We start from the raw sequence: 144,179 nt of genomic DNA on the forward strand, positions 1-144,179 counted from the left end.
TCATTCATCATCATCATCATCATCTTTGTTTGTTGTTTGATTTCTTGTTAGTTGTAGTTGTTTACTTACTCACTTGTTCTTGTTTGTTACTTACTTACATGTTACAAGAATCAAACTCTTTAGTTTGATTCTCCATATTATCTTGTATTTACAAGAACACACAAGAACTTAACTTACTAGTTATGATTCTACATTTAATTTCTTAAAAAATTTAAGGTTCATGTGTTGTAAATCATACTTGTAATTCATGTTAGTAAACTTTAAACTTTACTTTCTTAAAGATCAAACTTTGGTTTGAATCTTTAAAGTATGAACAACCTTGAACTAACTACTTGTTTACTTAGTTATTTCTTTATATTATGCACTTTTACATTTTATGTTTGTTGGTTGTTATTGGTCAAATGTTACTAGTTAACTTTGATCTCATTAATCTTGAACTAAAATTAACTTTGAAAGTTCAAGAACATGTAAGTAAGCTTTCTATAATTATAACTTGGTACACTTATGTTAGATCTAGACTTTTGAGTCTTGGATCTTCAAGATCAAACTAAGAACTATGTTCTACAACTCAAGATCTTGATTTCATAAGTTCACTTTCAAGTTTGTAACTTATTATTAGTTTTAAAGTTCATGTATGTGTTAGATCTAAGACTTTGATGTAACCTTGGTTCATCAAAACACTTGCAACACTTAAGTGAGTTGTGCTTCATGTCTTAGACTTACACTTGGGTTATGATGGTCAAACCTTGGTGAAAACGATGCAAACACATCAACAAGTTGTACACTTGAAGCTATATGCATCAAGGATGAGAACCATGATAAGCATCAAGCACCAAGAACTACCGGAACCTACTGACCCTACTGTTCTACTGTTTCTGTGACTGACCCGTACGACCTGGGCTACTGTAACTATGATTTTCAGATAGCTCTATTCGAGTAGATAATTTTTCATATAGGACTCGTCTTAATCCGGGTTACGGTTTAGGATTTATGGCTCCCTGATCGTCACTATGTCCATTTAACGTTGTGCTAAAAATTTTGACCTACTCGCACTTAAACCGTCGCCACGGTCAAACAAAGACGAGTTTGTTTCTGTAATTTTTACCACAACTAAAGGACTCATATATGGAGCCATGGCCACTGGTCTCACCTTATTTTAGTAGGTATAGATGCCGTGGCGACTGACCGAACTCAGCCTTTGTTTTAAACTCTTTTCATGAACGAAACTTATTTTACACCTTTTGTTTGATGATGAATGATGATGACCTTTAAGACCTAATTTACATACTTTTAAACCTATTGGGACAATTTACTGACTTAGTGACATTTGACTTAGGTTGAGGACCCGTTTGGACAACTTACATACTTGCTTATTTCCCGAGTCATACTTTACCGATACTTTATCATTGTGAGTTATAGCATTCCTTTTTTACTTTATATGTGTGGGTACTTAAACCTACATACTAGGCACGAGTACTTAAACTTATATATGTGTGGGTTATACAACGGCATAAACATTCCCTTTAGCTCGGTAACGTTTAATCATTGGTTTTTGAACCGTGAACGCGAATCTTAGATATGGATCCATAGGGTTTGACATCCCCACTCGGGCTAGTCGCGCTAGCAGTCAACGAGTGTTTAATACTTCGTAAACATACGCACTTGCCAAGTGTACTTTCAGGGGTGATATATTATTAAACGTTAAGTTAGTTACCGAGTGCCCACGGTTAAACATATACGTTATCATAATGATTTGAACTACTGTTTTGAAACGCTCTTTGTAGCACTGAAATCTAGTGGCCTAACTTACATTACTGTTATACTTAAACTATAGCTCACCAACCTTTGTGTTGACGTTTTTAAGCATGTTTTTCTCAGGTGCTTAAGGTTTGCTTGCTTCCGCTGTACTAGTCGTGCTTTGTAGATACCCGCTGCGCTTATTAGAGATGTCACCGCATGAAATGTTATTTTGCATTCAAACATGATACCTTTGAACGTTATATTTGTAACGACCTACGGGTCACGTACTATTACTTATGCTTGCTATTCGTAGAAGCATACCTTTGGGTTGTTAAACATTTGATGTTGGTTAAGACATCACTTTTTTTATGAATGCAAACTCTTTTTGAAATCGCATATAGTACTTAACCTTGTAATGATCCTGTTGTTGATGGTCCGTACATGTTGATTTAGTACGGGACATCACATTTGGTATCAGAGCATTGGTTGTAGGTGAAATGTCCCGTTCTTATTGATTAAAAACGTTCCATATTAATTGATTTCGTTGCGAGGTTTTGACCTCTATATGAGACGTTTTTCAAAGACTGCATTCATTTTTAAAACAAACCATAACCTTTATTTCATAAATAAAGGTTTAAAAAGCTTTATGTAGATTATCAAATAATGATAATCTAAAATATCCTGTTTACACACGACCATTACATAATGGTTTACAATACAAATATGTTACATCGAAATCAGTTTCTTGAATGCAGTTTTTACACAATATCATACAAACATGGACTCCAAATCTTGTCCTTATTTTAGTATGCAACAGCGGAAGCTCTTAGTATTCACCTGAGAATAAACATGCTTTAAACGTCAACAAAAATATTGGTGAGTTATAGGTTTAACCTATATATATCAAATCGTAACAATAGACCACAAGATTTCATATTTCAATACACATCCCATACATAGAGAAAAAATCATTCATATGGTGAACACCTGGTAACCGACATTAACAAGATGCATATATAAGAATATCCCCATCATTCCGGGACACCCTTCGGATATGATATAAATTTCGAAGTACTAAAGCATCCGGTACTTTGGATGGGGTTTGTTAGGCCCAATAGATCTATCTTTAGGATTCGCGTCAATTAGGGTGTCTGTTCCCTAATTCTTAGATTACCAGACTTAATAAAAAGGGGCATATTCGATTTCGATAATTCAACCATAGAATGTAGTTTCACGTACTTGTGTCTATTTTCTAAATCATTTATAAAACCTGCATGTATTATCATCCTAAAAATATTAGATTTTAAAAGTGGGACTATAACTCACTTTCACAGATTTTTACTTCGTCGGGAAGTAAGACTTGGCCACTGGTTGATTCACGAACCTATAACAATATATACATATATATCAAAGTATGTTCAAAATATATTTACAACACTTTTAATATATTTTGATGTTTTAAGTTTATTAAGTCAGCTGTCCTCGTTAGTAACCTACAACTAGTTGTCCACAGTTAGATGTACAGAAATAAATCGATAAATATTATCTTGAATCAATCCACGACCCAGTGTATACATATCTCAGTATTGATCACAACTCAAACTATATATATTTTGGAATCAACTTCAACCCTGTATAGCTAACTCCAACAATCACATATAGAGTGTCTATGGTTGTTCCGAAATATATATAGATGTGTCGACATGATAGGTCGAAATATTGTATACGTGTCTATGGTATCTCAAGATTACATAATATACAATACAAGTTGATTAAGTTATGGTTGGAATAGATTTGTTACCAATTTTCACGTAGCTAAAATGAGAAAAATTATCCAATCTTGTTTTACCTATAACTTCTTTATTTTAAATCCGTTTTGAGTGAATCAAATTGCTATGGTTTCATATTGAACTCTATTTTATGAATCTAAACAGAAAAAGTATAGGTTTATAGTCGGAAAAATAAGTTACAAGTCGTTTTTTTGTAAAGGTAGTCATTTCAGTCGAAAGAACGACGTCTAGATGACCATTTTAGAAAACATACTTCCACTTTGAGTTTAACCATAATTTTTGGATATAGTTTCATGTTCATAATAAAAATCATTTTTCCCAGAATAACAACTTTTAAATCAAAGTTTATCATAATTTTTAATTAACTAACCCAAAATAGCCCGCGGTGTTACTACGACGGCGTAAATTCGGTTTTACGGTGTTTTTCGTGTTTCCAGGTTTTAAATCATTAAGTTAGCATATCATATAGATATAGAACATGTGTTTAGTTGATTTTAAAAGTCAAGTTAGAAGGATTAACTTTTATTTGCGAACAAGTTTAGAATTAACTAAACTATGTTCTAGTGATTACAAGTTTAAACCTTCGAATAAGATAGCTTTATATGTATGAATCGAATGATGTTATGAACATCATTACTACCTCAAGTTCCTTGGATAAACCTACTGGAAATGAGAAAAATAGATCTAGCTTCAAAGGATCCTTGGATGGCTTGAAAGTTCTTGAAGCAGAATCATGACACGAAAACAATTTCAAGTAAGATTTCCACTCGAAATAAGATTGTTATAGTTATAGAAATTGAATTAAAGTTTGAATATGATTATTACCTTGTATTAGAAAGATAACCTACTATAAGTAACAAAGGTTTCTTGATCTTGGATGATTACTTGGAATGGATTTAGAAAACTTGGAAGTAAACTTGCAATCTTGGAAGTATTCTTGATTTTATGAAACTAGAACTTTTGGAATTTATGAAGAACACTTAGAACTTGAAGATAGAACTTGAGAGAGATCAATTAGATGAAGAAAATTGAAGAATGAAAGTGTTTGTAGGTGTTTTTGGTCGTTGGTGTATGGATTAGATATAAAGGATATGTAATTTTATTTTCATGTAAATAAGTCATGAATGATTACTCATATTTTTGTAATTTTATGAGATATTTCATGCTAGTTGCCAAATGATGGTTCCCACATGTGTTAGGTGAATCACATGGGCTGCTAAGAGCTGATAATTGGAGTGTATATATCAATAGTACATACATCTAAAAGCTGTGTATTGTACGAGTACGAATACGGGTGCATACGAGTAGAATTGTTGATGAAACTGAATGAGGATGTAATTGTAAGCATTTTTGTCAAGTAGAAGTATTTTGATAAGTGTCTTGAAGTCTTTCAAAAGTGTATGAATACATATTAAAACACTACATGTATATACATTTTAACTGAGTCGTTAAGTCATCGTTAGTCGTTACATGTAAATGTTGTTTTGAAACCTTTAGGTTAACGATCTTGTTGAATGTTGTTAACCCATTGTTTATTATAACAAATGAGATGTTAAATTGTTATATTATCATGATATTATGATATATAATATATATTAGTATGATATATATACAGTTAAATGTCGTTACAACGATAATCGTTACATATATGTCTCGTTTCGAAATCATTAAGTTAGTAGTCTTATTTTTACATATGTATTTCATTGTTAATACACTTAATAATATATTTACTTATCATTTAACATAATTAACCAAGTGTATCAATATCTTAATATGATTCATATGTACCTAGTAAGACGTTGTTATAACGATAATCGTTATATATATCGTTTTCGAGTTTCTTAAATTAATAGTCTCATTTTTATGTATATAACTCATTGTTAAAATACCTAATGAGATACATACTTATAATAAAATCATGTTAACTATATATATAACCATATATATGTCATCGTATAGTTTTTACAAGTTTTAATGTTCGTGAATCACCGGTCAACTTGGGTGGTCAATTGTCTATATGAAACCTATTTCAATTAATCAAGTCTTAACAAGTTTGATTGCTTAACATGTTGGAAACACTTAATCATGTAAATAACAATTTCATTTAATATATATATAAACATGGAAAAGTTCGGGTCACTACAGTAGGGAATTAGGTTGCATTAGTGAGTCTAAGACCGACCCGAGTAGGATTCACTAATAGGACTAATCTACAACTTGCTAGTTTACTTGTTTCTGCGGAACCTGCTGCATGCTACTGTGTTATATTACTGCATGATAATGCTTACTACTACTACTACATGCCACTGCTCACTTCTACTGCTGTATGAACTTACTACATGCTACCGTTTCCTTTTACTGCTATGTAAATTCGATGTATGCTTTTGCTTACTCTCACTACTGCATGCTACTATCTGCTTTTAACAAGTTATTTTGGTATGATACTGTTACTATTGCCATGCTACATGCTGCTGTAAACGATCTAGGCTGCTGTAGTTGTTATGCCTGATTACTCGCTTACTACATATCTATTATTCGCTGTACTGACATGGAGAACATATCCTTCCCAGTTCAGATGTTTTCCTGAACTACTTTCCCGCTCGTCTAACCCTAAGAACTAGTAGTGTAATCCACCTGTTACTACTGTTCCACCGTTCCAGAGATCGAAGCATCTCTTCACGCAATCTAGAAGATTGTTCAGTTGATACATACCCTGTACGCTTTCATGACCGTCACTTAACTCTTTCATTCTTTACCACTGCTCGACGATCTAACAACACTTCTGGACTTAGGTCCCTAACACTCCTAGACATTGGATAAGTCGGGAGGACACCTTATTTCACAAGGTCATAGTACCTTCTACTGATGCTCAAACACATCGTATTACTACTTGCTACACGTACAACCCGACGCGAGACCCGGATTGAATATTTAGAAGGAACCTAACAACGTTACCTGAATCCGAACCTTTGAAGAAACTTCGGGACACTTAAGCATTAATACATGGTCTACGGAACCTACGCACCCACATCGAGAAACTGCGAGATTAGTTATGTCGATTCTATTTTGAGATGGCATAGATAAAGCACCGTTAGATGAAATTGTGTATAATTGTAAGTGATCACGTTACATTGACCATATGGATTGATATTGGAATGAACGTACGATTTAGTACAATATAATGACGCCAGGCCAGCGTGATTATATTGAAGTAAATCATGCAGGAGTTCCAATGTTACTACATGAGGAATATGGGGTGATCCAGGGAAAATTTTGTTAGGAATCACTTGAGCATACACATTGTAGCCTGTTAAAGGTAGGGAAAGAATAACCACGTAGCCCAGATACTGTACAAGAAGGGCCATGATTGCAGAATTGATAACCCAAAAATTTGTATTAGAGATCGACACCCTGGACATTTAAGGAAAAAGTTCTCAAATATGAAACACCTTGTACTGACTTGCGGTAGCGCAATCGTTATCTCATTTATGGAAACTCGCATGGATCCTGATCTTAGTTAGGGTACGTTTCATCACAACGTTTTATTGTCTCAAGGTTGTTTAATACTTGAACGATAGAAACCTTATATTTAAGCACCTTAGTGTTATGACTAATAAGCCATTAACAACCATGAAGGTTAAGTATTCTATAGGACAAGCAAATGGTAAGCTGAGAAAGATAGAGGAATAATTTAAGGTAGTACTTTAGGATTAACAGGTGGGTCATTTGGGGATGACCTCATATTAACCAAACTTGGAAGTTTTAATGTAGTAGTTGAAAAGGATTAGTTACCTACACACAGGCATATGTTATTTGAGAAGATTGATAAACTTTTCACGGCAGTATAATAAGATTGGTTGGAATAAACCTTAAGATTTACCTAACACCCGTCAATTTGGGAAATTGGATGCAATAGTTGGGATGAACTTTGGGATTAACCTAATACCCATCAAGTTAGGAAACTTGATGAAATAGTTGGAACGAACTGACTTTCAAGGATGAAAGTGGAATTTATTTATAACGAGGAAAATTTATTCGTATACCTCGCAAGAATGGTGAAACTATTATGGGAAGAGGTGTAGCCCGAAAACTGGACCTTATTAGTTACATGACAACAACCCGAAATCCCACAATGGAAATGGAAAGAAATTCATCACTAAACTACCAAAGACAGTAGGGCGGTTAGGACATCATCTGGGTTATTATTGACCATCTCGCCAAAACTGCTTACTTTCCAGCCATGAAGGAAACCGATACAATGAACAAACTTGCACAACGATACTTAAAGGAAATCCTATTCCGTTACTTCAGCAGTTCAAATTCTATATTAAATATTATCCAAGAATCTCATTTGATACTTATTCTTACGCGACTCTAAACCCTCACCTATTTCTAGAGATTCCTTATTCGATGATAATCACAACATCATCCTTCTTACTTCGATATTAGTCATACCAGTTCAAAATTTTCCTAAAATCAATGAGTGGTTAACTCTCATCCTCATACTCTCCCATTTGTATCTCACTTATAAGCAACAACTTCACACTTAAACATTTTTGGTCAAGGACTTATACCCTACTAATAGTCGTCAAACACATATAAATTCAATGGTTTTTATTACCTCAAATATCACTCGAAATTTTCAAAAGTCTTTTACTCGATTCTCATCAACCTTTTCCAACTTGTAACCTCCGAAATATGAAGATTTTGTTTGCCAAAATTTTACACACCTTATTTTACTGTGCTATCCTCTCAAGGCTTTATAAAAATAAATTTATTCTGTTTGCCATTCATACGAATTTTTGAAATCGTACCCGTTATATAAAATAAAGTAAATGATTACTTTTGACAAATACATATGAAAATTTACTTTCACTTTTACAAATCAAATCTTTCATTTAAAAGATATTATACTTTGAACAGTACGTGTTGTACATAACCCTAATTTACTAAGAACTTCATTTCTTCTCTTACATTGTCACCATAAACAATTTCTATAAAACTTTTGTTGCTTATTATATAAAACTTTTCGTGTTATTCGTATCCAAGTCATCATAAAGGCTTTATAACTGTCGAAATCGAGAGATTCATGTGTATGTGATAAAGGCACTGACTATCACGTCATGCAAGGCCTTCGGGCATCCGCTAACACTCAAACCATTCAAAACTATTGCGTTACCCCATGGATTTATTTCACCACACCTGTTGGAACAATGCTCTTTCTTACATGGCTCTAAGTCCTGACTCATTCCAAGGGATTCTCATTTAGTGGTATTAATACCATCATTATTCCGGCTTTAATACTAGTCGTAACCTGTTTGGCACTTTGCAAATTCAAGAAGCGATTAACTTCTCATCCCTGTGCTCTATCCTTCGTAACTCACTTGTTAGCAACGGCTTCGCACGTGAATGTTTTTGGCCCAAAGACTTGTGTCCTGATAATTACCAAAACTACATTTATGTCATTAGTTTTCATTACCTAGTAACTGGCCACCCGATGATTCAAAGCTTTTCCACTCAATATTTTCCAACTCGTAACCTTTGAAATACGAAAAACTATGTTTATCAAAAATTTTACACGTTGTTTATTTGTGCGGTCCTCACAAGATTTACAGACAATGAAAATACTAAAAACTTTTCTGTCCCTTATACGATTTATAAAATCATATATGTATAAATTATACTTACTTATTTTGATACTAAGTTATATCTTCAATTTATTTAAAAACCGCTCCTTTACCGAGTTATTCAACTTAAGTCAAATAGTTTTGTGCAAAATGGTACACGTTGTACCTACTTCTAAATTTACTAGGAACTTCGTTCCGTTTATGTTGTCACAACAAACGTTTAAAGGTTTTTTTTTTCAAAACTCCCTTAGTTGATTTTATTAAAGGTTTTCGTATCAGACTACACCATGTGTGGACCACACTTTTTTCTCGCCCTCTGTTAAGAGATGAAACTTACTATTAAGATCTTTTGTGAAAAATTCTTGAGCCACTTTGGATGGCAGTCTTATAAAATTTGTTAGAAAATCTTTGCACCCATAAAATGATCTTTTAAAACTAGACATGACAAAAACACGGGCCGATAAATCAGTTTTCTGAGGTACACCTAGTGGTCACCCTATCGTAGGAAAGTCTCTAGAAGGGTTTCTACTCTCAACATTCCACGGCTAATCACAACACGCTCGTAAACCTCATCTCTATGAATCAGTATGTTGAGACACAAGGATCATTTTTGGAGATTCTTTTCACTTGGAGTAAACCATTCGTTAGGACCAAGGGTTCACGTATCTTCTCATCCGCACATCCCCTTAAGTACACGGATAAATTCAGAACGAACCACTCGAAGAGTTCACTCTCGCTCAAAGACCACACCTTTCGTGTGACTTTCTTTCGGAAATGTAATATAAGATACTTTGAGAACCTAGGAATCTTGTTATCCTCTTGGAAGGGGACTGCTTAAAACATCTACGACACTGATGTGGTTACTTTACACATTCCTTCCTTCATTGGTTGCAACTGTATGTTGCTCTAGTTAACGTTAACCCTAACTTCAACATGTAACTAAAAGGATGAAGTTACAATACGGAACTGTGCTTTTCATTTCATCCAGAGATAGGTTCACCTACAGTGTGGTAAAATGGGTGATACCCTTCATTTTCCGTTCCGACCATCCTGAAGACACTACAAATAATTATGGCTTGCAAGTCCGGTTGGTCACTTTGAGCTAAAACTTCGATTCACTTACTCGAATGAAACGTTCTTAAATATTGGATTCCCTATGCCTATGGTCTCCTTCCAAAATTAAGGGGTTGGTAAAACCCGTGGCTAACGCTATCCAGACATCAAATCGCATGGTTGTAATCACTATGTTTTCCATTCTACCTGTCAGCTTATATTACGACATACACGCTCAATGTTTTAGATGAGCTTAGATCATTCGTGATGCATTTCACGCATCCAACTTACTGAAGATGCCTGTAAGGCTAAACACACCATCTTTCCTTTTGTGGATATACATTCAGATGGCATACTCCTGTTAATCATAAATGAAATCAATTTGTTGACCTCTTAGGACAAGAGGCTTAATTAACGGCATATACCTATTCTCACTTTCATACGCCGAAGTACCTTTCAAGGTAGATAACTTACTTCTGAGCCCATGGGCCTCACAAAACTATGATACGCTCCTTCTTATTCGAATACGGTACCATTGTTGGTCACTCCTTAAAATTTCGGGACGAAATTTTCTTTAACAGGTGGGTAATGTAACAACCCTGGATTTTTCAACGTTTATTTATTAATAATCATAATTATTAATACTTGAGATTTAATGAATGTATTTTAGTACATTTACTTGACACCGTACTTGACTTTAAATGCCCGAAACGTCTTTGTGACACGCGAAACTTTCACGAATAGTATTTTTAGAATATTATTTACATTCATGATTGATTTTATTAATCATTTTAATTAACTAAGGTTATTAGTTAATTACTTGGGCTTTTATTGGATTTACTTGTTAGTTACTTAAACTTGGGCTTTTATAAATGTTAATGGACTTAAGAACCCACCCTACATACTTAATGGACTCATTAGCCCAACTTATCATGTAAGTATTACTTATGGCTTAACTAGTTTGATTATTACATAAAGAATCTAGTTACTTGCTTAGTTACACCATGTTCCCATGCACACACCTTGTAACCACCTTTTAAGCTAATAACATGCAAAGATCTAGTGGACACTTCCTCTTTTTGGCCTCCCTTGGGCCGTTAGTTTTGATGTGGTTAAAGGGGGATTCCAAATTTTTTTTTGTTACTTATCACTTTTATTACTTCATACTTCTCACTCACTCACATACTTGCAACTTCTTTTTCTCTCATTTGCTCTCAAAAATTGTAGGTAACAAAGCTTAAATTTCTTCCTTTTCTCTTGACCAAAACCGTAGCTAGATCATTCATCATCATCATCTTTGTTTGTTGTTTGATTTCTTGTTAGTTGTAGTTGTTTACTTACTCACTTGTTCTTGTTTGTTACTTACTTACATGTTACAAGAATCAAACTCTTTAGTTTGATTCTCCATATTATCTTGTATTTACAAGAACACACAAGAACTTAACTTACTAGTTATGATTCTACATTTAATTTCTTAAAAGATTTAAGGTTCATGTGTTGTAAATCATACTTGTAATTCATGTTAGTAAACTTTAAAGTTTACTTTCTTAAAGATCAAACTTTGGTTTGAATCTTTAAAGTATGAACAACCTTGAACTAACTACTTGTTTACTTAGTTATTTCTTTATATTATGCACTTTTACATTTCATGTTTGTTGGTGGTTATTGGTCAAATGTTACTAGTTAACTTTGATCTCATTAATCTTGAACTAAAATTAACTTTGAAAGTTCAAGAACATGTAAGTAAGCTTTCTATAATTATAACTTGGTACACTTATGTTAGATCTAGACTTTTGAGTCTTGGATCTTCAAGATCAAACTAAGAACTATGTTCTACAACTCAAGATCTTGATTTCATAAGTTCACTTTTAAGTTTGTAACTTATTATTAGTTTTAAAGTTCATGTATGTGTTAGATCTAAGACTTTGATGTAACCTTGGTTCATCAAAACACTTGCAACACTTAAGTGAGTTGTGCTTCATGTCTTAGACTTACAATTGGGTTATGATGGTCAAACCTTGGTGAAAACGATGCAAACACGTCAACAATTTGTACACTTGAAGCTATATGCATCAAGGATGAGAACCATGATAAGCATCAAGCACCAAGAACTACCGGAACCTACTGACCCTACTGTTCTACTGTTTCTGTGACTAACCCGTACGACCTGGGCTACTGTAACTATGATTTTCAGATAGATCTGTTCGAGTAGATAATTTTTCATATAGGACTCGTCTTAATCCGGGTTACGGTTTAGGATTTATGGCTCCCCGATCGTCACTATGTCCATTTAACGTTGTGCTGAAAATTCTGACCTACTCGCACTTAGACCGTCGCCACGGTCAAACAAAGACGAGTTTACTTCTGTAATTTTTACCACAACTAAAGGACTCATATATGGAGCCATGGCCACTGGTCTCACCTTATTTCAGTAGGTATAGAGGCCGTGGCGACTGACCGAACTCAGCCTTTGTTTTAAACTCTTTTCATGAACGAAACTTATTTTACACCTTTTGTTTGATGATGAATGATGATGACCTTTAAGAACTAATTTACATACTTTTAAACCTATTGGGACGATTTACTGACTTAGTGACATTTGACTTAGGTTGAGGACCCGTTTGGACAACCTACATACTTGCTTATTTCCCGAGTCATACTTTACCGATACTTTATCATTGTGAGTTATAGCATTCCCTTTTTACTTTAACTTATTTTGGGAACTGAGAATACATGCGGATTTTATGTTTTACATACTAGGCACGAGTATTTAAACTTATATATGTGTGGGTTATACAACGGCATAAACATTCCCTTTAGCTCGGTAACGTTTAATCATTGGTTTTTGAACCGTGAACGCGAATCTTAGATATGGATCCATAGGGTTTGACATCCCCACTCGGGCTAGTCGCGCTAGCAGTCAACGAGTATTTAATACTTCGTAAACATACGCACTTGCCAAGTGTACTTTCAGGGGGTGATATATTATTAAACGTTAAGTTAGTTACCGAGTGCCCACGGTTAAACATATACGTTATCATAATGATTTGAACTACTGTTTTGAAACGCTCTTTGTAGCACTGAAATCTCGTGGCCTAACTTACATTACTGTTATACTTAAACTATAGCTCACCAACCTTTGTGTTGACGTTTTTAAGCATGTTTTTCTCAGGTGCTTAAGGTTTGCTTGCTTCCGCTGTACTAGTCGTGCTTTGTAGATACCCGCTGCGCTTATTAGAGATGTCACCGCATGAAACGTTATTTTGCATTCAAACATGATACCTTTGAACGTTATATTTATAACGACCTACGGGTCACGTACTATTACTTATGCTTGCTATTCGTAGAAGCATACCTTTGGGTTGTTAAACATTTGATGTTGGTTAAGACATCACTTTTTTTATGAATGCAAACTCTTTTTGAAATCGCATATAGTACTTAACCTTGTAATGATCCTGTTGTTGATGGTCCGTACATGTTGATTTAGTACGGGGCATCACAGGTAAAGTGATCAAGAATGATCACAACTCTGACCTATAAATAAAGTAGGTCGATATAAATAACTAATTTAGGTCAAGCCTTAGTATGATAGCGGTAGTACTTATTGCAAATAAGCATAGAACAACACTCGGTATGTTTCGGTATAATCAGGACAGCGTATAACACGTACTTTCTATTTTTAGAAAGTTTCTATTTCTAGCAGGTTTCCATTTTTGGAAAGTTTCTATTTTTGGAAAGTTTCTATTTTTGAAAAGTTTTTATCTTAGGAAAGTTTCCTTAATTAGAAAAGTCAACAAAAGTCAACTAAAAGTCAAAGTCAACCGAATTTCAACTCAAAAGTCAACCTTGGTCAAACTTAATCAACATTGAAATTTTAAGTGTAATTTATATTAATAATATAGGTTATAATGTTATTTAAAGTCATAATCGTATAATCATGTCATATCATAAGTTTAATTAAATTAAATTGAATTATAAAGTTAACATAAGTTTAAATGATATAATTAATATAACATAAGTATTTAATTAATTAATTAAATATTAATCATAACATAAGTATTATTAATTAATAATAAATTTTTAATCATATGATAAGTATTATTAATTAATAATGAATTTTTAATCATATCATAAGTATTTTAATATAATTATTAAACCATAAGTATTTAATAATTAAATTATAATTAAATAATAACTAAGCCTTATAATAAATAAATAAATAAATAATTTTTATTATAAGCCTTGATATAATAATCTCATAACATAAGTTTAATACTTATCATAAGTATTTTTCATTAATAATAAAAGTATTATTAATCATAAGTTTTAATTATAAGAATAATTAAATCATAATATAATTATTAAATGATATAATAAATATATATCATAAGTCTTAATTAAAAATAATTACTTTTATATCATAAATAATTTATTTATAATGCAAATCATTATTTATAACCTAAGTTCAAATTTTATAACCATAAGTTTAATTAAAAGTTCGCCGGGTCACAACTTGAGCCTCGGGTGTCGGTTTTCGACGAATTTTACATATATCCTCATCTAACCAACCAACCTGACACATTAGTGCACTCAAGAACACCCCAAGGTCAGTTCATAAGTCATGAATAACAGCCATGAACCAACCTAAATCATTAATCCGTTTTAAAAACATGTTTTAGCCATTCCGGGTGATCCGTGGCTTGAATTTCGATGATCCAAACATGAATGTTCGTACAATCATCAATTCTAACCCAATGGTACACCCTAGAGGCTCCAAAAATGGTCAAAAAGTCGGACCAAAACTGATATCACAAGCTTTTACATTTCAATTTCATCAAAACACTAAAACAAGCATAACTTTTGATCTGAAACTCGAAACAACATGAATCCAAAGCCTAAAATTATTGTCTTGATGAGAGGAACTCATATAATCACTTTATTTAACCAAAAACATCTGTTAAGTGTACTGATTTTAATAAAAAGTCTGCTGCCCGCAATTGATCAAACCGAAAACATACATAAACGAGTATTTCTACGCATCAAATCATCAATACAACAACATACAATTACTATAGCATCAAAATAATATCATATTCAGTAAAAATGAGTAGAAATGAAAAATTTAGGTTTAGGGTTTATACCCTAACCAATAAATAAATGATATGATCGCGTAGAGAACGAAGAGATGAATCCGATTGCACTAAAAGTCCTTTGATCCAAGCAATACTTTGTTGATGAAATGATGATGATGGTGAGTGAAATGTCCCGTTCTTATTGATTAAAAACGTTCCATATTAATTGATTTCGTTGCGAGGTTTTGACCTCTATATGAGACGTTTTTCAAAGACTGCATTCATTTTAAAACAAACCATAACCTTTATTTCATCAATAAAGGTTTAAAAAGCTTTACGTAGATTATCAAATAATGATAATCTAAAATATCCTGTTTACACACGACCATTACATAATGGTTTACAATACAAATATGTTACAACAAAATAAGTTTCTTGAATGCAGTTTTTACACAATATCATACAAGCATGGACTCCAAATCTCGTCCTTATTTAAGTATGCGATAGCGGAAGCTCTTAATAATCACCTGAGAATAAACATGCTTAAAACGTCAACAAAAATGTTGGTGAGTTATAGGTTTAACCTATATATATCAAATCATAATAATAGACCACAAGATTTCATATTTTAATACACATCCCATACATAGAGATAAAAATCATTCATATGGTGAACACCTGGTAACCGACATTAACAAGATGCATATATAAGAATATCCCCATCATTCCGGGACACCCTTCGGATATGATATAAATTTCGAAGTACTAAAGCATCCGGTACTTTGGATGGGGTTTGTTAGGCCCAATAGATCTATCTTTAGGATTCGCGTCAATTAGGGTGTCTGTTCCCTAATTCTTAGATTACCATACTTAATAAAAAGGGGCATATTCGATTTCGATAATTCAACCATAGAATGTAGTTTCACGTACTTGTGTCTATTTTGTAAATCATTTATAAAACCTACATGTATTCTCATCCCAAAAATATTAGATTTTAAAAGTGGGACTATAACTCACTTTCACAGATTTTTACTTCGTCGGGAAGTAAGACTTGGCCACTGGTTGATTCACGAACCTATAACAATATATACATATATATCAAAGTATGTTCAAAATATATTTACATCACTTTTAATATATTTTGATGTTTTAAGTTTATTAAGTCAGCTGTCCTCGTTAGTAACCTACAACTAGTTGTCCACAGTTAGATGTACATAAATAAATCGATAAATATTATCTTGAATCAATCCACGACCCAGTGTATACGTATCTCAGTATTGATCACAACTCAAACTATATATATTTTGGAATCAACCTCAACCCTGTATAGCTAACTCCAACAATCACATATAGAGTGTCTATGGTTGTTCCGAAATATATATAGATGTGTCGACATGATAGGTCGAAACATTGTATACGTGTCTATGGTATCTCAAGATTACATAATATACAATACAAGTTGATTAAGTTATGGTTGGAATAGATTTGTTACCAATTTTCACGTAGCTAAAATGAGAAAAATTATCCAATCTTGTTTTACCCATAACTTCTTCATTTTAAATCCGTTTTGAGTGAATCAAATTGCTATGGTTTCATATTGAACTCTATTTTATGAATCTAAACAGAAAAAGTATAGGTTTATAGTCAGAAAAATAAGTTACAAGTCATTTTTGTAAAGGTAGTCATTTCAGTCGAAAGAACGACGTCTAGATGACCATTTTAGAAAACATACTTCCACTTTGAGTTTAACCATAATTTTTGGATATAGTTTCATGTTCATAATAAAAATCATTTTCTCATAATAACAACTTTTAAATCAAAGTTTATCATAGTTTTTAATTAACTAACCCAAAACAGCCCGCGGTGTTACTACGACGGCGTAAATCCGGTTTTACGGTGTTTTTCGTGTTTCCAGGTTTTAAATCATTAAGTTGGCATATCATATAGATATAGAACATGTGTTTAGTTGATTTTAAAAGTCAAGTTAGAAGGATTAACTTTTGTTTGCGAACAAGTTTAGAAATAAATAAACTATGTTCTAGTGATTACAAGTTTAAACCTTCGAATAAGATAGCTTTATATGTATGAATAGAATGATGTTATGAACATCATTACTACCTTAAGTTCCTTGGATAAACCTACTGGAAAAGAGAAAAATGGATCTAGCTTCAACGGATCCTTGGATGGCTCGAAGTTCTTGAAGCAGAATCATGACACGAAAACAAGTTCAAGTAAGATCATCACTTAAATAAGATTGTTATAGTTATAGAAATTGAACCAAAGTTTGAATATGATTATTACCTTGTATTAGAATGATAAACTACTGTAAGAAACAAAGATTTCTTAAGGTTGGATGATCACCTTACAAGATTGGAAGTGAGCTAGCAAACTTGAAAGTATTCTTGATTTTATGTAACTAGAACTTGTAGAATATATGAAGAACACTTAGAACTTGAAGATAGAACTTGAGAGAGATCAATTAGATGAAGAAAATTGAAGAATGAAAGTGTTTGTAGGTGTTTTTGGTCGTTGGTGTATGGATTAGATATAAAGGATATGTAATTTTGTTTTCATGTAAATAAGTCATGAATGATTACTCATATTTTTGTAATTTTATGAGATATTTCATGCTAGTTGCCAAATGATGGTTCCCACATGTGTTAGGTGACTTACATGGGCTGCTAAGAGCTGATCATTGGAGTATATATACCAATAGTACATACATCTAAAAGCTGTGTATTGTACGAGTACGAATACGGGTGCATACGAGTAGAATTGTTGATGAAACTGAACGAGGATGTAATTGTAAGCATTTTTGTTAAGTAGAAGTATTTTGATAAGTGTATTTAAGTCTTTCAAAAGTGTATAAATACATATTAAAACACTACATGTATATACATTTTAACTGAGTCGTTAAGTCATCGTTAGTCGTTACATGTAAGTGTTGTTTTGAAACCTTTAGTTTAACGATCTTGTTAAATGTTGTTAACCCAATGTTTATAATATCAAATGAGATTTTAAATTATTATATTATCATGATATTATCATGTATGAATATCTCTTAATATGATATATATACATTAAATGTCTTTACAACGATGATCGTTACATATATGTCTCGTTTAAAAATCATTAAGTTAGTAGTCTTGTTTTTACATATGTAGTTCATTGTTAATATACTTAATGATATGTTTACTTATCATAGTATCATGTTAACTATATATATATCCATATATATGTCATCATATAGTTTTTACAAGTTTTAACGTTCGTGAATTACCGGTCAACTTGGGTGGTCAATTGTCTATATGAAACATATTTCAATTAATCAAGTCTTAACAAGTTTGATTGCTTAACATGTTGGAAACATTTAATCATGTAAATATCAATCTCAATTAATATATATAAACATGGAAAAGTTCGGGTCACTACAGTACCTACCCGTTAAATAAATTTCGTCCCGAAATTTTAAGCTGTTGAAGGTGTTGACGAATCTTCTGGAAATAGATGCGGGTATTTCTTCTTCATCTGATCTTCACGCTCCCAGGTGAACTCGGGTCCTCTACGAGCATTCCATCGAACCTTAACAATTGGTATCTTGTTTTGCTTAAGTCTTTTAACCTCACGATCCATTATTTCGACGGGTTCTTCGATGAATTGGAGTTTTTCGTTGAGTTGGATTTCATCTAACAGAATAGTGATATCTTCTTTAGCAAAACATTTCTTCAAATTCGAGACGTGGAAAGTGTTATGTACAGCCGCGAGTTGTTGAGGTAACTCAAGTCGGTAAGCTACTGGTCCGACACGATCAATAATCTTGAATGGTCCAATATACCTTGGATTTAATTTCCCTCGTTTACCAAATCGAACAACGCCTTTCCAAGGTGCAACTTTAAGCATGACCATCTCTCCAATTTCAAATTCTATATCTTTTCTTTTAATGTCAGCGTAGCTCTTTTGTCGACTTTGGGCAGTTTTCAACCGTTGTTGAATTTGGATGATCTTCTCGGTAGTTTCTTGTATAATCTCCGGACCCGTAATTTGTCTATCCCCCACTTCACTCCAAAAAATCGGAGACCTGCACTTTCTACCATAAAGTGCTTCAAACGGCGCCATCTCAATGCTTGAATGGTAGCTGTTGTTGTAGGAAAATTCTGCTAACGGTAGATGTCGATCCCAACTATTTCTGAAATCAATAACTCATGCTCGTAGCATGTCTTCAAGCGTTTGTATCGTCCTTTTGCTCTGCCCATCAGTTTGTGGATGATAGGCAGTACTCATGTCTAGACGAGTTCCTAATGCTTGCTGTAATGTCTGCCAGAATCTTGAAATGAATCTGCCATCCCTATCAGAGATAATAGAGATTGGTATTCCATGTCTGGAGACGACTTCCTTCAAATACAGTCGTGCTAACTTCTCCATCTTGTCATCTTCTCTTATTGGCAGGAAGTGTGCTGATTTGGTGAGACGATCGACTATTACTCAAATAGTATCAAAACCACCTGCAGTCCTTGGCAATTTAGTAATGAAATCCATGGTAATGTTTTTCCATTTCCATTCCGGGATTTCGGGTTGTTGAAGTAGACCTGATGGTTTCTGATGCTCAGCTTTGACCTTAGAACACGTCAAACATTCTCCTACGTATTTAGCAACATCGGCTTTCATACCCGGCCACCAAAAATGTTTCTTGAGATCCTTGTACATCTTCCCCGTTCCAGGATGTATTGAGTATCTGGTTTTATGAGCTTCTCTAAGTACCATTTCTCTCATATCTCCAAATTTTGGTACCCAAATCCTTTCAGCCCTATACCGGGTTCCGTCTTCCCGAATATTAAGATGCTTCTCCGATCCTTTGGGTATTTCATCCTTTAAATTTCCCTCTTTTAAAACTCCTTGTTGCGCCTCCTTTATTTGAGTAGTAAGGTTATTATGAATCATTATATTCATAGATTTTACTCAAATGGGTTCTCTGTCCTTCCTGCTCAAGGCATCGGCTACCACATTTGCCTTCCCCGGGTGGTAACGAATCTCAAAGTCGTAATCATTCAACAATTCAATCCACCTACGCTGCCTCATATTCAGTTGTTTCTGATTAAATATGTGTTGAAGACTTTTGTGGTCGGTATATATAATACTTTTGACCCCATATAAGTAGTGCCTCCAAGTCTTTAATGCAAAAACAACCGCGCCTAATTCCAAATCATGCGTCGTATAATTTTGTTCGTGAATCTTCAATTGTCTAGACGCATAAGCAATCACCTTCGTTCGTTGCATTAATACACAACCGAGACCTTGCTTTGATGCGTCACAATAAATCACAAAATCATCATTCCCTTCAGGCAATGACAATATAGGTGCCGTAGTTAGCTTTTTCTTCAATAACTGAAACGCTTTCTCTTGTTCATCATTCCATTCAAATTTCTTCCCTTTATGCGTTAATGCAGTCAAGGGTTTTGCTATTCTGGAAAAGTCTTGGATGAACCTTCTGTAGTAACCAGCTAGTCCTAAAAACTGGCGTATGTGTTTCGGAGTTTTCGGGGTTTCCCACTTTTCAACAGTTTCTATCTTTGCCGGATCCACCTTAATACCTTCTTTGTTCACTATGTGACCGAGGAATTGAACTTCTTCCAACCAAAATGCACACTTTGAAAACTTAGCGTACAATTCTTCCTTCCTCAATACTTCTAACACCTTTCTCAAATGTTCACCGTGTTCTTGGTCATTCTTTGAGTAAATAAGTATGTCATCAATGAAAACAATGACAAATTTGTCAAGGTATGGTCCACACACTCGGTTCATAAGGTCCATGAACACAGCTGGTGCATTAGTTAAACCAAACGGCATGACCATAAACTCGTAATGACCGTAACGTGTTCTGAAAGCAGTCTTTGGAATATCATCTTCTTTCACTCGCATTTGATGATACCCGGAACGTAAGTCAATCTTTGAATAAACAGACGAGCCTTGTAGTTGATCAAATAAGTCGTCGATTCTCGGTAGTGGGTAGCGGTTCTTGATGGTAAGTTTGTTCAACTCTCAGTAGTCGATACACAACCTGAATGTACCACCTTTCTTCTTGACAAACAAAACAGGAGCTCCCCACGGTGATGTGCTTGGTCGAATGAAACCACGCTCTAAAAGTTCTTGTAATTGACTTTGCAGTTCTTTCATCTCGCTGGGTGCGAATCTGTAAGGAGCACGAGCTATTGGTGCAGCTCCTGGTACAAGATCTATTTGAAATTCAACGGATCGATGTGGGGGTAATCCCGGTAATTCTTTCGGAAATACATCGGGAAATTCTTTTGCAATGGGAACATCATTGATGCTCTTTTCTTCAGTTTGTACTTTCTAGACGTGTGCTAGAACAGCATAGCAACCTTTTCTTATTAGTTTTTGTGCCTTCAAATTACTAATAAGATGTAGCTTCGTGTTGCCCTTTTCTCCGTACACCATTAAGGGTTTTCCTTTTTCTCGTATAATGCGAATTGCATTTTTGTAACAAACGATCTCTGCTTTCACTTCTTTCAACCAGTCCATACCGATTATCACATCAAAACTCCCTAACTCTACTGGTATCAAATCAATCTTAAATGTTTCGCTAACCAGTTTAATTTCTCGATTCCGACATATATTATCTGCTGAAATTAATTTACCATTTGCTAATTCGAGTAAAAATTTACTATCCAAAGGCGTCAATAGACAACTTAATTTAGCACAAAAATCTCTACTCATATAGCTTCTATCCGCACCCGAATCAAATAAAACGTAAGCAGATTTATTGTCAATAAGAAACGTACCCGTAACAAGCTCCGGGTCTTCCTGTGCCTCTGCTGCATTAATATTGAAAACTCTTCCGCGGCCTTGTCCATTCGTGTTCTCCTGGTTCGGGAAATTTCTAATAATGTGGCCCAGTTTTCCACATTTATAACAAACTACATTGGCATAACTTGCTCCGACACTACTTGCTCCGCCATTACTCGTTCCGACACCATTTGTTCCTTTCGTTCTATTAACCCCTGGTCCGTAGACCTCACACTTCGCCGCGCTATGACCATTTCTTTTACAATTGTTGCAAAATTTGGTGCAGAACCCCGAGTGATACTTTTCACACCTTTGGCATAGCTGCTTCTGGTTATTGTTGTTGTTGTTGCGGTTATTATTGTTGTTGGGATGATTGTTGTTGTTGCTGTTGTTGTTGTTGTTGTTGTTGTTGTTGTTGTTGTTGTTGTTGTTGTTGGGCCTTTTGTTGTAGTTGCGATTGATGTTGCGATTGTTGGGATAATTGTTACGATTATTGTTGTAATTGCTGTTGTTGTTGTATTGGTGATTCTTATCACCGTTTTCCTCCCACTTTCTTTTGACTTGCTTCACATTGGCCTCTTCAGCAGTCTGTTCTTTAATTCTTTCTTCAATCTGGTTCACTAGTTTGTGAGCCATTCTACATGCCTGTTGTATGGAGGCGGGCTCGTGTGAACTTATATCTTCTTGGATTCTTTCCAGTAATCCTTTCACAAATGCATCGATCTTCTCTTCCTCATCTTCGAATGCTCCCGGACACAATAGGCACAATTCTGTGAATCGTCTTTCATACGTGGTAATATCAAATCCTTGGGTTCGTAACCCTCTAAGTTCTGTCTTGAGCTTATTGACCTCGGTTCTGGGACGGTACTTCTCGTTCATCAAGTGCTTGAATGCTGACCACGGTAGTGCGTACGCATCATCTTGTCCCACTTGCTCTAGATAGGTATTCCACCATGTTAACGCAGAACCTGTGAAGGTATGCGTAGCGTACTTCACTTTGTCCTCTTCAGTACACTTACTTATGGCAAACACAGATTCGACCTTCTCGGTCCACCTTTTCAATCCGATCGGTCCTTCGGTTCCATCAAATTCCAAAGGTTTGCAGGCAGTGAATTCTTTGTAGGTGCATCCTACACGATTTCCTGTACTGCTAGATCCAAGGTTATTGTTGGTATGTAGCGCAGCCTGTACTGCGGCTATGTTTGAAGCTAGAAAGGTACGAAATTCCTCTTCATTCTTATTCACAGTGTGTCGAGTAGTCGGTGCCATTTCCTTCAAAATAGTCAAATGGAACAAGTTAATCATACAGAATATTAAGAGTAGTTAATAGTATTTCGTAGCATAATATGAACTCATTTATAAAAGCTTTTTCTTCATATTAGCGTTTTATAAGTTTAAATTCGGGTAGTACCTACCCGTTAAGTTCATACTTAGTAGCTAATATACAATTCAACTACTACAATTCTATATGAAAAACTGATTATAATAATATTTCGCGTTCAAACTTTTACACAATATTTTACAAACTTACAATACCGCTTATTTTACATATAGCATGAAATATAGCACACAATAAATTTGATACAAGATGGTTGTGAAGATAATTCTAGCTAGTACACAAGTCGTTCAGCAAAGGCAATAAAGACACGTAATTCATACGTCCAGAAATAAGTCATGCATTCTGGTTTTACTAGGATTACTTCCCATCCTTGGTCTTGTGGAACATAACCGTTATGGCCGTTGATAAGACAGCGTGTTGTAACGTCGTCAAAGGGACGAGGGTTACGTAATGTCCAACAGTCCCTTAACAATCTAAAAACCTCATTTCTTACCCCAAATACCGACTCCGTCACTTGTGGGAACGTTTTGTTTAATAGTTGTAGCCCGATGTTCTTGTTCTCACTTTGGTGAGAAGCGAACATTACTAATCCGTAAGCATAACATGCTTCTTTATGTTGCATGTTAGCCGCTTTTTCTAAATCACGAAGTCCAATATTCGGATATATTGAGTCAAAATAATTTCTTAACCCATTGCGTAAAATAGCATTTGGGTTCCCCGCAATATATGCGTCAAAGTAAACACATCGTAACTTATGGATTTCCCAATGTGATATCCCCCATCTTTCGAACGAAAGCCTTTTATAAACCAAGGCATTCTTGGAACGTTCTTCGAATATCTTACAAACTGATCTCGCCTTAAATAGTTGTGCCGAAGAATTCTGACCGACTCTAGACAAGATTTCATCAATCATGTCTCTGGGTAGGTCTCTTAGAATATTGGGTTGTCTATCCATTTTGTGTTTTTATACTGTAAAATAGACAAGAGTTAGATTCATAAAAAAAATACTTATTAATACAAGCAATTTTTACATATATCATAAAGCATAAGCACACTATATTACATATATTACACCACACGAATACAACTATCTTATTCCGACTCGCTTGTTTCTTCTTCTTCGGTTTTGGTTCGTTTTGCCAAGTTTCTAGGGATATATGATGTTCCCCTAATACGAGCCGTCGTTTTCCACATTGGTTTAGAAAAACCTGGTGGTTTAGAGGTTCCCGGGTCATTGTTGCAACTTAAGGACTTCGGGGGTTGACGATACATATAAAGTTCATCGGGGTTGGAATTAGATTTCTCTATTTTTATACCCTTTCCCTTATTATTTTCTTTTGCCTTTTTAAATTCAGTTGGGGTAATTTCTATAACATCATCGGAATTCTCGTCGGAATCCAATTCATCGGAGAATTGGTAATCCTCCCAATATTTTGCTTCCTTGGCGGAAACACCATTGACCATAATTAACCTTGGTCGGTTGGTTGAGGATTTTCTTTTACTTAACCATTTTATTATTTCCCCCACCGGTTCTATTTCTTCATCCGGTTCCGATTCTTCTTCCGGTTCCGATTCTTCTTCCGGTTCCGACTCTTCTTCCGGTTCCTCTTCGGGAACTTGTGAATCAGTCCACGAATCATTCCAATTTACATTTGACTCTTTATTATTATTAGGTGATTCAATGGGACTTGTTCTAGAGGTAGACATCTATCACATAATATCAAACGCGTTAAGAGATTAATATATCACATAATATTCACATGTTAAAAATATATAGTTTTCAACAAAATTTGTTAAGCAATCATTTTTCAAGTAAACACGGTCGAAGTCCAGACTCACTAATGCATCCTAACAAACTCGATAAGACACACTAATGCAAAATTCTGGTTCTCTAAGACCAACGCTCGGATACCAACTGAAATGTCCCGTTCTTATTGATTAAAAACGTTCCATATTAATTGATTTCGTTGCGAGGTTTTGACCTCTATATGAGACGTTTTTCAAAGACTGCATTCATTTTAAAACAAACCATAACCTTTATTTCATCAATAAAGGTTTAAAAAGCTTTACGTAGATTATCAAATAATGATAACCTAAAATATCCTGTTTACACACGACCATTACATAATGGTTTACAATACAAATATGTTACAACAAAATAAGTTTCTTGAATGCAGTTTTTACACAATATCATACAAGCAGGACTCCAAATCTCGTCCTTATTTAAGTATGCGATAGCGGAAGCTCTTAATAATCACCTGAGAATAAACATGCTTAAAACGTCAACAAAAATGTTGGTGAGTTATAGGTTTAACCTATATATATCAAATCATAATAATAGACCACAAGATTTCATATTTCAATACACATCCCATACATAGAGATAAAAATCATTCATATGGTGAACACCTGGTAACCGACATTAACAAGATGCATATATAAGAATATCCCCATCATTCCGGGACACCCTTCGGATATGATATAAATTTCGAAGTACTAAAGCATCCGGTACTTTGGATGGGGTTTGTTAGGCCCAATAGATCTATCTTTAGGATTCACGTCAATTAGGGTGTCTGTTCCCTAATTCTTAGATTACCAGACTTAATAAAAAGGGGCATATTCGATTTCGATAATTCAACCATAGAATGTAGTTTCACGTACTTGTGTCTATTTTGTAAATCATTTATAAAACCTGCATGTATTCTCATCCCAAAAATATTAGATTTTAAAAGTGGGACTATAACTCACTTTCACAGATTTTTACTTCGTCGGGAAGTAAGACTTGGCCACTGGTTGATTCACGAACCTATAACAATATATACATATATATCAAAGTATGTTCAAAATATATTTACATCACTTTTAATATATTTTGATGTTTTAAGTTTATTAAGTCAGCTGTCCTCGTTAGTAACCTACAACTAGTTGTCCACAGTTAGATGTACAGAAATAAATCGATAAATATTATCTTGAATCAATCCACGACCCAGTGTATACGTATCTCAGTATTGATCACAACTCAAACTATATATATTTTGGAATCAACCTCAACCCTGTATAGCTAACTCCAACATTCACATATAGAGTGTCTATGGATGTTCCGAAATATATATAGATGTGTCGACATGATAGGTCGAAACATTGTATACGTGTCTATGGTATCTCAAGATTACATAATATACAATACAAGTTGATTAAGTTATGGTTGGAATAGATTTGTCACCAATTTTCACGTAGCTAAAATGAGAAAAATTATCCAATCTTGTTTTACCCATAACTTCTTCATTTTAAATCTGTTTTGAGTGAATCAAATTGCTATGGTTTCATGTTGAACTCTATTTTATGAATCTAAACAGAAAAAGTATAGGTTTATAGTCGGAAAAATAAGTTACAAGTTGTTTTTGTAAAGGTAGTCATTTCAGTCGAAAGAACGACGTCTAGATGACCATTTTAGAAAACATACTTCCACTTTGAGTTTAACCATAATTTTTGGATATAGTTTCATGTTCATAATAAAAATCATTTTCTCAGAATAACAACTTTTAAATCAAAGTTTATCATAGTTTTTAATTAACTAACCCAAAACAGCCCGCGGTGTTACTACGACGGCGTAAATCCGGTTTTACGGTGTTTTTTGTGTTTCCAGGTTTTAAATCATTAAGTTAGCGTATCATATAGATATAGATAATGTGTTTAGTTGATTTTAAATAGTCAAGTTAGAAGGATTAACTTTTGTTTGCGAACAAGTTTAGAATTAACTAAACTATGTTCTAGTGATTACAAGTTTAAACCTTCGAATAAGATAGCTTTATATGTATGAATCGAATGATGTTATGAACATCATTACTACCTTAAGTTCCATGGATAAACCAACTGGAAAAGAGAAAAATGGATCTAGCTTCAACGGATCCTTGGATGGCTCGAAGTTCTTGAAGCAGAATCATGACACGAAAACAAGTTCAAGTAAGATCATCACTTGAAATAAGATTGTTATAGTTATAGAAATTGAACCAAAGATTTCTTAAGGTTGGATGATCACCTTACAAGATTAGAAGTGAGCTAGCAAACTTGAAAGTATTCTTGATTTTATGTAACTAGAACTTGTAGAATATATGAAGAACACTTAGAACTTGAAGATAGAACTTGAGAGAGATCAATTAGATGAAGAAAATTGAAGAATGAAAGTGTTTGTAGGTGTTTTTGGTCGTTGGTGTATGGATTAGATATAAAGGATATGTAATTTTGTTTTCATGTAAATAAGTCATGAATGATTACTCATATTTTTGTAATTTTATGAAATATTTCATGCTAGTTGCCAAATGATGGTTCCCACATGTGTTAGGTGACTCACATGGGCTGCTAAGAGCTGATCATTGGAGTGTATATACCAATAGTACATACATCTAAAAGCTGTGTATTGTACGAGTACGAATACGGGTGCATACGAGTAGAATTGTTGATGAAACTGAACGAGGATGTAATTGTAAGCATTTTTGTTAAGTAGAAGTATTTTGATAAGTGTATTGAAGTCTTTCAAAAGTGTATAAATACATATTAAAACACTACATGTATATACATTTTAACTGAGTCGTTAAGTCATCGTTAGTCGTTACATGTAAGTGTTGTTTTGAAACCTTTAGTTTAACGATCTTGTTAAATGTTGTTAACCCAATGTTTATAATATCAAATGAGATTTTAAATTATTATATTATCATGATATTATCATGTATGAATATCTCTTAATATGATATATATACATTAAATGTCTTTACAACGATGATCGTTACATATATGTCTCGTTTAAAAATCATTAAGTTAGTAGTCTTGTTTTTACATATGTAGTTCATTGTTAATATACTTAATGATATGTTTACTTATCATAGTATCATGTTAACTATATATATATGTCATCATATAGTTTTTACAAGTTTTAAGGTTCGTGAATTACCGATCAACTTGGGTGGTCAATTGTCTATATGAAACATATTTCAATTAATCAAGTCTTAACAAGTTTGATTGCTTAACATGTTGGAAATATTTAATCATGTAAATATCAATCTCAATTAATATATATAAACATGGAAAAGTTCGGGTCACTACAGTGAGGGCTTGGGCGATGGCTAGGGTGGGAGAGAAGGAGAGAGTTTTTAATTTTTGTGAAATGGGAGAAAAAGGCTAGTAACTAAAATTAGACGGAAAAAGGAAATGAGATTAAGTGAATTCAAAAATCAAAACCTCCCCCCGTAAGGGTTCGGCCAAAATTTTTAAAGGGGTGGGCCTCACATGGCCCACTTGATCAAACGAAAGAAGCCTTGTGGCCCGAATGCCCAAACGAAGCCCGAAACGCGAAAACGTCGTTACGCGATTAAATCTTCGGAGGAATCACGCACACGCGAAAAATAAAATATTGAAATACTTTATATACTCATATGATATAAAAATATCATAATTAAAATATTTTGGATTCAAAAATCTCAAAAGTCTAACCGTTGGTTTGAAAACCGAAATGATTCGCCGGATGGAAATCCAAGAAACGTAGAAACGTACAAATACAAATATGAACACATATAATTATATGACACATAATAAGGAGAATATTATTATTCAAATAATAATATAAGTCACATAAATGACGTGGCACGAATACCAGTAAACAGAAGTTAAATATAAACGGTAAAGAATAACAGAAAAAGTAGGGTCGTTACAGCACCCACCCGTTAAAGAAATTTCGTCCCGAAATTTGAGGAGTGACCATCAACGGTACCTAATTTGAAGAAAAAGGAGCGTATCAATGTCCTAAGGGACTCCTGTCCTCAGAAGTGAACTACTTACCTTGGGAGGTGTTCCGCGTATAACAATAAGAATATGTATGCGACTCTATTTAAGTTTCTTGATCTTAAGATCAACAAATTGATTTCGTTTCCTTTCTAACATGAATATGTCATCTGAATATATTTCCACAAAAGGGATGATGATGTTTTTAGCCATACAGGCATTTTCAGTAAGCTGGATGTATGAAATGCATCATGAACATTACTAAGCTCATCTAAACATTGAGCGTTTATGTTGCAATACAAGGCTGACAAATAGAGTGGAATATATGGTGATCACAACCATGCAGTTTGATGTCCGGATAGTTTTAGCTACGGATGTTACTAACCCTTTAATTCCGGAAGGTAGCCATAGGCATAAAGAACCCGATATTTAAGAAGCATCTGATGTGAATAAATTAATCAAAATTCTAGTTGAAAGTCACTAATCAGACTTACATGCAATGCTAGCCATAATTATTTAAAGTGTCCTCGGAATGGTCTGAGCGATCAGTGAAAGATACCGTTCAATTTATCATACTACACGTGAACTTATCCTTGGAAGAAATGAAAGTACATTTGTAGAATGTTCCACATGATTTCAGTTACAGGTTGATACGAAGGTGAAAAATCAACTAGAATAACATGTAGTTGCAACCAATGAGACGAGATATATTTAGTGTAATCAAATAAGTGTTATAGATGTTTAAGGCAATTCCTTCAAAGAGGATAACGGGAATCATAGATTTTTAAAGTAATTTACATTACATTTCTGAAAAGAAAAAGCATGAAAGGTGGGATCTCTCAACCAGATTGAACTCCTCGCACGACGTGCGAGTCAATCTAGGATTCATCTCTATCCTTAAGTTTATGTGCGGTTGAGAAGAAATGTGAATCATTGGTTATAAAGAATAGTTGACTCCGGGTGAGAAGAATCCCCCAAAGTGATTTCTTGTACCTCAAAATATTGAATCATAGAATTGGTGCTTACGAGGGTGTTGCATTTAGCCCTGAAATATCGAGAGTAGAAACTTCTCAAACGATATAGTGTAATATCTATCTGTGATACCAACTATAACAACAATTGGGGTAGAAACCCACCCAGTGCCTTTCCTACGATAGGGTGACCACTGAGTGTACCTCGAAAAACTGATTTATTGGTCCGCGTTTGGGCCATATCTAACCTTAAAAGAAACATTTTATGAGCGGAAAGACTTCTCAACAAATTTTATGAAACCGCCATCTACAGTGGCGTAAGAGTTTTTAACAAGGATCTTAATGGTAAGTTTCATCCCTAAACGGAGGATGAGAAGAAATGTAATCCATACATGGTGTAGATTAATACGAAAATTTTTAATATAATCAACCAAAAAAGTTTTGAAAAGCCTTTAAACGTTTTATGTGACAACATAAACGGAACGAAGTTCTTATTAAATTTAGAAGTATGTACAACGTGTACCATTTTACATAAAACAATTTGACTTAATTAAACAACTCAATAAAGGAGTGGCTTTAAAATAATTTGAAGGTATAATTTAGCATGTACTAACCAAAATAGGTAAAGGTAAATTTCTTTATTTAATTTTATATATACACATATGATTTTTTAAATCGCATAAGTGATAGAAACTTTTATTACTTCCATTTGCCATAATTCTCGTGAGGACCGCACAAATAAACAACGTGTAAAAATTTTGATAAACATAGTTTTCGTATTTTAGAGGTTACAAGTTAAAGTAAGATCATGGAAGATCGAGTGAAGGACTTGAATCGTCATGCGACATTTGGTCAACAAATGTTACGAGGTAATGAAAACCTACGAATTAAATGTGGTTTTGACTATTATCAGGACATAAGTCCTTGGGCCAAAACTGTTCACGTGCGAAGCTGTTGCTAACAAGTGAGGTATGAAGGATAGAGCATGAGGATGAGAAGTGAATCACTTCTTGACTTTGCAAAATACCAACAGGTTATGACTAATATTAAAGTCGAAAGACTGATGGTGTTAATATCACCCAAATGAGAAACTCCTGGAATAAGTCAAAACTTACAGTTACGTAAGAAAGAGCATCGTTCCAACAGGTGTGGCAAATAAGATCCTTGGGTAATTTAACAATTTTGAATGGTTTAAGTGTTAGTGTATGTCCGAGGACTCTGCATGACGTGGCAGTAAGTGCCTTTATCACACATACACATGAATCTCTGGATTTTGACGGTTGTAAAGGTTTCATGATGTTCTGGATGTGAATAATACGTCATGCACATAGACAATTACGAAGGCACGCTAATGCCGTGGATTTTGACCATGTAATGGTCATTGAAAATTTACTTGTTTAATCCTCATTTAATCAGAGATTATTGTCCGGACGATACTAATTCCTTCGATGAATAAAAAACATGACGTCAATTACCAATGTTAGTACCATTAATAAATAATCACTTAATGATAAAACCTAACATGCGTAAATGGATCTATCATGACGAGTAAAACCTCAGTACTCTTATGCACCAAAGAGCAAAAGGTTGACTCACCAAAGTGAGCCTTCAAATGGTAGGGTTACGACATGTAACCGATGATCTCAAATTTTATCTATGTGGAAGTTTGTGTGAGAAGATAAATATTCAGCACACAACGTTGTAAATAAGAAGATGCAAGTCCCAACCTGATATTAGGCAACGTGATAGTGCTCCAAATGAACATATATTTAGGCACAATATCCTTCCAATATGTAAAGCTTTTAGTTGCAATTGTTCTATTTTTATGTAATATTCGCTTAAATAAATAAGTGGGAAGACAAAAGAAGAAAATGACTATTTGAAGACGCAAATGACCAAAAAGCTAAAAAGTACAAAGTACAATCCAAGTGGTTCGAATTATTGATTAGAAACGTCTAAAAATTACAAGAGTACGAGCCGCGGAACGCAAAGTACAAAATATCTCAGCATCCGAAAGGACGTTCGAAAATACGGAACCGGGACATAAACCGAGAAGAAACGTTCGAGTCAATGGAGCTAAAATTACGAGTTAACTATGCACAAGAATATAATATAATATATATTTAATTATATATAATTATATATATTATATTATATAATAAATAAATCAAGAGCTGCCCACGTTTTTGGCAAGTATATGAGCTGGACCAGGAGGCCATATGATCGTATGGCCAGAAGGCACAAAAGCCATGCGATCGCATGGGATGCTGTAGCTCGCCAAGTCTATAAATTGAGCAATTTTCGGACGAGTTATGTACACATTTTCTTCTTTCTTTCTCTTTACATGTAATATATATATATATTTATAACTTTAATTTTAATTTTAATTTAAGTTAATAATAATAAGGTTATTGTAAGAATGTTTTACGGGTTTTAAATCGAAATTCTGTCCGTGCAACGCTACGCGATTAATCACCACTGTAAGCTATGTTCTTCCTTTTTAATTTAATGTCTCGTAACTAAGTTATTATTATGCTTATTTGAGCCAAAGTAATCGTGATGTTAGACTAAATATTAAGATGGGGTTATTAGATTTTGTACCATAATTAAGGTTTGGACAAGAGACCGACACTTGTGGATATTGGACTATTGACTATTAATAGATAGGGGGTATTGTCTAATCGAATGACAACTCATTAGAATCTGTTGAACCTATCTTCAAATTAGTTAATCTAATAATTATTAAAATGATTATGTATGTTCTATTTAGTGACGTTTATACATCTTTTACGATCATTTAATTAATTATTCGGGTTGGGTAATTGATTATTCATTCTGATCAAGTGGGTAAATTAATATTCATATCTCATTAAAACAAGGGTGGATTACATACAAGGATAATTGGTGTAATTGTTAACAAAGTATTAAAACCTTGGATTACACGCAGTCGATAACCTGATGTAATTATTAAACAAAGTATTAAAACCTTGTTACAGTTCGAATCCCTAATTAGTTGGAATATTTGACTTCGGAAATAAGGTTAATTTGACGAGCATTTTATAATTATGACCGATAGACTATTATGGACAAAAACCAGATAGATATCAAATAAACCAGGATAAAGGACAATTAACCCGGGTAACAATTAATTAAAATCAAAACGTCAAACATCATGGTTACGGAAGTTTAAATAAGCATAATTGTTTTATTTTATATTTCATCGTACCTTTATTTACTGTCATTTTAATTACTGCAATTTACTTTATTGCAATTTAAATTCTGTCATTTATATTATCGTCATTTATCTTTACGCTTTATTTAAAATCGACAAACCAGTCATTAAACGATAAAACCCCCCTTTTATAATAATAATAATACTACTATATTACTAATATATATATTTATATATTTATACAAATATAGTTGTTAAAAATATAGTACGCAATAAGCCGTCTCCCTGTGGAACGAACCGGACTTACTAAAAAAACTACACTACTCTACGATTAGGCACACTACCTATAAGTGTTGTAGCAAGGTTTAAGTATATCCCATCTATATAAATAAATAAAACTTGTGTAAATTGTATCGTATTTCGTAATAAAAATAATAGTATTTCGTACTACACCTCGCAACACATCACAACGCGAACACATGGGACTGAGTAATGATTGATCGGTGCAGCTAATGCTTTTATCACAAAGTCAAAATGAAGTATCATAATATCTTTAAGAAGTGATTCATGACTCAAAGGTCACAACTTATCATATATGCACAACAAATTGTGCGATGCATAACCTTAGGTAGCATAATGGAAATTATATCAACGTTACCCTTGATCATATTGAGTGTGTGAAGAATCACATAGTACCAATGTAAAGGTAGAATTATATATAAACTTCGGCCATTTCTGACCCAAGAAGAGGATACGTCAAAATATTTTTGAATTCCTCTATTTGTCATAGTAGTTTTCTGATGTAATTAGGATGAATTTGGCTCATGCCATAGCCCGCAGGAAAACGGTGGAATTTCAGATGGTGTCCCACCGTAGGTTTAAAATTCACAGTGAACGATTTTCAGTTGGGTACAACATCATTACTCACACGGTGCAGAGTAATCTGTTATTTACTAGACGCACGAGTGTGAAAACTTTCTTGATCATATTAATCAAAAGATACCTGTGGGTAGGTTCTATTCCTCAAAAGATTATGCTCGTGATGTATTTACCATCTCAGCATAAGGAAGGAAATAGTAAGGTGTTTATAAGTTCGACGCTTGAGGGTTCAAATAAAATCCCTACAAGTGATTGTTGATTATCTCCGTTGAATTTCCAAATGTGGTCATGGAAATCATATGAAAATCTACGCCAAAAGTGTAATAATAGGTAACAAGATGGACACTTTAGGAAATTTCGGGGGTGTCACTACTAGTTACTTAAGAATATGTACCATGGCTTCCAGCAAGGATATGGTGGTGAGTATCGAACTAACATTTGATTAAACATAGTGTAATAGTGTGAGCCCAGATTTAACAAGTGATGATGAATTATCAATGAATAAGAGGTATTCCGTTAACAAAAATGAATGCAGAATTCCACGGCTCCTCAATTCACAACCCTTATGGCATATGAGATACTGTAAATCTACTCGTGAGCATTAGATAGATAGTTTGGTTAAAATGAATTCTTCGTATATCCACAAATAAGATAATGACTATTTTCATTCCTCATGTAATAACATTGGAATTTCTGAATGAGTAGTGTAAAAATTTTCTTTGACTCACTTTCTATTCCTCATGTCACAATATTGAAATTTCTATATGAATTACCGTAATATAATCCCGTTGGCCAGACGCCATTATATTCCACTAATTCATAGTTCCATTCCAATAGCACTACATGAGGTCAGGAAAAGTGATCAACCTCGAATTTCCTTAAAATTTTCCATAAAATGATTTCTTAAACAGTGTGCTAAGGATAGCACAAAAAGACAAAAGTATTAAGAGTAATGAATATGAATAAAGATGAAAATAAAAATGTCTTTGAATTATCAAGAATCTTTATAAGTCAAGAATGACATTTTGCGGTTCACAAACTAAAGCACAAAGGTATGAAATATAACTAGAATGTTATATACATAAATATAATAGATGACATTGAAATGTCGAGCATTTTAGAAGTCAAGAATGATATCTCGCGTAATATAACTCAGATGTTATATCCATAAACACAGTAGATGACATAGAAATGTCGAGAATTTCAGAAGTCAAGAATGACGTCCCTCGATTTCACTAACTGAGGGGTTCTTATAAAAGATAAACTCGCATGAGTCGGAGAATACGTTTAAATCAGAATGGGAGTTCCTCCCAAATTCAGAACATAAGAAGGAGATATATGTATATGAAAAAGATATACATACCAATACGATAGAAATAACCACATATAATAATACGCTATAGGCCGGGCTGTAGACTAGACTCACTAATGCACCCTATTGACTCGGGTAACGACATCAATGCATCATAATTAACAACAACCAAGGCTGACAGACAATGCAGACTCTCTAACCACAGCGGAAGCAATCAATCATGAACTTGAGAATAAAATATGCGTGTAAACTGTCAACAAAAATGTTGACTGAATTATAGGTTTAATATTGCAAACAATAATTAATTTAAACCATAAAAATTTATGTTTGAAAACATAAATACTCATTTTGGACCACAAAATTATATGCTCGAAAAAATATAAAAATATTATTCCATTAACCCGTGAGCCACCTGGTAATCACTTAACAACTGCTTACCGTTAACAAAAACCAATATAATAATATACACTAAACAGGTGTATCTTCCAAAATATGAAGTACTAATACATTCCGTCTGTAACTGCTAGCGCGACTAGCATGAAATGAGGCTGTCAGGCCCGATAGATCTATCCATAGGATTCGCGTTCACCAGTAGAAACCAGTGATTAAAATTACCAGATTAGGGAATATTTTCGTTCGACTCACAATGAATAATTTAAACCAATTTCCACTTGTGTCCAATATGTAAAATAAATTGCATGTATTCTCATCCTAACAGATTTAAAATAGAAAAATGGGACTATAACTCACCTTAAAGCAAATGAAGCAACAACACAGAAATGCGAACATCAAATGGTAAAATGATCAAGAATGATCACAACTCCGACCTATAAATAAAGTAGGTCGATATAAATAACTAACTTAGGTCAAGTCTTAGTATGATAACTATAGTACTTGTTTCAAATAAGCATAGAACAACACTCGGTATGTTTCGGTATGATCAGGACATCGTATAACACGTACTTTCTATTTTTAGAAAGTTTCTATTTCTAGCAGGTTTTCATTTTTGGAAAGTTTCTATTTTTGGAAAGTTTCTATTTTTGGAAAGTTTTTATCTTAGGAAAGTTTCCTTAATTAGAAAAGTCAACAAAAGTCAACTCAAAAGTCAACCTTGGTCAAACTTAGTCAACATTGAAATTTAAAGTGTAATTTATATTAATAATATAGGTTATAATGTTATTTAAAGTCATACTCGTATAATCATGTCATATCATAAGTTTAATTAAATTAAATTGAATTATAAAGTTAACATAAGTTTAAATGATATAATTAATATAACATAAGTATTTAATTAATTAATTAAATATTAATCATAACATAATTATTATTAGTTAATAATAAATTTTTAATCATATCATATGTATTATTAATTAATAATGAATTTTTAATCATATCTTAAGTATTTTAATATAATTATTAAACCATAAGTATTTAACAATTAAATTATAATTAAATAATAAGGGGCTCTATTGAGTCGACATCAATCGTCGATTTATTGACGACTTGACTGACTATTAGAGCCTAAATTAAATTCCAGGCAGGTTTTAAAACCCATGAAAATTTGATTCTACCATTTTCATGGCGTCTATTATTATTTTTATTTTAGTTTTTTATTTAAAAAAAAACTTTTTCCTACTTAAAGGCCGGAGGTCCTCTCGGAAGCAATCTCTTTATCCGTCGAATAAAGAGAGAGATGACTTTCTCTACTCTTGAGAGTGTTTCACTCTGGGTGGAGAATTGACTTGTCTTTATTTTCGGATAAGGGAAAGATTGTCTACATATCACCTCCCCCATACACCACTCATGTGGTATTGGGTTTTGTTATTGTTGTTGTTGTTGTTGTTGTTGTTGTTGTTGTATTATAATTAAATAATAACTAAGCCTTATAATAAATAAATAAATAATTAATCTTTATTATAAGTCTTGATATAATAATCTCATAACATAAGTTTAAGACTTATCATAAGTATTTTTCATTAATAATAAAAGTATTATTAATCATAAGTTTTAAATATAAGAATAATTAAATCATAATATAATTATTAAATGATATAACAAATACATATCATAAGTCTTAATTAAAAATAATTACTTTTATATCATAAGTAATTTATTTATAATGCAAATCATTATTTATAACCAAAGTTCAAATTTTATAACCGTAAGTTTAATTAAAAGTTCGCCGGGTCACAACTTGAGCCTCGGTTGTCAGTTTTTGACGAATTTTATATATATCCTCTTCTAACCAACCAACCCGACACATTAGTGCACTCAAGAACACCCTAAGGTCAGTTCATAAGTCATGAAGAATAGCCATGAACCAACCTAAATCATTCATCCGTTTTAAAACTTTTTTAGCCATTCCGGGTGATCCGTGACTCGGATTTCGATGACCCGAACATGAATGTTCGTCCAATCATCAATCCTAACCCAATGGTACACCCTATAGGCTCCAAAAATGGTCACAAGGTCAGACCAAAAATGATATCTCAAGCTTTTACATTTCAATTTCATCATAACACTAAAACAAGCATAACTTTTGATCCGAAACTCGAAGCAACATGAATCCAAAGTCTAAAATTATTTTCTTGATGAGAGGAACTCATCTAATCACTTTATTTAACCAAAAACATCTATTAAGTGTACTGATTTTAATAAAAAGCCCGCTGTCCACAATTGATCAAACCGAAAACATACATAAACGAGTATTTCTACGCATCAAATCATCAATTGTAAGACCCGAACAATCAATGTACAAAAGTGTAAATAGGGTGCATATAGTGTGGGGATCTGTATATAATTAAACTGAGGTCAAAGGCTACCCAGGCCCTTGTGCGCGCCGCACAAGGGTAAGAGTGCGCGCAGCGCACTATTACTGTTGACGGTTTCCAGTTTTATTTCAAGGTTAAATGAAGGGTATTGTGGTCTTTTCACATGAGAATGAGTTAGGGCATTAGATGGCCAGTTGAGTGGTGGTTGAAACATACTTAACTTTATCACCAACCTTATCTTCAACCCCAAATCAAGTTCTAGAGTGAGAAAACACTTTAAGCAAGAGAAAGCTTGAATCAAGGAGAAAGAAGCTTGATCCGGGCTAAAGCTCAAGTATTAAAGTTGTTCATCTAGCCTTTAGCTACGTTTTGGTTGTGGTGATATGTCCTAACTTTGATTTCCCTATTTTAATTTGTTTAAGGGTTAGGGTTTAGGTTAGTGATGAACATAAAATCCATATTTGGTGATTTTGGGTGTTCTTGGGTAAGATTGAGTCATGAACACTCAATAGCAACTAACCTAGGGTTTCAAAGTGTTAATTGGTGCTTATGATTCATAATTGATTAGTTAATTACTAGCACACCTAGTTATTAGGCAAATGAGTGTTAATGGGGTTAGTGGATGACCCGGAATGGGTGTGTTGACTTAAAATGGTTGAATGGGTAATGATTGACCTAATTTGGGAAGGATGGGTGTAAAATACCCTAATTGTGTATTAGTTGGTGTTGTTGGACCTTAATCACTAGCTTTTAGTGATTTAAGATGGTCTTGACCTTGAATGGATGGTTTTGGTGTGAATGGGGTATTTAATGCATTAAGTCATTAAATGCACATGAGTAAGTTGTTGGTATTTAGCCCAACTAGTTGGTGTGTTGATCGAGTACTTATTGTATTAGGTACTTGGCTTTGAAGCTTTCGAAAGGATAAAATCGTCACCAAATCATTAAGGTGAGTGGAATAATTATACGTATGTGTATATGGCGTATTTATTTGTGAATGTTATGGTATGAACCACGAGCCGGTAGTACCATAGCATGTATGTGACGAGTATCATGATGTGAACCACGAGCCAGTAGCATCAAGTGTGAACCACGAGCTAGTAGCACTATAAAACAAGTGTGAACCACGAGCCGGTAGCACTATAAAACAAAATGTGAACCACGAGCCGGTAACACTATAAAATGAGGCGTGAACCACGAGCAGGTAGCACTATAAAAGAGTGAGACTCAAATGCGTATGGTGTGAACCACGAGCCGGTAGCACCATAGCGTTATGGTTAACCACATTATGTTGTTGGATATTGTTTAGCATGCTATATATATATATATATATATATATATATATATATATATATATATATATATATATATATTGTGTTGAGTATATGCTAATGTGGTGTTGTGATAGTGTACGAGTAGTTAGCATTATGAGTATGACGGCATGCTATTTGAGTTGTATCTTCGTATGAGGTATTTGGTGGGTACCAATGCAAATAGATGGGTTATATATGTGTATGTATAATTGTTGCACTCACTAAGCTTTGCTTACCCTATCGTTGTTTTTCTTTTTATAGGCTCCGGCGGAGACAAGGGTAAGGGCATTCGTATGGATTAGAGATCCCGCTTTGTTTGTAGGGGACGCTTTTGATGTGATAGCTTTTGGAGTTGACTGAGATTTGGGTAGTTTAACCCCCAAGCATCATGCTTTAGTGCCGTTTGGAATTTAAACTAATTCGGTTGAAACTTATATATTTTGTACAAAACTCGTATTTCTGCCATATGTGGGTTCGGGTTTGTAAAACTTGTTTTATCATTGAAATGTGTTAGTTTTACATATTAGAACATGTTGTGAAAAGTGTTTCGTCTAATTACGTTGGGAAGTGGGAGATCTTTATTTAAAAAATGACCAAACTGGACATAAGCTGGAATGGCCTGTGCGCGCCGCGCACCCTAGGGTGCTGCGCGCCGCGCACTGTTCTATATATATATAAAACAAAATGTTTTCGCGTATTTCGTTTGGATATTGGGTTGGGTTGTTACAAGTGGTATCAGAGTATGGTCTAAGGGATTTAGGCGACTTGAGATAGGTGCCTAGACTTAGACTTTATTGTGTAAGCGCGTTATGCGGGACTTGTAGGAGACGGGTCGGACCGGGGATTTGTTAGTGCCTAGGTTTAGGTGAACTAACTATGGGCTAATAGTTTTGTGTTGTGTTTTGCAATCATCAAGCGAGATAGACGTTGTACTAGCGAGTTAATGCGACGTGCTCGCATAACAATGATTAGCTACCATTGTTACGGGTTCAAATCGTGTCAAACAAGCGATGTACGATGATTGTTGAGTAAGATGGGGCGGTGAGGTGTGTGTATATATATATATATATATATATATATATATATATATATATATATATATATATATATATATATATATATATATATATATATATATATATTTGTGTCTTGTCCTCTCGTTTCATTGTTTAATCTATTTCCGTTTTATAGTATGAAGACGAGAAACGGACCCGAGAATCATGAAGGAGGTACGAGCGAGGACCTCGAGTTTACGGCCAAAGTTGAGACCATCATTAAAAAGCAAAGAGCGGAATTTCTCGACGATGTCCGAAAGGTTTTCCAAGAATCGGTTGATAGGCAATTAACCGAGCTAATAAACGAGCGAATGAATGCCGCGATCGAAGAGGGATTAGATGCTAGAAACATTCATCCTCGGGGTGAAGGGGGTGATGGTAGTGGTGGGCATGGAAGGCGAGACTTCCATTACAAAAACTTAAAGGATGCTCAACCCCCTATGTTTAATGGGGTAAGGGATCCGTTGAAAAGTACATGTTGGATCTCCGACATCGAGGGGGCCTTCCGTACTGCGGAGTGTCCTCCTGAGAAGAAGGCGAGGTACGGTTCTAGTATGTTGCGTGAAGAGGCCAAGTTGTGGTGGGACGATAAAATCCGATTATATGGGAAAGAGCAATGCATGAGCTTGACGTGGGAAGAGTTTAAAAATGAATTTTTCAAAGAATACCGAACTCCTTCCGACCTTGATAGAATACGGGACGCGTTGCACAATATGCAACAAGGTTGAATGGACTTGGTTACTCTCAAGTCTACCTTCTTGGCAAAGACTCGTTTTTGTCCGGAGTATGTTGGTGATGATTACAAGTTGATGCTAGATTTTTACCGTACACTAAGCGATGAGTTGAAGCATAAGATTAGTCGGGGAATGGCTAAGTCTTTTGATGAGTTGTTTGAGTTAGCCCGGGGCTTCGAACCGGAAGTTCCAAAGCAAAGCGATTTCTCTTTCTCTAAGAGAAAATTTGAAGGGTCGAGTCATTCGAACTTTTCAAACAAGAAGAGCAAGAAGGGTTCCAAAAGTGCAAATAGCATGAAGAAAGGTGGTTCTTTGAGTTATGGACCTACGTGTTTTAATTGTAATCAAAGGGGGCACATGGCCCGTGATTGTACCAAGGCGTCGAAGAAGCTTACTTGTTACAATTGTGATAAAGAAGGGCATCGAAGGCCGGTAGCATCAAGTGTGAACCACGAGCCGGTAGCACTATAAAACAAGTGTGAACCAAGATCCGGTAGAACTATAAAACAAGTGTGAACCAAGAGCCGGTAGCACTATAAAACAAAGTGTGAACCACGAGCAGGTAGCACTATAAAATGAGGCGTGAAACACGAGCCGGTAGCGCCAAAGTGTGAACCACGGGCCGGTAGCACTATAAAAGAGTGAGACTTAAATGCGTATGGTGTGAACCACGAGCCAGTAGCACCATAGTGTTATGGTTAACCATATTATATTGTTGGATATTGTTTAGCATGCTATATATATATATATATATATATATATATATATATATATATATATATATATATATATATATATATATATATATATATATATGTATATATATATATATATATATATATTGTGTTAAGTATATGCTAATGTGGTGTTGTGATAGTGTACGAGTAGTTAGCATTATGAGTATGACGGCATGCTATTTGAGTTGTATATTCGTATGAGGTATTTGGTGGGTGCGAACGCAAATAGATGGGTTATATATGTGTATGTATAATTGTTGCACTCACTAAGCTTTGCTTACCCTCTCGTTGTTTATCTTTTTATAGGCTCCGGTGGAGACAAGGGTAAGGGCATTCATATGGATTAGAGATCCCGCTTTGTTTGTAGGGGACGCTTTTGATGTGATAGCTTTTGGAGTTGACCAAGATTTGGGTATTTTAGCCCCCAAACATCATGCTCTAGTTTCGTTTGGAATTTAAACTAATTCGGTTGAAACTTATATATTTTGTACGAAACTCGTATTTCGGCCATATGTGGGCCCGGGTTCATAAAACTTGTTTTATCATTGAATTGTGTTAGTTTTACATATTTGAACATGTTGTGAAAAGCATTTCGTCTAAATACATCGGGAAGTTGGAGATCTTTATTTGAAAAATGACCAAACCGGAGAGAAGCTGGAATGGCCTGTGCGCGCCGCACACCCTAGGGTGCTTCGCGCCGCGCACTGTTCTATATATATAAAAAAAATCGCGTATTTCATTTGGATATTGGGTTGGGTTGTTACAAGTGGTATCAATAAAACCCTTCTCAAGCAACTCTTGGGTTTGATTTAACAACTCTTGCATCTCCGTTAGTGCTAAATGATACGGAGTTTTAGCAATGGGAGTAGCACCCGGAACCAACTCAATGCGAAATTCAACTTGTCTTTCCGCCGGTACACCCGGTAATTCGTCCGGAAAAACGTCTTCGAATTCACTAACCACCGAAATTTCACGAATGAGTGGTGGCTCTTCGCGAGTATCAACTACATGAACAAGAAAAGCCATGCCACCACTAACAATAAAATGACGTGCCCGTGCATAAGTGCATAATGGCACACGTCTTCTCCGTCTCTCTCCATGAATAATTAACTCTCCCCCACTTGGGGTCTTCACACGAATAGATTTTTCATGGCATGCAATATCGGATCTATGACGATCAAGCCAATCCATACCAACGACAATATCGAATTCACCCAAGGTCATCGGGATAAGATCAATTTTAAACGTTTCAGAAATAAACACAATATCAAAATTGTTACAAACATCAACCCCTAGCACAGTCTTACAATCCGCTATTTCGACTTCTACAAGATGACTTAACTTAGCTAGTGGTTTATCAAGCTTAGACCCAAATCTTAGAGAAACAAACGATAAATTAGCACCGCTATCAAATAAGATCCTTGCTGGATTAGAGTTAACCATGATAGTACCCGAGACAACTTCGTTTGATTGCTTGGCCTCATCATTAGTCATCAAATAATTGCGTCCCCTAGTCGTACCCACCACCTTCTCCAACTTCTTAACATGATCGGTGTTCAAATCGGGACACTCCGGTTATATTCGTGAAGAAGAAGGATGGTAGTATGCGGATGTGCATCGATTAACGGGAGTTGAATAAAGTGACGATAAAGAATCGTTATCCATTGCCTCGGATTGACGATTTGTTTGACCAACTCCAAGGTGCAACTTATTTCTCTAAGATTGACCTACGGTCCGGCTATCACCAAATGCGGGTCCGTGAGGAATATATTGAGAAAATGGCCTTTCGAACGCGTTACGGGCATTTTGAGTTTGTAGTTATGCCTTTTGGTCTTACGAATTCACCGGCGGCATTCATGGATCTTATGAACCGAGTGTGCCAACCTATGTTGGACAAGTCGGTAATTGTGTTCATTGACGACATACTTGTCTATTCGAAGAGTATGAATGAACATGAACATCATTTGCGTGGTGTGTTGAAGACGTTGCGGAAGGAGAAGTTGTATGCAAAATTCTCCAAATGTGAATTTTGGTTAAGGAAAGTTCAATTCTTTGGCCATATTGTGAATAAAGATGGTATTTAAGTAGATCCGGGGAAGATTGAGACGGTGAAGAGTTGGGGACGACCGACTACGCCTACGGAAATCCAAAGTTTTCTCGGATTGGCCGATTATTGTCGTCGGTTTATCCAAGACTTTTCTAAAATCGCTTCTCCTTTGACAAAGTTAACGAGAAAGAACGCGAGATTTAATTGGGAAAACGAGCAAGAAATTGCTTTCCAATTGTTAAAAGAGAAGTTATGTCAAGCTCCGATTTTAGTATTGCCGGAAGGTGTAGAAGACATGACGGTTTATTGTGATGCGTCTTTAAATGGGCTCGGGTGTGTTCTAATGCAAAGAGGTAAAGTCATCGCGTATGCCTCTCGACAATTAAAGGAACACGAAATGAGATACCCGACTCATGATCTTGAGTTGGCGGCGGTGGTGCATGCGTTGAAAATTTGGCGCCATTAATTGTACGGTTTCAAGTGTGCGATTTATTCGGATCACAAGAGCTTAAAACATCTTTTTGATCAACGAGATTTGAATTATCGACAACGTAGGTGGATGGATGTGGTAAAAGATTACGATTGTGAGATACTTTATCATCCGGGTAAGGCGAATGTGGTCGCGGATGCGTTGATTTGGAAGAGTCAACATTCGGCGATACGAGTAGGATCGTTACGCATGATTATTACTAACGATTTTCTTGTAAAGGTTGGCAAGATTCAAATTGAAGCTTTTGTTAACAACAGACATGAGGAACGAATCGTGGGCCAAACGGAGTTTATTACCTTAGGTCTGCATGGTTTGTTGTCTTTTCAAGGAAGAGTGTGGATGCCTAAAATGGGTGATTACCGACGAGTGCTACTTGATGAAGCACATAAGTCAAAGTATTCTATTCACTCGGGCGCGACGAAAATGTATCTTGATTTGAAGAAAGAGTATTGGTGGCCGGGCATGAAACGTGATGTTGTAAAGTATGTTGAACAATGTGTCACGTGTTTGCAAGTTAAGGCCGAGCACCAAAATCCGTATAGTAAGTTACAACCGTTGGAAGTCCCGAAATGGAAATGGGAGCACATTACCATGGATTTCATTACAAAGCTACCAAAGACGGCGAGAACCCAATTCGATACAATTTGGGTGATAGTTGATCGGTTGACGAAAAGTGCCTTGTTTCTTCCCATTCGGAAAACGATATCGTCGGAGACTTTTGCCAAATTATTTATCAAGGAGGTGATATCGTGGCATGGGGTTATCGTGGCATGGGGTTCCTATATCTATTATTTCGGATCGAGACACTCGTTTCACATCTCGGTTTTGGAATAAGTTTCATGAAGATATGGGTACACAATTGAGAATGAGCACGGCGTACCATCCTCAAACGGACGGTCAAACCGAACGTATGAATCAAACATTGGAGGATATGTTACGGGCGTGCATTATTGATTTCGGTGGTAGTTGGGATGAGCACTTGCCTTTGGTGGAATTCTCATACAATAGTAGTTATCATACTAGTATCGGGATGCCACCTTACGAGATGCTTTATGGGCGTAGGTGTCAAACTCCGATTTGTTGGGGTGAAGTGGGACAAAGAGAAATCGGGAGCACCGATTTAGTTTTAGAGACGAATAGCAAGATTGATATGATTCGGACTCATTTGAAAAAAGGCTCAAGATAGACCAAAAACTTACGCCTATAAGCGTAGACGACAAATTGAGTTCCAAGAAGGTGACATGGTGATTGTTAAAGTTTCGCCGTGGAAAGGTGTTATTCGGTTTCGAAAACAGGGAAAGTTAGCTCCTCGGTTTATTGGGCCATTTAAAATTTTAGCTCGTGTTGGTGAAGTTGTGTATCGTTTGGAATTACCCGAAGAGCTTGCGGGGATCCATAATACATTTCATGTTTCCCATCTCCGTAAGTGTCTTGCGGATGATTCTTCATGGATTCCGTTAGACGAGATCGAGCTAAATGACAAGTTAGAGTATGTTGAGGAGCCGATTGCTATACTCGATGAAAAGGTGAAAAGGTTGAGGAATAAAGAGGTGAGAACTTATAAAGTTTAATGGCGTCGTAGTAAAGGTTCCGAGTTTACTTGGGAGCCCGAAGAGTTTGTGTTAGTTTATCTTCCCTCTTGTCATGCGGCATGGATCGCGAGGACGCGCTCTGACTCAAGTGGGGGAGAGTTGTAAGACCCGAACAATCAATGTACAGGAGTGTAAATAGGGTGCATATAGTGTGGGGAGCTGTATATAATTAGACTGAGGTCAGAGGCTGCCAGGCCCTTGTGCGCGCCGCGCAAGGGTAAGGGTACGCGCAGCGCACTATTACTGTTGACAGTTTCCAGCTTTTATTTCAAGGTTAAATGAAGGGTATTGTGGTCTTTTCACATGAGAACGAGTTAGGGCATTAGATGGCCAGTTGGGTGGTGGTTGAAACACACTTAACTTTATCACCAACCTTATCTTCAACCCCAAATCAAGTTCTAGAGTGAGAAAACAATTTAAGTGAGAGAAAGCTTGAATCAAGGAGGAAGAAGCTTAATTCGGGTTAAAGCTCAAGTATTAAAGTTGTTCATCTAGCCTTTAGCTACGTTTTGGTTGTGGTGGTATGTCCTAACTTTGATTTCCCTATTTTAATTTGTTTAAGGGTTAGGGTTTGGGTTAGTAATGAACATAAAACCCATATTTGGTAATTTTGGGTGTTCTTGGGTAAGATTGAGTCATGAAGACTCAATAGCAACTAACCTAGGGTTTCAAAGTGTTAATTGGTGCTTATGAGTCATAATTGGTTAGTTAATTACTAGCACACCTAGTTATTAAGCAAATGGGTGTTAATAGGGTTAGTGGATGACCCGGAATGGGTGTGTTGACTTAAAATGGTCGAATGGGTAATGATTGACCTAATATAGGAAGGATGTGTGTGAAATACCATAATTGTGTATTAGTTAGTGTTGTTGGACCTTAATCACTAGCTTTTAGTGATTTAAGATGGTCTTGACCTTAAATGGACGGTTTTGGTGTGAATGGGGTATTTAATGCATTAAGTCATTAAATGCACATGAGTAAGTTGTTGGTATTTAGCCCAACTAGTTGGTGTGTTGATCGAGTACTTATTGTATTAGGTACTTGGCTTTGAAGCTTACGAAAGGATAAAATCGTCACCAAATCATTAAGGTGAGTGGAATAATTATGCGTATGTGTATATGGCGTATTTATTTGTGAATGTTATGGTATGAACCACGAGCCGGTAGTACCATAGCATGTATGTGACGAGTATCATGATGTGAACCACGAGCCGGTAGCATCAAGTGTGAACCACGAGCCGGTAGCACTATTAAACAAGTGTGAATCACGAGCCGGTAGCACTATAAAACAAGTGTGAACCACGAGCCGGTAGCACTATAAAATGAGGCGTGAACCACGAGCCGGTAGCGCCAAAATGTGATTCACGAGCCGGTAGCACTATAAAAGAGTGAGACTCAAATGCGTATGGTGTGAACCACGAGCCGGTAGCACCATAGCATTATGGTTAACCATATTATGTTGTTGGATATTGTTTAGCATGCTATATATATATATATATATATATATATATATATATATATATATATATATATATATATATATTGTGTTGAGTATATGCTAATGTGGTGTTGTGATAGTGTACGAGTAGTTAGCATTATGAGTATGACGGCATGCTATTTGAGTTGTATCTTCGTATGAGGTATTTGGTGGGTGTGAACGCAAATAGATGGGTTATATATGTGTATGTATAATTGTTGCACTCACTAAGCTTTGCTTACCCTCTCGTTGTTTATCTTTTTGTAGGCTCCGGCGGAGACAATGGTAAGGGCATTCGTATGGATTAGAGATCCCGCTTTGTTTGTAGGGGACGCTTTTGATGTGATAGCTTTTGGAGTTGACCGAGATTTGGGTAGTTTAACCCCCAAATATCATGCTCTAGTGTCGTTTGGAATTTAAACTAATTCGGTTGAAACTTATATATTTTGTACGAAACTCGTATTTCGGCCATATGTGGGCCCGAGTTCGTAAACTTGTTTTATCATTGAAATGTGTTAGTTTTACATATTTGAACATGTTGTGAAAAGCGTTTTGTCTAAATACGTCGGGATGTGGGAGATCTTTATTTGAAAAATGACCAAACCGGACAGAAGCTGGAATGGCTTGTGCGCGCCGCGTACTGTTCTATATATATATAAAAAAAAAAATTCGCGTATTTCGTTTGGATATTGGGTTGGGTTGTTACATCAATACAACAACATACAATTACTATAGCATCAAAATAATATCATATTCAGTAAAAATGAGTAGAAATGAAAAATCTAGGGTTAGGGTTTATACACTGATCAAGAAATAAATGATATGATCGCGTAGAGAACGAAGAGATGAATCCGATTGCACTAAAAGTCCTTTGATCCAAGCAATATTTTGTTGATGAAATGATGATGACAGTGGGCGACGGCTAGGGTGGGAGAGAAGGAGAGATTTTTTAATTTTTGTGAAATGGGAAAAAAAGGCTAGTAACTAAAATTAGATGGAAAAAGGAAATGAGATTAAATGAATTCAAAAATCAAAACCTCCCCCTGTAAGGGTTCGGCTGAAATTTTTAAAGGGGTGGGCTCCACATGGCCCACTTGATCAAATGAAAAAAGCCTTGTGGCCCGAATGCCCGAACGAAGCCAGAAACACGAAAACGTCGTTACACGATTAAATCTTCGGAGGAATCACGCACACGCGAAAAATAAAATATAGAAATATTTTATATAGTCATATGGTATGAAAATATCATAATTAAAATATTTTGGATTCAAAAAACTCAAAAGTCTAACCGTTGGTTTGAAAACCGAAATGAGTCGCCGGATTGAAATCCAAGAAATATAGAAACGTACAAATCCAAATATGAACACATATAATTATATGACACATAATAAGGAGAATATTTTTATTCAAATAATAATATAAGTCATAGAAATGACGTGGCATGAATACCATTAAACAGGAAGTTAAATATAAACGGTAAAGAATAATGGAAAAAAAGTAAGGTTACAGAAACATAGGCAGAGGCGGCAACAATAACAGCGATGGAAGTGGACCTTTTTCTTATGTGGGTCCTAATGCCTATTCCACTACCGGACCGAGACATAATATGTGGCTTTATGTTTTTCCTTAGTCCTGGCCATCTAACTGGCCCAACTCTTCCCACGCCCTTATCCATCTACTAATTGGGCAAGGCCCACTGGTCCATCTAATTATGCATGTATCTTGGCGCCCATACTACAACAACCTAGGGCCTACAATGAATCAGTGGCGTCATCTCTTGGATATGCTTCGACTTATGCTCCAACTGACATCGAACAAGCACTTCATGCCATGTCATTGAACCCACCAGATGACAACTAGTATATGGATACCAGAGTCACTTCTCATATGACGGCTTCCCGAGGTACACTATCGTCTGTTTTTAATTTGAGCATTCCAAAATATTTTATAGTTGGAAATGGCCATATAATATCCATCAGAGGATTCGGTAACACACACCTTAAAACACCGTTCCTCCTTTACGATTCAATTCTATATTATATACATATCATTTAATAAAGAACCTTATTTTTGTTCGACGCTTATGTCCCAATAATAACCTGTCTATTTATTTTGACCCGTTTGTTTTCATTGTTAAGGATTACACTTCAAGCATCCGCCATATGAGATGTAACAGCTATGGGGATCTTTACCCACTAACTCCTCCCGCAATCAAAACTCTTCAGTCACCTTCTACTTTTGAAGTTATTTCTCAAGACCTTTAGCATCGAAACTTAGGACATCCGGGCACCATTGTCTTTCGTTTGCTTAAAAATAATAAAGATATTTATGGTTCTTGTAATAAAGATTCTAACTTTATGTGAATCTTGTGTTTTTGCTAAACTGATCACTCTACATTTTATGTACTATTTTATGGGTAATTGAAGATTATTGAGATGAAATTTTAGGTGAAAACAACATGGTGGTAAAGTTAGAGGTTTGAAGACAAATGTACAAATATGAGTGAAAATTAAGAAAATTGCATAGGCCGTAAATTATGTCCTGACTGCCGTAAAGTACGACCTTGTATGTTAAAACCTTAACCAATGGAAAATGGACGTGTTATTACTGCTTCGTGATACGGTGGACCATAATTTACGGTCCTAAGGTCGTAAATTACGGCCTTGTCTGGCAGGATAATTTTTGAAAGGCCGAATTATGTGGGATTTTTGCTTTGGGAAGAAGTTATTTAATTCTTATATAAACCTAAGCCTAAACGACAGATTTTATCACTTAGAACTGCAACTTTGGAGTTCTAAACACAAACTCTAACACCACAATTCATCTTTCTTCAAGGATTTAAGCCAAGATCAAAGGAGTTTTCTTCAACATTCTTCAAGAAATCATCATGTTCATCATCATCAACATGAGCGGCTAGTAATTTTATCTTTATTCTTTTCATGAAAAATTAATGTATGTTTAATTCATTCAAGTTTATGTGGTTTATAATTTTGTGATGCTTATGTCTTTTAGATTATAATTCTTGTAAACCAATTAAGTTAATGCAAGTTTATTGATTTTTGATTGTTGTAAGATAAAATTTTGTGATTTGACAAATTGTGCTTGATCCAACTTAGTGATAATTAGATTAGAGATAAAGATAAGGAGTTCAATTTACATAATTTGTGCTCAAGATAGTTGTTTTTGATAAACTTAAGAATTCTTGTGTATGAGATTTAATTGGAACTTAATAAGCATAACACTTGTTCGAATGAATGCATACATGATTGAGATTGAAAGGGATAAAGACTTTTAATTTCTTGTTTGCATCTTCATACTTTAATCCTTTGTTTATGTTCTTCATTTTAGAATCAATAATTTTAAAGCTTTTTTAAGTTTAATCATTGTTAGTTTTAAATACTTAGTTTTAATTAAAATCAATTCTTGATAATGCTTGTTTATAAACACCAACTTCTTGTGGAACGAATCCTACTTACCCTACCTAATTTAGAGTAATTTGTACATTTTTATTGGTACTTCGACGCCGATCATATACACATTAAACTTCCATTTTATGATTCTATGTATTTTACTATTTCTCTATTTGATATTACACATAGTGATATTTGAACCTCACCCATTACTAGCTATGCAAGTCACAAGTATTACATATTATTTTTTGATGACTATTCCAACTTCCTATAGACATTCCTTTTGGGACAAAAATCGAAAGTTTTTAACACATTCATATCCTTAAATAACTACATCAAAACAAACATCTCTAAATGTATCAAATATTTTCAATGTGACAACGAAACTGAATATAATAACTCAACCTTTTATAAGTTCTACAATGACAACGACATGGTGTTTCGATTCTCTTGTCCTCATACATCCTCTCAAAATGAAAAACCCGGATGCAAAATACTTAGTCTTAACAACATTATTCGAACACTCCTAACTCATTCTTTAGTTCCCCACCCTTTTGGCATCATGCCTTAACCATGGCTACTTATCTTCACAACATACTACCCAACAAAACTACTAACAACAAAACCACCACTCACATTCTCTGCCACAAATCACCTACATACGATCACTTAGAAACCTTTGATTGTTTATGTTACCCTCTATTTCCTTCCACAACCATCAATAAATTACAAATCCAACATGTTGGATAGTGATTCAATGATAATATTCAAATGTTAACCACTTTGTTTTGAGTATGACACCAAGTCTTATGTGCCTAAACAACGTATAGAACAACACAAGTTCACAAGCCTACACAATCTCTAGCAAACGACCAATACACAAAATAGACAAGTCAAAAGAGTAATTTCATGATAGGTCAGATCATGTTGAGATTAGAAGAAAAGACAAGTTAGAATGAGATTTGGTAAGTGTGAAGGAGATTCGGTATTAGAGAGAATTAACAAGATTTACATTCCACAGCTTCTAGAACTCAGTTAAAATGTCAATGGCTATCTAATTAGGACTACTTAGGTTCCTTATATAGCCCTCTTCTAAGGAACCATCAATTAAGCTTATTTCACATTAACACTATACAACTTCGGGGTCCTAACAATCTCCCCCTTAGTGTTAAATGTGAACTTTACAATATAATCCTATTGAAAACATCTAAAGGAACTTTGTTCCTCTGAAGTGAACTTTGGATTTGAATCCCTTGAGATTCTCATATCTTCGTATGTTCACTCTTATCTTTATATGACTTTTCAATCTTGTGAGAATGTATTTGACAATCTCATTATCTTCAGTTGAATAGCAGTTATTGATCAGTCTCCATCTCAAATATTTGAAAGCATACATCAACGTTCCGTCTGAGTATCTTCTGAAATCTGAGACTCTGATGAAGATCTTTGTATAGTGAGAATTGACAAACACAAACCCATAAGGACTGTCACTTACTTCAAGTAAAGACATATATCTTAGCTCTTCGATTACTTGATTTGGCAGTTTGATTCCGAGCTTTTTGTGTCCAGATTCTAACCCCATCTGAAAATCGTGAAGGGACATCTATCTCATCGAGTCAAGAATAAATCTGTAGACCGCCTTCATCGTAGTAGCATGATAAATTGTTGCAGATTCATTCAAGTTAATCAAGTAGTTGTAAATGAAAATAATGTCGTCCATCTTCAATCTATCAAAATCTTCTTCAGAGAATTGATAATCTTCATCATCCATTCTTGTTACCTAAAACAATGGCATCTTCACTCCATCCTTGTTAATCATCAAAATCTTATTTATGCTTTTGATCTCTGAATTTCGCTGAACTTGAAGTTTCTCTTCATTCTTCAATTTATATTTGTCACGAACACTCAGATAAGCTTTTAGATATTCTGGTTTCTTATGATATTTCCATGCACCCAGAACACTCATTGATACAGAAAGGACGAGATCAGAATCACCATAGATTCTATACGCTTGTTGTTCAATGAATGGTGAACGAAGAATCATCTTCTCTTCTTCCTCACTTAATTGGAAATCAGCATCACGCTCAAGAACAATCTCTGTAATTTGAAATGGAACATTCAGATCAGGAGGAGTCATAGTATCTTCCTTGCCATTAGAGAAAATCTCCTTCTCAAAGTGTATCCCAAATTCATCAGTTGGAGATGACAAGTTAACAAATTGATGATCGTTGAATTCATTGGCGACACTCGACGGCCCCTTCAAAATATCTTCAATATTATCAAAGTTTTGATTGCCCTCTTGAACTGATTTATTCTTTACTTGATCAGCTAAATCCATAATCATAAGCATCCCTGAGTTACCCTCTCTCTGACCTTCCAATTCATCTAGAAAACTTTCACACTGAATTTCCTCAATTTCATCGCTTTCAGAATCAGATATATCAATAATATCTTGATCCTTATGTTGACTAGATGTACCAGCTTCATTCGTTGATCTTTGAAAACCACTGGACCGATAACCACCTTGTATATTCTCCCCCTCATGAAGATTGTCGGGATCGAAATCATCATGATCAGGCATGTGAATTGGTCCAGGTGACTTGTATGGAGATAAAGGATATATTATTCTTGCTTGCTCAAGATAAATCATCATAGTCTCGCGAACTTCACCAAGATCAGTTCGTTTAGCAAACTCAGCAAGATATAGTTCCTCTACCTCATTGTCAGAGAGATATCTTAATCCATATCTATTCGAAATCCGAGAAGGTGACCCAGTTGGTGAAACAACAGTGTAGTCACGAACAACATCAGCATCAGCAGCATCTGTTGGAAGCGATGTCGGTGGAAGTGATTGATTAACCGTGAGGGCAGGAAAGGATATATGTACGGTATTATACTTATATGTAGGTCTGTACATACTACTAGTCAGATTCGTGATATCCCCTTCTGATGGAGGTTGGGCAACAACCGGAGTTGTCGTCGGTGAAGATTCTTTTGAAGCATCCACCTCCATGACTTTAGTCTCATGGGACTCTGACAAAGTAGTAGAAATACCCGCCGGTTTTGATCTCGCAGAGATATTGCTATCTCCGACTCTTGAAATCATTGATATACCATGAGGTGGTACATCTCTTTTAGTTAACGACTCTTCCTCCAGACCCTGAGATTCAGAATCTAGAAGATAAGTGGTTTGAACCAATGGATTACTTTCATGAACCAAGGGATCAGTCTGCTGGAAGTCTGATAAATATCCCGAAGGATTGTCATGTTGACTCGTTTCCATGGGACGCGACAGATCTCCCTCATCAAGATAAGCCGGACCTCGAGACCCAGTTGTACGTTAAGGCACATGAGGATTTCCAGCTGATACGCAGGGTGCCTTTTCAAGACATTTCGGCTCCCCTTCGGCTGTTCTGGACTTCAATGATTGAGTTACCTCAATCGATTGAGTCAACGCAGACTTTACTGCCGAGGAAGACTTTACTTCCTTAGATGCGGAAGCATATTTCTTTGTAAGAGTTATTATTAAGTCCTGTTTAGATTGGATGGGCTTAGTGGTTTTTTTACCATCCTTGCGTTTAGCTCTCTTGCCTACACGAAGCTTGCGCTTCACAAGTTAGATTCTAAACCTTATTCATTCGCTCGTTCCTACCGACAATCATCCCGGAGTAATAAAGTCAACGAGCTTCGCGCCAGAGTTGTAGCCTTGGAAAATATGGTGCAAAACGTACCAGCTTCAGCAACATCAACGGCATCAACAGCACCACCAGCAACAACACACACCACAACAACACACGCCTCAACATCACAATCTGTACCTCAATCATAATCATCGTTCTACATGATGTTCTACATCATTTATCTTTTTATGACATGACGATCTCTAATGTTCTAGAGATTATATATTCTTGTTCTAACGGTAAACCAAATGAGTTTAATATCATATTGACTCATTAAATCCATGAATACATCTGAAGAGAATATATATGTAAGTATATTTTCATAAAGATTATAATTAAAAATTCTTTTGTACAAACGATTAATGGTGAAAATATTTTAACGAGTAGGTAATACCCGAGAAATATTTAGATTTCACATTAATAAGTTACACTGTACATTCTTTGAATCTGATTCAACAGTCATTTACTATCCTACTTACATCCACAGATATACGTATCCGTTCACCACAGAATAACCATTTTTATTCGATTTCATATTTGGATTTTGACTTATCAGAATCCAACAAGTGGCATAATGAAGAAAACATTGGACAATTAAAATGAATTAAAATATTGATTATAACATATGAAACTAAACAATTCTTCAAGTCTGCCACTTGATTTCATCTTAAACCTCATTTGTATCTCGACGATTCCAATCTGCGTTCAAACATTTCATAATTCTTGAAAACACCTCAATTGAGAGGATGAAACAACCGCACTTCATCTACAGAAGAAAAGATTTATGCATATAGTTATGCACCTGAAAACACTCAGAACCTGAGTAAATGTTTAAAACGTATCTGTGCTAACTCTTTGGGAGTTGTTATTACCAAAAATAACTTTGCAATCCCTTTTCAAATTAGCCAATTTTGTCACAGCTCCAGCAAGTCAACTTCGACTTTTCATTCGAAACAACCTTATTATAACCTTGATATATATGCGTGCTCTTTTATTGTTATCGGAGAACCTTTTATATTCCACCACATCACCAGCAGATGTACCAGCAACCTCATTCCACCATATCAGTATTATTATATTCTCTTTATTGTTATGATATTATAATTAGTATTATCTAATATTATTTTAATTATTATTAAATTAATTATTAGTATTATTATCTATTAGAAAATAATACATTTTTATGATTACTAACATTAATAATTCGATTAATATCATTCTTTTATTATTATTAATATCATTATTTTTTATTATTAATATAATTATTAATATTGAAAAATACCCTTAATAAATTAAAGTTTATTTTATAAATCATAAATCCAAACAAGAACGTGCGAATCAGTTTCATATAGCTTTCATACTGTGTTTGATTGTCCTTCTATATCTAACCAGTACAAATCATGAACCAGAAATCAAATTACAATCCAAAATCTGTTAGGGATCACTATCAGCTTTTTAGTTGTTTATATTTTTTTCCTCTTTCTTCTCTTCTTCTTTTCTTTCTTCTTGTCTGTTCGAATCTTTCTGACAACTTTAGTACTATAAAACACGATCAATTCATATTATAAAACAAAATCATTTACATATCACATTAGATGAATCATTCATTCATGAATCATATTCCCATCAACACTGTACTCGAATTTGTTTCTGCCTCCAGTTTGTTAGATATCAATATCAATCGTACAAATCTGATGACGATCACAATCTACTTTATATTTTTCTTCGTTTTCTCCTCCTGGCTCGAATATTTCTGACAATATTCTCCATCTGTTTTCTTTTATTATTTTGTTGTTATCTCTTCGGATTGATTCTTCTTGTCGATCTCGAATCACACTACAATACAATTGTCTTTCAAATCTTGTTACACGTCGATCTCAATTCAATAGAAACGGAATCCAAACTATAATATAAAATAAAATGTGATCAATTATTATTGCGATATCACCCACAATATACATATATATATATATATATATATATATATATATATATATATATATATATATATATATATACACATAACTACATATACATATAGAAAAGGAATACAAAAAAAAAAAAAAAAAAATCATCACCTTTTGAGTTACTTGTGCCATCTTCAATCGTTTCCTTTTTCTTCAACAAACATCACGATTGCCACCACAGTTCACCACCTTTGTTCCTCTCTCTCCTCGAATCTTTATCACCAAAATGAAATTTTTAACTAGTCTTGTTTATTACCTGCTTGTCGACAATTGTTTGCTACATCAAATCGATGAATACAACCACCCACGGTCACTCCCTTAAATCATCACAATCAACTTGTGCCTATCTCTTTCTTTTATTATTATACGAAAATCAATTACAAAGAATAATTCTTTTTTTTTTTGTCGATCTTTATAAAAGAAAAAGGAATCTTGGTTGGCCATTTAAAGGGCCCTTACCTCCACCTGAAACCGAAAGTTGTTTTTGCCTACTATACAATCAAGTTATCGAACACGTGTTTCCTTGTTGTATGTGAACACTATCACCTTGTTTTCTTGTTCGGTTATCACTAGTAGACCGATCCAGCAACTTCTATTTCATTTAATATTTAGGCCGAGTTGTCCACTTTGCTTGTTAACTATTTTGCTTGGCCATTAAGATCGTGAGCCGTTAACTTTAAGTGAGAATTGAGAAGCATTCGTGGCCGACACATATATATGGGGTGATTAATCTTTAATATTTTTTTTATAATGATGGGATAATAGGAACCAACGATAGTGATGTGTTTAGGATTTTTTTTTTTAACGCATGATGCGTGATTTCTTTTCGGTTTCCCAACAATCACGGCCAAATAGATAATTACATGATGATGATGGCTAGAAAAGAATGATGATTATTAGATAATGGAAGTATGAAAAGGAGGTGATAGTGTTTCTATTTCCAGATCAAACACCAACCCGTCGGTGGATTAAATTGCGACATATTTTCGGGCTTTTAATTTCACATAACCAAACATAAACACTTGTTAAACTTGGGCCACCATAAATCCTTTTTCTATTTGGGCCGGTATTTGCAGTTGGGCCATAACTCTTGATGATGTTGTTATGATAAATAATTATGATGGTAACGGTTTATGATGATAATATTGAACGCGAATGATGATGATGAGCATAGAAGATGATAATCATGTAGGTTGTTGGTGTCGTGTAAAATGATACGTAAATAAGATGATGATGATGTTAGGATTATATGATGATAGTTAAGATAATAGAAGATGATGAAGTTATGAGGAAGAAAATAAACAGTTCGTATATGATTAAGTAAATAATCTTGCGAGTAATTACAAGAAAAACAATAACGGTTCATTGGTTTAGAAGGGTGATTGATGAACAAGATGTCGCGGGTTCGACCCTGGCTGTGACATTCTTTTTAGAAAAAGAAGAAGAAAAACAAATTATGGTTAAATAAATTTAAGATACGAATTATATAAGAAAAGTAACAGCGGAGCAGATGGTTTGGAGTATATCGGGTTAGCTGGACGTCGCGGGTTCAAACCCGGACTTGGGCATTTTTTTAGGGAATACTTCTTTGAGGTACGTGAATCCGAGGCCAACCCTGCATTGTTCACTTCTGTCGTATGCATATTTTTACTACAAAATATCGTATAGTGAGTTCATTTGATTCCCTTTTACTCTTTACATTTTTGGGACTGAGAATACATGCGCTGTTTTTACAACTGTTTTATTAAATGCTTTTGTAATATACTTTTAACTGCGAATACATGAAATGCTTTTATAAATGTTTGACGAGATAGACACAAGCAAAACATTCCTCGAATGAATTATGTGGACATGATAATTGCCACCATTGAATTATGTGGACATGATAATTGCCACCGTTGAATTATGTGGACATGATAATTGCCACCGTTGAATTATGTGGACATTATAATTGCCACCGTTGAATTATGTGGACATGATAATTGCCACCGTTGACTTTTGTGGACATGATAATTGCCACCATTGAATTATGTGGACATGATAATTGCCACCAATTGATGTGAATGTTATGTATCGAGAGAATGATTTTTATACACAGGTTATGTGTATTAATTTTTGTGCACAAGATATGTGTACGGTTACTAAGATTTATGAAAGATGATTTCATACACGATAAAGGTGTACTGTATTTAAAAGATATCGTATGTACATTACAGGTGGGTATAGGATTCGGACCCATTTGTACCATGCAGCATTTAAATCTTGTGGTCTATCAAAATGATGAATTTTATTGTTTTATGATAAACCTATGAACTTACCAACCTTTTGGTTGACACTTTAAAGCATGTTTATTCTCAGGTATGAAAGAAACCTTCCGCTGTGCATTTGCTCATTTTAAAGATAATACTTGGAGTCAATCATGACATATTTCAAAAGACGTTGCATTCGAGTCGTTGAGTTCAACAAGATTATTATTAAGTCATTTATAATTTGATATATTATGAAATGGTATGCATGCCTATCAACTTTCGATGTAATGAAAGTTTGTCTTTTAAAACGAATGCAATGTTTGTAAAATGTATCATATAGAGGTCAGAACCTCGCGATGTAATCAACTATTGTGAATCGTTTATAATCGATATGAACGGGTCCTTTCAGTTGGTATCAGAGCGGTGGTCTTAGCGAACCAGGTCTTGCATTAGTGTGTCTAACTGGTAGTTGTTTAGATGCATTAGTGGGTCTGGACTTCGACCGTGTCTGCATGTCAAAAGTTTTGCTTATCATTTTGTGTCAAAAATTACCTGCTTATCATTCTTAGGGAATCACTTGCTTATCATTCTTAGTCTAGACACATCTTACTGCATTGATTGCATGAATAGTGTATAGACAAAATTCATATCTTAGCGTATCTGCTAATCCATATCTCAGCGTATCTGTTACTATAAACTTTGCCTAGTATATTTCAGAAATTCCTCCGTAATCTACAAAATCTTTTGTTCTATATAGATATTCTACATAATTAGAAAACCACCCGATAGCCGAAAATCATTTTCTATTGAAAATTTCTTTATTCAATCGTACGAAATGGAATTCGCCACTAGTTCAAGTCCCCCGGATTCCAATATGGAGTTTCACTCAAGCTCCGAAAGCAGTGTGACCGGAATGGATCAACCAATTAGTCATCATCAATTCAACTGATGGGTTCGTAGTCGACTTAATCAATGGAGACACGAAGAAGGCGATCCCTTCCATCAACCGAATTCACCTCTTGGCGAAGAACCTGAAGCACTTACTGGCGAATCTATTCGTAATACCATTTTCTCTCTCATTCCCGGAGTATCTCACCACGACTATATCACAAGTCAGATTCTAAACCTTATTCATTCGCTCGTTCCTACCGACAATCATCCCGGAGTAATAGAGTCAACGAGCTTCGCGCCAGAGTTGTAGCCTTGGAAAATATGGTGCAAAACGTACCAGCTTCAGCAACATCAACGGCATCAACAGTACCACCAGCAACAACACAAACCACAACAATACACGCCTCAACATCACAATCTGTACCTCGAGCATAATCATCGCTCTACATGACGTTCTACATCATTTATCTTCGTACGACATGACGATCTCTAATGTTCTAGAGATTATATATTCTTGTTCTAACGGTAAATCAAATGAGTTTAATATCATATTGACTCATTAAATCCATGATTACATCTGAAGAGAATATATATGTAAGTATATTTTCATAAAGATTGTAATTAAAAATTCTTTTTTACAAACGATTAATGGTGAAAATATTTTAACGGGTAGGTAATACCCGAGAAATATTTAGATTTCACATTAATAAGTTACACTGTACATTCTTCGAATCTGATTCAACAGTCATTTACTATCCTACTTACACCCACAGATATACGTATCCGTTCACCGCAGAATAACCATTTTTATTCGATTTCATATTTGGATTTTGACTTATCAGAATCCAACAAGTGGCATAATAAAGAAAACATTAAACAATTAAAATAAATTAAAATATTGATTATAACATATGAAACTAAACAATTCTTCAAGTCTGCCACTTGATTTAATCTTAAACCTCATTTGTATCTTGACGATTCCAATCTGCTTTCAAACATTTCATAATTCTTGAAAACACCTCAATTGAGAGGATGAACCAACCGCACTTCATCTACGGAAGAAAAGATTTATGCATATAGTTATGCACCTGAAAACACTCGGAACCTGAGTAAATGTTTAAAACGTATCTGTGCAAACTCTTTGGGAGTTGTTATTACCAAAAATAACTTTGCAATCCCATTTCAAATTAGCCAATTTTGTCACAGCTCCAACAAGTCAACTTCGACTTTTCATTCGAAACAACCTTATTATAACCTTGATATATATGCGTGCTCTTTTATTGTTATCGGAGAACCTTTTATATTCCACCACACCACCAGTAGACGTACCAGCAACCTCATTGATCCTTGGCTTAAATCTCTCTGACAAATCACTATATTTATTTATTGAAGTATTATCATGAACTCATCCGCACCTTGTAACGAGAATTGCCATACCAATTACCAGAAATCAGTGTTTAATCATCTAAAAACACAATTCTCTTGAAATCACTCGGTTTGATAACCAATGATCCAGATCCGTTAACTTTGAAAATGCTGACGAAGCAGCATGTAGTAAATGGTCTTAATGGCCAAAGATGATGATAAAAGAATGGAGTGGCGGGAACACTCGATAGAAAATTTGGTACTGAAAAAAAAAGGATTGAGCAAACCATGAAGGAGACCAAGGACAAATACAAGGATCATACCCTATATTCAAAGAATCCAGGTAATTCTGTATCCAATGAAGTCTTCAGCGTATGTCTTGCCTCGAAGTCATGTTAAAATCTTGCGGAAAATTTTTCTTCATAAACCTTCGAACTTAGAAATTCCCAAAATATCATCATAAATATCTTCGATATTTCTGAAGATATTTTCATAAATATTTTCATCCGCAATTATCTATCTCCTCGTGCTATCTATGTTACATCATAAAATAAACTATATTAGTTTCTATCCTTCTATAAATTTGAGCTTAAAATTATGAATGATTGCTGGAGAAGTGTTGGGAATTGAAGCATGAGTTAGTATAATATAATGACACTTGGCCAACGTGATTATATTACAGTAAGTCATGCTGAGTTTCTAATGGAACGTGATAAAGGTTCACAGATCTTACCTTCATCGTGTGCCATGTTACATAAATCTTTTATTCTACTTAACCTCCGAACATATCAAGAAAATATATTCTTGATAGTTCTATTTTCAGTGATTCTGATAATTTAACCAATCAAATCGTGAGAATAGGTTCCTTCGTACTTAGAACTTTATGATCATTCGAAACGCTATATCTATGAATTCTGGACCATTATTCGCTTGACTTAAAGTCGGGAAGAGAAAACAAAAGCATAGAGCTCCGAAAATAAGGAAGAAAGTATAGGAATAGTGAGAATAATGGGACGGAAGGGTTTAATTTATAATGGAAATATCAGATGGAGTAATCAAGGCAGATCACCGTATTTAATTATAGAGATCTTAATTTCCTTACTCGCCGAAGAATCAAATCTTTTAGATTTCGAAGATTTTCTTTTAAATCCCTTGAATTTCGGAATTCAACCAAGACAATGTCAAGAGTTAAGATGCACATTATTTTCTAAATTCAACCATGACTACGTCAAAAGTTAAGACAAGACTTTTCACTCTTTTGTGACCACTTCACTCGTACGCTTCACATAATCGAATCGTCTTATCTATATTAATCAATAATGATGAAACTCCATTTATCAACTCATATTCGTCAGGAAAACACTTTTATTGTTAGCCATGACGATCTCTATCAAATTTCGGGATGAAATTTCTTTAACGGGTAGGTACTGTGACGACCCGGAAATTTCCGATCAAATTTAAACCTTATCTTTATATAATTTCGACACGATAAGCAAAGACTGTAATGTTGAGTCTTAAAATTCTTGAACTATTTACATGGATTCATTTAACATGTGACTATTACCGACGATTCACGAACAATTGTTTGTAAATAAGTATAAATATATATACATGAATTTTTTTTGTGTATAATAAAAATATGGTATTATATATAAAATGCATAATTAATAAATTTTAATAAAGGTTATTATATATGATTATTAAATATTACATAAGTAATAATAATATACATACATATTAAAAAAAATTAAAATATTGTTGTTGTAATAATATTATCACTACTTTCAAAATAAATATCAGTATTAATAATATTATTTTTGATGTATACAAACTGTTATATTATTAATATTATTAGACATTATTATTAATATTATCATATCAGTATTATTATATTCTCTTTATTGTTATGATATTATAATTAGTATTATCTAATATTATTATAATTATTATTAAATTAATTATTAGTATTATTATCTATTAGAAAATAATACATTTTTATGATTACTAACATTTATAATAAGATTAATATCATTCTTTTATTATTATTAATATCATTATTTTTTATTATTAATATTGATAAATACCCTTAATAAATTAAAGTTTATTTTATAAATCATAAATCCAAACAAGAACTTGCGAATCAGTTTCATATAGCTTTCATACTGTGTTTGATTGTCCTTCTATATCTAACCAGTACAAATCATGAACCAGAAATCAAATTACAATCCAAAATCTGTTAGGGATCACTATCAGCTTTTTAGTTGTTTATATTTTTTTTCCTCTTTCTTCTCTTCTTTTCTTTCTTCTTGTCTGTTCAAATCTTTCTGACAACTTTAGTACTATAAAACACGATCAATTCATATTATAAAACAAAATCATTTACATATCACAATAGATGAATCATTCATTCATGAATCATATTCCCATCAACACTGTTACTCGAATTTGTTTCTGCCTCCAGTTTGTTAGATATCAATATCAATCGTACAAATCTGATGACGATCACAATATACTTTATATTTTTCTTCGTTTTCTCCTCCTGGCTCGAATATTTCTGACAATATTCTCCATCTGTTTTCTTTTATTATTTTGTTGTTATCTCTTCGGATTGATTCTTCTTGTCGATCTCGAATCACACTACAATACAAGTGTCTTTCAAATCTTGTTACACGTCGATCTCAATTCAATAGAAACGGAATCCAAACTATAATATAAAATAAAATGTGATCAATTATTATTGAATATAAAATAAAACTATAATATATAAATATATATATATATATATATATATATATATATATATATATATATACATAACTACATATACATATAGAAAAGGAATACAAAAAAAAAAAAAAACAAATCATCACCTTTTGAGTTACTTGTGCCATCCTCAATGGTTTCCTTTTTCTTCAACAAACATCACGATTGCCACCACAGTTCACCACCTTTGTTCCTCTCTCTCCTCGAATCATTGTCACCAAAATGAAATTTTTAACTAGTCTTGTTTATTACCTGCTTGTTGACAATTGTTTGCTACTTCAAATCGATGAATACAACCACATGAACAACCACCCACGATCACTCCCTTAAATCATCACAATCAACTTGTGCCTATCTCATTCTTTTATTATTATACGAAAATCAATTACAAAGAATAATTCTGTTTTTTTTTTGTCGATCTTTATAAAAGAAAAAGGAATCTTGGTTGGCCATTTAAAGGGCCCTTACCTCCACTTGAAACCGAAAGTTATTTTTTCCTACGATACAATCAAGTTATCGAACACGTGTTTCCTTGTTGTATGTGAACACTATCACCTTGTTTTATTGTTCGGTTATCACTAGTAGACCGATCCAGCAACTTCTATTTCATTTAATATTTAGGCCGAGTTATCCACTTTGCTTGTTAACTATTTTGATGGGCCATTAAGATCGTGGGCCGTTAACTTTAAGTGGGAATTGAGAAGCATTCGTGGCCGACACATATATATGGGGTGATTAACCTTTAATATTTTTTTTTATAATGATGGGATAATAGGAACCAACGATAGTGATGTGTTTAAGATTTTTTTTTAACGCATGATGCATGATTTCTTTTCGGTTTCCCAACAATCACGGCCAAATAGATAATTACATGATGATGATGGCTAGATAAGAATGATGATTATTAGATAATGGAAGTATGAAAAGGAGGTGATAGTGTTTCTGTTTCCAGATCAAACACCAACCCGTCGGTGGATTAAATTGCGACATATTTTTGGGCTTTTAATTTCACATAACCAAACATAAACACTTGTTAAACTTGGGCCACCATAAATCCTTTTTCTATTTGGGCCGGTATTTGCAGTTGGGCCATAACTCTTGATGATGTTGTTATGATAAATAATTATGATGGTAACGGTTTATGATGATAATAATGAACGTGAATGATGATGATGAGCATAGAAGATGATAATCATGTAGGTTGTTGGTGTCGTGTAAAATGATACGTAAATTGGATGATGATGATGTTAGGATTATATGATGATAGATAAGATAATAGAAGATGATGAAGTTATGAGGAAGAAAATAAACAGTTCGTATATGATTAAGTAAATAATCATGCGAGTAATTACAAGAAAAACAATAACGGTTCATTGGTTTAGAAGGGTGATTGTTGAACAAGAGGTCGCGGGTTTGATCCCTGGCTGTGACATTCTTTTTAGAAAAAGAAGAAGAAAAACAGATAATGGTTAAATAAATTTAAGATACAAATTATATAAGAAAAGTAACAGCGGAGCAGATGGTTAGGAGTATATCGGGTTAGCGGGACGTCGCGGGTTCAAACCCGGACTTGGGCATTTTTTTAGGGAATACTTCTTTGAGGTTCGTGAATACGAGGCCAACCCTGCATTGTTCAGTTCCATCGTATGCATATTTTTACTACAAAATATCGTATAGTGAGTTTATTTGATTCCCTTTTACTCTTTACATTTTTGGGACTGAGAATACATGCGCAGTTTTTACAACTGCTTTATTAAATGCTTTTGAAATATATTTTGAACTGCGAATACATGAAATGCTTATATAAATGTTTGATAAGATAGACACCAGCAAAATATTCCTCGAATGAATTATGTGGACATGATAATTGCCACCATTGAATTATGTGGACATGATAATTACCACCGTTGAATTATGTGGACATGATAATTGCCACCGTTGAATTATGTGGACATGATAATTGTCACCGTTGAATTTTGTGGACATGATAATTGCCACCATTGAATTATGTGGACATGATAATTTCCACCAATTGATGTGAATGTTATGTATCGAGAGAATGATTTTTATACACAGGTTATGTGTATTAATTTTTGTGCACGGGATATGTGTACGGTTACTAAGATTTATGAAAGATGATTTTGTACACGATAAAGGTGTACTGTATTTAAAAGATATCACATGTACATTACAGGTGGGTATAGGATTCGGGCCCATTTGTACCATGCAACATTTAAATCTTGTGGTCTATCAAAATGATAAATTTTATTGTTTTATGATAAACCTATGAACTTACCAACCTTTTGGTTGACACTTTAAAGCATGTTTATTCTCAGGTATGAAAGAAACCTTCCGCTGTGCATTTGCTCATTTTAAAGATAATACTTGGAGTCAATCATGACATATTTCAAAAGACGTTGCATTCGAGTCGTTGAGTTCAACAAGATTATTATTAAGTCATTTATAATTTGATATATTATGAAATGGTATGCATGCCTATCAACTTTCGATGTAATGAAAGTTTGTCTTTTAAAAACGAATGCAATGTTTGTAAAATGTATCATATAGAGGTCAGAACCTTGTGATGTAATCAACTATTGTGAATCGTTTACAATCGATATGAACGGGTCCTTTCATTGGGTTGGCGGAGTCTGAATCATCTCATCAGGTATAAATCGAGTTCTCTTAGGAGAATGTTTAGGAGATGACTCAGTTGCTGAAGAATCAGTGTCACTGCTCACTTCGGGTGTTGTTGAAAGGGTTGGTTCAATCCTAGGTGAACTAGGCTCCCTGATCCTCACGGGTTGAGCTTGGTGTGCTGCCCTAGAACGTTTAAGGTTCACCCTAAGTGGAGGATTAGCTGGCCCGGGTGGTTGTACTACAGGTTCCTCTACAACCTTTGGGGCTGGAACCGCGGCGGTTTCAACTTGTTCTTGTTGCGCCGGGTTCGGAAGAGTATTCCTACAGCCTCAAAATAAGAGCGCATTCGAGCGTCTTGTGGTACAGCTAGCCCTACAAGCCAATTTGGAATAGGTGCAATGAATTGATTGTCAGAAATCATCGGGTATTCATCTTCAGCTCCCCAAATCTTTTCATCGGTAATCCATGTGTACCTGGAACAAATATATTTGCATTTCTGCAGCAGTGATAGTATCATGGATAAAGATATAGAAAAACCTTTCACAAGGGATGTATGAAACCCTTGGCTTATCAACTTGTGCCTGAACCAGTTCCCATAGAAGTTCAGCATAGTCAGGAGCCTCTACTCTTATGAAAGAGTAGAACAACTTCAGCATTGGCACGGTCAGGCTGTCAGATCCACTCCTTGTCATCAGCAAGCATCTGTTGATGATTGAGAAGATCACATACCACCTTGAGTGCAGATATTTCTTCTGGAACTTAGCCGGTGGAACATTGGTAGCTCCAGCATAACCAAGATCGAAGACTGCGTTCATCATTTGCTGAGTAGCAGGGAAAGCAGGAGCATTCTGTACAAGAGGAAGTCTGAAGATCCTCCTGAAATCAGCCTAAGTGATACTCCTCATCCCTTGAACTCCTCTTAGTTGAAATTCAAATCGAGCTTGAGTTCCCTCTGGATTTTCAGCAGTAGGTTGTGTAGCTTCCACAAACCTAATGGTTCTATTGAGTAGCTCCAAATCTGTCACAGGTACACTGACAGTTGAGCTCAGAGCATGCCATAGTGTATGCCTCTCTAGTATTGCAGTCCAGTAATTGCAAGGAATGTTGGTTTCAGAGTTGATGAAGTGATTGTTCGCCATTTAGCTGTATGAATAAGAAATAGAAGCCCACAAGATATTTAACATAAAACACATATCTCTATTCTTATTTGCCTTTGAAATCCTTTGTATTTTTCAAATTTTATAATTGTTATGATTTTTCTAAGTTAAAAACATCATTTTTTTCCAAATATGAACAAGTAATTGACAAACATGACATTCATATGATATTCATTACAGTATAAAGTCATCATGCAAAGTCAATTATATAACACAAAGAATCAGAACAACACTTAGTCAATTTTAAGCACAAATCAAGCAGATTCGGTAGTTATGAAAACTTGAGATTCTGTAACCAAATAAGCTTGAGTTTTCATACCAAAGACTTTAATAAAGCATGCAAGATTTATCTAGTTGAAAATCTCAAATTTTGAAAGTACCAAATAGCAGACTCGGTATAATGCCAAGAACAGATTCGGTATCTTCAAAAATCACATATTATCACTCAAACATGCATATTCAGTCTTATATCATGTAAAAACATAGTCACAATCAATTAACAACTCAAACAAATCAGAAAATATGTTAATGACTTGAACAGACTCGGTACTGTAGCAAGAACACATTCGGTATGTACAGAATCTATCAAATACTCAATTAAACATGTAATCAGACTCGGTCAATTGATAGATCAACTAATTTAACATGGAGTTGACAAGATTTCATGTTAATCAACCAAATCAGATGAGTTTAATCAAAGAATTAAGAAATACGTCTCAGATTCGGTATAAACAACATTTTTCAAAATTAAGTGTCACAATCATGTTATTTGCTTGATTTTCTGGTTTATTAATGTTCAATTATCTCAGATCTACAACATGTAATACTTAAATTCAATTAAAACAAGAATATACCAAAGATTTGAAGATACAGAGAGATGGATTCGGTAGATTAGGCAGACTCGGTAGTTTGATTAGATTCGGTATGCAATTAGGTAAAAGTAAAAGAAAGTTTGACTTTGACCCTGCTATTTATAGATACCAAATGTTTTGAAGACATGGGCTTTACCGAATGGGCCTTAAGTACCGAATGCAGTCCATTTTCATTTTTAGACACATTGCACTTCAAACTTTGACAAATCTTTATCAAAAATCATTCAAGATTATCACATTTTTGATGGAAAACATTTCTGAGACAATTGTTGAAAATTTTGAACTTACCGAATCTTCACTGTTGGTTGTCAGATTCGGTATAATGCTAAAATTATCATTTATTCATTAAAATACAAACCTTTTTGGATTTTATCTTTTCCAATTTTTATGAATTTTATAAAAACAAGATTTGTACTTAGAAAATTTTGAATTATGTACAAAGTACAAATCTTAAGTGATACCAATTGTTAAAACGGGTTGCATACTGAGATGTATGCAAGCCTTGGTGAATTATTTCAGATAAAAACAAGGAATTTATAAAATTTACTATAGAAAAATAATTTTCTTTTCATTTTCTCCCTTTTTCTCCCCCTCAAAATGTGATATACAAGAAAGTAAATCATCATTTTGATATATTCCCAAGAAAATGAGTTAACTCCCCCTTGAAATATGATATCAATGAGTTACCTCCCCCTTTCGTAACAACTGAAATTTAATCCCAGGAAATTAACAGAATTCTAAAAGTAAGGCTCCCCCTTGAAAGATGTTATCTAAATAAAAAGAAGTAGTTGCTCCCCCTAGAATGTATCTACTCTCCCTAAACACAAGATCCTAAGTATAAGTCCCAACAGATCTAAGGAATGTCAAGCACTATACTCTACCATGCCAATCTCTTTGATCAAGAACTTTAGCCTAAGTTCATCTAAAGGCTTAGTGAACATGTCAGCTAGTTTCACTTTGGTAGGCACAAAGTATAACTCTACATCCCCTTTTTCTACATGGTCCTTAATGAAATGATAACGAATATCAATGTGTTTAGTCTTAGAATGCTGGACCGAGTTGCTCGTAATTGCAATAGCACTTTGTGAATCACAGTAAATTGGGGTCTTAGAAATCTTAAAGCCATAGTCCAAAAGTTGAGTTTGCATCCACAAAACTTGTGAACAACAGTGAGCTGCAGCAATGTACTCAGACTCAGCTGTTGATAAAGACACACAATTCTGCTTTTTGGATGACCAACCAACTAGCCTATTCCCCAACATCTGAATTGATCCAGATGTGCTTTTTCTATTAACATGGCAACCGCCATGATCCGCATCAGTATAAGCAGTGAGATTGAAATCGGATCCATGAGGATACCAGATCCCAATGTTAGGTGTACCTTTAAGGTACTGAAAAATCCTAACAGCCGCTTTGGAGTGAGATTTCTTAGGGTTGGACTGAAAGCGGGCACAGAGTGTTACAGCAAGTGTAATGTCTGGTCGACTTGCAGTTAGATACATTAAAGAACCAACCATGCTTCGATAAAGCGTAACGTCAAAGGGTTCCCCATTAGCATCAGTATCCAGTAAAGTCCTCATTGGAGTTGTCATTGGTTTTAAATCAGTCATTTTAAAATGTTTTAGCATATCATTGATATACTTTATGTGACTAATAAAAATCTCATTTGGTAATTGTTTTACTTGTAACCCCAAGAAGAAATTTAACTGGTCAAGCATGCTCATTTCAAATTTGTTGGCCATAAGGTCACCAAATTCTTTGCATAAGACCGGGGATGTGGAACCAAAAATAATATCATCAACGTAAATTTGAACCAAGAGAATGTGACAGTGGTTTTTACGGATGAATAGCGTTGTATCAATCGTTCCACGAGAGAAGCCATTGTCCAGCAAATACTATGTTAAGGTCTCATACCATGCACGCGGTGCTTGTTTCAGACAATATAAAGCTTTCTCCAAGTAGTAAATGTGGTTTGGATGAATGGGATCGGCAAAGCCTTCTGGTTGATCAACATAAACTTCCTCTTGAAGATGACCGTTCAGAAAAGCTGTTTTGACATAAATTTGAAACACCGTGAACTTCATATGAGAAGCAAATGCAAGGAAAAGACGAATAGCCTCAATCCTAGCAACCGGAGCAAACGTTTCGTCATAATCAATACCCTTTTGTTGTCGATATCCCTTGGCTACAAGACCTGCCTTGTTTGGAACCACAATTCCATCAGAATCCTTCTTGTTCTTAAAAATCCACTTAACCCCTATTGGTCGTTGACCCGTTGGTCTTGAAACTAATCGCCATACTTTCAAACGATCAAATTGACTAATCTCTTCTTGCATTGCTACTACCCAGTTCTGATCTAGTAGAGCTTGAGCAACCGTTGTTGGTTCAATCTTACTAAGAAAGGAAGTGTAAAGACACATATTCCGAGTAGCCCTTCGAGTTGAGACTGGAGCAGATGCATCACCAATGATAAGATCAATTGGATGACTTTTAGTCCATCAGTTGTGATGTGGAAGATGTAGTGACCAGAACTTTTCCATGTTTATATATATTAAATGAAATTGGTATATTTACATGATTAAATGTTTTCAACATGTTAAGCAATCAAACTTGTTAAGACTTGATTATTTGAAATGTGCTTCATATAGACAATTGAGCACCCAAGTTGACCGGCGATTCACGAACGTTAAAAATTTGTAAAAACTACATGATGATATATATATGGATATATATATGGTTAACATGAAATTATGATAAGTAAGTATCTCACTAAGTATATTAACAATGAGTGATTTACATAAATATGAGTTTATTGAATTAAGAAACTCGAAACGATATATATAATGATTATCGTTATAACAACGTCTTACTAAATACATATGAATCATATTAAGATATTGATACACTATGTTTAACATGATAAAATGATAATGAAGTATATCATTAAGTATGTTAACAATGAACTACATATGTAAAACAAGACTACTAACTTAAGAAATTCGAAACGAGGCATATATGTAACGATTATCGTTGTAACAACATTTAACTGTATATATATCATACTAAGATATATTAATATATCATAATATCATGATAATGTAATAATTTAACATCTCTTTAGATATAATAAACAATGGGTTAACAACATTTAACAAGATCGTTAACCTAAAGGTTTCAAAACAACATTTACATGTAACGACTAACGATGACTTAACGACTCAGTTAAAATGTATATACATGTAGTGTTTTAATATGTATTCATACACTTTTTAAAGAATTCAAGACACTTATCAAAATACTTCTAATTAACAAAAATGCTTACAATTACATCCTCGTTCAGTTTCATCAACAATTCTACTCGTATGCACCCGTATTTGTACTCGTACAATACACAGCTTTTAGATGTAGGTACTATTGGTATATACACTCCAATGATCAGCTCTTAGTAGCCCATGTGAGTCACCTAACACATGTGGGAACCATCATTTGGCAACTAGCATAAAATATCTCATAAAATTACAAAAATATTAGTAATCATTCATGACTTATTTACATGTAAACAAAATTACACATCCTTTATATCTAATCCATATACCAACGACCAAAAACATCTACAAACACTTTCATTCTTCAATTTTCTTCATCTAAGTGATCTCTCTCAAGTTCTATCTTCAAGTTCTAAGTGTTCTTCATAAATTCTACAAGTTCTAGTTTCATAAAATCAAGAATACTTCCAAGTTTACTAGCTCACTTCCAATCTTGTAAAGTGATCATCCAACCTCAAAAAATCCTTATTGTTTATAGTAAGATATCATTCTAAATCAAGGTAATACTCATATACAAATTTTGATTCAATTCCTATAACTATAACTATCTTAATTCGAGTGATAATCTTACTTGAACTTGTATTCGTGTCATGATTCTGCTTCAAGAACTTTCAAGCCATCCAAGATCCTTTGAAGCTAGATCATTTCTTGTCACTTCCAGTAGGTTTACCTACTAAACTTGAGGTAGTATTGATGTTCATAACATCATTCGATTCATATATATAAAACTACCTTATTCGAAGGTTTAAACTTGAAATCACTAGAACATAGTTTAGTTAATTCTAAACTTGTTCGCAAACAAAAGATAATCCTTCTAACTTGACTTTTAAAATCAACTAAACATATGTTCTATATCTATATGATATGCTAACTTAAGATTTAAAACCGGGAAATACGAAAAACACCGTAAAACCGGATATACGCCGTCGTAGTAACACCGCGGGCTGTTTTGGGTTAGTTAATTAAAAACTATGATAAACTTTGATTTAAAAGTTGTTCTTCTAAGAAAATGATTTTTCTTATGAACATGAAACTATATCCAAAAATCATGGTTAAACTCAAAGTAGAAGTATGTTTTCCAAAATGGTCATCTAGACGTCGTTCTTTCGACTGAAATGACTACCTTTACAAAAACGACTTGTAACCTGTATTTCTTACTATAAACTTATACTTTTTCTGTTTAGATTCATAAACTTAAGTTCAATATGAAACCATAGCAACTTGAAACACTCAAAACGGATTTAAAACGAAGAAGTTAGGGGTAAAACAAGATTGGATATTTTTTCTTGTTGTAGCTACGTGAAAATTGGTAACAAATCTATATTAATCATATCCTAGCTAACTTATATTGTATTACATGTGTTCTAATATATTATGTAATCTTGGGATACCATAGACACGTATGCAAATATTTTGACATATCATATCGACCCATGTATATATATTATTTGGAACAACCATAGACACTCTATATGCAGTAATGTTGGAGTTAGCTATACAGGGTTGAGGTTGATTCTAAAAATATATATACTTTGAGTTATGATCTAGCCTGAGATGTGTATACACTGGGTCGTGGATTGGTTCAAGATAATCTATATCGATTTATTTCTGTACATCTAACTGTGGACAACTAGTTGTAGGTTACTAACGAGGACAGCTGACTTAATAAACTTAAAACATTAAAACGTATTAAAAATGTTGTAAATATATTTTGAACATATTTTGATATATATGAACATATTTGTTATAGGTTCGTGAATCGACCAGCGGCCAAGTCTTACTTTTCGACGAAGTAAAAATCTGTGAAAGTGAGTTATAGTCCCACTTTTAACATATATTTTTTTTTGGGATGAGAATACATGCAATTGTATAAATGTTTTACAAAATAGACACAAGTAATCGAAAATACTTTCTATGTTGGATTATCGAACCAAATATGCCTCTTTTAAGCTTGGTAGCCTAAGAATTAGGGAAATGGCCTCTAATTGACGCGAATCCTAAAGATAGATCTATTTGGCCCAACAAGCCTCATCCGAGTTACGGATGCTTTAGTACTTCGATTTATCATATCCGATGAGAGTCCCGGAATGATGGGGATATTCTATATGCATCTTATTAAGGTCGGTTACCAGGTGTTCAACATATGAATGATTTTTATCTCTATGTAGTTTGCGAAAGGCCTGATATGAGATGTGTTATAAAAATGAAATCTTGTGGTCTATTATTATGATTTGATAATATGTAGGTTAAACCTATAACTCACCAACAATTTTGTTGACGTTTTAAGCATGTTTATTCTCAGGTGATTATTAAGAGCTTCCGCTGTTGCATACTAAATTAAGGATAAGATTTGGAGTCCATGCTTGTATTATATTGTTTAAAAACTGCATTCGAAGACTTATATTGATGTGTAATATTATTGTAAACCATTATGTAATGGTCGTGTGAAAAACGCTATATTTTAGATTATCATTATTTGATAATCGTCATAATATTTTAAAGGTTATGGTTTGTTCTAAAATCGAATGCAGTCTTTGAAAAACGTCTCATATAGAGGTCAAAACCTCGCAACGAAATCAATTAATATGGAACGTTTATAATCAATATGAACGGGACATTTCGGAAGAGGTTGTACATCAGTGGTATCCATTGAAACATCAACCATTGTTGACATTGAGCCTTGATCCATTTGATCTGATGTAACACCATCTAATGGATTCAATTGAGTATCTGGAGAAACAACTGGAGTTGTATCAATTGATGAATCTTGAATTGGTTCAAGATTATCTGTATCTGGAGGTGGGAAGGAGGATGAAGAAGCAACGGGTGAATCAGTTGGTGTTGTATCTTCATCAAAAAGACTTAATTGAGTCTCCACAGTAGTTGACTGTGATGGTGTAACCGGTATGGCTTGAACATTTGAATCCCGTTGAGGAGCATAGAGACTATCAAACAAGATATCCAGTTCCTCTGTTGTTACCGTAGGAACACCCTTCTTCAAGAAAATTGAATTTTGCGTAGAAGAAGTAATAGCCAGGTTAGGATCGGGTTTTGAACTGAGTTGTTCAAAATCCATTCCCGATAATTCATCGAACCTTACACTAATGCTTTCCTTGATCGTCTTTGTCCGTTTGTGATAAACACGATAGGCAACTTTGTTCGCAGAATAACCAAGAAATATGGCCTGATCGCCATGTGGATCAAACTTTCCGAGGCTGTCAAAATCGTTAAGCACATAGCATATACAACCAAAGACACGGAAATATTTGACATTAGGGCGTCTACCATATAGTAACTCATAAGGAGTTTTATCAAAACATTTATTAATGATGCAGCGATTTTGGGTATAACATGCAGTAGAAATGGCTTCCCCCCACATTTTCGGAGGTATTTTGGAGTAAGCAAGCATCGTTCGAGATGCTTCGCATAACGTACGATTACGTCGTTCGACTACTCCATTATGTTGAGGGGTTCGTGCAGTAGAGAACTGATGTTTAATGCCTTGGTCTTTCAAATAACTATCAAGCAGGTCATTCTTAAATTCCGTCTCATTATCAGTTCGAATACTCTTAACATGTTTGTTAAAAGAGCGTTGGGTCTTTGTAATGAACTCAATGATAATGACGGGGGTTTCTGACTTAGTCCGGAGAAGTAAAATCCATGTAAATCGGGTATAGTCATCAATAATGACAAGCACATGTTTCCGGCCACCGAGACTAGAAACCCTCATGGGTCCACATAAGTCTATATGCAATAATTGCAAGGACGATGAAGTACTAGGGTGTTGCATAGTCAGATGAGAAGTCCGTTTCAGCTTACCCATCGCACATGATGGATACACATGATGCTTATCATATTGAAAGCTTGGAATACCATCAACTAAGTCTTTAGAGACTAGTCGATTAATACCTTTGTAATTCAGGTGAGACATCCGGTGATGCCATAACCCTGAATTTTCCTTTGTTGAATGAGTGACCAAACACATGGTTCCATGTGATGGTGCATCATTGAGGTCAATAGTATAAAGTGAAGCACAATGTTTACCAATAAGGAGATCGTTTCCATCGGTGGATTGCACCGAGCATTGACGACGTTCAAACAAAACTTTGAGATCTCCGTCACAAAATTGGCTGACACTAAATAAACTGCACCCCAAACCCTCAACACATGAGACCCGTTGGATCGTTATGCCATTTTTCACAAAATCTCCATAACCCGTTATTGCTGCAATCTCATCATTTCCAAAAGTAACCGTTCCTAGGAATTTGTCAACGAAATTGACAAGCAAGGATTTATCGCCCGTCATGTGTCGAGAGCAACCGGAATCGATATACCAAACACAGACGTCAAAACCCTGTAAACGTTAATGTCCTAGAGTTTAGGTACCCAAAGTTTCTTGGGTCCTTTACGGTTAGTACCAACAATAAACTTTGGATCAACAATGAGATAATCACGTAAAGCATCATGCAATTTAGACAATAAAGCATCATTTAAAACCACATTACATGAAGCATCATACGTAATATCAAGTTTTACATCGTTATCAGAAGTCTTAACACACAACTTATTCCAAGTAGATGTTTTGTTCACAAACGAAAATCAAAAAACATGGGATGATTTCCTAGGTTGACTAGCATATTTCTTTGGTTTAGTTGCTACTTTCTTAGTCATGGACTTAGGAACCCATACAGACTTGTAAGTCAAATTTGGATTATAACCTGTGACACGAAAAACACCTCTGTTAGTTAGACGTCCAAACTTTTCAGTTGACATATGAGATGATTGATTTTGCAAAATTTCCAATTTGATTTTACGTTCCTTTGCATCATACTCACTCAAATCAGGTTTTGGACTCTTTTGTTGTGTTGACTTGACTGATTTTGGTAAAAGACTTTCCTTTGATTTATTTGACATTAGAATCATAGGAATCTTTTCAGTTAACACATAACCATTTTGAGAATGAACTTTCTTGACAACAAATTGTGTTGAAGGTGCAACTTTTGAAACACGTTTACCAAATTGAGAACGTAATAGGTTTTTAAGAATAGTAATGGGTTTTGCATCCGTAGATGCTGTTGTTCCCTTCCCCTTCTTATAAATCCCACCAACACATTCAGACACATTGGTTTCAACAGTAGATGATTTCTTAAGTGTGTTAGCCTGTTTCAGTTGAATAATTTTTGTTTTAAGCTCTTAATTTCAAGACATAATTCCTCTGCAGAAACAAGCACTTCACCTTCCGTAAAATCATAAGTACATTTTTCTTAGGAAGTGGAGGCAATTTATCACACAAAGAAAGTATTTGTTCTAATGATTGACACTTTGCAAATCAACATTTTCCTTTTCAACTATACCTAATATACGTTTCAAGTTTCGTACAACAGGTATATTTTCATAAAATTCATTAATTGTTGTGTCAAAGTCTATCATGTTTTCAACATTTGGTTCATCTTGAGGTTCTACCTTTACATCTAAATCTGGTTGACCTAGGGATTCTGTCTCAAAGAAGACAGTTAGTTCATGTGCTAGGTCTTCACGGAAAACATTATCAGAACATGCAGGCAAAGCTGGTAGAATTGGTTTCACATCAAAAGTTGGTTCATCAAACACCTCATCTATGGCAATAATGCTAGAACTAGGTTTGTTAAACACTTCATTCTCAAGTATTAAAATGTATTTCTCTAGCATGAGTGTTGGGATATAAACCAGTCTACGCTTAGGCACATAATTTTCATGTTGCATATTCTTTCAGTTTCAACAAGTTCCTTCAAGAAATCAGGATTTGATTTACCCATTTTAGCATTGATTTTCTCATACATTAAGCTAATTTGATGGTATTTTCTAGATTTGCGATTAACAATAATATCATCAAAATCAGCATCAGAAGCATGCACAAAATGATATGGTAAACCAGCTTGAAAGTAATCAGAATGATATAATCCTGGAATCTTTTTGGAAGCATTTTCTAAGATCTTAGGATCTTCATAACCCAATCCCCACTTGTCACCATGAATTGTTTTTGGTCTATTCATGAAAATTGTTTGTTTTGAAAGTTCCATATTCATGATAGCTTTGGATTGATCTGCTCGATAGAGTTTTTCCTCATATCGAGCAAGTTGTGCTTTCATTTGAAAAGACTCTTTTGTCAACGAAGAGATTTCAGAGTCCTTTTCAATGATGGTGTTTTCCAATTGAATAATTTTCTTGTTTAGCTTTGAAAGTGTGGGTTCATGTTGAGTTTTTAAATCAGAAAGATATTTTTCTAGAAATTGAACTTTTTCTGCAAGTCGTTCCAATTTTAGACGATAATCTGTCCTTTCGACCTTAATCGGATGAACTGATTTTTTAAGATCTTCCAACTCAGTTTCCGTGGAGCTGAGTTGGACAGTCAATCTTTGCAGTTCCGATTGTAATTTAGATGAAGATGGTTTGGTCTCAAAAAGTTTGATTTTATCTTTTAGAACCTTGTTTTCAGATTTTAAACCTTTGACTTCTTTTGACATTGAGACCAAATTCTTCATCATGTCATTTTGCATTTTGATAAAATCACGTGGAATTTCAGATGATTGTACCTCATCATCATCAGATGTTGAGTCAAAATTCTCCATTGCTTCCGTAGCTTTGATGAGCTTAGTCACCTAGCAAACATTTGCATGTTCAACCTCTGAATCTGAATCGTCAGTCCAGTTAAATCAAGTATCATCAACCGGTTTCAGTTCTCCCCCAGTTTCTATAATCTTGGCCATCAACATTTTCTTCTTGTAGTAAGCTGCATCCTTCTTCTTAGGCATCTTGCACTCATAGAGTAATGACCAGCTTTGCCACAATTGAAACAGATTGAATCATCCTTCTTAGAATCATCAGCACGTTGTTGTTGTTTTGATTGATCAGCTTTCTTGTAGTACGAGGAAGATAATGAATTCTTGCGTTGATTGCTTGATTTGCCTTTGAATTTGTATTTGTTCAAGGCTTTTGTGAACATGGCTGCCATCTTGACTAGTTCAAGGTGAGAATCATCAACATCAGACAGATTCAATTCTTCAGAATCAGTTGAATCTTCAACAAGCACTTTCTTGGACAAGCTTTTGGAAGTCGTAAATGATTTGCTCTTCTTTTTGGTAATGAGAGCAAGAGGATCACTTGGAGATGACTCTTTCCTTCCTTCTTAAAGTTTAGACACTTCAGGTTGGTAATGCATAAGAACTCTAACAAGCTCATGAATAGTCAACTTGTCATTCTCTTTGGTTGATCAAACAATGGTTCCATAAGGAAGCCAACCAACATTGAGCTTTTTGAGAAATTTCATGTTGACTTCAGCATTTACTTTTATAATCTTGCACCTTTTCAACTCATTGAGAACACCATTGAAACGACGGTAGGTATCCTTGAGTGGTTCATCAGGTTCCTGCTTAAAATCTTCATAAAATCCCAGAGCCTTATTCAGTTTAGTAACATCTGACATGTTATAACCTTCTTGCTGTCGTTTGATCTCATCCCATATATATTTTGCTGTGGTGTTGCTATCAACATTTTCAAACAACTCATATGGGATAGCTTGCATAACAATGTTCTTTACCTCTATGTCACCCTGAGCTCTCTCACGTTTATCACCAGAAAGTTCATAAACTGGAATTGGCATACCAGTATCCGGATGATAATCTACAACTGGACCATCTCTCAGAGAAGCCCATATGTACTTTGCTTTCTCACCCTTGTAGTCTATGTACCGTGTGATACGGTGAAGCCACTGAGTGTACTTGCCATCAAACAACACTGGAGGACGGGAATCTGATCCAATGATTAAAGTATCTTGAGTAGACATCTTGAAAATGAGGTAGATTCGGTAAAGATTCGGTACTACTCAAATCTAAGATGAAAAATCACAACAATCTAACACAAATGTCAGATTCGATAACTGATTCGGTAACCTGGTGATGTTAAAGCAGAGGGGTACGAAATAGTTATATTTTTATTGCGAAATACTATTAAATACGATACAATTTTACACAAGTTATTTATTTATTTATAGAGTGGATATACCTAAATCTTGCTACAACACTTATAGGCAGTGTACCTAATCGTACAGTAGTGTAGTTTTTAGTAAGTCCGGTTCGTCCACAGGGAACTAGCCAAGTTTAACGCTATATTTTTAAAACTATATTTGTAAAAAGATATATATAAATATATATATATATATATATATATATATATATATATATATTATAAAAAGGGGGGGTTTTACCGTTTAATGACCGGTTTGTTGATTTTAAAACTTAAGTCGCAATTAAAACCTAAGGTAAAATATTAAAAATAAATATAACTTAATTTAAAGAGTAAAGTAAATGATGATAATTAAAATGCGATAAATTAAAGTGAAGTAAAGTAAATGACAGTAAATAAAATTGTGATAATTAAAAAGTACGATAATTAAAATGACAGTAAATAAAAGTGCGATGAGATATAAAATAAAAGAATTATGCTTATTTAAACTTCCGTAATCATGATGTTCGACGTGTTGATTTTAGTTTATTACCATGGGTTAATTGTCCTTTGTCCTGGATTATTCGATATGTCCATACGGTTTTGTCCATAATAGTCCATCAGTCATAAATATAAAGTGCGAGAGTCTTCGTCAAATTATCCTTATAACCGAAGTCAAATATTCCAACTAATTGGGGATTCGAACTGTAACAAGGTCTTAATACTTTGTTTAATGAATACACCAAGTTATCGACCGCGTGTAATCCAAGGTTTTACTACTTTGTTAACAATTACACCAATTACCCTTGAATATAATCCACCCCTGTTTCAACGAGTCCATTGACTATTAATCCATCCCCGTATCCGGTAAAATGAACGATAATTCATATTTATAGATATCCCGCCCACCGTACCCGATTAAGCATATGTGGTTAGATATAGATACATCAAATTGTAATATTTATATTAAATTAACGAGGTATCGTTTAGTTAATATAAAGCCCATTAATAGCCCATAGTCTAATTTCCACAAGTGTCGTTCTTTTGTCCAAACTCCAATTATGGTACAAAGCCCAATAACCTCGTCTTTAATATTTAGCCCAACATCACGATTACTTCGATTTAAATAAGCATAATAATAACTTAGCTACGAGACATTAATTTAAAAAGATTGAACATAACTTACAATTATTAATAATAGCGTAGCGTTACACTGACAGAATTTCGACTTACACACTTACAACATTCGCCACTATAATCTTATTATTATTAATTTAAAATTAAAATTAAAATTATAAATATATATATATATATATATATATATATATATATATATATATATATATATATATATATATATATATATATATATATATATATTTGAGAGTAAGAGAGATTGATGATGGAGTGTAAAATTCGGCCAGAAATCGTGCTATTTAAAGAATGTGGCCTGCTACAGTGATCCATGCGACCGCATGGATCTTGTGCCTTCTGGCCATGCGATCGCATGGCACCATTTTACAGCTCATGATCTTTTATTTTTTTATTTGCCGACGGTTTTAATATATAATATAATATATATATAATTTTAAGAATTAATTATATATTATAATATATTCATGTGCATAGTTGACTTGTAATTTTTAGTCCGTTGACTCTGTTCCCGGTTCCGGATTTTCGAATGTCCTTGCGTACAATTTAATATCTTGTACTTTGCGTTTTGCTGCTCGTACTCTTGTAATTTCTAGACGTTTCTCATCAATAATTTGAACCACTTTGATTGTACTTTGTACTTTTTAGCTTTTTGGTCGTTTGCGTCTTCAAATCGTCGAATTTATCTTTTGTTTTCACCTTTTAATATTTAAACGAATATCACTTGTAAATAGAACAATTGCAACCAAAAGCTTGTCTTTCTTGAAGGATAATGCTATGAAATATATGTTCATTTTTAGCATTATCACCTGGCTCTGATACCAAATGATAGGTCAGATCATGTTGAGATTAGAAGAAAAGACAAGTTAGAATGAGATTCGGTAAGTGATTCGGTACTGTAGCAGATTCGGTACAGATTCTGTACTGTAGCAGATTCTGTATCAGAAAGTGATCAGAAATACAAGTAACACACCCAGATTCGGTAACCACAAGATTTGTAACCTGAAAACACTTAAAACCAATGAATTAAGTGATACCGAGATCCTGATTCGGTATCTGACTCGGTAGTCAGATTCTGTATGAATTTGAATTCAAACACAATTCAATTCCTTTGAATTAGATTCTGTAACCTTGCTGCACAAGGAAACAAGTTAGTATCACACAAAATATCAAAGATACAGAATGTATAGGATACCGAATGTCAACTGTAGCAGTTGACAATACCGAGTCTAAGTATGAAAACTTAGAATTCAAACGAATCCTTTCTCAAACCACACCAATTAGCTACGTATGATCAAACTGAATGTGATAGAATCACAAACACACCACAATATGCAACACTAAATGAGAATTAATAGCTTTGAAGCAGATTCGGTTTGGCAGTTACGATACCGAATGTGTATTAAATCTTCAAAACTTGAAGAATTGATGAAATTAAACCGTCAGAAATGTGATTAAACACCTCACGATCACAACTGAAACCTCAAATCTTTACTTAACTACAGAATCAAGCTGTAATTGATGAATACCGAGAGTTTTAGCCACAAACTCTAAAAATCAACTTGATTCTCCATAATTGATGTTAAAAAGCTGTAATGATGATTAAAACTCTTTCTAATCAACCTAATACACCTTCGCTGAACTTGTCACAGGAATCTGAACGTCAGATTATCAGATTCGATTATATTGAATCTGATTCAAAATACCGAGAGTGTTCAGATTCTATAATCTTCAATCTCTGGATCGATCTAGTGATGTAATATCACTCCCTGGAAGCTCTGATACCAAATGATAGGTCAGATCATGTTGAGATTTGAAGAAAAGACAATTTAGAATGAGATTCGGTAAGTGTGAAGGAGATTCGGTATTAGAGAGAATTAACAAGATTTACATTCCACAGCTTCTAGAACTCAGTTACAATGCAATGGCTATCTAATTAGGACTACTTAGGTTCCTTATATAGCCCTCTTCTAAGGAACCATCAATTAAGCTTATTTCACATTAACACTATACAACTTCGGGGTCCTAACATTTCAAAAACACTGAAAGAGCACGACTGGGTCTACGGTCGACCGCAGGTCAGAGCGTGGATGCCCTGTACCTTGGTTCTAAGGAACAAGGTGCACGATCGACTCCACGGTCAGTCGTGGGTCGACCGCAGTTTTCTCTATCCGAATTTTTGATCAAAAAATGTTTGACTACTTTGGGGCATCTATAATTTACAAAACTTATTCAAACATGCTTAGAATAGTTGCCTCCTTCATATCTAAATGAGTTATGATCACTAAAACACTAGTCTTGGCTAATCACACTTAATGACGGCTTAGTGACACTTAGCTTGAGATTAATAATAAACTCACAAGTATTGCTAAAAGTTCTTTTGCAAAGTCATCCTTTTAAATTTAAATTAATTATAGATATATTTAGGATGGTCATTAAAGTTCCAACTAAGGAGATGCTCTCCACTTGATTAACCATTATGCATTACTTACATGCTTAACAAGAGTTTAGTGTAAACTCCCAAAAGTCTTTATATAAAAACAAGTGGGTCTTATTTGGAAGGTTTCAAGTAACCAATGAATGCATATACTTGCAAAACAAATGTTGACAAAAGCCTTGAAGACTTGTGACTTGAAGTTTGGAAGCTAGTGGTTGTCAAAGGATCAAAATTTTGCATTCACCATAAAGAGAAATCAATGACACATCACTAGTACAATGAGACTTTCCTCTTTTAAATCAAGGTCAACATCAAATAATACATCCAAGATAAAAGGGGTAATGCAGGTCTTTTAAGATGTTTTTGGCATTTAATTGCAGCCATCCAATAAGGAAAAATGACAAAGTTAAAGATCTCAAACGGCTACAAATTCATAACTCAGAGACCTGCACGGTCGATCCACGGACGACCGTGAGGTGAGCCGCAGACATCTGGGTTTGATTTTCTCTTTTCTATAAAAGCCAAACCTTGGAACACTTGAAGACTCACCTCTTTCACTTACATTTCCATATATTTACTGATATCATTCAAATACTATTGTAATCTATTTAGAGTGATTCAAGCAAGAGTGATTATAATCTTAGTTGTGAGTTTACTTGTAAACTATCTTCTTAAAGGGATGTAGAAGATACGTGAGGTTTCACTTAGTTGGGGCATTAAGATCTTGTGGTAAGAGCATTTGATGATTGTGAATTCTTTAAATGGATGTAAGGGTTCATAAGTTGCGACTTATTGAGGAACTAGTATTGTATCCGGACACTCTACCGAGTTTGGAGCATCATAGTGAAACTAACTCTCAAATTTGTTGGAATTGAGGAGTGGATTAAGGAAGATTAGTTAACATCTTCCCAAACCACTATAAATCTTCGTGTTTGTTCTCTTATCCCTTATCTTTGCATTTACTTTACTTGTGAACAAACAAATCAAATCACACTATAGTAATCTCAAGTTCTTAATCGAAAAAGTTTTAAAAATCTCATTAAGTAACTATTCACCCCCTTCTAGTTACTTACACACCCCTTAATTTTTTCTAGGATATCCCTCCTGTCACTGCGGCTACAAATGCTATGATCTTCACACAAAAAAAATCATTATATCTCTTCACGTAATTCTTGATGAGACCAAATTTCCTTTTGCCTCTTCTTTTACAACCACTCCCGAAACCTACACGTTTCTTCATGGCATGATACCACTACTTGTTCCTCCTACTATAGCTACTGACCAAATAAACCAAAATGACCAACCACATATTCCAGCTACGGTTCCCACTTCTCCACAAACTCCTTCGGGCCAAACTAATTCCACGACCCAAATCAGCTCCTCGGCCTAAAATACTTTGGGTCAGTCCACTACTTCGACACCACCATCCACATTGGCCACCTCTTCTTCAGCGGTCCAATCTTTGACTCAATGATCCAGACCCTTCCCATGAGTCTAACACTCAATATGTAGCGCAACCACTACCACAAATATTCCACCATCTATTCCTATTTCTATTCGCACCATGACTACCAGAAGTATGTCCGGTATCCATAAACCCATAACTCCATTCAATCTATCCGTTCACACAACACTCTCTCCCATTCCTGTAAGTAAGTGACACTCTAAATTATCTTCATTGGAAAATGGCTTTGGCCGGCGAGTTTGATGTTCTTATTAAAAGAAAGACATGGGAACTTGTACCTAGGAAGTCTACTATGCATGTTATATGTTCTATGTGGATTTTTAAACATAAGTTGAAATCTAACAATACTTTTGAGCGTTATAAGGCTCATTTGGTTAATGATTGCAGGTCACAACAAGTTGGCATTGACTGTATGGAGACATTTAGTCCGGTTGTTAAACTGGAAATGATCAAGGTTGTGTTTTCTCTTGCTATTTCTCACTCATGGAAGATTCGTCGACTGGATGTTAAAAAAGCATTTCTAGATGACAAACCTAATGAAACTGTCTTCATGGATCAACCGATGGGTTTTTGGGAACCAATGCAGACTATGTTTGACATCTAAAAAAGTCACTCTATGGTTAAAAACAAGCACCTCGATCTTGGTATCAAAGATTTGCAGATTTAACACCCCGTCAAAAATCACTTTAACGGAACGTTAACTCTGGTCCCAGTGCTTGGCTTGACTTCTATGTAACAGCAATATTCTACAGTGGAAGCAATTAATACCTTAGAATAAAACACGCAAAATGGATCAACAATAATGTTGAGTGAATCTACAGGTTTTAGGTAAACAATACAGTACGTTTAAGAAGTAACATTTCGAAAACGTTTATTAGTGGAAGGCCACAAAGTTTAATGTTAAAGTTTTTAGACAGCACTGTTTCTCGTCTCAAAAGTTTGTTTACACTACCATGTCAAGTTTTATCTCATTTGTTCGTAAACCACAGTTTAAATAACGTTGTATAGTATCTGAAAAATAGTTATCAGAAAAATAGTTTAGTTTCCTTGACCACGAGATTTTACAAGTACAACACCAAGTCGTAAAAACGTTTGCATAATATGAGCACCTGAATACTAGCAATGACTCGAGTATAGAAGCCACTATACCCGCCTTTACCTCCTAAAATGTTATACACTTGTTCAAGTGTATCTAATGTTCAAAATAAATGCACCATAGTTTTTATAGCGAGTGAGGTTGTCAACCTAATGGATCCGTCCATCTAAATTGTGCTTACATCGATGGTATTAAAAGTATTCAAGCTAGAGGCTATTTGATAAAACTCAATATGCATATATAGTACTCATTTCAATACAAAAGCATTTGATAAAGTAAGTATAACAGTGTGTATTCTCATCTCTGAAAACATGTAAAAAGCGGGACTATAGACTCACCTTTGAATAAAGCTCGGATTGAAAAGTGGACAATTAACTTGTACGGTTTATAGCCGAGTAATGCAATCTAAGTATACGTATTTAGGTTGTTCAATATATGTATTTTAAATAAGGGTGGTTTCATAGCATACGTTGTCTTATTGCTCGACTCGACGCGTTTCAAAGTAAAAGTCAACTATATCATGCAAGTCAAACAAAGTCAACCGAAGTCAAACCAAAAGTCAACCTTGGTCAAATTAGTCAACTAAAGTCAAAATCAGTAGGTTCATGTCAAATTTTGGTCAACATGTCAAACCTAAGTCAAACAATACGTTTCAGGTCATGAATAATCATTTTCACGATTTCAGTTTATCGTTGTGCACAAAGTTCATGAACACGTAGCATACTTAGCACAATATCTCATAGTACAAAATTTACGTAAAAATGGAAAACTCCAGATCATAAATATACTTAAAATTGATTCCAAAAAGTCCGGCCAGGGACTCATACGATAATTAAAAGTCAGGAATCAGAAGGAGTACATTTGGGGTTTGCTCAGTCAGTTTCTGACCGCGCACTGATTTCATTTTGGCTATAACCGGAGTTAGTAACATGCAATTGATACAAGACCAGTGGCTGTAGTTCAAAAATAAGTCAAAGTAACACATATCAAAAATCTAGCAACTTTTGTTTAGCTAATTTGTATAGTTTATTCATGCAAGTTGGATATTCTGTTTTCAGCTCAAATCAGAATTTACATAAAGTATGGCTCTATTGTGAACAATGCATAAGTTTTCAGAGATTGACATAAACTAACAATAAGTCATATATCATGTTAAGTTTCATTTTCCAGAAGCATACATGCTCATGCAATAAACACAATCCACAGAGTACAAAACAGTGAGCAAGTTACAGATCTGATTCCATTTAGTTAGTCACATTCGCACACGATTATCCGAAGATCTAGATACAATTAGCCTATGATATCTACATTAAAGATGAATTAATTTTTGTCTATATTTCAAATATGCGAAGCTTTAATCATAGAAGTTAACACATTTTATCATACAAGGTTATTTTCATGCAAGTGCTGTATAAAACTACTTTTACACTAATTTAAGCTTATCTCGGGCTATACATAAGAAAACGACATGATATCCTAGTATAAATTGAGTTTTTTTAAATTATATTTCCAGTGATATAAGTTTCACATGCCAATTCGTTGTCTATCAATACCAGATTTCTGATCAAGCAACAAAAACACAACGATAATTCAGATTGACATAACTTAATCATACGGAAATGAAATCGAGCGAATCCAAAGCCTAAACTCAATAGTTTTTCGCAAGGAATCTGAATATAACATAATAATTAACATTTGAAAAACTTAATTTTTCTGATCATGCAAAAACAAATTCATTTTTAAACCCTAGCGCATCAAACAATCAAAATAACGATAACGATTAACACGTACGCGTATAGACTTGAGCAATTGACAACATAAATATGAAACTCTATTAAAAATCAGATTTTTAGGATTAGGGTTTAGCAAAATATACCTTAGATCGCTAAAAGAATTATACCAACGCATAGAGGAGATCGAGAATTGCAACGTTTGTTCTTGAGGTTTGATCAAAAATTGAAAATTGAATGTGTGTGTGGGTGATGGTCAACGGCCAGGAGGGAGGGGAGAAGGATCGACTGGTGCAGTTTATTTGTGGGGGTTTTATCTAATTTTAGGTTAATACTTCTATTTATACTAACCCTAGTTTAAACAATTAGCATATAAGACCCTCAAGTTGTCAAATTTCAATATAAAAGGGTGGGGAGGGGGTGGTCGGCCGAATGGCCCATGTGGGGTATCCCCGGGCTCGTGTTTTGCAATTACGTGTAATCGTGGTCCGTTTTAAGTGTCGTTTAGTCGTACCGAAGGCCCGGAACGCTAACCCGATCGTTAAACGCAACCAATCGTTTAATTTATTAAAAACCCAATAAATTAAATATTTTAAAAAGTTAATAATTAATAAAATTAATTATTAAAATAAACCCGAGCGTTTCGTTGCTCAAAAGGTAGTTATCAAAAGCCTATCGTTTTTATCGTATTTCATTATCCGAAATATTTATTTGAATTAAAATCAACCCATATTAATTATTATAACCCTCCAAAGGTCAAGTACGCATTTATTACACGTAAACGCACAAAAGTTAAATAATCGCCGTTAAATAAACTAACGGAAGGTTAACGGAAGTAACGAAAAAAGCAGGGTTGTTACATTACCCACCTGTTATTAAAAATTTCGTCCCGAAATTTTAGTTATCGTCCTCTGAAGTAGTTTCCTCGGGAAACAGTTGCGGGTATTTCAGCCTCATTTGGTCTTCACGCTCCCACGTGAACTCTGGTCCTCTTCTCGCGTTCCACTGAACTTTAACAATAGGAATTCGGCTTTGCTTTAGCTGTTTGACCTCACGGCCCAAAATTTAGACAGGTTCCTCAATGAAATGAAGTTTGTCGTCGATACGTAGTTCCTCTAAAGGAATAATAAAATTCTCCTCTGCTAGGCACTTCTTTAGATTGGATACATGAAAAACGTCATGAATACCGCTGAGTGCTTGTGGTAGTTCTAATCTGTAAGCTACCGGTCCAACTCTTTCAGTTATCTCAAACGGTCCAACATATCTAGGACTCAGTTTACCTCGTTTCCTGAATCGTACAACACCCTTCCAAGGTGATACTTTAAGCATAACTTTGTCACTAACTTGGAATTCTATGTCCTTCCGTCTAACATCGACGTAACTCTTTTGACGAATTCGAGCCGTTCTCAATCGTTCCTGAATCTGTAGAACTTTCTCAGTTGTCTCCTGAATAATCTCAGGGCCTGTCAACTGACTATCTCCCAACTCGCTCCAACAGACGGGAGATCTACACTTCCTTCCGTACAGTGCTTTGAAAGGTGCAGCCTTAATGCTCACATGGTAGCTGTTATTGTATGAGAACTCTGCTAGTGGTAAATACTTATCCCATCCGTTACCGAAATCAATGACACATGCCCTCAACATGTCCTCAAAAGTCTGAATAGTTCGTTCGCTCTGGCCATCTGTCTGGGGGTGATATGCTGTACTCATATCTAAATGAGTCCCCATTGCTTTCTGTAATGACTGCCAAAATCTGGAAGTGAATCTGCTGTCGCGATCGGATATAATGTATATAGGCACTCCATGCCTTGAGATGACTTCCTTAATGTAGATCTGAGCCAACTTCTCCATTTTATCAGTTTCTCTTATCGGTAGAAACTGTGCAGACTTAGTGAGACGATCCACGATAACCTAAATAGTATCGTGACCTCCCGCCATTCTCGGCAGTTTTGTGATGAAGTCCATGGTAATACCTCCCCACTTCCACTGGGGAATCTCTGGTTGAGTTAATAATCCTGATGGTTTCTGTTGCTCAGCCTTGACTTTAGCGCAAGTCAAGCACTTACCGACATAGGTAGCAATATCAGCTTTCAAATTTGGCCATCCATAGAATGCCTTTAAATCCTGGTACATTTTATCTGATCCCAGATGAATTGAGTATCTTGACTTGTGTGCTTCCTCCAACACTAGTTCTTTCAATCCACTAAATTTTGGTACCCATATTCGATTATCAAAGTACCTTGTTCCATCCTCCTTGATGTCAAATTTCTTATCCATTCCTCTGAGAAAATCAACATCGACATTTTCTTGTTTCACTGCTTCTTGTTGTGCTTCGCGGATTTGTGATGTGAGATTCGTACGGATAACTATGTTAAGAGCTTTAACCCTAAGAGGTCTCTCCCGCTTTTTTCTGCTTAAAGCATCCGCCACAACATTCGCCTTGCCCGGATGGTATTGGAGTTCGCAGTTATAATCGTTAAGCAGTTCCATCCAACGTCGTTGTCTCATGCTGAGTTGTTTCTGATCGAATACGTGCTGTAAACTCTTATGGTCAGTGAAGATAGTAAACTTGGTTCCACACAGGTAGTGTCTCCACATTTTAAGTGCAAAGACAACAGCTCCTAGTTCAAGGTCGTGCGTAGTGTAGTTCTGCTCGTGAATCTTTAACTGTCGCGATCCATAAGCAATAACTTTATTTCGTTGCATAAGCACGCAATCCATTCCTTGACGTGAGGCATCACAATAAACAACAAAATCTTCACTTCCCTCGGGTAGAGACAATACTGGTGCAGTTGTTAACTTCTCCTTCAATAACTGAAATGCGGACTCTTGCAGTTCTAACCACTCATACTTCTTACCCTTATGAGTCAACGCGGTCTATGGTCGGACAATCTTAGAGAATCCTTCGATGAATCTCTGGTAGTAACCAGCCAGACCCAATAATTGCCGGACCTGAGTTGGTGTCTTTGGAGTTTCCCAATTCTTAACCGACTCAATCTTTGCTGGATCGACCTGTTTTCCATTGGCCCCTACAACATGGCCAAGAAATTGTACTTCTGGTAACCAAAAGTCACATTTAGAGAATTTTGCATACAACTGCTCATCTCTAAGCATAGTCAAAATCGAACGTAGATGATGTTCGTGCTCTTCCTTGTTCTTGGAGTACACCAATATATCATCAATAAACACGATGATGAATTTATCTAGGTATGGCTTACACACAAGGTTCATGAGATCCATGAACACTGCTGGTGCGTTCGTCAAACCAAACGACATCACTGTTAACTCATAATGTCCATAACGTGTTCTAAACGCTGTCTTCGGGACATTAGCTTCTTTGACTCTCAATTAGTGACACCCGGATCTCAAATCAATCTTCGAATAACAACTAGATCCTTGTAGCTGATCAAATAAGTCATCAATCCTCGGTAGCGGATACCGATTCTTGATTGTCAACTTGTTCAATTCTCTGTAATCGATACACAATCTCATTGACCCATCTTTCTTCTTAACAAACAAGACTGGAGCTCCAACTCAGAAGTTTCATGGCTATGTGACACACCTTCTAGTATCTGTCACAAATTAGGGCATTACAACCTTGATGTTCTTCACCATGGGAAGCTCTTGTAGTTCTGAGGGTGCAAGTTCGTATATTGTACGTGTAACGGGTTCAGCTACTGGCACCAAATCAATCCGAAATTCGACTTCACGATGGGGTGGACGTGTAACCTCAGGACAATCTCTAATAGTCGGGAAATATTCGGGTCTCTTAAATGCCGGCTCATCCTTACTTACGTGTGCTAGAATTGCGAGACATTCTCATCTCATGTACTTCTGGACCTTCGAGTAATTAGTGTAGCATGACGGTGTACAAATCTCCTCTTCGTACACCATTACCGTCGGTGAAAGGAATTCGAATAGCCTTCTGGTCGTAGCTGCCTTGGTTGTATCGTCAGGTAACTAGTTTGTTTCAGCCACGAGGTTAAAACTTCTCAGTTTAATAGTTCTAGAGAGTACGCATTGTCTAAGGAAGGTACATGTTTATAAACGCTGTGACCAAATTCTCTAGCGTTAAAGCTTCTATCAGCTTCGGTGTTGACAGCATATATAAACAGTATGATCGTTGAGTGAGAATAATCTCGTGACGAATTTCATGGAAAACGAAATGAACAAGGTGTAATGGAAACTCAAATAAAATCTGATATTTAATCGAAAAGGGTTGGTACAAACTCCCAGACGGGTGTGTCTCGCGGGAACAGATGAAGTGTAGTTCGCGTCGATGTGTTCAAAGTTGGTTGGTACTGTTTGTGGGTATAACGAAAATGATTGCCGCTTGAGAAAAGTACGTTGGGACAGAATGAGAAAAGGATACGGTAACAAGTAGTATTACTAGTAGTAATGAGTGATGGTGTTAGCGATAAATAGCGATGGGTTGTGATAAGCAGTGATGATAGTAGTGACGTATAAGTTGTTAGATAGCATGCTCACATCATAAGTATATACACATGTATTCTAATGCACCCAATAAGGCATAATGGTCATCAGTCGGTAGGCTCGTGTTTGGAAAACAAAATAGTGAACGACGGGTGGCTGAATGATAGGTAAGTTGGAAATCGAGTGGACAATATCTACTACGTATTGTGCGGCTGTGATAATGCTAAAAACGAACATATATTTCATAGCATTATCCCTCAAGAAAGACAAGCTTTTAGTTACAATTGTTCTATTTACAAGTGATATTCGTTTAAATATTAAAAGGTGAAGACAAAAGATAGATTCGACGATTTGAAGACGTAAACGACCAAAAAGCTCAAAAGTACAAAGTACAATCAAAGTGGTTCAAATTATTGATAAGAAACGTCTAGAAATTACAAGAGTACGAGCCGCGAAACGTAAAGTACAAGATATTAAATAGTACGAAAGGACGTTCGAAAATCCGGAACCGGGACCAGAGTCAACTTTCAGCGAGCGACGCAACAGACCAAAAATTACAAGTCAACTATGCACAAGAATATAATATTATATATAATTAATTATATATATATATATATATATATATATATATATATATATATATATATATATATATATATATATATATATATATATATATATATATATATATATATATATATATATATATATATATATATATATATATATATTATTTTAATCAAAGCAGCCCACGTTTAATTCAATTTGTGAGCTGGATTCCAGACTTCCGCACTCGTGGAGGTTTAAAGCTTAAAAGTTCAGCACTCGCGGAGATATACAGTGAAATGTGGGGCTATAAAAGTCGCGCATTCTGATCGATTTTAACACACCTTTTTTCTCTCTATCTCTCAACGTAATATTTATATATATATATATATATATATATATATATATATATATATATATATATATATATATATATATATATATATATATATATAATTTTAATTTTAATTTTAATTTAAGATTAATAATAATAAGGGTATGTTAGCGAATGTTGTAAGTGTGTAAGTCGAAATTCTGTCCGTGTAACGCTATGCTATTATTAATCGTTGTAAGTTATGTTCAACCTTTTTAAATTAATGTTTCGTAGCTAAGTGATTATCATGCTTATTTAAATTGAAGTAATCATGATGTTGGGCTAAAATATTAAAGACAGGGTAATTGGGCTTTGTACCATAATTGGGGTTTGGACAAAAGAACGACACTTGTGAAAATTAGACTATGGGCTATTAATGGGCTTTATATTTGTTTAATTGAATGATAGTTCGTTAATTTAATATAAAGATTTACAATTGGACGTATCTATAAATAACCATATACACTCGATCGGACACGATGGACGGGATATTTATAAGTACTAATAATCGTTCATTTAACCGGACACGGGAATGGATTAATAGTTAATGGACTTATTAAAACAGGGGTGAATTACATACAAGGAAAATTGGTGTAATTATAGTTTAAGTCCCCAATTAGTTGGAAAATTTGACTTCGGGTATAAGGATAATTTGACGAGGACACTCGCACTTTATATTTATGACTGATGGACTGTTATGGACAAAAACCAGATGGACATATTAAATAATCCAGGACAAAGGATAATTAACCCATGGCAATAAACTAAAATCAATACGTCAAACATCATGATCATGGAAGTTTAAATAAGCATAATTCCTTTATTTCATATTTCATCGCACTTTTATTTACTGTCATTTTATTTAATTGCACTTTTAATTATCGTACTTTTTAATTATCGCAATTTTATTTATTGTCATTTTATTTATCGCACTTTAATTATTCTCATTTACTTTACGCTTTAAATTAAGTTATATTTATTTTTAATATTTTACATTAGGTTTTAACTGCGACTAAAGTTTTAAAATCGACAAACCGGTCATTAAACGGTAAAATCCCCCTTTTATAATAATAATACTACTTATATTTTTATATATATTTATATACAAATTTAGTTTTAAAAATATAGCGTTAAACTTGGCTAGATCTCTGTGGAACGAACCGGACTTACTAAAAACTACACTACTGTACGATTAAGTACACTGCCTATAAGTGTTGTAGCAAAGGTTTAGGTATATCCACTCTATAGATAAATAAATAACTTGTGTAAAATTATATCGTATTTAATAGTTTTCGTAATAAAAATATAACTATTTCGTATACACCTCTACGCACATCAAGTATATTTGGCGCCGCTGCCGGGGACTCCTAAACGCCAAAAGCGTAACGCTATAAAAAAAAAGATTTTTATAAAGTCGTAATCTATTTCTGTAAAAATATACGTTTTAAATATTAAAAATACAAGAAAAAGAAAAATATATTTATATATTTTTAAGTTTAGTTAAATTAAAAAGTTTTTTTTTATTTATTGTGAAAAAGTTATAAAAAAGTAATAAGTTATATTTATATTTTATATATATTAAAAACAGAAAAATTAAAAAAAAAATATTTCTGAACCTGCACGAATTCGACCTGCACCTCAGCTGAATCTGTATCATCCGCACTCGCGGTACTTTTTGCCAGCTGGGATCTGCACTCGCGGAGGTCTCTGACAGCTGCAACCTCAGACAGCATTAATTACATATTAGGGTTTTAATTTAATTATTATTATTATTATTAAACCCTAATTAGGGTTAATTATTATAATAATTTAGTTTTAGTAAAATTTTTATTTTTAAATATTAATTAGTTTTACTACTTATAAAATTAATACTTTTATAAAATAAATAATATAAAAATTATATTTTTATAAAAATTATATTTTTATAAATTTAAGTTTCTTTTTATATTTATATCTTTTTAATCGTTTATTCATAATATTTATATTTATCGCTCGTAATTAGTTTTAAGATATAGTATTTGCCTTAGTTATTTTTATTTCTAGATTTTTAGGCTTTGCCGTAAAATCCCTTAAGTGCTTTTTCTTTAGACTAAGATTTAAGTGCTTTAGAATTTTGCGACGCCGTTTTAATATATTTTAGTACCTTTTTAAGTTATTGCCGTTTTGGATATAGTATTCCTTTTAAGCTTTAATACTTTTAGATGCAACTTTTAATTCTTAGTTTTTAGACTTTTAAGTTTCGACGCGCTACGTTCTTTTTATTATTTTTCGACCTTTTATTTTTCGACGTTTTTCGACGCACTCTTTTTCTTTCTCATTTCTCGCCGCTCTAGTTTTTAGGACATAGAATTTTCTATTTCTTCTCTAAAATTTCTTTAAATTTCAACGAAAAATTATTTTAAGTGGTTAAATTGATAGACATACAAAATTTTCTGGTTCGTAGTAATAGTTGGATTTGTTAGTGGCGAGTTGTGGGCTTCTGATTTAAAGGGTCCTGGCTACCTGCTGCATCTATTGGCTATTCGAAACGTGGACAAAATCAGAAAAGTCTATTAATTTGATAACTTATATAATTTTTATATTTTATAACTAATAGGATATTCAGTGAATGCACCGAGCAAAACGTTCACCACCTTTCATACGTTCACCACCTGTAACTCGATCAAGACATCTAGCCAATATTGTCGCAGTTGATTTTTTGTAACAACCCAAACCAACCCGCGACCAAACCACGTGAAAATACAAAATAATTTTTTTTTTTGCTGTACAGAGAAGTGGCGCGGCGCGCCATTCAGGCCTGTCCAGAAAGTTTCAAATGCGAAAAAGATCGACTAGTTCCCGACATTTTTAGACGACACGCTTTTAACCACACATTCAAATATGTAAAACTATCACGATTCAAACATAAAAATGATGTTTTACAAGCGGGGCCCACACGACCCAAAATACAAGTTTAATACAATTTAAGAGTTTCAACCACCAAAAAGTTTAAGTACCAAACTACACTATGAGCATGGCGTTTGGGATTAGACTACCCACGTCTCGGTCAAACTCCCAAAAGTCAACACATCCAAAAGCGTCCCCTAGTCAACGACGGGATCTCTAATCCAAAACGATGCCCTTACCCTTGTCCACAACCGAACCTATAAAAATGGTAAACAACGAGAGGGTAAGCAAAGCTTAGTGAATGCAATAATTATACGAATACATATATAATTATACCTACTTGCATACACTTACACAATACCGCAAACATGCTAGCAAACACAATAAGCTTATCGTCACAATAACAAGCTATAATTTAACAATACCACAAACTAGCATAACAACTGCATATAAATATAACTCGAATAATAAAATATGCTTACAACACAAATAACCATGGTTAACCAATCGTACAAGGGAACGGCGCTCGCGAAAACGCCATCGGTGTTCATAACATCCGTTAGGGCACTTAACACCTCGCACCACTAACCCCTAGGGTGGCACCTTAACACCTCGGTACTTCACCCCGAGTGGCATCTTAACACCTCGATGCTTCACTCATATTTTACGGAGTGGTGTCTTAACACCTCGGCACTAAACTCCTAGGTGGCATCTTAACACCTCGATGCTACACCCGAGTGGCATCTTAACACCTCGATGCTACACTCTTCACATGAAACGTGGTGTCTTAACACCTCGACACTACACATTTCACGCTACAACAAATAGATACATTATATACCTACACATATAATTATTCCACTCACCTCAAAGTCTTGTGAAAAGATACCCGAGCTTGTGAAACCTCAATGTAACGTACCTAATCACATTATACATATTATTAAATGCAACTCAAGTTGGTCAACCAATTCTTTCACCATTCTAAAGCCATTTTGAGCCAAAGTGCAATTTCAACCCATTTTGCACCATTAACCCTAATAATGGGTTAACTTCACCAAAAACCCTAACTCTAGCCAATTATGGTCTTATTACATTCTTAAATCACAAGGTTAACTCAATTTCACACTAGCAAGACCACTTAGGTCATTAAAGACCCATTTGACCCATTTCAAGGTCATTACACCCATTTACATATATATATATAAGTGTGCTAGTACATTAACTAACCAATTTAGGATTATAAACATAAATTAATACTTTGAAAACCCTAATTGGTCATCTTTGAATCTACATGACCCAAATTCACCCAAAACCCCCAAATTTACTAGCAAATGGGTTTTGTGTGCAACACTAACCCAACCCTAACCCTTAAACACAATTAAAGTAAGAAATTGGGTTTTATAACTTACCAAACCAATCACTACGTAGCTAGCGACTAGATGAACGACTTTAGAACTCGCACCAAGACTCGATTCGACTTCCTTCTTCCTTTAATGGAGTTTTCTCACTCTAGAACCTCCTCTCTCTCTAAACTTGAATGAAAGATGATAAGGTGGTTGTGAATGGAGTGAATGAGGCTCCCAAACTGATCTAAGGCATTAAATTCGGGTCCCAAAGTAGTTTTACCAAAATGCCCTCAAAATATCTAATTAAAAGAAAAGGGGAATCTGTCACAGACAGATGGAGCGGTGCGCCATATAGTGGCGCGGTGCGCGACTCCCCCAGTTCAGAATTCTTCTACGTTTTAAATATATACAACAAAACCCCGCTTCGAGTATCGTAACATCGCTTATATACAAGGATAATATTTGGGTCTTACAACTCTCCCCCACTTATTCGGATTGCGTCCTCGCAATCCAAGCCGCATGACAAGAGGGAAGATAAACCAACACGAATTTTTCGAGCTCCCAAGTGAACTCGGAACCTTTACTCCGTCGCCATTGAACCTTAAAGGTTCTCACCTCTTTATTCCTCAACATTTTCACCTTCTCATCAAGGATAGCAATCGGTTCCTCGACATATTCTAACTTGTTGTTTAGCTCAATTTCATCTAATGGCATCCATGAAGAATCATCCGCAAGACACTTACGGAGATGGGAAACATGAAACGTGTTATGGATCCCCGCAAGCTCTTCGGGTAATTCCATACGATACGCAACTTCACCAACACGAGCTAAAACCTTGAATGGCCTAATAAACCAAGGAGTTAACTTTCCCCGTTTTCGAAATCGAATAATACCTTTCCATGGCGAAACCTTAAGCATCACCCTGTCACTTTCTTGAAATTCGATCGTTCGTCTACGTTTGTCGGCATACGACTTTTGTCTATCTTGAGCCTTCTTCAAATGTTCCCGAATAATATCAATCTTGTTATTCGTCTCCAAAACCAAATCGGTACTCCCGATCTCTCTTTGACCCACTTATCCCCAACAAATGGGAGTTCGAAACCTTCGCCCATAAAGCATCTCATAAGGTGGCATCCCGATACTAGTATGATAACTATTATTGTACGAGAATTCCACCAGAGGCAAATGCTCATCCCAACTACCACCGAAGTCAATAATGCACGCCCGTAACATATCTTCCAAAGTTTGATTCATACGTTCGGTTTGACCGTCCGTTTGAGGATGATACGCCGTGCTCAACTTCAATTGTGTACCCATATCTTCATGAAACTTTTCCCAAAACTGAGATGTAAAACGGGTATCTCGATCCGAAATAATAGATATAGGAACCCCATGTCGCGAGACCACTTCCTTGATAAACAACTTAGCCAAGGCCTCTGACGATATCGCTTTTTTAATGGGAAGAAACAAAGCACTTTTCGTCAATCTATCAACTATAACCCAAATCGAATCAAATTGGGTTCTCGTCGTTTTAGGTAACTTTGTGATGAAATCCATGGTAATGTGCTCCCATTTCCATTTCAGGATTTCTAAGCGTTGCAACTTACCATACGGCTTTTGGTTTTCGGCTTTTACTTGTAAACACGTTACGCATTGCTAAACATACTTCACAACATCACGTTTCATGCCCGGCCACCAATAATCTTTCTTCAAGTCATGATACATTTTCGTCGCACCCGGATGAATGGAATATTTGGACTTATGTGCTTCATCAAGTAGCACCCGCCGGTAATCACCCATCTTAGGCACCCACACCCTTCCTTGAAAAGACAACAAACCACGCGGGCCTATAGTAATGAACTTCGATTGACCCACGATTCGTTCCGAATGCTTGTTGTGAACGTAAGCCTCGATTTGTATCTCACCAAGCTTCTGAAGAAAATCGTTGGTAATAATCAAGCGTAACGATCCTATTTTTATCGCCGAATGTTGACTCTTTCGACTCAACGCATCCGCGACAACATTCGCCTTACCCGGATGATAAAGCATCTCACAATCATAGTCTTTCACCACATCCATCCATCTACGTTGACGATAATTCAAATCTCGTTGAGTGAAAAGATGTTTCAAATTCTTGTGATCCGAATAAATCGTACATTTGACACCATACAAGTAGTGGCACCAAATTTTCAACGCATGTACCACCGCCGCCATCTCAAGATCATGAGTCGGATACCTCGTTTCGTGCTCCTTCAATTGTCGAGAGGCATAAGCGATGACTTTACCTCTTTGCATAAGGACACACCCGAGCCCATTTAGCGAAGCATCACAATAAACCGTCATATCTTCCACACCTTCCGGCAATACTAACACCGGAGCTTGACACAACTTCTCTTTTAGCAATTGAAAATAAATTTCTTGCTCGTTCTCCCAATTAAACTTAGCATTCTTTCTCTTCAACTTCGTTAATGGAGAAGCAATCTTAGAAAAGTCTTGGATAAACTGACGATAATAACCGGCCAATCCGAGAAAACTTCGGATTTTCGTAGGCGTAGTCGGTCGTCCCCAACTCTTCACCGTCTCGATCTTCCCCGGATCTACTTGAATACCGTCTTTGTTCACAATATGACCAAGGAATTGGACTTCCCTTAGCCAAAATTCACATTTGGAGAACTTTGCGTACAACTTCTCCTTTCGTAACGTCTTCAATACCTCACGGAAATGACGTTCATGTTCGTTCATACTTTTCGAATAGACTAGTATGTCGTCAATGAACACTATTATTGACTTGTCCAACATAGGTTGGCACACTCGATTCATAAGATCCATGAATGCCGCCGGTGCATTCGTAAAACCAAAAGGCATAACCACGAACTCAAAATGCCCATAACGCGTTCGAAAAGCCATTTTCTCAATATCTTCCTCACGGACCCGCATTTGGTGATAGCCGGACCGTAGGTCGATTTTAGAAAAATACGTTGCACCTTGGAGTTGGTCAAACAAATCGTCAATCCGAGGCAGAGGATAATGATTCTTGATCGTCACTTTATTCAACTCCCTATAATCGATGCACATCCGCATGCTACCATCCTTCTTCTTCACAAATAACACCGGAGCGCCCCATGGCGAAGCACTCGGTCGAATAAAACCCTTTTCAAGCAACTCTTGGATTTGATTCAACAACTCTTGCATTTCCGTTGGCGCTAAACGATAGGGTATTTTAGCAATGGGGGTAGCCCCCGGAACCAACTCGATGCGAAATTCAACTTGTCTTTCCGCCGGAACACCCGGTAACTCATCCGGAAAAACGTCTTCATATTCATTAACCACCAAAATTTCACGAATGGATGGTGGCTCATTACGAATATCGACAACATGAGCAAGGAAATCCATGCCACCGGTAACAACAAAACGACGTGCCCGTGTAAAAGTGCATATCGGCACCGGTCTCGTTCGCTTATCACCATGAATAATCAACTCTCCCCCACTTGGGGTCTTCACACGAATAAACTTATCATGGCATGCAATATCGGCTCTATAACGATCAAGCCAATCCATACCAACGACAATATCGAAATTGCCCAAGGTCATTGGAATGAGATCAATTTTAAAGGTTTCGGCACCGAAAACAACATCACAATTCTTACACACATCAACCACTAGCACCGTCTTGCCGTCCGCTATTTCGACTTCTACCGGAAGACTTAACTTAGCTAACTGTCTATCGAGTTTAGGCACAAATTTTGGAGACACAAATGACAAATTTGCACCGCTATCAAAAAGAATCCTTGCCGGATTAGAATTAACCATGAAAGTACCTGAGACAACTTCGTTCAATTGTTTGGCTTCATCAATGGTCATCAAGTAATTGCGACCGCTAGCCGTACCCGCCGCCTTCTCTAATCGCTTCACATTATCGTTTCACAAATCGGGACACTCCGGCTTCTTGTGCCCCTCTTTACCGCAATTGAAACAAGTGATTTTGTTTCCGGAAGTTGGTTTCGGACATTCACGAGCCATATGACCCGGTTGCCCACAATTGTAGCACGTATAAGAAAAACCACCGTTAGCGCCCTTCTTCACGCTATTGACACTTTCGGAACCCTTCTTGTTCTTGTTCTTCTTGTTTGAAGAGTTAGAGTAACTAAAACCTTCAAACTTTCTTTTGGAAAACGCGAAATCGCTCTTTCTTGGAACCTCCAGCTCAAAACCCCGAGCCAACTCAAACAATTCATCAAACGACTTAGCCATACCCCGACTAATCTTGCCCTTGTACTCATCATTCAAGGTACGGTAGATATCCTTCATTAACTTGTGATCATCACCCACATATTCCGGGTAAAAACGAGTCTTTGCCAAGAAGGTAGACTTGAGTGTAACCAAGTCCATTGACCCTTGTTGCAAATGGTGCAACTCGTCCCGGATTCTATCGAGATCGGATGAAGTTCGGTATTCTTTGAAAAATTATTTCTTGAACTCCTCCCATGTCAAGCCCATACATTGTTCTTCGCCATATAAGTTGATCTTATCGTCCCACCACAACTTAGCTTTCTCCCGCAACATGCTTGTACCATACCTTTTTTTCTTCTCGGGAGGGCATTCTGCGGTACGGAAAGCTCCCTTGATATCGGAGATCCAACATGTACTCTTCAAAGGAACTCGCACCCCATTAAACATCGAGGGTTGAGCGTCCTTGAAATTCTTATAATGGAAGTCCCGCCTTCCTTCACCTCCTTCACCGCGAGGATAAATGTTTCTAGCATCAAGGGCCTCTTCGATAGTGGCCTTCATTCGTTCATTTATCAAATCGGTCACTTGCCCATCGACCGAATCTTGGAAGACCTTTCGGACGTCCGTAAGAAAATCCGCTTTTAACTTTTTAAAGACGGCCTCAACCTTGGCCGAAAACTCGGCGTCCTCGCTTGTACTTCCGTTATCATGATCGGGTCCGTTTCTCGTCTTCATTCTATAAAACGGAAGAGGTTAATCAACGAAACGAAAAGACACAACACATACGTACGTACATATATACCACACTATCCCATCTCGCTCGACAATCGTAGTACATTACTTGTTTGACACGATTTGCACCCGTAATAATGGTAGCTAGTCATTACTACGCGAGCACGTCGCATTAACTTGCTAGTACAACATCCATCTCGCTCGATGCTCGCTAAACATACACAACAAATAGCGCATGATTAGTTTACATAAACCTATGCACTAACCAATCCCAATCCGACCCAAAGTCCTACAAGTCCCGCATAACGCACACACAAAAAGTCTAAGTCTAGGCGCATATCTCAAGTCACCTAAATCCCTTAGACCATGCTCTGATACCACTTGTAACAACCCAAACCAACCCGCGACCAGACCACGTGAAAATACAAAATAATTTTTTTTGTCTGTACAGAGAAGTGGCGCGGCGCGCCATTCAGGCCTGTCCAGAAAGTTTCAAATGCGAAAAAGATCGACTAGTTCCCGACATTTTTAGACGACATGCTTTTAACCACACATTCAAATATGTAAAACTATCACGATTCAAACATAAAAATGATGTTTTACAAGCGGGGCCCACACGACCCAAAATACAAGTTTAATACAATTTAAGAGTTTCGACCACCAAAAACTTTAAGTACCAAACTACACTATGAGCATGGCGTTTGGGATTAAACTACCCATGTCTCGGTCAAACTCCCAAAAGTCAACACATCCAAAAGCGTCCCCTAGTCAACGACGGGATCTCTAATCCAAAACGATGCCCTTACCCTTGTCCACAACCGAACCTATAAAAATAGTAAACAACGAGAGGGTAAGCAAAGCTTAGTGAATGCAATAATTATACGAATACATATATAATTATACCTACTTGCATACACTTACACAATACCGCAAACATGCTAGCAAACACAATTAGCTTATCGTCACAATAACAAGCTATAATTCACCAATACCACAAACTAGCATAACAACCGCATACAAATATAACTCGAATAATATAATATGCTTACAACACAAATAACCATGGTTAACCAATCGTACAAGGGAACGGTGCTCGCGAAAACGCCATCGGTGTTCATAACATCCGTTAGGGCACTTAACACCTCGCACCACTAACCCCTAGGGTGGCACCTTAACACCTCGGTACTTCACCCCGAGTGGCATCTTAACACCTCGATGCTTCACTCATATTTTACGGAGTGGTGTCTTAACACCTCGGCACTAAACTCCTAGGTGGCATCTTAACACCTCGATGCTACACCCGAGTGGCATCTTAACACCTCGATGCTACACTCTTCACGTGAAACGTGGTGTCTTAACACCTCGACACTACACATTTCACGCTACAACAAATAGATACATTATATACCTACGCATATAATTATTCCACTCACCTCAAAGTCTTGTGAAAAGATACCCGAGCTTGCAAAACCTTAATGTAACGTACCTAATCACATTATACATATTATTAAATGCAACTCAAGTTGGTCAACCAATTCTTTCACCATTCTAAAGCCATTTTGACCCAAAGTGCAATTTTAACCCATTTTACACCATTAACCCTAATAATGGGTTAACTTCACCAAAAACCCTAACTCTAGCCAATTATGGTCTTATTGCATTCTTAAATCACAAGGTTAACTCAATTTCACACTAGCAAGACCACTTAGGTCATTAAAGACCCATTTGACCCATTTCAAGGTCATTACACCCATTTACATATATATAAGTGTGCTAGTACATTAACTAACCAATTTAGGCTTATAAACATAATTTAATACTTTGAAAACCCTAATTGGTCATCTTTGAATCTACATGACCCAAATTCACCCAAAACCCCCAAATTTACTAGCAAATAGGTTTTGTGTGCAACACTAACCCAACCCTAACCCTTAAACACAATTAAAGTAAGAAATTGGGTTTTATAACTTACCAAACCAATCACTACGTAGCTAGCGACTAGATGAACGACTTTAGAACTCGCACCAAGACTCGATTCGACTTCCTTCTTCCTTTAATGGAGTTTTCTCACTCTAGAACCTCCTCTCTCTCTAAACTTGAATGGAAGATGATAAGGTGGTTGTGAATGGAGTGAATGAGGCTCCCAAACTGACCTAAGGCATTAAATTCGGGTCCCAAAGTAGTTTTACCAAAATGCCCTCAAAATATCTAATTAAAAGAAAAGGGGAATCTGTCGCAGACAGATGGCGCGGCGCGCCATATAGCCGCGCGGCGCGTGACTCCCCCAGTTCAGAATTCTTCCATGTTTTAAATATATACAACAAAACCCTGCTTCGAGTATCGTAACATCGCTTATATACAAGGATAATATTTGGGTCTTATATTTTTCTTTAGAATCATCATCCAGTTGACCAAGTACTCCAATTCAAATTTTCGACAATCCATTTTTTGAACCCGACCTCACAATTTAGAATCCGGAGGATATTCAGGGACAATTCAGAGATCCTGAACCATTATTCTTTCCTCTGGAACCGCCAATCATTCAAACAGAGATTGTCGAGGAACAAACCATTAAATCAGAATCCTCTAGTGATTCAGATTCAACAAATTCAATCATGGAAAATCTGGAACCTCTAACTATGGAAGACCGAATGAGAGCTAAACGAACTGGCCAAGGTCACACAATTACTCAACCAGACATTAATACACCAGATTATGAAATCAAATGACAAATCCTACACATGGTAACTAATCAATGCCAATTTAGTGGTGCGCCGAAGGAAGATCCAAATGAACATCTTTGTACCTTTAATAGGATCTGTACTCTATTCAAAATCCTAGAAATGGAGGTTGAACAGATCTATCTCATGTTATTTCCCTGGACTTTAAAGAGAGAAGCCAAAGATTGGTTAGAATCGTTACCTGAAGGGACGATTGATACATGGGACGTTTTAGTTGAAAAATTTCTTAAACAATTCTTTCCGGCATCTAAAGCCGTAAGACTTCAAGGAGAAATTGTTACATTCACACAAAAGCCAAATGAAACTCTATATGAGGCGTGGACAAGATTTGGAAAGTTGTTAAGAGGATGTCCGCAACATGGTTTAGACACTTATCAAATAGTACAAATATTCTACCAAGGATGCGACATCACTACACGGAAAGACATCGATATAGCAGCTGGTGGTTCCATTATGAAGAAAACAGCAACTGAAGCTTATAAAATTATTGATAACACTGCTTCCCACTCACATGAGTGGCATCAAGAAAAAGATGTCGTTAGATCATCTAAAGCAGCTAGAGCCGATTCTAGCCATGACTTTGATTCCATTTCCGCAAAGATAGATGCTGTCGAGAGACGAATAGAAAAGATGACTAAAGATATTCACTCAATACGAATTAGTTGTGAGCAGTGTGGAGGACCACATTTAACAAAAGATTGTCTCAGTATTGAACAAACAATGGAACAAAGAGAGAATGTTTCATACATGAACCAAAGGCCTGGAAATAATTAACAGAATAATTATCAACCGCCAAGACCAATCTACAATCAAAACCAGAATTATAACCAAAATATTCCATACAACAACCAACAAGGTCCTAGCAATCAACAAGTATCCAATAATACTTACAATCACCAAAGACCTATTTTTCAAAACAAACCACCACAAACCGATGATAAAAAGCCAAATTTAGAAGATGTGATGTCGAAGCTAGTTGAATCTCAACATAGTTTTTCACATCTCAGAAACAAACCAATGAACAAAATGCCCAAGCATTTAGAAATCAACAAGCTGCTATTCAAAATCTGGAACAAGAAGTAAGCAACCTAGCAAGGTTGATAGGTGAAAGAAAACCGGGAAGTCTACCTAGCGATACAAATGCTAACCCCCGGAATAAAACAGCTAAAGCCATTACCACGAGAAGTGGTATTACACTTAAACCACCTGAAATACCTGTAATTTCTGATGACGCTATTCCTACTACACAAGAACCACAACCTGAACAAGAGAAGGAAACAGAACCGGTAGTTGAAAAGGTTAATGAAGATAACACAGTTATGGCTAAACCTTATGTTAAGCCATACCAACCACCACTTCCTTACCCTAGTAAAATGAGAAAAGAAAGACTTGAAGCCGAGCAATCCAAATTCTTGGATATGTTTAAACAAATAAATGTAAATCTTCCTTTCATTGATGTGATTTCAGGAATGCCAAGATATGTTAAATTCCTAAAAGATCTAATCACAAATAGAAAGAAAATGGAAGAACTCTCGGCTGTTACTATGAATGCAAATTGTTCTGCAGTGCTGCTGAATAAGATACCAGAAAAATTATCAGATCCAGGAAGTTTCAGAATTCCATGTTTTCTGGGTAGTCTTAGTTCAATAGAAGTATTGGCAGATTTAGGTGCTAGTATAAATTTAATGCCGTATTCACTATACACTAAACTAGACCTTGGAGAATTGAAACCAACACGAATAAGCATACAACTAGCCGATCGATCAGTAAAATATCCTAGAGGGATAATGAAGAACATGCTAGTTAAAGTTGGTACTTTAGTATTTTCAGTAGATTTTGTTATTCTGGACATGGAAGAAGATTCTCGAGTTCCTCTCATATTAGGAAGACCATTCTTAAACACGGCTAAAGCAATAATAGACGTGTTCGGTAAGAAACTGACCCTAAGTATAGAGGACGAGAGTGTTACCTTTTCAGTTGATAGAGCTATGCAACAACTGTAATCTGCAGATGATACATGTTATTACATTCAAACTATAGATTCACATGCAGAATTGTTAGAAGAATTTCCAGAATTACAAGGAACAGGAAAATGTTCTTTAGGAGAAGGAACTGAACCAATTGATGAAGCTGAATTGTTAGCTGCACTCATGGCTAATGATTATGAACCAACAACAGAAGAAATTCAAATGCTAAAAGAAGAAGACAGATATCGATACAAATCATCGATAGAAGAACCACCAACATTAGAGTTAAAGCCACTTCCAAATCATTTGGAATATGCTTATTTACATAGTGAATCTGAATTACCTGTAATAATATCGTCTTCTCTTACTGAAAATGAAAAATCTCAACTCATTTCTGTGCTTAAAGCTCATAAACCAGCTATTGCATGGAAGATTCATGATATTAAAGGCATAAGTCCTTCGTATTGAACACATAAAATCCTTATGGAAGAAGGTCATAAAACGCATGTGCAACGCCAACGAAGACTAAATCCTAATATGCAAGATGTTGTTAAGAAAGAAATTATTAAACTGCTTGATGCAGGTTTAATTTATCCAATCTCTGATAGTCCATGGGTAAGCTCAGTTCAATGCGTACCTAAGAAAGGTGGCATGACTGTCATCACAAATGAGAAAAATGAGCTTATTCCTACTAGGACTGTAACAGGATGGAATGTTGGTATTGATTATAGAAAATTAAATGATGCCACCAGAAAAGATCACTTTCCCTTACCTTTCATTGATCAAATGTTGGAAAGATTAGCCGGGAATAGTTACTATTTTTTTCTTGACAGTTTTTTCGGATACTTTCAAATTCCAATAGCACCCGAGGACCAAGAGAAAACCACTTTCACGTGCCCTTATGATACTTTTGCTTACAAACGCATGTCATTTGGACTTTGCAATGCCCCTGCAACCTGTCAAAGGTAAATGATGGCGATTTTTCACGACATGATAGAAGAATGCATGGAAGTATTCATGGATGACTTTTCATTCTTCGGTGATACATTTGAATCATGTCTAGTTAATCTTGAACGAATGCTTATTAGATGTGAACAATCAAATCTAGTACTTAATTGGGAGAAATGCCATTTCATGGTTAGAGAAGGATTCGTTCTTGGTCATAAAATTTCAAAGGAAGGAATTGAAGTGGATAGAGCTAAAGTAGATGTAATTGCTAAACTTCCACATCCCACCAATGTTAGAGGAGTTAGGAGTTTTCTAGGGCATGCCGGTTTTTACCGACGTTTCATAAAAGATTTTTCTAAAATTACAACTCCTATGAATAAACTCCTAGAAAAGGATGCTCCATTCATCTTTTCAGATGAATGCATCAAATCTTTTAATATTCTTAAAGAAAAACTCACTAATGCACCGATCATGATAACTCCAAATTGGAATCTACTATTTGAACTCATGTGCGTTGCAAGTGATTTTGCAATGGGATCCGTTTTAGGACAAAGGATTGAAAAAAGATTTCAACATATTTATTACGCTAGTAAGACGTTACAAGGAGCACAAACGAACTACACAACTACTGAAAAAGAACTCCTTGCTATTGTCTTTGCTTTTGACAAATTTCGTTCATATCTCGTTCTAGCAAAAACGGTGGTCTATACCGACCATTCTGCTCTTAGATACCTATTTTCAAAACAAGATGCCAAACCATGATTAATCCGTTGGATCTTACTCTTACAAGAGTTTGATATTGAAATCCGAGATAAAAAGGGAGCATAAAATCTCGCCGCTGATCATCTTTCTCGTCTTGAAAATCCCAAATTAGAAGTTCTAAATGAATCGGCCATACAAGATAACCTTCCTGATGAATATCTATTGAAGATAGATTATAATGAAATTCCATGGTTTGCAGACTATGCAAACTACTTAGTATGTGGATTCCTTGAAAAAGGGTTGTCGTACCAAAAACGAAATAAATTCTTTAGTGATATAAAACACTATTTTTGGGAAGATCCACATTTGTTTAAAAGTTGTCCCGATCGAATAATACGCCGATGTGTATTCGGGGATGAAGCTAGTCAAATATTAAACCATTGTCACATAGGACCAACCGGAGGGCATTATGGGCCTCAACTTACAGCAAGAAAATTTTACGATGCTGGATTCTATTGGCCTACAATTTTCAAAGACGCACACCTTCTTTGCAAATCCTGTGATGCATGTCAACGGGCCAGAAAAATAAGTCAACGTGATGAAATGCCAAAAAATGTCATTCAAGTATGTGAAGTATTTGACGTTTAGGGTATTGATTTTATGGGTCCATTTCCAAAATCTCATAATAATCTCTACATTCTCGTTGCCATTGATTATGTATCTAAATGGGCGGAAGCACAAGCTCTCCCGACTAACGATGCACGAGTTGTAATCAACTTCTTAAAACGTCTTTTTGCAAGGTTTGGAACACCGAAAGCTTTAATAAGTGATCGGGGTACTCATTTTTGTAATAATCAACTTGAGAAAGTTCTCAAAAGATATGGAGTAACTCATAAAATCTCAACCGCTTATCATCCACAAACAAGTGGACAAGTTGAAAATACCAACCGAGCTTTAAAATGTATTCTAAAGAAAACCGTAGGATCAAATCCGAAGGAATGGTCCATGAAATTGGAGGATGCACTCTGGGCTTTTAGAACAGCCTACAAAACTCCAATTGGAACCACACCTTTTAAACTCGTTTATGGAAAAGCATGTCACCTTCCAGTAGAAATTGAGCACAAAACATTTTAGGCTTTGAAGACATGTAATCTTGATTTACATGAAGCCGGACGTCTACGGTTAAGTCAACTAAACGAATTAGAAGAATTAATACATGAAGCATACGAAAATTCGTTAATATATAAGGAAAGAACGAAGAAATGGCATGATAAAAGAATCAGAAGTTCAAAAGAATTTAAAGAAGGAGACAGAGTTCTTCTTTTCAATTCACGATTCAAGCTATTTTCTGAAAAATTGAAATCAAGATGGTCTCGACCATTCATAGTCAAATGAGTTTTCCCTTATGGAACAGTAGAATTAATAAATTCAAATGGGATTGAATTTAAAGTTAATGGTCACAGAGTTAAACATTACATAGATAATCCAATAGAAGTTGAAGATGAAGTTAATCACAATTTCGACAGCACAGCTAACTAAGTGTGGGAAGATTCGAATCTTTTAAGGGTAATATGTATTTCTGTTAGAGTTAGATATTCTGTTTTCGTGTAGTTTTCGAAAATGGAATCCGAATGGTCTTTCCCTAGCAGACCCTAAAGAACTAGTCTTCTCCCTCCATTCAGAATTTTTATTTTTTTAGGTTTTACGAGATGAAGAATTCCTTTGATCTGAACCATGGTCTACTACTACACGCTATGATTACCAAACGTAATAATGACACCCTTCCGAGTGAATTGGTATCATTCATAAGAGGCAAAATAGACGGAGTAAGAAAAGAACTTAGGAAAGATCATCATAAGATACATTTTGGTAAAGAAAAATCAAAATCCGCAACAAAAATAAGAGCACGACACCTTGAAAGATGTTATAAATGCGGAAAATGGTCACATGAAGGTAAATGTTCAAACAATCAAACATATTCAAATACCGAATTTGTTACTCTATGCAGAGAAGGACCGTTCATATGTTTAGAAGAAAAGATATTGAAGAATCGAGGTTACGCTTACGTAGCTATGGAAAATCAAATCACACGACTCTCATATGAGTCGGCTAAAGCAGGTCTCTGGGAATTCTTTCTCATAGGTATGTATGTACAGTTATTATTTTTATTGCTTTTAACCTTTTGATAATAAACGCTGAATCGTTCGCTATAAAGTATTAAATTGGTATTCAATAAAATTAGGTATGCGTAACCGAAATTATTGATATCATACAAAAATTTATTACATCACTGCGAAATTTACCGTTTATTCTTAAGGTATAAATATCTTTAATCAATCAACTCAAAATATTTTAAAAATTCGTCAAGAGTAAAACTAGGTTATGGAGCCGAAATTACTTTACCGAAAAGAGGGGCGTATATTTTTGATAATATTTGATTGATTAAAGTGGGATAAAAGACCAAAAAAAATTTTTATTTTAATTTTTACCTTGTTTTTAAAATTAATATATAAATATTAAATTGATATTTTAAACCTTTTAAAATCAATATATTTAAGTTTTTAAGTATTTTAAAAAATTAATATTTTTAATATAAGTTTGTAAAATTAATGTACAAAAATATTAATAATATTAATATGAAATTTTATGCATTTAAGTTTGGTGTGAATTTAAAAACAAAAATTTACTTTATTTCATTAAGTTAAAAATTTGATATTTAAAATTCGTCGTGAGTTGAAAACTAGGTCGTTGAACCGAAATTGCTTTACCCGAGGGAAAGACGAAAAATTTTATTATCATTATTTTTAATCCTATTGAATTGAAGTATGCCAAAAATATTAAAAAACCTAAAAATCTTTGCTTTTAAAACGACGCTTAAAAAGTGATAAATTTTAAAATTTTGTTGAGAGACGGACTAGGACAACGATTTGAAACGTCCTCATTCTTAAAAGAAACAAACTTTTAAAAATTTATTAATCTATGTTTTATTAGTTAAAGATTTTTATAAAAAAAATATATAAAACCGCACTCGCGATACGTGAAAGAGGCCCACATCCGCACTCGCGGAGGTAGCAAAACCCAGTTGGGGTTAACTGGTCGAACAGACCAGTCCCCAACACACCACACTTATATTTTTCTGCGAAAAAAATCCACAAAAAGGCTTTCAAAATCGAAATTTTTCACCGTTAAACATCAAATTTTTTGCTAAAATCATGTTGAGAAAGATCCTACCAAGAAGTTACTCAAGGAGATCGGTAATTTCTACATCTAAATACTCTTTAATTCGGATTTTTAGTGTTCTTGAATAAATTTATACCTAATTTGATTTTGATGATTTCTAGTTTAATTATGCTTAAATTGTTTGTGTATTATGCTTGTATAACCTAAATTGATGCTATTTAACATGATTAGAATCCTTAAACTTCAAATTTTGAGTAATCTAGGGTTTGTGTTCTTGAGCATAATTGGGGCTTTTTGATATAAATGGGTTATGGCCAAATTTTATTGTTATTTTATACTAAATTGAGTAGTGTAACATGTTTAGGTTGCTAAATGATCAAAACTTTGATCCTAAACATGATTTTCAAGTATTAAAGTTGACTTTTTGAGTCAAAAATGCATGAACTCAATTTAATTGATATGAATGCCTTTTGGAACTTGTTTAATTGCTAGTAATGATTATTTTAACATGTAATTTGAGATAAAAGTTAAAGAACATTGTATACATTTTCATATATGTTTATTTGTAAAAGTGTAGAATTGTTAATATTGTGAAAATGCATATAAAGTTTAATATGGATTAAACATGTCATTATGGTTGTTTTGATTTATGATTTTACTAACACTAATGCATATTTGGATGCACAAAAATTGTGTTTAATGTGTTTTGCAAACTGAAAGGGGTAAATCTTCATCAACATCTCAGGCTCACAATGCTCCTCCTGAGAATGCAGAAGAACAGGAGATTAACAACCAATATAGACAAAATCTAACGCATCAATTCATTTCATATTCAAATATAGAGTTGGCAGATTTACATCCTAATTTAAGGTTTGACCGACATTGGATAGATTATCCAAAATATCAGAGGAACTTGCACACCCTTCAGTCTAATGTTGTTGAAGTACCCAGAGTAATAGATTGGTAACCGTTAGAAACAGTGGGATTGGCCGGTCCAATCAGAGAATTACTTACACAAAGGTATGGTAATTCTACTTTTACTGATTGGGAACGTTTGTTTAATATACGTAGGCGTGTATATAGAGAATGGTGTGTGGAATTATTATGTAGTGTTGAAATAAATGATCGGGTAGCTACCTTAACCTATCGTAGCTTTATTAGATTTTTATTAGGAGGTGTGATGCGCCATATGTCTCTACTAGACATGGCTCAGGCTTTGTGTATATATACGCCTGAGGAACTAGCATCTACTGATTATCAAAGGTTGATAGTTAATGATAGGAGGGTTGATGAAAATTTTGATATGAATGAAATATGGAGTAGAATGACTAGGCATAACCGATTTCGTGGGGGGAATAACTCTTACACTGATATTGATAGAGCTGAGCTAAGAGTAATCCATAGGTTCTTAGCAAATTCGATTACACAGCGAGGTAAAAACAAAGAGAAAGTAAATGAAAATGATTTATTTTATCTCATGTGTATTCGAGACCCACAGAGCGCTGTGAGTATACCTCATTGTGTGGGTTATTATTTATCAGCTATAGTTAAGAGTATACGGCTTAATGGTATAATCGGAGGTGGTATCTTTGTTACTTTAATTGCTGAGTATCTCGGTGTCGATAGAAGTCGGGGGGGATTAATAATTGCAGCACCAGAACCCCGTGATCCAATTGGTTTGAAAGTATATCATGGTGATAAGGTTTTAAAGAAATGACATAATGCTGCAGCACCATATGATGGCCCGCACCCACAGGTCGAAAGAGATCAGCAGCAAGGTAATGCGGGAGGGGGAATCAGATGATAGAAATGCAACTTTTTATGGCTCATCATGAGTATGAAATGGCTAGATAACGAGCATTTCAAGATTGGCAGTATCATCAAAACCAAATCATAAGTCATCGTGCACACATAAATGCAAACTACATTGCTACTCCAATGCCCGTATTTCCTCCCTGGACTCTACAGACCCGACCACCGTACCCTACATATGACCCAGCTCAAGCATTCTACAGCACATACGGCTATGAATGGGATCCCTACTGGCACCATCCTCATCAACCCTAATTTTCTTTTATGCTTATTTTTATTTATTTGGTAACTTGTAATTTTATACTTTTAATATTTCTTTTTGATACTATAATAGTTTTAATAAATTTCTAACTTTTATTATTAGATTTTTAATAATTTTTGAATATGGGGTGATATACCCAACTTCAAAAATATGTATATATATGTTTGTAGTTTATCTCATGTACAAAACAGGGTAAAACAATGCATTTTCAAAGACTGGTATTAAGTTCAGCAAAAGCAACTAATATAGATGACAAGGTGCAAAATATATGTGAAATAACAACAAGATGGAATGAACAAATGATGTGCACCATTTATCATTCAGCAAAAAACGCCAATATGTTTGGAAACTTTGGTAAAATTTAATCATTTTTCTACGCTAATCACCCTCAATAATTTAAATTGTACTGATTTCTTGCAAATGAGGGCATTGCAAGATCTTAAGTGTGGGAAGGGGTTAAATTCTTTCGGATTTTTAAAATTTTTGACTTATACACTTGGTTACCATTAAAAATACTAGTAACGCAGTAGTTGTATTAGAATCTAGTGCTCTCTGATAATAAAGAACAGCCCTAGTCTTATATACTGACTACCCAATTCTAGTAAAATTTTTCAAAATTTTCAAATAAATGAATTCAAAATCATGTTTATACATATTTATGAACGATAAAACTAGGTGTTAACACGGAAATTATTGTTACCTCGGAAAGAACATAAATTGAGAAACAACCTAAAATGTTAGAATTCATTTAAAATGGAATAGAGGACAATAAAAAGGCAAAGAAAGGAAAATAAAAGCCAAGTGTGAGAAAAATTTACCAAGTTATTTAGAACATATGACACATATTTTTGTACAAATAATTGAAGATACTTTTGTTTTGGACGATATTTATCAGTTTTACCCAGTTTATTGTAATATAAAAGGAAGTAAAGTCTTCCGAGAGAAAAAGACATGCGCTTCTTGATTTAGGTCAGGAAGTTGTCGTCCAGACCAGTTGTAGAGTCTACGAAAAACCTTGAAAAGTTTTTTCGAAAATCAGCTGGAAATTCACGGACCTCAGCATCAAACAGGGTCGTCAAGTGGTCAGACTTATCCTAACCATGAGAGGATCTGTCTCGTACAATGGGGGGCACCGTGCAAATTAGCTTATAAGACTAATGAATTAGATCCCCAGAAAGGATAATCTCCTTAAAGATCAAAAATCAGCTTTTAAGACTGATATTACTCAATCCTTGAAATTGACCTTAAAGATTGAGAATACAAACTCATGAAATTCGATGATATCTAAACTCGAGCTTGAACGAGAAAATATTTTGATCAAAATTACAAACCGATTTGTTTTCTGAAAACCCTATTTTTAATGCGTTCATTACCATTGAACGTAAAATCCTAGGAATTCACCTGGAATTCATTAGGTCACCTGAACCAAATCGGGTGTCAACCGTAAGAACGGTGGTTGCATAGCATGGTCAAAGACAGGAACTTGTGCCAGACCGAAAAACTATAGGGTGATCTTTACTATTGCTCCTACAAAGGATATTAATTGCATCCGACACGTTATAGACCATAATCAAAAGCATGTCACGGGACATTGCCTTAACAGTTGCTTGTTCAACGCTTTCCTTTACAACCGGACGGTAGTTTACCGAAAGATAATATACGAAGCAAGTAAACTGGACGTGTTGCTTTCCCAATACAAGGTTAGCAAGTGGGTGACACAAAACCGTAAGTTTTGAGCTAAAATTTTCAAATCTGAAACCCATCAAACCCACAAAAACAATTTGCAAATACCGGTGAAGGGTTATTCCGGAAAACTTATCTAGGGTAAAAGCTAGATTAAATTTTTAAAAAAGATCAAATGTTTTCATAAAGATCCAATTTCCTAAAGGATCTAAATTTTTATAGTCATGTGGGACTGTAAACCATAACGTTACTATAATTGTTCATACCGCCGTATAGAAATCACTGATGTACAAAGTGTGAAGAATAAAGAAGTGATTCGAGTATGTTTTTATTTCAAAACTATATTGCTTGAGGACAAGCAACGCTCAAGTGTGGGAATATTTGATAATGCTAAAAACGAACATATATTTCATAGCATTATCCCTCAAGAAAGACAAGCTTTTAAATTTGTTTAAATATTAAAAGGTGAAAACAAAAGACAGATTCGACGATTTGAAGACGCAAACGACCAAAAAGCTCAAAAGTACAAAGTACAATCAAAGTGGTTCAAATTATTGATAAGAAACGTCTAGAAATTACAAGAGTACGAGCCGCGAAACGCAAAGTACAAGATATTAAATAGTACGAAAGGACGTTCAAAAATCCGAAACCGGGACCAGAGTCAACTTTCAGTGAGCGACGCAACGGACCAAAAATTACAAGTCAACTATGCACAAGAATATAATATTATATATAATTAATTATATATATATTATATTATTTTAATCAAAGCAGCCCACGTTTAATTCAATTTGTGAGCTGGATTCCAGACCTCCGCACTCGCGGAGGTTTAAAGCTTAAAAGTTCAGCACTCGCGGAGATATACAGTGAAATGTGGGGCTATAAAAGTCGCGCATTCTGATCGATTTTAACACACCTTTTTTCTCTCTATCTCTCAACGTAATATATATATATATTTATAATTATAATTTAAATTTTAATTTAAGATTAATAATAATAATAAGGGTATGTTAGCGAATGTTGTAAGTGTGTAAGTAAAAATTCTGTCCATGTAATGCTACGCTATTATTAATCATTGTAAGTTATGTTCAACCTTTTTAAATTAATGTCTCGTAGCTAAGTTATTATTATGCTTATTTAAATTGAAGTAATCATGATGTTGGGCTAAAATATTAAAGATGGGGTAATTGGGCTTTGTACCATAATTGGGGTTTGGACAAAAGAACAACACTTGTGGAAATTAGACTATGGGCTATTAATGGGTTTTATATTTGTTTAATTGAATGATAGTTCGTTAATTTAATATAAAGATTTACAATTGGACGTATCTATAAATAACCATATACACTCGATCGGACACGATGGGCGGGATATTTATAAGTACCAATAATCGTTCATTTAACCGGACACGGGAATGGATTAATAGTTAATGGACTTATTAAAATAGGGGTGAATTACATACAAGAAAAATTGGTGTAATTATAGTTCAAGTCCCCAGTTAGTTGGAATATTTGACTTCGGGTATAAGGATAATTTGACGAGGACACTCGCACTTTATATTTATGACTGATGGACTGTTATGGACAAAAATCAGATGGACATATTAAATAATCCAGGACAAAGGACAATTAACCCATGGCAATAAACTAAAATCAATACGTCAAACATCATGATTATGGAAGTTTAAATAAGCATAATTTCTTTATTTCATATTTCATCGCACTTTTATTTACTAATTGCACTTTTAATTATCGTACTTTTTAATTATCGCAATTTTATTTATTGTCATTTTATTTATCGCAATTTAATTTATCGCACTTTAATTATTGTCATTTACTTTACGCTTTAAATTAAGTTATATTTATTTTTAATATTTTACATTAGGTTTTAACTGCGACTAAAGTTTTAAAATCGACAAATCGGTCATTAAACGGTAAAATTCCCCTTTTATAATAATAATACTACTTATATTTATATATATATTTATATACAAATTTAGTTTTAAAAATATAGTGTTAAACTTGGCTAGATCCCTGTGGAACGAACCGGACTTACTAAAAACTACACTACTGTACGATTAGGTACACTGCCTATAAGTGTTGTAGCAAGGTTTAGGTATATCCACTTTATAAATAAATAAATAACTTGTGTAAAATTGTATCATATTTAATAGTTTTCGTAATAAAAATATAACTATTTCGTATACACCTCTACGCACATCAGGCTGTTACCAGGAAATCCTCCTCTAAAGACGTATCAGAATTGAGTTGTGATGCACAGTAGTGAGTAGTAAAGCGTGGATGTGTTAGTGGTGACGAGTAGTACTTGGTAGTGGTAAGTAGTAATGATTACTATTGAGTAGTAGAAAGTAGCAAGGGGTAGCAGTAAGTAGTATTTAGCAACGACAAACAGTGAGAAGTAGTGATCAGTTGTGACTAGCAGTGAGAGGCGGCGTTGAGTAGTAGTTAGTAGTGTTAAACAGTGTTGAGTAGTGGTATGAGGTGACGAGTGTGTTCAAGTAGCGTCTTTGTAGTGATAAGTAGTGATCGGTGGTGGCGGACAGTGTCAAGCAGTGACGAGTTGTGTCATGATTACAAGTTACTTACAAGCTATATTAACAATTAGTTTGCACATTGTATGTTTCTTCTCACATTTGGGATTATACGGTTTGTTTTCTAAACGTTGATTATCCAAGTAACCTACTTGACTCGGCCCCAATTCCTTATTTTGCGATGTCGGAACTTCTATATGAGTTACCGTAATGTAATCCCGGTCATTATATTACGCTATCTCACATTTCCATTCGACATCACTCCATAAGTTCAAGATAGCGTAGTCAACTTAATTCATTTAAGTCTCGCGTCGTGTTTACGTATGCAATTCATGATACAGTATTTAGTCTAAGTCCGTATCGTATTGGTATAAGGTGTGTATGTTTGTGATGTGATGTGTAGCCCTACATGTAGCATGGTGTCACAAACAGTGCAAGTATGATGCATAAAAGTCGTCCAAGACACTCGGCTATAGACTAGACTTCAATAATGCGCCCTACGGTTAGACACACTAATGTATCCTAGTTCCCTATAGCCAAAACTCCGATACCATCTTTAACACCCCGTCAAAAATCCCTTTAATGGAACGTTAACTCTGGTCCCAGTGCTTGGCTTGACTTCTACGTAACAGCAATATTCTACAGCGGAAGCAATTAATACCTGAGAATAAAACACGCAAAATGGATCAACAATAATGTTGAGTGAATCTACAGATTTTAGGTAAACAATACAGTACGTTTAAGAAGTAACATTTCGAAAACGTTTATTAGTGGAAGGCCACCAAGGTTTAATGTTAAAGTTTTTAGACAGCACCATTTCTCGTCTCAAAAGTTTGTTTACACTACCATGTCAAGTTTTATCTCATTTGTTCATAAACCACAGTTTAAATAACGTTATATAGTATCTGAAAAATAGTTATCAGAAAAATAGTTTAGTTTCCTTGACCACGAGATTTTACAAGTACAACACCAAGTCGTAAAAACGTTTACATAATATGAGCACCTGAATACTAGCAATGACCCGAGTATAGAAGCCACTATACCCACCTTTACCTCCTAAAATGTTATACACTTGTTCAAGTGTATCTAATGTTCAAAATAAATGCACCACATTTTTTATAGCGGATGAGGTTGTCAACCTAACGGATCCGTCCATCTAAATTGTGCTTACACCGATGGTATTAAAAGTATTCAAGCTAGAGGCTTTTTGAACAAACTCAATATGCATATATAGTACTCATGTCAATACAAAAGCATTTGATAAAGTAAGTATAACAGCATGTATTCTCATCCCTGAAAACATGTAAAAAGCGGGACTGTAGACTCACCTTTGAATAAAGCTCGGATTGAAAAGTGGACAATTAACTTGTACGGTTTATAGCCGAGTAATGCAACCTAAGTATATGTATTTAGGTTGGTCAATATATGTATCTTAAATAAGGGTGGTTTCATAGCATACGTTGCCTTATTGCTCGACTCGACGCGTTTCAAAGTAAAAGTCAACTATATCATGCAAGTCAAACAAAGTCAACCGAAGTCAAACCCAAAGTCAAACTTGGTCAAAGTAGTCAACTAAAGTCAACATCAGTAGGTTCATGTCAAATTTTGGTCAACATGTCAAACCTAAGTCAAACAATACGTTTCAGGTCATGAATAATCATTTTCACGATTTCAGTTTATCGTTGTGCACAAAGTTCATGAACAAGTAGCATACTTAGCACAATATCTCATAGTACAAAATTCATGTAAACATGGAAAACTCCAGATCATAAATATACTTAAAATCAATTCTAAAAAGTCTGACCAGGGACTCATACGATAATTAAAAGTCAGGAATCAGAAGGGGCACATTTGAGGTTTGCTCAGTCAGTTTCTCACCGCGCACTGATTTAATTTTGGCTATAACCGGAGTTAGGAACATGAAATTGATACAAGACCAGTGTCCATGGTTCAAAGATAAGTCAAAGTAACACATATAAAAAATCTAGCAACTTTTGTTTAACCAATTTGTACAGTTTATTCATGCAAGTTGGATATTCTGTTTTCAGCTCAAATCAGAATTTACATAAAGTATGGCTCTATTGTGCCCAATGCATAAGTTTTAAGAGATTGACATAAACTAACAATAAGTCATATATCATGTTAAGTTTCATTTTACAGAAGCATACATGCTCATGCAATAAACACAATCCACAGAGTACAAAACAGTGAGCAAGTTACAGATCCGATTTCCATTTAGTTAGTCACATTCGCACACGATTATCCGAAGATCTAGATACAATTAGCCTATGATATCTACATGAAAGATGAATTAATTTTTGTCTAAATTTCAAAAATGTAAAGCTTTAATCACAGAAGTTAACACATTTTATCATACAAGGTTATTTTCATGCAAGTGATGTATAAATCTACTTTTACACTAATTCAAGCATATCTCGGGCTATACATAAGCAAACGACATGATATCCCAGTCTAAATTGAGTGTTTTTAAATTATATTTCCATTGGTATAAATTTCACATGCCAATTCGTTGTCTATCAATATCAGATTTCTGATCAAGCAACAAAAACACAACGATAATTCAAATTGACATAACTTAATCATACGGAAACGAAATCGAGTGAATCCAAAGCCTAAACTCAATAGTTTTTTGCAAGGAATCTGAATATAATATAATAATTAACATTTGAAAAACTTAATTTTTCTGATCATGCAAAAACAAATTCGTTTTTAAACCCTAACGCATCAAACAATCAAAATAACGATAACGATTAACACGTACGCGTATAGACTTGAGCAATTGACAACATAACTATGAAACTCTATTAAAAATCAGATTTTTAGGATTAGAGTTTAGCTAAATATACCTTAGATCGCTAAAAGAATTATACCAACGCGTAGAGGATATCGAGAATTGCAACGTTTGTTCTTGAGGTTTGATCAAAAATTGAAAATTGAATGTGTGTGTGTGGGTGATGGTCGACTGCCAGGAGGGAGGGGAGAAGGATCGACTGGTGCAGTTTATTTGTGAGGGTTTTATCTAATTTTAGGTTAATACTTCTATTTATACTAACCCTAGTTTAAACAATTAGCATATAAGCCCCTCAAGTTGTCAAATTTCAACATAAAAGGGTGGGGAGGGGGTGGTCGGCCGAATGGCCCATGTGGGGTATCCCCGGGCTCGTGTTTTGCAATTTCGTGTAATCGTGGTCGGTTTTAAGTGTCGTTTAGTCGTACCGAAGGCCCGGAACGCTAACCCGATCGTTAAACGCAACCAATCGTTTAATTTATTAAAAACCCAATAAATTAAATATTTTAAAAAGTTAATAATTAATAAAATTAATTATTAAAATAAACCCGAGCGTTTCGTTGCTCAAAAGGTAGTTATCAAAAGCGTATCGTTTTTATCGTATTTCATTATCCGAAATATTTATTTGAATTAATATCAACCCATATTAATTATTATAACCCTCCAAAGGTCAAGTACGCATTTATTACACGTAAACGCACAAAAGTTAAATAATCGCCGTTAAATAAACTAACGGAAGGTTAACGGAAGTAACGGAAAAAGCACGGTTGTTATAGTCCGGTTGTTAAACTGGAAATGATCAAGGTTGTGTTTTCTCTTGCTATTTCTCACTCATGGAAGATTCGTCGACTGGATGTTAAAAAAGCATTTCTAGATGACAAACCTAATGAAACTGTCTTCATGGATCAACCGATGGGTTTTCGGGACCCAATGCAGACTATGTTTGACACCTAAAAAAGTCACTCTATGTTTAAAAGCAAGCACCTCGATCTTGGTATCAAAGATTTGCAGATTTTGTCTCTTCTCTAGGTTTCACGCACAGTCGTTGGGACCACTCTTTTTGTCTACAAACATAGCAGTGATCTCCCATACATCGTTCTATACATGGACGACATTCTCATTACTGCTTCTTCTAATCACTTGCGCACCTCTATCATGTCTCAGTTAGTGCAAGAATTTGCAATGAAAGACTTAGGTCCCATCATCTATGGTTGTGTGTGGTATTAGAAAAACCGAAAAAACCCAAGGACTAGACCGAACCGAATCGAAACTGAACATTTTCAAAGAGTTTCTGTACGGTCCATGGTCCTAAAATTCATCTTTATCGGTCCTCGGTACGAGACGGATCGAACCTAAAAAACCAAAACAGTGACGGAACAATTTGTATACATTCCGTAAACTGATTTTTGGAAGAAAGATACGAAAGGATATAATATACATTATGTTAATCAATTTTATATGACATTCTTAATTAAATATGTTTATGTATATTTTATCATATTGCCTATTTAATATGGACTTCAGAGTATAAGTTCATTTAGTATTCAAGGATGGATGTAGTAATAATACAAGTACGAAGATGGATAAGAGTGCATTAGCTAACGTAAAATATATTTAGGCCAATTTTGTAAGAGTGATTGGATTGTTTTTGTATGTCTCTTCAGATTTAGAGCACTACGAGTCGTTCAGTATTAAATCTCGATGATAAATTTGACACTGAGTTTAAAACAGGGGAAATCATTCAGTCTTAAATATCAGTGTTAAATTTATTATTTAATTCATTTTAATACTTTTATTTACTATTATTTAGTTCATTTTTAATACTTTTATTTATTATTTAAGTATTTCTAATATCTATTTATTATTTATGTAATTTAAATAATAAAAATATATAAATTTTTAACCATTTGGTACATAGTATTCATTCATCAATTGACCCATATATTTTTTAGTTGTATGACCCAAAACAAAAGTCTTTTAGCCCACCATAGAATCTAAGTTAAAAGTCTATCAAAAAAATAAAACCTAAATATACAGCATCCTCGTTTGTCTGTTCTTCCTTCTCTTTCTACTTCATCTTCCCTAAACCTCTTCCCTAAAATCTACAATAACAATGGTGAAATTGAAAGGCTGTGAAAAAACGAAAAAAAAAAAAGAAGAAGGAAAAAGGAAACGAAACAAAGAAAACAAAAAAAAATCAATAAAACAACAAACTCAACGTTACCTAGCTAACAGTGGGAGGCGACGCCGGCCTTTAACGGCGGTTTAACGCCGGCAATGTGTCGGGGAGCCCACCGTCCCCACTGTTAAAATCGTTAAAACGCTAAAAAAAACCATCGACTCCTGGTGCTCTTAAATTGTTTATGTGTGTCATATAATTGTGTTTTGAATTTTGTAATGTGAACCTTGCTTGGCCACTGTATTAGTGTGTTGGAAGTCATTATACTGCTACATGCATTTCACATTCCTTATGTGATATACTAATAACTAGAAAGAGGTCCGGATTGCGCGTTGCTGCAATCTAGCCATTAATTTGTATCCGTTAGGTTGTTGACTCTAATCTAGTTAGTTGTAACAGTAAAAAACTTACCTGCAATTGATGGGATTGAATACGATTAGGAACAATTTCCTAAATATTCATTATTAGCAGTTGCCTGCACAATCAACAACACGTTGACAAATAATACGGAGAATATCATATAACGGGGAAAAAATATGATGAAAGCATAAGAACTAAACACATTATGAACACCGCAGGCCAAAAAAACCTTGTTGCAAACACATCCAAAAAGGTCACAAAGTGATTTATCGTCCTCAAATATGAGCTGATCGCTAGTTAGGGATAGTTTATAAATAAAAAATTAGCTGAAAATATAGAAATAAATATTGTTTTAAGTGCAGAAATATACGGAGTAGGAAAAAAATTATTTATTATCGAAACTCAACAACAAAGCTCTTGGCACAACCAACAGTAAAGGAATTACAATTATGTGATTAACAGTGAAGTGACTAACTGTAGTGACCCGTCCTAATTCATCCGAACGAAGTCCATATCGATTATAAACGATTCATAACAGTTGATTACATCGCGAGGTACTTGACCTCTATATGATACATTTTTACAAACATTGCATTCGTTTTTGAAAAGACAATCTTTCATTACATCGAAAGTTGACGACATGCATACTATCTCATAATATATCCAACTATAATTGACTTAATAATAATCTTGATGAACTCAACGACTCGAATACAACGTCTTTTGAAATATGTCATGAATGACTCCAAGTAATATCTTTAAAATGAGCAAATGCACAGCGGAAGGTTTCTTTAATACCTAAGAATAAACATGCTTTAAAGTGTCAACCAAAAAGTTGGTGAGTTCATAGGTTTATCATAACAATCATTTCAATATATTAATAGACCACAAGATTTCCGTTTATAAATATATGTACACTCGCAAGTGTATAAAACCGTTCTGCTTATGTTGAGGCCTCAGTAACCAACCTTAACAATAATATAATAAGTTATCTTCGCAAAGATGGATACGTACACTCGCAAGTGTATAAATAATCCTTGAAGTACTAAACATCCGCCCACTAGCTCTTATGTCTAGTGCAGCCTACAGGATGGGGGTGTTAAGCCCGATAAATCTATCTTTAGGATTCGCGCTTACATACTCTTACAACATGTAACTAAATTACCTAGCACATCAATCCGCAGAATATCATTTTTAATCACTTGTCTCTATTTCGTAAAGCATTTAAAAATATTGCATGCATTCTCAGCCCAAAATATATATTGCAAAAGTAATTAAAAAGGGAGCAAATGAAACTCACCTATTGTATTTTGTAGTAAAAATACATATGACGACAATGAACAAAAGTAGGGTTGATCTCGGATTCACGAACCTATATCATTTGTATATATATTAATATATATCCTTGTAGTCGAACAAATATATACATTATTATTCGTGATATACTTTTTATATTATTAATTTGTGCATTCCATTATTATTATGTAAAAATATAACTTTTGTTAGATTATATGTATCAAATATTTTGTACGTATATATTTCATTTGTTTGTTAAAATTGTAATCATATCAATACTAAACTAATATTAATAGTGATTAGAATACTAATAATAATAATACTAGTGTTAATAATATGGGTAATAATATTAATGATTTTATTAATAATAATATTAATGACAGTTTTTAATGACAAATCTTATAATAATGATAATAACAGTAGTTTTTAATAATTTAACTAATTTAACAATAATGATAATGGACATAATACCTTTTGATTTTAACATTTAATGCTTAATAATAAAATTGTAACAATCTTATTTCCAATGGTAATCTTAATAATAATAATAATTATATTAAATTTTGTAATCGAAATCATAATACTAATACTACTTTAAAAATATTAATGATAATAATACTTCTAATACTTATAAATCTAAATATGATAGTATTAATAATTATAATAAAATCAATATCAATAATAATAATGATAATGATAATGATAATAATAATAGTAATCATAATTAATAGTAAGAACATAACAATAATAATAATAAGGAAATAATAATGAAAACTTAATCACTACCTCACATGTAAGCCTTTCTAAAAAGAATTATCACAAACGGGGCTCGAACCCGTGACCACTCTCTAAACCGAATCAACACCCAACTAACACACTGCCATTGCTTTTTCTGATTTAATATATCACTTATTTTATTTAACTCGTATTCTGTATCACTCTTCTCCATCCTAACAGTGATCGACCAAGAACCAAACCCATCATCGAATTTGTTTGATTAAACATGAGAATTGAATCCGATATAACAAGTATTATTTACATAACTTAACAGACACAAAATAAAAAAAAATGTATAACAGAAAGAACAGAAAATGCTGCGTTCGAAAAAAAATATATATATCATAACTTAAATTGTGATTTGGGATTCTAGACATTTTCAGCTCGAAATTTCAAAATGAAAACGATAGTAATTCGTTCATATAATCTTTTCAAACCATCAATTGATCCTAAAACACTGAAACGAATTTGAATTTACATGAAGAACAAAAGGTTGACTTTTGACTTTATAATTTTGACCTCAAAATTAGAACTCATTAGATGAAATTGGATTCTGAAATTTAACAAGAATTTCGTTTAGATTAATCCTAACAAATCTGCATTCTTAAATTTTGGATATTGATTCGATTTTGGGGTTTTTGATTTATAGGTTTGAAACAGAGGTATCGCTAAAAAAAATACTGCCTTTCATTCAAACACAGCAACACGTTATATATATATATATATATATATATATATATATATATATATATATATATATATATATATATATATATATATATATATATATATATATATATATATATATATATATATATATATATAAGGAATTGCTGATTGTAGGGTCGATGTTTGAAATCTGGTATCACGAGCATAATAGTTTGATAGAAACAGATAACAAACTGATTTTGATATATCATTTATGCGTATTTATTTATCTTTATGAATCATATTTGATATTAATAATGTATAAATACATTAAATATAATATTATGTTAATTTGAATAATAAAAATATTTTTAGATAAAATTACCTAGTTTTTTAATCAGTGAAATTCATAAATTTTATAATTAATATTAATAAGTAATACTCATAATAATAATAATATCTATAATAATAATAGTAATGATAACAAAAATAATAATGATAAAAATTATACTTTTGATAATAATGTAAAAAAAATGTTAATTTTTAATAGTAAGCATAAAAATGGTAATTTTAATAACTCTTATATTACCAAATCATATTGATAATAATATTAATACTAATAATAATGTTATTGTTAATATTAATAATGATAACAATAATAAAATTGTTGATATAACAAATCACACATATCAAATCTCATATATATATGTATTAACTTAATAATATTAATATTACTGGTATTAATGTTAATAATGAAAATAAGAATAACAATTATACTTTAACTTGTAAGAAATTTCAATATGTTTATATTTTATTAAATATGTAATATTTAACCACTATCTATTATATATAATAACATATCTTGATTATTTATTACAATATACATATACAAATAATTATACATAAAGATCATATATGTTTATATAGATTCATTTCAAATTTTACTTAATTATTATGTATCTTATTTTACATATTTAAATTCTGATGTTTAAATTATATTTTAAATTTCAAATTATTATTTATATTTACATTTATCTATAAATACATATTTATTTATAAATAATTGTTCGTGAATCGTCGAACACAGTCTAAGGTCAATTAAATTTATGAACATAGTTTCAAGGTTTTCGAGACTCAACATTTCAGACTTTGCTTATCGTGTCGAAATTATATAAAGATTAAGTTTAAATTTGGTCGAAAATTTCCGGGTCGTCACAGTACCTACCCGTTAAAGAAATTTCGTCCCGAAATTTGAGTGAGATGGTCATGGCTAACAATAAAAATGTTTTCATGACGAATATGAGCTGATAAATAGAGTTTTATCATTAACGAGTAATATAGATTAAAACAATTCGATTATTCGAAGCGTGTGAGTGAAGTTATCACAAAAGATTGAGATAGAGACGTAATCACAGTGGAATTCCAGGATTCAAGGGATATAAAGAAAATCTTCGAAATCTAAAAGATTTGATCCTTCGGCGAATAAGGAATTTAAGATCTCTTCAATTAAATGCGGTGATCTGCCTCGATTGATATGTCTGATATTCCCATTATAAATTAAATTCTTCCGTTCCATTATTTTCACCATTCATATACTTTCTTCCTCTATTCCTACTTCCAAAATATTGTGGAAATGCTCCATCCAGTTCTGATTCTTGATATTTTCCTAACTATCACATCTGTCATTCTTCTTTTCCATTTACCGCCGGAGGAATCTATTCACTTCTACTATTACCTTGGAGTTATTGTGTTTATCATACTTCCGTGTCTTTATATTGCTATTCGTATTAATGTACATGGTTTGTGAAAGGACCCGTTCATATACATTATAAATGATTCTCAATAGTTGATTACATCGCGAGGTATTTGACCTCTATATGATACATTTTTCAGACATTACATTCGTTTTTAAAAGATAACCTTTCTTTACATCAAAAATCGACAAGCATGCATACCATTTCATAATATCCAACTATAAATGACCTAATCTGTCATTTACTTAATAATAATCTCTATTGAACTAAACGACTTGAAAGCAACGTCTTTTGTAATATGCCATGAATGGCTCCAAGTAATATCTTTAAAATGAGCAAATGCACAGCGGAAGATTTCTTTAACACCTGAGAATAAACATGCTTTAAAGTGTCAACCAAAAGGTTGGTGAGTTCATTAGTTTATCATAATCATTCATTTTCATCATTTTAATAGACCACAAGAATTTCATTTCCAGTTCTCATAAATATACGTCCCATGCATAGAGACAAAAATCATTCATATGGTGAACACCTTGTAACCGACATTAACAAGATGCATATAAGAATATCCCCTATCATTTCGAGAAATCCTTCGGACATGATAATAACAACATCGAAGTACTAAAGCATCCGGTACTTTGGATGGGGTTCGTCGGGCCTATAGATCTATCTTTAGGATTCACATCAATTAGGCGTGCACTAATTCTCAAAATTAGTGATGTTCCCTAATTCTTAGGCTACCAAGCTATAAGGGGCATATTCGGCTTCGATCATTCAACCATATAATGTAGTTTCGATTACTTGTGTCTATTTCGTAAAACATTTATAAAAATTGCACATGTATTCTCAGCCCAAAAATATAAAGGGTAAAAAGGCAAATGAAACTCACCATACTGTATTTCGTAGTAAAAATACATATAACGTCATTGAACAAGTGCAAGGTTGGCCTTGAATTCATGAACCTAAATTAATTATATATATATATATATATATATATATATATATATATATATATATATATATATATATATATATATATATATATATATATGTTGGTCAATATTTGTCTAGCAATTAAGTCAGGTCATAGTGTACCACAATCCTAATGTTCGAGACTAATATGCAAAAGTCAACAAAAATCAATTTGACTCAAAATGATTTCCAAATTTATACATAATTATAATATATTTTAAATATCGTCGTTTTATATTTTTAAATATTTTTAAAAGATTTAATAGAGTAAATAATATAATTCATTTATTAATAAGTAAAATTTCATATTAAAATTTATATACTAAAATAAACTTTTATATATTTTAAGTAATAAAATTTATAGAGTTCATTTAATATAATATGATAGGTAGTATTAACGAAATTATATTACACGTAGTAAAATATCTTTGTATTACATATTTATTTGATAAAATAACATTGATAATAATAATAATAAGCAAAAATTGTATTATTTTGAAGTAATAATTTTTATTATTCTATTAATAAAAATATCAATATTTATATTTACTAAAAGTGATATTATGAATAAACGATAACTCTAATTATGATAACTTTAATATTTACCATACTTTTTAATATTATCTTTAAAATAATAATTCTATTTAAAATGATAATAATAATGATATTTTATAATAACAATGACATTTCTATTAAAATGATAATTTTTGTTAAAATGATAGTTTTAATACTAACGATACTTTTAATAATAATAGTAATGATAAAATAATAAGAACGATAATTTTATCTAAATCAATATCTTATAATATTTTAATTTCATCATGATACTCTTACTTATTATTTCCTAATCGTTTTGTTTAATAGTTTTTAATCGTCTTTTATATCGTGTTCATAATAATGATAATAATAGTAATCAAAATAATTAGGTATTACAAATATTTGTTTTAATTACACTAATATTAATAATGATAGTTACTATAACATTATTAATGATAATACTAATAATTATCTTAATGATAATATAATATTAATAATAATAATAACAATAACAATAACCATTTTTAAATAATGATATATATATTAATGATAATAATAATAATAATAATAATAATAATAATAATAATAATAATAATAATAATAATAATAATAATAATAATAATAATAATAATAATAATAATAATAATAATAATGATAATGATAATGATAATACTAATTATAACTTTAACAAAAAAAATGATAAAAATAATAATTTTCAATGATAAATCCCTTTTATTGATAAAAATAATAATAATAATAATAATAATAATAATAATAATAATAATAATAATAATAATAATAATAATAATAATAATAATAATAATAATAATAATAAGATAAAACTAGAACGACGTTAATAACGACGATAAAAATAATCATTTTTAATAATAATACAAAGATTCAATTGACTATAACTTCTAATCCGTTCATCGAAACCATTCGGTATCTAAAGGAAAAGTTCTTAATTTCTTGCTAGCTTTCCAAGAACATGCATATCTTATACCTTATCTCAACCGCATGTGTAACGAATTCAAAGTCCAACACAACCTATCTAAGGACAATATAAAAGTACAAGAATGCATAATTCTATATACTCGAGCACTAGTCAGGGATACACTATTAGTATATAAAAGTGAAGTTATGAGTGCTCACGTATCAATATTGAGATTCAATATTGCAGGAAAGTATGTAGATGCAACGGAGATGATAAACACTAGTTTGACTCACGAGCAAAACCCCCGAACCATACCCATAACCTCCAAAGCTATAACCCATAATTTCCTTAGTTTTATCCCACTCGAAAACCAGTTTTGAAAACACTTGGGCAGAACCTCGTCGTAGTATTTTATGTATATAATAATGCTACCTAGTATTACTCATACTAATAATAATATTAATAATCTTACTAATAATAATATTAATAATAATATATTTATTTACTCTGAGTGTTTGTGAAGAAATGAAATATGGATTACACGAGCCAGAAGTCGAGCAAACTTTATAACATTTCTGTCACCTAACCCCCATGATCGAAATAATTGAGGCTGCTGACTGATGTCGTGCGAGGTGTATATAAAATAGTTTATATTTTACTAGGAAAAACTATTAAATACGATACAATTTTACACAAGATATTTATTTATTTATAGAATGGATATACTTAAACCTTGCTACAACACTTATAGGCAGTGTACCTAATCGTTCAGTAGTGTAGTTTTTAGTAAGTCCGGTTCGTTCCACAGGGAAATCTTTAAGCAAAGCTCAACGCTATATTAGTTTACTTTTATAAAAATACAAATATATATATAAGTAATATTATTATTATAAAGGGGGGTTTTTACCGTTTAATGACCGGTTTGTCGATTTTAAAACTTTAGTCGCAGTTAAAACCTAATGTAAAATATAAAATAAATACAAGACTTAAATTAAAGCGTAAAGTAAATAACGATAATGAAATTGCGAATAATAAAAATGCGATAAAATAAAATTGCGATAATTAAAAAGTACGATAATTAAAAGTGCGATTAAATAACAATAAATAAAAGTGCGATAATTAGAAGTGCAATTAAATATAAAATAAAGGAAATTAAATATGAAATAAAAGAATTATGCTTATTTAAACTTCCGTAATCATGATGTTTGACGTGTTGATTTTAGTTTTATGCCCATGGGTTAATTGTCCTTTGTCCTGGATTATTTAATATGTCCGTCTGGTTTTTGTCCATAACAGTCCATCAGTCATAAATATAAAGTGCGAGTGTCCTCATCAAATTATTCTTATACCCGAAGTTAAATATTCCAACTAATTGGGGATTCGAATTGTAACAAGGTTTTAATACTTTGTTTAATGAATACACCAGGTTATCGACTGCGTGTAAACCAAGGTTTTACTACTTTGTTAACAATTACACCAATTACCCTTGAATGTAATTTCACCCCTGTTTTAATTATTCTAGTGGCTATTAATCCATTCCCGTGTCCGGTTAAATGAACGATTATTCGTACATATAAATACCCCGCCCATCGTGTCCGATCGAGTGTATATGGTAATTTATAGGGACGCCCAATTGTAAATCTTTATATTAACATTAACAAACTTTCATTTAGTTAAACAAATATAAATCCCATTAATAGCCCATAGTCTAATTTCCACAAGTGTCGTTCTTTTGTCCAAACCCCAATTATGGTACAAAGCTCAATTACCCTTTTTTAGTAATTAGCCCAACATCATGATTACTTCGTTTTAAATAAGCATAATAATAACTTAGCTACGAGACATTAATATAAAAAGGTTGAACATAACTTACAATGATTAAAAATAGCGTAGCGTTACACGGACAGAATTTCGACTTACACCCTTACAACATTCGCTAACATACCCTTATTATTAGGATTTAAAATTAAAATTAAAATTAAAATATAAATTATATATATATATTACGTATATATTGAGAGAGAGATAGATATTATGTGTTTAAAACTCGGCAGAAAACTGGCTTTATATAGGACCTGACCATCATTTTCACTCCATGCGACTCGCATGGATTTTGTGCTTCTGGCCATGCGAGTCGCATGGCCACCCTGGATCCAGCCAAATTGGTTTGTTTTCTTCTTGCCGACGTAATATAATAATAATATATAATATAATATATAATTATATATAATTATATATATATTATATTATATTCTTGTGCATAGTAGACTAGATATTTTTGGTCCGTTACGTCGGGCGTTTCTTCTTGGCTCAGGTCCCGGTTCCGGATTTTCGGACGTCTTCGCGTATTATTTTATATCGTGTACTTTGCGTCTTGTAACTTGTACTCTTGTCATTTTGAGACGTTCCTCATCAATATTTTGAACCTTTTTGATTGTCTTTTGTACTTTTGAGCTTTTTGGTCATTTGAGTCTTCAATTCGTTGAATCTGTCTTTTGTCTTCACCTTTTATTATTTAAACGAATATCTCTTGTAAATAGAACAATTGCAACTAAAAGCTTGTCTTTCTTGAGGAATAATGCTATGAAATATATGTTCGTTTTTAGCATTATCAAATATTCCCACACTTGAGCGTTGCTTGTCCTCAAGCAATATCGTCTTGAAATACTAGAATCACTTCTTTATTCTTCACACTTTGTACATCAGTGATTTCTATACGGCGGTATAAACAATGGTAGTAACGATATGGTTTACAGTCCCACACGACTATAAAAATTTAGATCCATTAAGGAAATTGGATCTTTATGAAAACATTTGATCTTTTGAAATCTAGTTTTTACCCTAGATAAGTTTTCCGGAATAACCCTTTACCGGTGTTTGCAAAATATTTTTGTGGGTTTGGTGGGTTTTAGATTTGAAAATTTTAGCTCAAAACTTGCTGTTTTGTGTCACCCACTTGCTAACCTTGTATTTGGAAAGCAACACGTCCAGTTTACTTGTTCCGTATATTACCTTTCGGCAAACTACCGTTCGGTTGTAAAGGAAAGCGTTGAACAAGCAACTGTTAAGGCAATGTCTAATGACATGCATTTGTTCATGGTCTAATTAACGTGTCGGATGCTAGAACTATCCTTGGTAGGAGCAATAGTAAAGATCATCCTTTGATTTTTCGGTCTGGCACAAGGTCCTGTCTCTGACCATGCTATGCAACCACCGTTCTTACGGTTGACACCCGATTTGGTTCAGGTGACCTAATGAATTCCAGGTGAATTCCTAGGATTTTACGTTCAATGGTAATGAACGCATTGAAAATGGGTTTTCAGAAAACAAATCGGTTTGTAATTTTTATCAAAATATTTTCTCGTTCAAGCTCGAGTTTAGATATCATCGAATTCCATGAGTTTGAATTCTCAATCTTTAAGGTCAATCTCAAGGATTGAGTAATATCAGGCTTAAAAGCTGATTTTTGATCTTTAAAGGAGATTATCCTTTCTGGGGATCTGATTCATTAGTCTAATCAAGCTAATTTGCACGGTGCCTCCCCATTGTACGAGATAAATCCTTCTCATGGTTAGGATAAATCTGACCACTTGGCGACCCTGTTTGATGCTGAGGTCCGTGGATTTCCTGCTGATTTTAGTGATGACTTTTCTAGATTTTTCGTCAACCTACAGCTGGTCTGGACGACAACTTCATGACCTAAATCAAGAAGCGCGTGTCTTTTTCGGAAGACTTTACTTCCTTTTAAATGATGGAATTGATTCATCGTGTAGATCCATCTCTTCTTTTCTTTCATTGGGTAAAACAGTTTAGTTTAGTTCAAAGCAAAAGTATTTTCAGTTATTTGTTACAGATATATGTGACATATGTTTAAAATAACTTGGTAAATTTTCCCACACTTGGCTTTTTATTTTTCTTTTTATCGTCCTCTATTCCATTTTAAATGAATTTTAACATTTTAGTTTGTTTCTCAATTTATGTCCTTTCCGAGGTAACAATAATTTCGGTGTTAAAACCTAGTTTTATCGTTCATAAATATGTATAAACATGATTTTGAATTCATTTAATTGAAAATTTTGAAAAATTTTACTAGAATTGGGTAGTCAGTATATAAGACTAGGGCTGTTCTTTTTTATCAGAGAGCACTAGATTCTAATACAACTACTGCTTTACTAGTATTTTTAATGGTAACCAAGTGTTTAATATAAAAATTTTTAAAATCCGAAAGAATTTAACCCCTTCCCACACTTAAGATCTTGCAATGCCCTCATTTGCAAGAAATCAGTAACAATTTAAATTATTGAGGGTGATTAGTGTGAAAATGATTAAATTTTTACCAAAGTTTCCAAATATATTGGCGTTTGTTTGCTGAATGATAAATGGTGCACGTCATTTGTTCATTCCGTCTTGTTGTTATTTCACATATATTTTGCATCTTGTCGTCAAAATTACTTGCTTTTGCTGAACTTAATGCCAGTCTTTGAAAACGCGTTGTTTTATCCTGTTTTGTGCATAACATAAAATACATACAATACAAATATAATCATACATGTAATTTGAAATGGAACTTTAGCATCCCACTTTCAAATTATAAGAAAAATATTAGTACACAATAATAATAGAAATATCAAACATTACATAAATGTAATTAAAATGTTAAGTGTTTAAAATAATAAAAATATAAATTACCAACTTATCTCTACTGATCAGGAGGTGGGTTAGGAGGAAAATTAGGATATGGATCCCAATTCATGTTCGCGTCCGGGTTCCATGGCTGTTGATAGGTGAACTGGTATGCTGCGTCATAATCATATAAATCATAGGGTGGTCTCATTTCTGGCTGATGTGCAGGATAGTATGCGGGTCGGGTCGGATAATACATCTCGCCAGGCTGCAACTGGCTTATAATTTGGCGCTGATGATAATCCCATCGGCCATGCTCTCGTTGCCGGGAATGCTCGTAGTCATTCCTACGTTGCCATGCCTCGTACTGCATATGCCTATCATAGTTCGTCATGTATTCATCCTCCATACGAACGCCTAAATCAAGAGCAGTCTCCCGAACAACTCCTATAATGTTGTTCGCCTCTTCCATTTCGTCATCCGAACCTCTCTCTACCTGTCGCTGAGGTCCCTCGTATCGATATACCCGACCACGTCTCATCAATAACACCCTTGCACCGTGATAAAGGTTTGAACTTATAGTTTCACCTTCGTCCTCTATTTCGTTCATTGGACCCCCTTGGTGCTTATCCACACCTAAATACTCTCCAATGAGAGTAATGAAAATACCACCACCTATAATACTCCCCGATTTCATCCCCGAAACTACATTAGCGAGATAATAACCAACACAATAGGGAATGTTAACGAAACTCCTCGGGTCTCTAATACACTTGAGGTAGAACAAATCGTTTACGGTCAATTTCTCCTTATTCTTACCCCTTTGTGTAATTGTGTTTGCTAAGAATCTATGAATTACCCGGAGTTCAGCTCTGTCTATATCTAAGTATGTATGATTTCCACTGGCGTGAAATTCATTAAAGTGGGACATACGCCTCCAGACGGCGTTAATATCAAATTCCCTATCTATCCTTTCTCCTTGGGCAATCAGGCTATTACAGTCGGGGCTCAAAAGTTCAGCAGGGGTGTAAATCTGTAAGGCCCTGGCTAAATCTATCATGGACGTTTTGTACATGCGTCCACCTAACAGAAATCTAATAAAGCTTCTATCATCTATCCTCCTAACATCACTGTTTAACTTAATAGTACTAAGTAATTCTATACACCATTCCCTATATATGGTTCTACGAATGGAAAATAGGCGCATCCAATCGTTAAACTGAGAATTACCATGCCTTTGCACCAATAATTCCCGAATCGGTTCGGCAAGGTCAACTGTTTCCAAAGGTACCCAGTCAATTGCCCTTGGCATTTCAACAACCTTAAAGTAGAGAATGTGCATGTTCTTTTGATAATCTGGATACTCTATCCAACATCGATCAAATCTCAGATTTGGGTGTAACTGATCTTCATTAATGTCTAAGCTCAGAATCATTTGATGTGGAGCGAATTGACAAAACTGATTCACGAATAATTGATCTTGATCGTGATATGGAATATGTTGCTCTTCATGTTCTTCTTCTTCTTGTTGCATATGTTGTTCTTGTTCATAAAACATTTCTGGTTCGGGCTCTGGTTGTCTGGACGATGATGCACCGTCCGTATCTGTATTTCTCTGCAAAACACATTAAACACAAAATTTGTGCATCCAAATATGCATTAGTGTTAGCAAAATAATAACTTGAAACAATTATGATGACATGTTCAATTCATAACACATTTTATACACATTTTCTTAACAATAACAATTCTACACTTTTACATACGAAAATGTGTACAATGTTTTATCACATTTAAACTCTTAACCATGTCAACAATAATCATTATAGCAATTAAACACTTGTTACATGGCATTCAAATCAAACTTTGTCAAATAAGCATATACGAAAAATGTACATCAATTTCATAAGCATTTATCTCAAATAACATGCCAAAATAATCACTACTAGCAATGAAACAAGTTTCAAATGGCCTTTATATCAATTTAACCTAGTTCATGAATTTTTAGACTTAAAAAGTCTACTTTAATTCTCAAAATCATGTTTAGGCTCAAAGTTTGGATCAATTAACTACCTAAACATGTTACACTACTTAATTTAGCAACAATTCATGACAAAAATCTGCCATAACCTGTTTATATCAAAAAGCCCCAAATTGCTCAAGAACACAAACCCTAGATTCTTAAAAATTTGAAGTTTTTAGCTTCAATTCATGTTAAATAGCTTCTATCTAGGATATACATGCATAATATAACAACAATTTAGCTCTAATTACACCTAAATTTAACAAAATCAAAATATAAAATTTCTAGCTCAAGAACACAAAAATTCGAATTTAAAGAGATTAGGGGTGAAATCTTTACCGTTCTCCTGAAGGGGTTGAGACTACTGAATCTAGGCATAATTGTTGTGAAGTCTTGCAAGAAATTTGGTGAAAAATGGCGGATTTTTGAGAGGATTTGGGAGAGTTTTCGTGTTTGTGTATGTGTGTTTATTGTGAGAAAGAAACAGGTCGACTGGAATTTTGATCCTGGCCAGTTTTTATTAGCCATGCGAGTCGCATGGTTTCCTGCCCATCCCCATGCGACTCGTATGGGGTTAAATTCCAGGTATTTTTTTTTTTATTAAAACCTTAAGCTTTTAAAACATAAATTAAATAAAATTTTAAAAATTTTGTTTCTTTTTAAGACGAGGTCGTTTCGGGACGATGCCCTAGTCCGCCCCTCGACAAAATTTTAAAATTTTGTCATTTTCAAGCGATTGTTTTAAAAGCTTAGATTTTTGGATTTTTTAATTTTTTTTTTGGCATACTTTAAATCAATAAGATTAAAAATAATGATAATAAAAGTTCTCGTCCCTCCCTCGGGTAAAGCAATTTCGGTTCAAAGACCTAGTCTTCAACTTACGACGAATTTTAAAAATCATATTCTTAACTTAATGAGATAAAGTAAATTTTTGTTTTTAAATTCACACAACTTAAATATAAAATTCAAAACTAATATTAAAAATTCACACCAAACTCAAAATTTGAAATGCATAAAATTAAAAATTCATATTTTAAAAATTAAAAATTCACACCAAACTTAATTTAAAAATTTATAAATTCATATCAAACTTATATTAATTTTTCAAATATTTTAAATATATTGTTTTTACAAAGTTTACAATATTAATTTAAGATTTAAATATTAATTTTAAAAACATGGTAAAAATAAATTTAAAAATCTTTTTTTTTTCTTTTTATCCCACTTTAATCAATCAAATATTATCAAAAATATGCGCCCCTCTTTTCGGTAAAGTAATTTCGGTTCCAAGACCTAATTTAACTCATGACGAATTTTTGAAATATTTTGGGTTGATTGATTAAAGATATTTATACCTTAAGAATAAACGTTAAATTTCGCAGTGATGTAATAAATTTTTGAATGATATCAATAATTTCGGTCGCCAAACCTAATTTTATTCAATACCAATTTAATACTTTTTAGCGAACAAATTAGCGTTTATTATCAAAAGGTTAAAAATAAAAATAAAAACTAAAAACTGTACAGACATACCTGTGAAATAGATTTCTTAGTTATATGATCTATTCCATTCATAAGATAGTCGGTTTAATTGATTTTCCATGGCTGCATAGGCGTAACCTCGAGCATTCAGTGTCTTTTCTTCTAAACATATGAACGGTCCGTCTCTGCATAAAGTAACAAATTCGGTATTTGAATAGGTTTGATTATTTGAACATTTACCTCCATGTGACCATTTTCCGCATTTGTGACATCTTTCTAGGTGTCGTGCTCTTCTTTTCTAACTCCGTCCATTCTTTCTCTGATTACTGATACTAGTTCACTCGGGAGTATATCATTATTTCGTTTAGTGATCAAAGCGTGTAGCATTAGACCATGGTTTAGTTCACAGGCAGTCTTCATTTCGTAGAAACCTAAAAAAAATAAAAATTCAGAATGGGGGGAGAAGACTAGTTCTTTAGGGTCTGCTAGGGAAAGACCATTCGGGTTCCATTTTCGAGAACTACACGAAAACAGACAATCTAACTCTAACAGAAATACATATTATCCTTTAAAGACTTGATTCTCCCCACACTTAGTTAGCTGTGGTGTCGAAATTGTGATTAACTTCGTTGTCGACTTCCATCGGACCATGTATGTAATGTTTAACTCTGTGACCATTAACTTTAAATTCAATCCCATTTGAATTTATTAATTCTATCGTTCCGTATGGGAAAACTCTTTTGATTATGAATGGTCCAGACCATCTTGATTTCAATTTTCCAGGAAATAGCTTGAATCGTGAATTGAAAAGAAGAACTCTGTCTCCTTCTTTAAATTCTTTTGAACTTCTGATTCTTTTATCATGCCATTTCTTCGTTCTTTCTTTATAGATTAACGAATTTTCGTATGCTTCATGTCTTAATTCTTCTAATTCGTTTAGTTGACTTAATCGTAGACGTCCGGCTTCATGTAAATCAAGATTACATGTCTTCAAAGCCCAAAATGCTTTGTGCTCAATTTCTACTGGAAGATGACATGCTTTTCCATAAACAAGTCTAAAAGGTGTGGTTCCAATTGGAGTTTTGTAGGCTGTTCTAAAAGCCCAGAGTGCATCCTCCAATTTAATGGACCATTCCTTCGGATTTGATCCTACGGTTTTCTCTAGAATACGTTTTAAAGCTCGGTTGGTATTTTCAACTTGTCCACTTGTTTGTGGATGATATGCGGTGGAGATTTTATGAGTTACTCCATATCTTTTAAGAACTTTCTCAAGTTGATTATTACAGAAATGAGTACCCCGATCACTTATTAAAGCTTTCGGTGTTCCAAACCTTGCAAAAAGACGTTTTAAAAAGTTGACTACAACTCGTGCATCGTTAGTTGGGAGAGGTTGTGCTTCCGCCCATTTAGATACATAATCAATGGCTACGAGTATATATAGATTATTATGAGATTTTGGAAATGGACCCATAAAGTCAATACCCCAAATGTCAAATACTTCACATACTTGGATGACATTTTGTGGCATTTCATCACGTTGACTTATTTTTCCGGCCCTTTGACATGCATCACAGGATTTGCAAAGAAGGTGTGCGTCTTTGTAAATTGTAGGCCAATAGAATCCAGTTTCATAAACTTTTCTTACTGTTAGTTGAGGCCCATAATGCCCTCCTGTTGGTCCTGTGTGACAATTGTTTAATATTTTACTAGCTTCATCTCCAAATACACATCGGCGTATTATTCCATCGGGACAACTTTTAAACAAATGTGGATCTTCCCAGAAATAGTGTTTTATATCACTGAAGAATTTCTTTCGTCTTTGGTACGATAATCCTTTTTCAAGGAATCCACAAACTAAGTAGTTTGCATAGTCTGCAAACCATGGGATTTCTTTATAATCTATCTTCAATAGATATTCATCAGGAAAGTTGTCTTGTATGGCCGATTCATTCAGAACTTCTAATTCGGGATTTTCAAGATGAGAAAGATGATCAGCGGCGAGATTTTCTGCTCCTCTTTTATCTCGGATTTCAATATCAAACTCTTGTAAGAGTAAGATCCAACGGATTAATCTTGGTTTAGCATCTTGTTTTGAAAATAGGTATCTAAGAGCAGAATGGTCGGTATAGACCACCGTTTTTGCTAGAACGAGATATGATCGAAATTTGTCAAAAGCAAAGACAATAGCAAGGAGTTCTTTTTCAGTAGTTGTATAGTTCGTTTGTGCTCCTTGTAATGTCTTACTAGCATAATATATAGGTTGAAATCGTTTTTCAATCCTTTGTCCTAAAACGGCTCCCATTGCAAAATCACTTGCATCGCACATTAGTTCAAATGGTAGATTCCAATTTGGTGTTATCATGATCGGCGCATTAGTGAGTTTTTCTTTAAGAATATTAAAAGATTTGATACATTCATCTGAAAAGATGAATGGAGCATCCTTTTCTAGGAGTTTATTCATAGGAGTGGCAATTTTAGAAAAATCTTTTATGAAACGTCGGTAAAAACCGGCATGCCCTAGAAAACTCCTAACTCCTCTAACATTGGTGGGATGTGGAAGTTTAGCAATTACATCTACTTTAGCTCTATCCACTTCAATTCCTTCTTTTGAAATTTTATGTCCAAGAACGATGCCTTCTTTAACCATGAAATGGCATTTCTCCCAATTAAGTACTAGATTTGATTTTTCGCATCTAATTAGCATTCGTTCCAGATTAACTAGACATGATTTAAATGTATCACCGAAGACTGAAAAGTCATCCATGAATACTTCCATGCATTCTTCTATCATGTCGTGAAAAATCGCCATCATACACCTTTGAAAGGTTGCAGGGGCGTTACAAAGTCCAAATGGCATGCGTTTGTAAGCAAAAGTACCATAAGGGCACGTGAATGTGGTTTTCTCTTGATCTTCGGGTGCTATTGGAATTTGAAAATATCCGGAAAATCCATCTAGAAAACAATAGTAACTATTTCCGGCTAGTCTTTCCAACATTTGATCTATGAAAGGTAAGGGAAAGTGATCTTTTCTGGTGGCGTCATTTAATTTTCTATAATCAATACATACACGCCATCCTGTTACAGTCCTAGTAGGAATAAGCTCATTTTTCTCATTTGTGATAACAGTCATGCCACCCTTCTTAGGTATGTATTGAACTGAGCTTACCCATGGACTATCAGAAATTGGATATATCAAACCTGCATCTAGCAGTTTAATAATTTCCTTTTTAACAACATCTTGCATATTAGGATTTAGTCTTCGTTGGTGTTGCACATACGTTTTATGACCTTTTTCCATAAGGATTTTATGTGTGCAATACGAAGGACTTATTCCTTTAATATCATGAATCTTCCATGCAATGGCTGGTTTATGAGCTTTCAACACAGAAATGAGTTGTGATTTCTCATTTTCAGTAAGAGAAGACGATATTATTACAGGTAATTCAGATTCACCATGTAAATAAGCGTATTCCAAATGGTTTGGAAGTGGCTTTAACTCTAATTTCGGAGGTTCTTCTATCGATGATTTATATCGATATCTGTCTTCTTCTTTTAGCATTTGAATTTCTTCTGTTGTTGGTTCATATCCATTAGCTATAAGTGTAGCTAACATTTCAGCTTCATCAATTGGTTCATTACCTTCTCCTAAAGAACATTCTCCTGTTCCTTGTAATTCTGGAAATTCTTCTAATAATTCTGCATGTGCATCTATAGTTTGAATATAATAACATGTATCATCTGCAGATTGTGGTTGTTGCATTGCTCTATCAACTGAAAAGGTAACACTCTCATCCTCTATACTTAGGGTCAGTTTCTTACCGAACACGTCTATCATTGCTTTAGCCGTGTTTAAGAATGGTCTTCCTAATATGAGAGGAACTTGAGAATCTTCTTCCATGTCCAAAACAACAAAATCTACTGGAAATACTAAATTACCAACTTTAACTAGCATGTTCTCCATTATCCCTCTAGGATATTTTATTGATCTATCGGCTAGTTGTATGCTTATTCTAGTTGGTTTCAATTCTCCAAGGTCTAGTTTAGCGTATAGTGAATACGGCATTAGATTTATACTAGCACCTAAGTCTGCCAATGCTTCTATTGAACTAAGACTACCCATAAAACATGGAATTGTGAAACTTCCTGGATCAGATAGTTTTTCTGGTATCTTATTCAACAGCACTGCTGAACAATTAGCATTCATAGTAACAGCCGAGAGTTCTTCCATTTTCTTTCTATTTGAGATTAGATCTTTCAAGAATTTAGCATATCTTGGCATTCCTGAAATCACATCAATGAAAGGAAGATTTACATTTATCTGTTTAAACATATCCAAGAATTTGGATTGCTCGGCTTCAAGTTTCTCTTTCTTCATTTTACTCGGGTAAGGAAGTGGTGGTTGGTATGGTTTAACATAAGGTTTATCCTTAACTGTGTTATCTTCATTAACCTTCTCAACTACCGGTTCTTTTTCCTTATCTTGATCAGGTTGTGGTTCTTGTGGAGTAGGAATAACTTCATCAGAAGTTACAGGTATTTCCGGTGGTTTAAGTGTTGTACCACTTCTTGTGGTAATAGCTTTAGCTGTTTCATTCCGGGGGTTAGCATTTGTATCGCTAGGTAGACTTCCCGGTTTTCTTTCACCTATTAACCTTGCTAGGTTACTCACTTCTTGTTCCAGATTTTGAATAGAAGCTTGTTGATTTCTAAATGCTTGAGCATTTTGTTCATTTGTTTGTTTCTGAGATGTGAAAAACTGTGTTTGAGTTTCAACTAGCTTCGTCATCATATCTTCTAAATTTGGCTTTTTATCATCGGTTTGTTGTGGTTTAATCGGAAAAATAGGTCTTTGCTGATTGTAAGTATTGTTGGATACTTGTTGATTGCTAGGACCTTGTTGGTTGTTGTATGGAATATTTCGGTTATAATTCTGGTTTTGATTGTAAATTGGTCTTGGCGGTTGATAATTATTCTGATAATTATTTCCAGGCCTTTGGTTTATGTATGAAATATTCTCTCTTTGTTCCATTGTTAATTCAATACTGAGACAATCTTTTGTCAAATGTGGTCCTCCACACTGCTCACAACTAATTCGTATAGCATGTATATCTTTAGTCATCTTTTCCATTCGTCTCTCGAAAGCATCTATCTTTGCGGAAATGGAATCTAAGTCATGGCTAGAATCGGCTCTAGCTGCTTTAGATGATCTAATGATATCTTTTTCTTGGTGCCACTCATGTGAGTGGGAAGCAGTGTTATCAATAATTTTGTAAGCATCAGTTTCGGTTTTCTTCATAATAGAACCACCAGCTGCTATATCTATGTCTTTTCTTGTAGTGATGTCGCATCCTCGGTAGAATATTTGCACTATTTGACAGGTGTCTAAACCATGTTGCGGACATCCTCTTAATAACTTTCCATATCTTGTCCACGCCTCATATAGAGTTTCATTTGGTTTCTGTGTGA

Source organism: Rutidosis leptorrhynchoides, chromosome 7, assembly GCF_046630445.1.
Source record: "Rutidosis leptorrhynchoides isolate AG116_Rl617_1_P2 chromosome 7, CSIRO_AGI_Rlap_v1, whole genome shotgun sequence".
Classification (NCBI taxonomy): Eukaryota; Viridiplantae; Streptophyta; class Magnoliopsida; order Asterales; family Asteraceae; genus Rutidosis; species Rutidosis leptorrhynchoides.